The sequence below is a fragment of the Castor canadensis genome, chromosome 13 (genome assembly GCF_047511655.1).
Source record: "Castor canadensis chromosome 13, mCasCan1.hap1v2, whole genome shotgun sequence".
Taxonomy (NCBI): Eukaryota; Metazoa; Chordata; class Mammalia; order Rodentia; family Castoridae; genus Castor; species Castor canadensis.
This window is the reverse complement of record NC_133398.1, coordinates 124,170,294-124,312,462: the sequence shown is the minus strand read 5'-3', so window position 1 is coordinate 124,312,462 and position 142,169 is coordinate 124,170,294. Positions and strand designations below refer to the sequence as shown.

General features: G+C 46.2%; 3 protein-coding genes, 2 long non-coding RNA genes, 2 other non-coding genes and 1 pseudogene across 21 annotated transcripts; 3 read left to right on the top strand and 5 right to left on the bottom strand.

Moving 5' to 3' along the window:
- Nucleotides 1–6,110: 6,110 nt before the first annotated feature.
- Hsd17b3 (hydroxysteroid 17-beta dehydrogenase 3) lies at nt 6,111–41,573 on the bottom strand. 3 transcript variants are annotated; one of them, XM_074052559.1, is made up of 11 exons: nt 41,420–41,573; nt 38,343–38,389; nt 22,904–22,979; nt 21,375–21,482; nt 20,193–20,260; nt 18,356–18,391; nt 15,376–15,410; nt 14,273–14,354; nt 13,322–13,405; nt 10,982–11,131; nt 6,111–6,500 (listed from the first exon to the last, which is right to left on the bottom strand). In XM_074052559.1, exons 1-11 carry the CDS (start codon nt 41,571–41,573, stop codon nt 6,390–6,392), a joined length of 951 nt encoding a protein of 316 aa, XP_073908660.1. In that variant the 3' UTR covers nt 6,111–6,389. The 3 variants fall into 3 exon arrangements, with proteins under 3 accessions (XP_073908660.1, XP_073908661.1, XP_020014489.1); XM_074052560.1 differs by having other exon boundaries at nt 6,111–6,496; XM_020158900.2 differs by having other exon boundaries at nt 13,322–13,387.
- Nucleotides 24,575–24,677, bottom strand: LOC141415946 (U6 spliceosomal RNA). Its single transcript, XR_012440890.1, has one exon. It is a non-coding gene; the product is annotated as a U6 spliceosomal RNA (small nuclear RNA).
- Nucleotides 41,574–41,727: 154 nt separating the features above from the next.
- LOC141415592 (uncharacterized) lies at nt 41,728–55,744 on the top strand. Of its 2 annotated transcripts, none has more exons than XR_012440573.1 (4): nt 41,728–41,945; nt 43,076–43,141; nt 51,807–51,905; nt 55,124–55,744. It is a non-coding gene; the product is annotated as an uncharacterized lncRNA (long non-coding RNA). The 2 variants fall into 2 exon arrangements; XR_012440574.1 differs by lacking the exon at nt 55,124–55,744 and adding an exon at nt 54,046–54,694.
- Nucleotides 55,745–61,246: 5,502 nt separating this feature from the next.
- On the bottom strand, nt 61,247–61,319 carry Trnaa-ggc (transfer RNA alanine (anticodon GGC)). Its single transcript has one exon. It is a non-coding gene; the product is annotated as a tRNA-Ala (tRNA).
- Nucleotides 61,320–76,245: 14,926 nt separating this feature from the next.
- On the bottom strand, nt 76,246–111,607 carry Slc35d2 (solute carrier family 35 member D2). 12 transcript variants are annotated; one of them, XM_074052556.1, is made up of 13 exons: nt 111,447–111,505; nt 104,145–104,178; nt 104,009–104,040; nt 103,096–103,182; nt 100,463–100,530; nt 96,201–96,272; nt 95,260–95,328; nt 91,831–91,933; nt 90,687–90,779; nt 85,925–85,992; nt 78,653–78,731; nt 77,696–77,778; nt 76,246–76,835 (listed from the first exon to the last, which is right to left on the bottom strand). In XM_074052556.1, the coding sequence occupies exons 4-13, from the start codon at nt 103,180–103,182 to the stop codon at nt 76,733–76,735; spliced, it is 825 nt and encodes a 274-aa protein (XP_073908657.1). In that variant the 5' UTR covers nt 104,009–104,040; nt 104,145–104,178; nt 111,447–111,505; the 3' UTR covers nt 76,246–76,732. The 12 variants fall into 12 exon arrangements, with proteins under 12 accessions (XP_073908657.1, XP_073908649.1, XP_020014491.1 ...); XM_074052548.1 differs by lacking the exons at nt 104,009–104,040; nt 111,447–111,505 and adding exons at nt 109,647–109,710; nt 110,169–111,179; XM_020158902.2 differs by lacking the exon at nt 104,009–104,040 and having other exon boundaries at nt 111,447–111,607.
- Nucleotides 111,608–113,751: 2,144 nt separating this feature from the next.
- Znf367 (zinc finger protein 367) lies at nt 113,752–137,478 on the bottom strand. Its single transcript, XM_020158899.2, has 5 exons — nt 136,699–137,478; nt 125,038–125,188; nt 121,544–121,663; nt 119,457–119,595; nt 113,752–116,226 (listed from the first exon to the last, which is right to left on the bottom strand). Exons 1-5 carry the CDS (start codon nt 137,128–137,130, stop codon nt 116,004–116,006), a joined length of 1,065 nt encoding a protein of 354 aa, XP_020014488.2. The 5' UTR covers nt 137,131–137,478; the 3' UTR covers nt 113,752–116,003.
- On the top strand, nt 129,108–129,175 carry LOC141415947 (U6 spliceosomal RNA; annotated as a pseudogene).
- A 468-nt stretch (nt 137,479–137,946) lies between the features above and the next one.
- On the top strand, nt 137,947–139,426 carry LOC141415590 (uncharacterized). Its single transcript, XR_012440572.1, has 2 exons — nt 137,947–138,264; nt 138,750–139,426. It is a non-coding gene; the product is annotated as an uncharacterized lncRNA (long non-coding RNA).
- Nucleotides 139,427–142,169: the final 2,743 nt, after the last annotated feature.

Sequence of the window (142,169 nt, the reverse complement as noted above, 5' to 3'; positions counted from 1 at the left end):
TTAGGTTCCCTATAAGCCCTGGAAGTCCCCAGACCAACCTGCCAGCAGGACAGGGCCTCCCTGGCAGGCAGCGGCTTGCAGGAAATGGGGACAAATCTGAGGGAAAGTAAGCAAGGAAGTCCCCAAGACAGCAGCCAATGAACTGGGTTGTTGGCATACATGGCCAGTTCTTCTCAGATTCTTCCAGGAGGGTGGAGGTCGACATAGGTTCCCCCCAATTAACCACCCTAGGAAGCCCTCCCAAGGCTGAGTCTTCAAAACCATCCCGGCAAATTCCTTCTGTTGGGTGCTTCCCAAACAGTTCTCTCTCCCGTTTTTCCCCCCAAACTTCTCAAGTTCAACATCCAGGCTCTGACTCATGGCTTGGGCTCACGTGAGTGTTTGTTCCTGCACATTTGTGTATTTTTACAACAAGAAGAAAAGCTCAATTGTACATTATTTGTCCAAACAAGTTTGCAGCGTCAATATTTGTAAAACTGGGGCTTGGGCTCTAGGCTGAGACTCCCTGGTGACAGAGGGGAAGTTTTATTGCTGAAAGGTGGCGTTGCTTCAGACTTTCTGTTATTCTCCTTAGTCCCACAAACGCTGCAAACACCCTCATTTTCTGAACAGAATATTGTTCTCCAGGTTGAACTGAACTAGAAAAAAATCAGGAAGAATAGGGCGGGCTACAGCTAACCAGTAGTTCAGGGTGTAAGTCGCTGTCCTACAAGCAAGGGAGAATTGAGCAAAAGAGAAAAAAGAAAAGCTGATTGCAAGCTCGTAAGAATCAGCTTTCAGGATATGCTGGTCCAGACAGTTTTATTAGAGGCAAGTCCAAAAAAATGCAGTTACTATAAATTTAGCAGGACACTCACTGTTGAAATTCAGAATTATAAGTGTACAGCCCCAGCCAAGGCCAGACAACAGATCCCATGGATTGCAGGATGTGTGAACAAAGAGCCTCCCCCCCTACCCCGTGACCCAGACCCCAGCCAGTGTCACCCCCATCCATCCAGCCTTCTGGCCGAGGCACCACACACCTTGAAGCAGATATAAGATTTTTCTCTCACACTTTGTCCAAATTTAGAACCTGCAGAGCATAATAAAATAGTTGCCTTAAGTTGCTAAGTTTGGGGATAATTTATTACCCATGATAGTCACTAGGAGAAATCGACGCTGTTTGTTCCCTCTGAAAAACATCTACAGACCAGCAGGTATGCTAGCTACCCTCCTCCCCTCCGCCCCGCCAAAAATAAAGCCACCCTCTGCTGTGTGCTCCTTCATGTCTCCCACCACCTGACTTATGTGCTTATGAAGAGGCCTTAGCTACTCCCAAACCTGTCAATGTCAGTTCTGCTTATTAATATAATCACATGATTAAATCAAAATATGTCAGCTGAAGACAGAGAGTTACTATTATTCTGAAAGCTAGAATGAATGCTTCGGAAAGCACCAACAAAGGTGGCTTAGTCTGTCTTCTGTTGCTGTCACAAAATGCCTGAGGCCAGGTAATTTTCTACATAGGTGTTTATTTATGGCAGTCCTGGAGGCTGGGAGTCCTAAGGGTGTACTGCTGGCATCTCCTTGGAACCTGGTGAGGTCCTTCTTGCTGTGGCACAGCATGGCAGAGGGCATCAAAGGCAAGACAGCTCATTTCTAACGGAGGCCCGCCCTCAGCAACTCATTAATCCATCAACCCACAAATATTTCATCCAGTCACGAGGGCTCAGTCACCTCCCAAAGGTCTCATCTTGTAAGTGCCATGATTTGGGGGATCAAGTTTCCAACACATAGGTTCTGGGAGTCCCATCCAACCCATAACGAAGGGCAAACAAATGAAAGGTTTTATGATAGGGTGAACATTATACGTGGAAGGTCGCTGAGGGAATTTTCAAATACCCAGCAGTGTGCTGCATTCTGACTTCCTTTATATGCAATTAAGTTCTCCTTTCACTTTGAAGAATTAAAAACCTGTGTGTTGTGGTCAACGCTTTCTAAGAGCACGATTTAGGTCAGAGAGACAGCTGTAATTCTAGGCACTGAACCCATACTTAAAGGAAAGGACTTGGCCCAACATCAAAAGATTGGCAAAAGAATATACATTTGCATGTTTTAAGTTAAAATAAAATGTTTAATACCCCAACCCTTTGACCCAGGAAATCCACCCTGATCATACACACATGTCACAAATACTTGGGCTAGCAGCATTTTTCATGCCACCCCACACTGGAAAACCAAAAGTCTTCCAACGGAAGACTAGATAAACAAATTGTGATAAATTCTCTATCAAATAATACTCAAGGATAAAAAGGAATGAGATGGGCGTGATGACGTATGCCTGGAAGACCAGCACTCAGGAGGTTGAGGCAGCAGCAGTGAGAGTTCAAGACCAGCCTATGCTACGTAGTGAGACTCTGTCCCAAAGACCCAAAGGTTAAAAAACGCTATATTTCATGAATTTTATGACAAACACAAGAAGCCAGACATGAGAGTGCTCACACAGCATGATTTCATTTATATAAACTTCTAGTTCAGCCAAGATCAATCTACAGCATGACAACTCCAGAAACATTCTAGGGTAATCTAGAATTTTGGTAACTTAACAGAGTCATGGATCACACCCCTGTGTCCACTCGCCAAAACTATACCATTGGGGTTTTTTATTTTACTACGTGTTTATTTTATCTAAAGAAAATAGAATCTAGCCGGGCACTGGTGGCTCACACCCATAATCCTAGCTACTTGGAAGGCTGAGATCAGGAGGATCACAGTTCAAGGCCAGCCTAGGCAAATAGTTTGAGAGACCCCATCTCCAAAAATAACCAGAACACAATGGACTGGAGGTGTGGCTCAAGCTGTAGAGCGCCTGCTTCGTAAGTGCAAAGCCCTCGGTTCAAATCCCAGCGTTGCAAAGTCCAGAACAGGCAAGTTCACAGAGCAATGAGATATGCTAGGGTTGCCTGGGGCTAGGTGGGTGACACCCGGGGGGTGCAGGATAGTCAGTGACTTTTTTGTTCCAAAGTTGGTCGTGATGATGCTTTTACAACTCTGGGAATATACTAAAAACAGTGTCAAAACTTGTAGCAAGTGAAGTATAAAAGTTAAAACACCATCAGTAACAAACAGGTGCACATACGAGATTGTATCTTGTTATACTATCAGTAAAAAACTTAAAATCAGAATACACCTACCTGCAAGCCAAAAGGAATGGTAAGAACGAATGAGGTGCCACGTATAAATAGGTGTCAAGCAGTCGCTGTAATCATGTTTTGATTAGGTATGAACACACAGAAATCTTACGCTGTAATTTTGGGGGGAAAGGCTGTTGATACAAGGTCTTGCTATCTACCATCTTCCTGAGTACTGGGATTACAGGTGTGAACCACCATGCCCAGCTTCTCTTGTTGTGACCTTAAAGGAAAATGCAGAACTTAAAATCTGCCCTAACCTAGCTTGGACACACATACACATACAAAAGTTATAGAAAGAAACCCACAACCAGTGAGGAATGGCTAACTCTAGGTGGTGTGACAGTGGACAGTTTTTCTTTTCTTTTCTTTTTCCCTATAGTTCCTGTATTTCACACCAGCATACTTAGTTGTTTATAACAAGGAAAGTTATTGTTTTGAAGATTTTTTTAAAAACAGTTTATTCTTCAAAATGTATTTGAGATTTAGACAAAAGAGCTGGATTGAGAAGGGTGGTATGAAGTCAAACCTTTTCCTTCACCCATGAGGAAAGGAGGACCCAAAGAGGCTGAGAGACTCCCTACCCTATTGTCAGGCTTCTGTGACTTGGAAACAGGTCCCTCCCTCTTCTTTCTGAGTCTGTTTCTTCCTTTGACAACCACACACACACACACACAAAATTAAATAAAAACCAAGTGTGGTGGTACACATCTGTAATCCCAGCTGTGCAGGAGGTGGAGATAGCAGAATCACAGGTCAAGACTGACCCTAGAAAAGGCTCTAGATCCTATTCAAAAAATAACTAAAGCAAAAAAAAAAGAAAAAAAGTGTCGGGGGCATGGCTCAAGTGGTAGAGTGCTGGAGTATGAGATCCTGAGTTCAAAAACCCCAATGTCACCAAAAAAGATCAAGCAAAAACTTGAGAGATTTCTTTCCCCAAATTGGTTTCTGTTTGAAAATTTGCACAGGATTAGGTAGAACTGACCCAACAGACCACTAGAGGGCAGCAGCAAGCCGGGCCCAGATGACCCCAAAGAACAGTGGGTACACGGCAGTGACGATCTTTGACCCCAGATGACCATCTTCAGCGTTCTATGGCAAGCCCTGGTCAGGAGGCTTTGAAGGGGCACCCTGGTTCCCATTCTCGAGCTCAAGGTGAGAATGATGCCCCAGTGACAGCTGGTAGCATTTTTCTAAGCAGGGGCCCATCATCTCCTCATTTTCCTACTTCCAGTATTGTCCAGGGGACATTCCAGCCTTTGGCATCTGGACAGGAAGCCCAGATGGAAGGCCAGAGGATGCAGAGGGAACCGTCCATCACAGTGGCTGGCTTCTGACGCCATTCCCCACACGCCCCCAATGGCTCCTCAGATAAGAGTCAGGCAAGAAACCAAGAGCCCAAGACTCCTCCATGGAAATAAAAGGTCATTGAAATTTGGCAGGCCTCCCTGTTCCAAATGCATCCCAGACCATAGTAAACGTGGAATGTGATCAGTGTGGAAATCCAGAGATGTGGGCCTGGCTGCAGAAACCTGATTCCTGACCCTGTCTCCAGGCCACGTGAAAATGAAGAACACAGACTTGGGGGGGGTGTTGTGTTAGTCAGCCTTCTGTCACTGGGACAAAATACTTGAGGTCATCAACTTATAATAAGAAAAGGTTTATCCTGGCACAGAGTTTTAGAGGTTCCATGATGGTTTGACCTCATGGCAGGAGCGTGAAGTGATAGGGTGAGCAGTTCACTTCATGGCCAGTGGGAAGCACAGAGAGAGAGAGAGAAGAGACCAGCATCTCACAATCCTCTTCAAGGGCATGCCCACGGTGACCTAACTTCTTCCCACTAGGTTTCCTCTCTTCGTGGCTCTACCACCTCCCCATGGTGCCACAGGCTCGAGACCAAGGCTGGAAGTGGGTGTTTGGGGACTCTTATCCAAACCATGGCAGGAATACACTCTGGTTCCAATGAAGTAACCTGACCTGAAATTATCTTAAAAGAAGAAAGATCTCTTTTGGCTCATGGTTGCAGGGATTTCAGTTCATGGTTTGCTGACTCCATTGCTGATGGGCCTGTGGAAAGGCAAACTCCATGGCAGGGAGCCCGAAGTGGAACAAAACTGTTCACTTCCTGGTGGCCAGGAAGCAAAGAGGAAGAGGAAGGAGTGGGGCCCAATAGCCCTTAAAGGGCACACCCCTAAATGACCTACTTCCTCCAGCGAGGGCCACCACCTAAAGGAATCCCATCTCCCAACCATCACCTGGGGACCAAGCTTCGAAGATCCAAACCATGACTACAAAGAAATTCTCTCTTACCTTGGAGACTCGAGATGTTTATTGGACCACTTCTCAAATCAACCGAGGACTAAGTCATTGAAAAGGCAGATTTCCCAGGTGTGATAGGAAACTGTCCAGAACCCAAGCCCACGCTCTGTGAGTTGCTTCCTCACGAGTTGAAAGCCCACTCAATTCATCATAACTGATTTATGCTAAGAAAAACACTTACGCCAAGATTAAAAAATGGGGCCCACCGTATTTCCCACAGATGGCCAGGACAGCTCCTATGACCTGTGTGATACTACCCGCACTGAGAAGTGGGCTTTGTGTCCCCTCCCATCGAATGTGGGAGGGCTCTGTCCAGATGTGACGTGACCTTCAAGGCTAAATCACAAAGACAGAACAGCCTGCTGGTTTCCTTTGGGATGCTTGTGGAGGGAGTCAAGCCACCACGCAGTGAGGAGGACCAAGCAGCCACCCAGAGAGGTGGCATATGGACAGGTGCTTCATCCGGCAGCCCCAACTGTCATCCCAGCCAGCAACCACTCAACAGTGCAAGTACTCAGTCCTTCAGATGAATCTAGCCCTAGGGCTGCACATACCACCCCAGGTGTTCCCAACACCCCAAAAGCTAGACACCTGCAAAAACTCACTTCTACAATTATCGACTCCTGAAATTAGAGTTTATTTGTAAACTACTTTTAGTAATGGGTTCTTCTGGGATTTATTTTTACAAACACAGTCTTCCACAGAGCCCCAAGAATAACTAAAATATATCAGTCTGACACTGTGTTAGTTGAAATGAGGGGAGAAGAGGCAGAAATTGGCCTTATACACCTGTCACCCCCACACTGCCCCTATCCAGTTTCCTGAGAACTGTCGCCTTGGCAGGTGAAGGTGCCAGTCTGTCTCTCTGGTCCCATCAGCGGTTCCAGCAGGTCAGTGGTCCTACTTGACCTTGATATTCTGCTCCAGGTAGTTGGTGTAGCTGGTCAGGAGCACCCTCTGCAAGCCTCTGCTGTACAAGGCCCAGGACGGGATCAAGCTCAGGAGGCCTGCCTTCAACAGACAAAAAAACCAACGAGCATGTGAGAGAAAAGCCAAGCAGAGAACTGACACCTCCAAGTGTCTCAGGGCCTAGTCACAGAGCTCAGTGACACAGCACTGGCCTCGCCTGTCCGAGGCTCTTACTTCCACCCTCAGTACCAAGGAAAAACTAATTGCTTTCTGACTACTAAAGTGACATCCTCCAATCTATCAAGTAGTTACTCAGGTGGAAGGTTCGGGCGACCTCTCAGCAAACAAGGTTTTCTTAGACACCCATGCAGTTCCTTTGACTCCCTTTGGATGCCTGGAAGGGTCATCCCTAAGGTCATTTTAAATCAAGAGACCTGTGCCCACCTGTCCCTCTTCCTGGTGCCCAACCACCCAGCTGCCTTCATGCTCTTTCAGCCAAGCTTCTGTTAAAAGGAGACCCCAGGAAAGAGTCAGAATTACTTCCCTCCAACTTGGGCCCGATGGCCGAGGCTAGGCAACTGTGTGAAGGCGTGATGGAGTTAGTGAGCGACAGTCATTCAGAGAACTGCGAAGAGCAAACGTGGTACATTTGCTCTTAGAAGGAGGGGGAGCCTTAAGCGAAGGTATGAAGCCCTGATTGAAGGCAAGGTTTCCTGCCTTGTGTCCTATCAAGGAGGTCCTGGCCCCAGAAAGCCATCATTGCATCCACAGTGTGGTCTTGTTAGTCCATCATTCTTTGATCCACTCCCTCCCTACAAAACAGGAGTTGAACCAGAGAACTTGAGTCTCCACAGAGCTATTCTTGCTTCTTGAGGAAGCTCCAATTCTTGGAGCTTTGCACTTCCCCTGGGACATTCCAGGCTACGGACTGAAGACGGCTTTTGGAACCCAAACTGAACTCTTCCTCCACTGGTCAGTCACTGAATCAACACATCTTAACCTAGAACTTGTCCCCACCTGAGATTTTTCATCTGACAGCAAAATCGTGCACTTTCTTAGCTTCAGTAGGTGTAGATGTTGGTGGCACTGGGCTTTGAACTCAGGGCCTTGTTTGCTAGGCAGGTGTTCCCCCACTTGAGCCACACACACACACACACACACACACACACACACACACAGCCCTTTTTGCTTTAGTTTGTTTTTCAGAGAGAATCTTGTGCTTTTATCCAGGCTGGCCATCTGTGAATCCTGAGTAGCTAGGATTACAGGGATGAACCACCACATCCAGAACCTTGGTTAGCTTTGTCTTAAAATGAATGCTTTGACTTATCAGGGTAACCTATGAGGAAATTAATGAGTTAAAATTTCAGCCCATTTGAAAATGGTCTACAAGACTTCTTCTTTCATGTCTTTGAACCAGGAAAGGCTGTGACATCAGAAAAAGTGGGCTTAAGTCACCTTACTGCCTTCGGTCAGTGAGTCAGTTCTGAGCTTCGTTTCTTGATTATAAAAGGGAAACTTTAACACCTAATCTCACAAGATGACGAGGATGTTTAAGCAAGGTGACATATATGAAACCTTCATGGAGTCTCCAGGCCTTCCTCAGCCGCTGGCCCCGGCCCCCCTTGAAGGTAGACAATTGTCATCTTTGTCTCACCTCTTTGTAACAGAAGGGTAGTTCTTTATCAGTTGGTTCTACAGAATTATCCATCTCCTTAAATTCCACACTCTTTCTAAATCCTGGCAAATTCCAAGTTGGTTTTAATGATGAATGTGTTTTCATTTCTTTCCTGCTTCATCCAGGGACAAAAACTCTTTTTCCTAGCATGTTCTTGGTATCTAATTGCCCGAATAGATTAGAATTTGTTGCTAAGAAATCGAAAGAGAAGAACCAAGAAGATACCCAATTTTGGACACGTAGAGTTGGACCGTGCACGAAGTCTTGTAACAGTGGTGCAAGCCGGGCTACTGTGTCAAGAGCACACTTTCCAGATGTGATGGAGTCCATTTAAGACATCAACATCTGGGAGAATGAAGGTCACAGAGTTGTCTGGAAGGTGGAGGGGATGTCACCCCCACTGGAGACAGTTAACCCTAGAGACGGGCAGACTGAGATACCACACCCATGTACAGGAAGTCTGTGGCTTTTCTACCCCGGAGATGGTGGAATGTGGAAAGAGAGAAAGAGAGAGAGAGAGAGAGAGTCAGAAGTGTGTCCTCTGTTAGATGTGGCCTCTGGGCTTATCCTGAGGGTTGGGGGGATTGGGTAAAAAGTGGGGAAGTGTGACAAATAGGTAGGAGTGACACTAAGGTCACTATTGTGGGGTGCAAACTTAGCATGGTGAGAGAAGTGCTGGGATTGGCTTTTACAGCTTCCCGGGGTGCCCGTTGATGCTGCTGCAGAGAAATGCAAGCCAGAGGCCTCTGTGAGTCACAGCCACTGAGGGACAACAAGCCTGGGGGTGTGGTAGAGGTTTGGGGGTCTGCACCCTCTGTAGCTGGAGAGGCACTGGACAGGAAGTCAACTGGTCAAGCGAAGAGACAGAAAGAGTCATCGCCTTCGACATACATTTCTGCAAAGTCAGCAGCCACCCAGGTAGACAAAGGTGAAGGACACCAGTAACACACACTATGGGCCAGCACAAATCACGGGGACTTTTCTCCCCCATGTCATCCGAAGTGAGAGAGGCTGGAGGAAGAGAGGCTCCCAGTGCATTTCCAAAATGGCCACATTCACTTATCAGATCAAAGTAGGTTTAAACTCACTGGAGCTTCCTTAGTTTTCTGTAGCAGATGGTGATCTGGAAAAACAGACCAGATCAGATCCCACCATAGGAAAAATAAAGATTTTCCTCTTTTTCTATATGTCCACTGTGCCGTGGGGTTAAGCTGGCAATTCTGCACAGTGTTGAAGTTCTACAGCAAAAATGGTAAGTAGTCATGCAGAGAAAGTTTAGGAGGGTCACAGTTTGAGGCCAGCCTAGGCAAATAGTTCAAGAGACCCCTATCTCCAAAATAACCAGAGCAAAATGGACTAGAGGTGTGGTTCAAATGGTAGAGCACCTGCTGAGCAAGTGCGAAGACCTGAGTTCAAACCCCAGTCCCCTTACCCTCCAAAATAAGAGAACTAATTCTCAGGATAGAAAAGCTAACTAGGCAGAAAAGAACCTTGGCATGTCACAGGTGACAGGTAAGTGAAGAAGGTTCATCGAAAGCTCTTTGGTGGGGATGGAAACAAAACTACATTGACAGGGCTGGCGGAGTGGCTCAAGCGGTAGAGCACCTGCCTAGCAAGTGTGAGGTCCTGAGTTCAAACCCCAGTGCCACCAAAAAAAAAAAAAAAAAAGCCCACTCTATTGACATTGTGTGCGTTGACTGGTTTCAGTGTTAGTGTGCCATGCTCAAGTGTCCCTTTGTTTCATGCTTGTTTGTGTTTTTTCAAAGCAGCCCACGAATGACAAAAACTTCTCATGCACTGGGCGTAGTGGAACACGCCTGAAATCCCAGTTAGCCAGGAAGTGGAGGCAGAAGGATTTCAAATGAGGCTGGCTCAGACTAAGGTGGGAGTCCCTCTCTGAGAAACAAACTCAGAAAGCAAAAGGACTGGGGACACGTGGCTCAAATGGAGAGGGCCTGCCTAGCAAGCTCAAGGCCCTGAGCTCCATCTGCAAAATAAAATACTTCTCTCTGTATATCCTTGGCCCTACTTCCATATTTGATGCAGCTCACAGCGTGCTGGATCTCACCTGTGTCGTTCACAAGAGCCAATTGGGTTCGTCCCTCCTTACACAGTGACATCGTCTGACAGGCTTCATGTCAGCTATCCTGGGAGCATTTACACCAAGAAAATGCTATTTAAATCACAGTGGTCTTGTTCTTTTTACCCCTTTTCTGTGTTGGAAATGAAGTGTCTGCCTAAAAAGCTCACGTGTTAAAGGCTTGGTGGCTTCATTGGAGGAAGTGGGTCACTGAGGACATGCCTTTGAAGGGTATGTCTTGTCCCCAGACCCTTTCTTACTCTCTGCTTCCTGGCCACCATGAGGTGAGCAGTTTCACTCTGTCATGTGTCCTCACCATGATGCTCTACCTGTCCTTGGGCTGAAAGGTAATAGAGCTGGCCACCCATGAACTGAATCCTCTGAAATAGTGAGTCGACATAAACCTTTCTTCCTTTAAGTTGTTTGCCTCAGGTATTTTGTCACAGCAATGAAAAAATAGACTAACACACACTTGAAGGCTTGATTGCTACATATGTACTGGAACAGTTAAAGAAGACAGACAGTGAAGACAGAGGCCCCCCACATGGAAGCCCCAGATGTCTTGGTGTTTCCTAGCCAAGTGCTCCTAGGAGCCATCTTCCATTCTAGCAGAGAAGTGAGGCCAACAGGGAGCTTTAGGGCTGACTCCAGGTTGGTACCCAGGCCTCCAGCTTCTTCCCCTCACCATGCATTCCTTAACTCATAAGCATCCCTGAGGGGAAATTGCTGAGTGTCCCAACAGCAAGGAAGAGCCAGTTGAGCCCTGCAAGGTAGCCAGCATGCCCTCCCTGCCCTGCTTCAAGAAAGGAAGAAGGTATTGATTACCAGGATCTCGTGGGCAAGGCAACCACAGGTCTCATCTCCCACCGTGATGTACTTCAGTGACTCTTTGACAAAGTCCTCAGCACTCTTGGTTATTATGCTGGTATTTACATGTTTTGTCATTGGGGTTGAAACACCATATGGGGTCAGCACCTGCAATGCAAAATAAAGACCAGAGCCCACAAGTAATCCATTCCAGAGAAGACCCAGGAGTTAATGATCATTACCAGCCCACCACTTCCCAGCTCCTGTCTTCCTATAAAATGTTTTGAGGTCTAGATGATAAAAGGCATTGAACCTGCACAAAGCTGGGGGTCAGGAGATTTGATTTCTTAAGACAAGGCCTTAACCATACAACACATGACTCAAATGCTCTCCCAAGCACACACGGTGACTGGCAAAGTTGTTAGATAAAGATACAAGACACTGGTTAAAGCTGAAGTTCAAACCAACAACAGAACAAGTTTAGCATAATTGCATCCTGTGTATTGCATGGAATGCCCGCCTTGTGCTAAAAAACTTATTCAGCCAAGTGTGATGGTGCATGTCTGTAATCCCAGCTCTCAGGAGGGGGAAGTCAGTTTGGTTTTTTTCTCAATGTGTTACTCTTTGAGAAATGCAGGAAATATTCCCAACCCCACTCTTCAGAGAGGGAAGAAGTATTTGCAATCTTCCAGTGAATTCTAGTTATCTATGTCAAAGAAAAGACTCAATACATATGGTTTAAACTTGTACAGATAGTCTTAGATCTTTATGATAACCCATTGAAGAAAGGAGATGTTATAAACCCATTTTATGGATAGGGAAACTGAGGCTTGTGGAGTTTAAGCAAGCTGTCCAGGATCACTCAGACGACAAGTGGCAGAACTGAGATGAAATTCAAACCCTATGATATGCACATCTTTATTCATTTAACAAATATTTCTTGATCACCAACTATGTGTATATTCGGTGAGGATAACAGGGTCTTTTCACTTTCTCATAGTTGTTAGGAAAACAACTCCAAGGCCTCTGTCTTGGGAAGGGTATCTTTCTCTTCCCCCTTCTCCTCCTGACCCTGTTGCCCCACGGAGCACACTATCCAAGTAGCTATAGGATCCCTTGCCCACCTTGATCAAGATCAAGATGGTGGTAAGGCTGCCACATGGCCAGGAAGCAGTAGCTAAGGAAACCATCCATGTTTAGAAAACACCAAGGCATTCTGGTTCTTGCTTCTTCTAGACACACGATAAAATTGTACTTCCTGGGCTCATGTGGAGAGTGGGACCATGTGACCAGATCTGGCCAGTGAGTTATGAACAGAAGAGCCATTTGTCATTTCTGAGCCAGAGCTCGATTGTCAAAGAAAGGTCCTCTAGGTATCCTACTACTTTTTCTCTGATGTGTAAACCAACAATATTCAAGATGGCAGCTGCCCATCCAGGTGGGTCCTTGCCTCACTACAACGAGCCATGTCTTCTGCCAGCTCACAGCACAGTGGAAGGAGATGAGCTGGGCTCAGCAGGACCATGGGGAAAGTGACCAGGCAGTTACAATCACTCACCATGCTTTGGGCCGAATTCCCACCATTGACTCACATCTGTCTGTTTAATAAACTGTCTCCTACAGCTGCTTAGTTTATAGGAACAGCCACCTAAAACACTCTCACCTGGACATTTCAACTGAAAAAACTCAAGAACTTTAAAGATGTAATTGTGAGTATGTCTTTTTCATGTCTATGTCATAAAACTTCCTCCAAGACAATGACAAACCAAAACCACATCTGTGAACTGTTTATTCTAGGGTCCAGAAACCACTGAACTCTGTGTTGGTGAACCAAGAACCTGTAAATCATTGCCTGTCACATTACTCAGACTACAGAAAGTGGCCACAACCCAACTCTGTTTAAGTGAGGACAGGGACTTGGGGGGGAGGTCTCTGTGACCATCACAGATCAGCAGCAACCTAAGGAAGATCCCCTGCATCCCTAGTTTCAACATTGCCCAGGTGCCCAGTTTTCTTTTGTTCCTTCACCACAGTTCCTTGTGCCTGGGTCAGAAAATAAAAGGCGGTTACACAAGCTCTCAGTTCTGTTCAGATGTAGCATCAGGTAGCAAGAGGGTCCAAGCATTTTTGAGCAATCACATCCTTGTCCCAGTTCCTCCTCTAGCCTCAAGACATAGGGATGGTAGCAGAAATCAGAGCAGCAGGAGGAATGGTGTGTCTGCAACTGCCGAGCCAGTGGTCCATCACCCAGCCCAGCCCATCTCTGCACTGACTGCACGTGCGTCGCCAGTCCTGCAAGGGGCAGTGGTACGGTGACCTAGAATTCCCATCCCCAAGGATTCACCATGTTCCACTCACCTGGATAATGATTCCCTTTTCTTTGTATTCCACCTGCAATGCCTTGGAAAACATGCGCACAAAAGCCTGCAGTGAGAAAGAGAACTACCTAAGGGTTCAGAGCTCGCATTCTCTTCCTTCCTTTAGAGCCAACTTCCTCCCGTTTCAAGGGGGTGCGGCCAAGGTGCTACCTGCTGGAGCTGGAAGTCAAAGAGTACAAAGGTCCGGTTCTGTAGGATGAAGGGGTTCTGCAGATCTTACAGTATAACAGCAACTTGTATACTTGAAAGTCACTAAGACAGTAGATCTTACATGTTCTTCCCTCCAATGTGAGGTCAAGGGTATGTTAGCTAGCTTGACTGAATCATTCAAGAATGCATTTGTGTGTGTGTGTATATATATGTCAATTTATCATGCTGTGCACTGTAAATTATGTTCCATTCTTACTTGTCAATTATATCTTAATAAAGCTGGAGCCAAAGAAGAGAAAGTGGGTGGAAAGGAATGCTCACGTCATCCCAGCCTCAGGAGTATTTATTTTTGGAATAAATATATCTCTCGAGCCAATGCATATTGATTTGATTTACTACCAGGGAATCTCTCCCTTGTTAGGCACCTGCTACTCCTAGGGCTGTTTTAATAACTAGGGCATGGTGACACCAAGTTATACAGACCTGGAGCAAGCCACAAGGTGGCTTGTCAGTGAAAAGAGAGAAGGGCTCCCAGACTAAGAGGGGCAGGACTGGACTCTTGGGCAAGGCTTGCCATGTTGTGTTGCCCAGGGGGAGTACTTTTTCCTACTCTGCCCAGAGGGAGCAACTCTTTCTAATCTGCACACAGACTCCCCATTAGCTAGCTTTCCCTGGACTACCTACTGGCAAACCTGTCCATCAACTAGCCACATGAGCCAAGGAAAATGCCACCTAAGGAGAAAGAAGAAGTAACAAGAGATCCAGACATCTCCTCACTCACCTTGGAAGCCGAATACAGAGAGTAGAGAGGCCAAGGGCAGAGGGCAATCCCAGAAGAAATATTCAAGATGAGACCTTTCTGCCTAAAATGGAAAGAAGCAAAGTTCCAGTTGCCTCACTGACTGCCCCCCTCTCCCCGCCACACCACCACCACCACCAGAGAAAAAGCAAAGCACCACGTGAACACTGTCAAAATCCACCCTCTCTGGGCTTCTGAAGGTGTTAATAACTGTGAGTGGAACTTCCCCTAAGTTCTGGAGGAATGTCACTGTGTAGGGATGTCACTCAGCAGTCACAACATTAAGGGCTTGTTACTAGAAACAGAGGCTCTGTTGTGACAAAGGTCTCCATGTCAAAATACAGACAGCCACCTGAGCTCAGACAGGATTCAAGAAGGAAGGGGGTTCACCCATCCTAACAGTGACTCACAAGCAGGACTGCTGTCACCGTGGAATCCTGTACTGGGTGGTGGTACCCCACCCTTTGCTCACTCAAGACACCCCACACAAGTCTCCAGGGGTCTTATCTGTCTTTCTGAAGTTCAGAATCTTTAATCCTTCCCAGGTAGATGCATGGAGGGGAATGTCAAGAAAAAATTAGATACCAAGCCAAGCTCCTATTTGTTTTTAACGAATACCACCTGAGAAAAAATGAACTCCCAATAATAAGGTGTAATAAGGTGATAGAAGCAGGAAATAAATGAAAAAGCTGATAGGGTGAGGATTTTTTTTTTTAGCAGCAAATTGGAGAATTTGTTCTGACAAACGCTGAAATTCCCAATAACAAAGCCATGGCCTTGGTCCCAGGCCAACTTGCTTCTTTGATGCTCAACATGAGTTAATGTCCTTTAAGCCAGTGTGTGCGGAATACCTGTCTCTTCCTCGTGCCAGTATGTGCTCAACTTGACCTTCACATACACATGTCTGATGGAAGAGCCGGCCCGGGCTCTTCTTAGTTCCCTTCGCCCCCCATTCTCTATGTCCTTCCATCACCACTTTTATCATTGGCGGAAGCAGTGGTTGGATGACTTCTGCCTCCCAAGTCCCCAGGTTAGCTGGCAGCCCGGGCAGGAAGGTCCTTCTTGCTCTCTGTCAAAGTTCTTACCTTGATTCCATGTGTTTCAGAACCAGCTGTGTCATCTATAAGAGAAGACCAAAGTTAGGCCCTGAGGACAGAATGAGGTAGCGATGAGCAGGGAGCCCTGGGGAAGTTTAATCTTCTCGGATGACCTTGAAAATTGCTGGCACTCAATAGAGGTCATTCTGGAGACATGAGAATCTGGCTGAAACCCACCAGAAGCAATCTAGACAAATGGTATACTGCTTGCTTTCTTCCCTCTAAGTCTTCCTGGAAAATGAGGTCACTGAAAAACTGTGGGAATTGACTTATGCGTATGGGTTCAACACCAAGGTTCCCCAGGTGACAACGGGCCATCACACACCTCACCCCTGGCTGGGACTGGGGACTAGCAGAAAACCTGACAAGAGTCCAAGAGCATCTCTTGTGCAGGGCAATTCCGCAGCAGCAGCAGCTTTTGCAGGTGTCAGTGTGTGACCTCTGCTTGTCCCCTGGAATTACATCAGTGTTGACAAATCCCTTCCCTGTCCCAAATTATCACCCTGGAAAAGGTCCTCCCTACCAGCTCTGCAACCCAAATAGTCTACTGAAAGAGTGCCGGTGTCTCACACCTGTAATCCGAGCTACTCGGGGAGGCAGAGATCAGGAGAATCATGGTTCTCATGGTTCGAAGCCAGCCCAGGGGAACAGTTCACGAGACCTTATCTCGAAAAACCTTTCACTAAAAAGGGCTGGTGGAGTGGCTCAAGGAGTAGGCCCTGAGTTCAGGCCCCAGTACTGCAAAATAAAAATAAAAATGAGCTTCTCCCGAAATAATTACAAGGGTCACATTGTAAGAATTTAGAGAGATGGCCCCATGAACTGAAATGTCTACAGTACAGGTGACTAAAGTCAGGTTTGTCCCCTGAGAAGGAGAGGACCCAAATGAAAGCGAGGTGGAGGAAGCAAGAGGATCTGAGACCAGCAGACATATTTGTCCACTTCTCTGTGTTGTCTGGGGTCTCTGAAGCAGCCACTTCCATCCCACGGCCTGGCACCTGTGCCTGTGCCTCCTGGAGACATTTTCAGGGCCAGGGGTCACGGGAGGGGTGTGGCAGAATCCTCTAGAAACTGCCTCTGAAACCAGATTTTGAGGGAGATGAGAGAAGAATGAGGGACTTGTCCATGTCTGTCTGCACCTTTCTGACACACACGCCCTCAGTGTCCCCCAGGGGAACTCACTGGCCTCGTGGGAGAAGGACCCCAAGCAGGGACACAGCGCTGGATGTGACGGGGTCTCAATATTTTGTCTTCTTATCCCACCTTCTGCTGCCCTCTAACCCAGTCTCCCGTCTCTGCCCTTGACCCGAGAGGATGTGACTACCTCTAGGTCCTGTCGTTGAAGTAATTAAGTGATGTCAGTCTGCTTCCAACCAGTGAGGCTAAGTAGGGCACATTTAGAAACTAACCTTTCATGCCTTTTCTTTGTGACTTTAGGGAACTTAGCGTCTATCAACAAATAAAACTTTTTTTTTTGGTTTTTAGAAAAAAATCAAAGCATTTCTCTGCTAAAGGAATCAGAGGGCTGTCAGACCCATTTGGGGAAACCCTCATGATCAAACGGCCCAAGATCGAAAGATCAATGTGTAAAGAAGAAAATGTGAAAGATTTTAGTGGTAAGGTTGCAGGCGACAGTTGAGCACATGAAACTTAAAACTACATCAGCTGGGGGCTTTAAAAAGCTTTTTGATGGCTCAGCATGAAAAGAATGTTCGTATCCACTCGTAACTGGGCAGGAAGCTATAAAACACCAGCATGCTTACAGAAAAACAACCAGTGGTGAAAATAACGGTCAGCCCAACTTATCCACCTGAAAACAATTTGGGGGAAGGTTGCTCAGATTGTCTCTCCCCTCCTTCCCTTGGAAAACCTCCTCCCTGCCAGTCCACATTTGGACAAGTGAGGCTGAGCCTCCCCGACTCTCCCAGCTCCTTATTTATTTACCACTGCAGCTCCATTGACCTTCCAGAGGGGTCACCAGGGTTGCCAGGTACAGTTGATAATGTGGACTGAGCAAGGGGCCCAGGTGTGGGGTGAGCACAGGCAGAAAGCTCAGGGCTGACTCACTAGCCTTGGTCGTGGTAGAGGGCCCTGTCTGTCCAAGGGGACACCTGCATTCATGCGAAAGCATCACTGATGCACCAACTTGTGCCATCACACAGTGCCTGTCCTGAGTTGTCTGTTGGGGACGGTGGGGGGGATGCCTTTGGTCTGATTCATATAGGACAGCTTTGAAGGAGTCACACTATAAATGACTACACATGTGACCCAAAAAAAAGGACCCTAGAGTTCAAAGTACCTAACACAGCACTCAGTCCAACTCTCTTTTAATCACATGCACAGAATCTGAAGCTCCAGGGACTTAGGTAACTTGTCCTGTGCTGTCCCACTAAGGAGTGGCACTGGGGTCAGATGCCACCCGATGCACAGGCTGGAGGGCATGTCCTCACCCTTGGGACAGGCCTGAAACCAAGAAGAGCGCCAAGCCCTACATGGGCTGTGTTTTTCCCAGTGTGTCTGGACCCGTGGGAAATTTAATTTATAAATTAGGCATAGTAAGAGATGACCAACTAAGGACAAAATAGACCAATTCCAATAATATGCCATAATAAAATTAATGTGAAGTTTCTCTCTGTCTCTCTCCTCTCTCTCTCTCTCTCTCTCTCTCTCTCACCCATTTACCATTTAATTCTCTCATCAAGAAACTCAAAGACTAGGGGCATGGCTCAAGTGGTGGAGTGCATGCCTAGCAAGTGTGAGGCCCTGAGTTCAAATCCCAGTGCTGCCAAAAAAAAAAAAAGTGTATAAACTTAAGAAATGGAAGAGACCTAAGAAAGACCAGGGCAAGGCCTCCCAGTCAGGGGCGGTTAGATGACAATGAATTCTCTCTCTACAGGGTCTGGGGCCAGTGGTCCCCAGTGGCCAAACCCCAGCAGCTCCTGCTTTTCAATGCTTGCTGACTACGTACCTTGACGACTGAGGTGATGTTGCAGTGGATGACATTCTGTAACAAAGAATCACAACCACGAATCAGCCCGACTACTAGAGAAACCCTCTGGAGAAGAAGCCAGTGTCAGAGAACCACGAAGGGATCAAGAGAAGACCCCGTGAGAGTGGTTCCATTGCTCACTCAGCCTGCAAAGTTAGCTCACTGATGCTCAGGGAGGGCGCACTAGAATTGAGAGAGATCTGACATTCGCTCTATGATTCTACACATTGGGGATCTGGAGTAGAAGTCACTTAGAAGTCTCCTTGAAAATTTAGCAAGGAATGCAGCCAATGGCTTCCCAAAGGAAGATGTAGACGGTTCGGCTTCACGATGGTGCAGAAGCAATGCGTGTTCAGTAGAAACCGAACTCCACATTTTGAATTTGGATCTGTTCCAGGGCTAGCGATAGGTGGTAGGTGGCCTCTTGCAATGCTGGAATGCACCAGTGTCCCAGTCAGTTCCGCCATCCTGTGGGGAGGCCGCCAGCCTCCACAGTGTGGAGGTTAGGTGGGCTGGATGTTGTACGTGCATTTTTGACTTAAGATGCTCTCAGTTTCAGGTGAGCTTATTGGGAGAAACCTCATCATAAGTCAAGGGGCATCTGCAGGAGGAAAGGTGGGTCCAGGAGACCGTAGCTTAGAGAACTGGATCGTGAACGGCTGGATTACACAAGATAGAGGCCCTGGGCTATGGAGGACAGGTAAAGCAACAAGTAGAATCACCCAAGCCAAAGAGAGCAGGAAAAAGGAAGACACAGAGACAAGAACAAACACAGACATATATGAATGTAAGAACAGAACTTGCTGAAGGAAAAAAATCAGACTTGTACCAGAAACAGGATGTGGAAAACAGAGACCGGGTGTGGTCAGAGAGAGTCTGGTGAGAGTGTCCCTGCAATCTGGGATCCTATGCCACGGTGGCAGCCTCAGGGCATGAATAAGACCATAGGGACACCTGGGTCATAGAGGATTTACCAACAAGAGGGCCTGCCCAGATTGGAATAAACCCATGAGTTCAAAGGTCAAGAACATGGGTAGGATTCATAACTTGTGCCTTCCAGGACTGTTAAGTGCATAAAAACCCATTCAAGCTGGCTGACCCTAACATCTCCAGCCACAGAGTTGTGTCACTTGCAGGGGACCAGCGTTTTCATGGGTTCCCCAGCATCAGATTCAAGCAGCTGAATCTCAAAAATACCCAGAACAGCTGTGTCTGTACCGAACGTGTACAGACTTGGTTTTGTCTTGTCTTTATTCCCTAAACAATCCTGCATTTGTAAGTCATCTCGAGGTGACTAAAGTATTCAGTGTGCTGGACACCGGTTCCATGCAAATATGGTGCCATCTTCTACAAGGCCCTGGGGCATTGTGAATTCAGGTGTCCCAAGAAGTCTGAGTCCCAGTCCCCCTGAGGTTCTGAGGGACGGCTGTACTTCCCTCACGCTGAAGGTTGAATCAGTCTTATTATTTGGAAGACAGAGAAACCCACAAAGCTGGAGTTTCTCCGACGCCAACAGCTATGAATCTGTTCAGGTAGAATTACCCTCTTATAAAACAGAATTCAGAATCCCAAAAGAATGCGACAATGGTCAGGTGAGTTTTGAAATGCACAGAGAGTGAAGATGTCCTTTTCCAAGAGATGGGCATAAAAGACGTACCCTTGACCGTGTCCCAAGTTCTAAGGTCAAAAGAAAGGCAGGGCTCAAGACACTTGCCATACAGAATTCTGACCAGGTGGGTTTCCCCTTCGTTTCTCCGTCCCCAGCCCCGCAGGCCCCATACCTGAGGGAATGAGACACGGAAGCACACAGGCCCACCTGGATCTCATCCGGCTCGCTGAAGAAATGGCTTGGGAAGAGGTTTGGAAGCACCCCGACATTGTTGACTGAGAGAAAGACAAAGGAAAAAAGGTGAGCAGATCGGATAAGATTTCTATGCAAGGTAGCTCAGGGCAGGATGGGCCAACGCCCATGAATCATGGTGTCTGGGTGGGACTTCAGCCCCCAAAACTGTGGCTGCTCAGAGACCCAAAGAAACATTTGTGATATTAGGGTTTTTTTTAATGTCGCAAAAAGCTGTGTAGGTATAATTCCAGTTTTTGAAAATATATGTGGGTGTACCTGGAAGAATATGCACCAAAATGTTATCTCTGATTTTGGAGATTTTAAGAAACTCAGATTTCTTTTATTTTTCTGTCTGTTGTTGGTTTGGGGTTTGCTGGCACTTGCAAAGCAGCCACTCTACCACTTGAGCCACACCTGAGTCCATTTTGTCCTGGTTATTTTGGAAATGGGGGTCTTGTGAACTATTTGCCCAGGCTGACCTCGAATCGGGATCCTCCTGACCTCAGCCTGACAAGAAACTGGGATTACAGGCATGAGCCACTTGGCACTCAGCCAAGGAATTCAGATTACTTTTAAGTGCTTACATATTCTTTTCAATTTTCTGCAACGACAGGTTTTACATTTTTACTTGTGAAAGTGTAATTTTTTTTTTATTCAGCAGGAAGTTTAGGAATGAAATCTTACTTTTTTCCTACATACAAAAAGAACACTGCTTTGTGTCTTGCGTGTGGCTATGAAGTACCCTCTCTATAAATCATTACAGAAAAATGAATATTTTTCTGGACGGAAAGGAGAGTCAATGCTCAAATCACCCTCTATTTCACGGATCGATTACAGTGATGTTTGTTTGCTAAACTGATTGCTTTAGGCTGACGTTTCTGGGGTCACTCTTCCTACCAAACGTCAACACCAGTTCTATGAAAGAATTTCACTTTAATACTGAAAACAAACTTTGGAGGTTGAATGCATTCCAAAATCACATGCCATTTTTTTATCCCAGTAATGGCTCTTGAAGAACTGGGCTTCAACAGTCACTTTAATGGTACGGTTTAAGATGCAGTCGGGAGGTCTAAACCACCATGGAATAATCAAGGGCTGCTAAGATCATCAATTCACCGATGTATCCACAGGTTCTGCATTTTTCAGTTTGCTTACCTAAAATCCCAATTTGTAAGCCGTTGAGTTTTTCTTTAATATACTCGTAGATGTCGTCTTTGGTAAAATCTGCTTGTATAATCTTCACACGGCTCCCTATAGTCCTCTCTGCGTTACAGACAACAGAAATTTTTTAGTGAAATGGGATGCAAATACACCTCTTGGCCAAAAGCTTCCCAGATGCTCCCATACTACCCCAAGCAGACATTTAAAAAAAAAAAAAAAAAAAAAACACAGCTACCCCAATTCGAAGTCAGAAATCACCCTGGAATAAATGCCAGGAGATGTTAAGAGATTTGTGAGTGAGAGTTTCTTAGAGCTACCACAGGGACAAGTATAAGAATTAAAATAGTGGTTCTCGATGCGGGATCCACTGACCACACACCACCCTCACCTGGAAAGGTGTTAGAAATGCAAATTCTCAACTTCCACCATATTCTCTTTGAATAACCTCCAGGTGACTCAGATGCGTGGTCAAGTTTGAGATGCCTCCCTCCCCAGAACTAAGGGCTGTGACAACTAGGTTTCCTGCTGCCAGTACTCAGTGAGCCCCAGGTCCCCTCAGCACAGGCACACCAACCCTTTGTACTTGCCAACACTTCGGCATTTACCTTATTTTAACCCTAGAAGTTGTTATTCTCATTTTCCGGAGCAGAAAGCTTAAGGCCCAGCCAGGCGAACCAGCCTCCCCGGGGGCAAGTTCACAGCTCTCTCCAAGTTCAGTGCCCTTTTGGACTGTTTTCAACTGGCACGCCATGTGCAGGAGTTTTCAGGCAGGTATAAAACCTAGGCAGAGTTACCAACTTCTTGGTGAACTGCTTTAGTTTTTGGAGTTAGATCCAATCTTTCTGGATAAAGCACTCATGAACTACAGTTTGGAAGGAGGGGATGATTTTATGCCAAAAGACACTGCTCGCTTTTCCAAAGGATGACAAAAAAGCGTATTTTAGCTTGAGGAAAACACTCTAGAATGTCTCAGTCCTAGTCAAAGTTATTTCTAGCACCTGGTCTAGGAAGAAAAGGAAGGTTCATCAGTGCAAGGGCACCCAGCCTCAGCCACAGTGTGACTGTGTGGCCCCAATCCTCCCACAGCCATCTCCAACCCCAAAGAAAGAAGGCTGACCCCAAACAAAGCCTGCCATTCATGCTTGCTGAGTTAAAAAAGCTTATTATCAAACTAGGTTCAAATACCCCAAAACAAGTATTGTAGTAAAGTCTCAGGGCACAAAGCAAAGTGAAGACACTGCTTTTGGAGGGAGTGGCAGAAGCCATCAGTAGCTGGAATCTCTGATGAGCAGGACCCATTGGTGCCTGTGCCACCGCTCCTGCTTCCCCCCTTCCCCACCATGGAACCCAAGGTGGGCTAAAACCTACACCTTAAATCTTCCCTTTCACACTGAGAACTGGTTTTCCCATGGGAGCAGATGGCAACCCAGGCTCCAGAGAACAGTTTTGGAATAGACAGGGGCAGGTGTGGTCAGTGGAACCCACCAATGCCTCCCTTATTTGGGGGTGCAGGGGTCACTCACCAATCTCTGTAGCAATGGCCTGAAGCTTTCCCAGCGTCCGGCTGATAAGCACAACGTTGAGTCCGTGTTTTGCCAGCTGAGGGGTTGGGATAGGACAAACCAAAAACAGACCAAGATGCCAAGTGAGCCCTGGAGCTCTGCAGTAAAGGTGCCCTGGTCTTCAGGCTGATGTGTCTGACTGCAGGTGAGGTACTTGCTTCCCCTGGCCTTAGATGTCCAGAATGTCACCAAAGTTTCTGAGCTACAATGGGCCAGGCTAAAGATGACATCATGGTTTTGTTTTTCTTTTTGTACTGGGGATTTTGAACTCAGGGCCTCAGGCTTGCTAAGCTGGTGCTCTACCACTTAAGCCATGTGTCTAAGCTTTTTGCTTTCTGTTTGTTTTTCAGATAGGGTCTCACACTTTTGCCCAAGCCAGCCTTACACCACGATCTTCCTGCCTCCGCCTCCAGAACAGCTGGAACACCTGGTTCGTAGCAGTCATTAATGCTTATTGTGTGTTTACTATGGGCAGGCCACCATCTGAAAACTTCTCTGAAACACAGGGGATTTGCTGTGTGCCAGAATCCAAAGCACTGGTGACTACGCACAGGCAGCCCTCCAGGCGTGCAGGTGCCACATCTGAAATGTACAGGAAGACGTGAGGAGATTTTAGGTAAAGTACTGTGCCATTTTATAGGAGAGACTTTAGCATCTGTGCAGCTCTGGACTAATTGATCCCCTTGGACCCGAGGGATGGCTGTATTCATAGCGGGGTCTATTTAATGAAAACAGCATTTCTGTCACAATTCTGTAGCATTCTTTTTTGTGATTCACTTGACCAAAGACCTTTCCTCTTGTTTTCTGTCTCCATTTTCTTCCAAATGGAATCAGGGGTACAGAGCAAAATTCAGACCTCCCAGACACAGGGCTGGCTGATGGTGTATCGCAGTGGGACATATTAACAGGGCAGCCATAGGACAGAGTCCACGGAGCACCCCCAAACCTGGTACACCAGGGGTCACAGGAAGCCCAAGACTGGTCTACTCCTAAAAACACCACCAGTGAGAAAAGTTGAAGCTTTCCTTCTAAAAAACAAAAGGGAAAACCCCAACACCCACTTGACTGGACTGATGACATTTGAGCTAGAGACCAAAACTCAAATATTTTGAGAGCATCTCTATAGTTTTAATGAAGGGATTTATACTGTTATCTTTTTTTCTTTTCTTTAGCAATGGAAATTCGTTGTCTCACAGTCCTGGAGATCAGGCATCTGGGGTCAAGGTGCTGGCAGGCTTGAGAGTCCCGCTGAGGACAGGGAGAACAATCTGTCTGTACCACAGGTGGTTTGATGGGATTCCTAGGTGTTCCTCACTATGTAAAGTATTGCCTCACTGGTTTTGTTTAATTAGCATACATTAATAGTATAGGTGGCTTCTCTGAGATAATCTCATACTTTGAACAAGTTCACCCCCTCTGTTATATTCCATGAGCTCCCCTGCCTCCGCCCCAACAAACAGTGCTTGGAGGGTTTCCTTATGCTATCTTCAGGTGTGTGTGTGTGTGTGTGTATATAACATACTTTAATCTTCTTCAACCTCCAGTACCCGCTCCTTTCCCTCTGCCCACTCCGCCGACATTAACTTTTTAATTATGGCAAAATGTGGATACTACAAAATGCACTGCCTTAACAAAAATAGGGACTATTTTACAAGCTTGTGTGTCGTCCGTAGGGACTCATGCCAGTCTTCTCTGTGTCAGTCCAACTTTAGCATCTGTGCAGCCAAAGCAACACTTAAGAACACAAAGAAAACACATAAGAAGCTGAATTATAGACTAGAACATCTGGTCTCCTGTAGCCACCCATTCTTTCTTCAGGACCATGGTCTCAGAATCACCCAGGGAGATGTCAAAAAATACCAGTGCCCACCAAACCAAAACCAGCCACATGAAAGTTCTTGGAATTGATGCTTTACCATTGACATTTTCTATTTTAATTTATCAAGCTGTGCTATTAAATAAACAAATACACTCTCATAGTGAAAGATTCAAGCAATACCCAAGGGAAAAAATGTCCCCATCTCCTAGTCCTGCCTCCCCACCCAGCCCTAAGCTCTACTACCTTATGTGTGTTGATTGGTCCCTAAATTTGATCTTTGCATCTATGGGCATATATAACACACTCAGAAATACATTTATTTTGTGGAGTTTATTTCTCTTTATTCTATATAATTGACATTTTAGGGCTGCAGACTTGGCTCATGTGGGCCTGCAGAACAAAACTCAAGGCACTGAGTTCAAAACCCAGCAATATAGAAATACATAAACATATACATATGTAACTGACATTTTAAGTTTTGTCCTGCAGCATTTTTTAACTTAATGATGTAGCTTATCCCTAAGAATATGGATCCCCAGCTCCACCAGAGTGTTTTTCAATAGTTTGTAGTGTCCTACAGCTCAGCTTCAGGTTCTTACATTTTCCCGTTACCAGAGCTGCCACCGTGGAACCTTTCACACAGCTCCCTGTATGTGTGAGTCACTTCTCTCCGGAGTAGACAGGTGGAAATTGTCATGTCCTAGGAAAATGCCGGTTAAATTTTAATAGCATTGCTAAACCGCCCTCCCTTAAAACTGCACCACCCAAAGAATAATTATAGCCATTGCCCCACGGTCTCATGAATAATATTTGATAATATTTCAATCATCGGACTTAAAAGTTCAGAATGATGGGTTTCCAGCTCGCTGGTATTTGATTGGGGCTGAGCATCTTTCTCCATGTTGCTGTGTGAATACAGTACATGCCCTTTTGCCTTCTTCTGGGTTATTTTCTTTATCATTTTCTCTTTTTTTGGTGGTAGTGCTGGGGATCGAACCTAGGACCTAACACAGACTAGGCAAGCACTGTTTCACTGGGCTCCATTCCCAAGCCTTGACTTTTTTTTTTTTTTACAAGTTAATAGGATCTGTTTGTATATTCCTTTGCTTATTGTACCCTTGCCTTAATTTACAAATTAATTTTAATGCTATTAGATTTGTGAATATTTTCTTAATGGCTTTATTTTCCCTTTGTGATTTTCCTTCCATCCAAGGCTGTAAGTGCATCATCCTTTAAAAATAAACTTCTATAGTTTATTTTTAGCTATTTTGGAAATGGGAAGAGATTGAAATCATAGCATATTTTCTTTTCATAAATGAATAGCTAACGGTCTCAATGACATCTGTCAATTTTCCCATTCGTTCCTGATTTGAAATGCTAACTTGGTCATGTGCTAGCCTCTCGGGCATTCGTGGGGCTGTTTCTGGTCTATCTGTTCTGTTCCATCCACCTGCTGATTGGTTTCTGTACTGGAACTACTTTTGCTTAATCATAATCTTATAATAGCTTTTGATATCTGGTGACTGACAAGGTCCCACTATTTATGATTCTCTTTCAAAATGTTTTTGTCTCCTTTTTTGTGTGTTCAAATAGTGATAACATTTTCTAGTCACATATCACTTTGAAACTAGAGATATTTATTTATCTCATCCATAAATATGTCATCCACTTACTCAGATCGCCCATGTTCTTTGAGAATTTTTTGGAAGTTTCAGATCTTGAACGTTTCTTGTTAGGTTCACATTAGTTCAGATAACATTGGCTGCTGTAACAAATAGCTCCAGAATTTCAGTGACTTAACGCAAAAGAAGTTGTTATGGCCTTATGTCAGACTCTATTCCATCAAGGCACTCAGGACCCAGGGCTCAGAGAGGTTTTGTCACCTTTCACACCAGGTTTCAAAGACTGCCCTGAGTGTTGACATCCAGCCACTACAGGAATTAAAAAAACAGAAAAACTACCCTCCCTCCCTTAGCCATTTTAGACAAGAAGTGACACAAATCCTTTCTGTTGGTCATTTGCAAAATTAGTCTCATGACCCTCTACAGACTGGAGGGGAATGCCACAAGGACGACCACCTTCCGGCCACAACCCTTTACTGTGGATGACAAAGTAGGAGTCTGGGTGAACATTCAATTGTACCTGTCTTTGGTGTTCTAGGTTCACTCATTGCCCTTCTGACTTGAATTATTTTGGACAGAAGCAATGCCACAAGCATTGCCCGGGTTTAATTCCTGCTTCCCCTACTTCTACCTGTCCACACACGTCCTTTGTTTTGACTAGGAGAGGGCATTAAAGGTGTGTGGTGCAGAACCTGTTCCGGAGGAAGACTCAAGAGCAACTGCTGCCCTTCAAAACGGCAGTTATTATCTGCAGTTGAGCTCTTTCACTTGTCACCTCACTGAATTCTTCTTACTCCTAATTTTGTCCTTTGATTTGTTCCTTCCCCTCCTAGACAACGGTACTCTCTACAAAGAGCACAGCTTTGCCCCTTCTCTCCAAAATGTGCTCGTGCCGGGCCTGGTTTTCTTGGCTGACACCTCCTGCCCAAGGTTAGGCAGCTGTGGCTGCACCTGCCATCCTGACAACACTTTCATTGTTATTTCTAGTAGATACAAAGCGACATTTCCTGCATTTCCAGTAGATAGATATTTTTATCAGCTGGACAATGTTTTCATTCCTCCTTTTCCCAAAATTGTTGTTTTTCCCTAAACTGCTAAACTCAGTTTGCAAATTTTTAGCATGGGTCACAATTCTCTGACACTGTCCTAGCCCCAGCTTGGTTCCCAGGCTGCTCTGTCTACGCAGTTTAAGAAGTATGCAAGGCAAGCCACTTGTCCCAGGCTCCTCCCCGTTTTAAAAGTGAAAGTGCCACATCCCCAGTGATAAGAAGTCTGTGAAGATTTCTTGGGTCCCAACTGCTATAGAGCAGTGAGTCCCATCTGTGCAGGGGAGGGGAAGGAGGAACGGCACCTGCCTACTGCCTCAACTCAGCGGAGAGGGGTTTCAACAGCACAGCCATGTTCTTTCATGTTTTCTATTCATTGTGCTTTTTTTTGTGTTGAGCCAAACCATCAGCCCATTTTGCTCTGGTTATTTTGGAGATGGGGGGGTCTCGTGAACTATTTGCCTGGCTGGCCTCAAACCTCAATCCTCCATATCTCAGCCTCCCACGCCTGTAAGTGGCTTACAGGCATGAGCCACTGCACCTAATTTATTGTGCTTTCTTATTTTTAATTCCTCCCTCCATTTTTACCTGAATCAGTGAGCATGGGCTGTGGGAACAATGCTGAAATCACAAGTTTATTTCTTACTCATGATCTTTGAACTGGAGGCTGACCTTCGATCCAGACCCCCACATTCTAACAAGCAAGAGATGTGGACCCTGAACTGAGCCAACACTGGAGGTTTCTGTTGCCAGGGGCTTGGCCTGCCACCCAGATGTGATTCAGACAATGAAAGTGCAGATGTTTCTCCTGGACCAGATGTAGCAATGAATGGGTGCAAACTCTCTCAGATTCTATCCAAAACAGAAGAGACCCCAGCAGAAACGAAGCTGATGGCAGAGTGAGCTCCCCAAGGTGCGCACAGGGCAGGAAACTGCCTGCATCCCACAGACAGGAACTATCCCAGTAGTGACCCCAGGTAGAGCCAGGGCCCGACAGTCACCAGGCCCAGCGACAGAGGACACACGAGCTGTGTGACCCCCTCTCTCCCCTCCTGCCCACCCTCCTCTCCGACCTCCTACACTTCAGACCCTGTGGGTTGGGATTCCTCACTTAGTCACCACATGAAGAAGACATTTCCAGGCACACCACAGCAGGGTCTGCCACCACGGCCTCCAACACAGGCCTCAGCTGGGGGAGAGAAAAGGCGCTCCTTTCATTAAGTGTTTGGCATTTTGATGTCTGTGGGTGACCACACGCGGGTCACCATGGAATTGAAACCATGTTTCTACCTGGAACTGACCACAGGATGTCATTTTACCAGTGACGTGACAAGACCAGAGGCAGAGAAGGAACAGCCAGAAGGATTGATGACGTTCCCAAGCCAGGCTTTATCATTATCTCCTGATAGAGACACAGTCACCTCCCACCGTGCCAGCAAATCTGTCAATCACATCGATTTTGATCGGCTTCTACTTTCAATAGTTAATGTTATATTGTCAAGGATGGGACTGAATAGATCGGAACAGGACAGAACAGAGCATACACCAACAGGAGTAGTTCTCTCTGATTACTTCTTATCTTGAAATATTTTGTGTCTGATACAAACATCACTCCTGCTCCTTTCCTTTTGCTCTTCCAAGGATATGTTTTTACCATTCCTTCTCTCTCTCTCTCTCTCTCTCTCTCTCTCTCTCTCTCTCTCTTTGGTGCTGGGGATCAAACCTTGTAGGTGCCAAGCAAGCACCTACCACTGAGCTATCCTACCAGTCCCATTCCTCCATTTTTGCCTTCCTGAATTGGATGTTGTTTCATTTTGTTTCTTAGCCTCGTTCGAGTGTCTTATTTATCAGTAAATGTAACCAAGTCACACTTGTTGGGATTGCAGATTTGTTACACTAACTCCTTATTTTTTTTGTTTCTCTACTCACTGTGTTCTCGTTGTTATTTTTTTCTCCTTCCCATGTCTGGAGGAAGAGGAGGATGGATGGATGGATGGATATGAGTGACCCCACTAGGCATTTGCTATTTTTGTCAATTAAACTAATTCAAACTGTGCAGGATGCATGCTACCATGGATCCATCTCCTGTCTTTAAATGTTGTCTTACAGCTGTCTTTAGCCATTTTAGTTGACTTTTTAGCTAAAACTACCTCTAACCTTAGCAATGAATAAAAGCTAGACTCACATATATTCTGGCAGAGAGTTTTATATCTTGATGTTAAATTGTTAAAGAAAACATCATCCCAAACTTTTGATGCTTACTTGATTTTTTTAAAAATTAATATTATCATAGAATATTTTTCAATTAACCTGCTTGACCTTCTCTGGCGTCCTTGGGCCGGTGACTTTGCTGTTGCTGAACAATTCACAGCTGACACAGGTGCAGACAGCTCATAGCTAGCAAGGCTAGAAACAGAGGAAGTATTGGGACCTTACAGGAGATGGTGCCACCCAGAGGTGACAAAGTCATTCCCTGTGATGAGATGAGAGCTGGGATTTAATGTAGCAATATTATTTTGCATTCCTGTTCCAGTGGATTGTCTTAGCTGCTTTGGATTTCTTGCTCCAATGCTCTTGAATGGGCGCTTTTGTCTCTTTCTGGATCTTCCATTACTAAGTTAAAGAAAATGTTAATAAGTTCAAGTGCATATCTTTGTTGGAGAGTTGTGTCTTTACACTATCAAGGATAAAATATTGGCCAATCCTTTGATCTTTCTGGCTAGACAGCCACAATTAAGTTATAATCCTCACGGCCTATAAAATTTCAGAAACGACTATACTACCATGCCCTGTTAAAAATATATCAAAGAGGAGCTGAAAATCTGGCTTCATGTTATTTTTAAGAGATAGATCTAGGAAGTAAGGCCAGGGGCTGGGGCTGAATTTCAATGACAGGGTGCTGTGCTGTATATGCAAGGCCCTGGGTTCCATCCCCAGGACCCCAAAAATAAAACAAAACATAAGGTCACAGGAAAGTTGATGCCAAAAGGAAATGTGTATGAGAGAGAGAGAGAGATACACAATTTGAATGTATATGTCATTCTGAAATTCATGTATTGGAACCTGAACCCCAAGGTGACATGTTAAGAGGTGAGGTGAGCCTTTTAGGAAGTGGTTAGGTCCTCAGGGCTGTGTCCTAAGATGGGGTGAATGCCCCTATAAAACAGGCTTCACAGGACCAGCTGGTTCATTCTGCTCTCCTGTCACACAAGACACAGCAAGAGGCACCACCTTGGGAACAGACAGCAGCCCTCACCAGACACCAAATCTGCAGGTGCTTGAACTTGGACTTCTCAACCCCCAGAGGTGGGAAATAATTATAAATTATTATATATAATTATAAATTCCAATTATTTATAATTACCCAACCTACGGGATTCCTGTTAGTAAGAGTGAATACCAAGCAAGCTTTATTAGCGTCCATCAAAGCAGGCACGCAAGCAAATAGGATTGCTCAAAATGAAACTGGTAAAAGGTTACACTCATCAGGAAGATGTGAGTTCGAGTCCTAGGTTGCCTAATTAAATAGCACATATGGTGACTTCACCCATGAAGAGGTGGGAACACCATTGCAGGGGAGATTTTCATTTGCTTCCAGTGAACTCTGGGGAAGCACCCAATCTAACGGATGTGTGCAAACACTACCCTGAGTGAGATTATGTACCTTGGGAAGCTGGCTCTCTGGAAAGTCTGGCAAGAATGACGAACGTCCAGCAAAGTGATGGAGAGAGAAAAGAGAGATGGCACGAACGAGCAAGGAGCACCGTGAGGAATGAGTGTGGCAGGACTGGGGGTCCAGCCAGGACCTCAACTGAGAGAGCAGAGTGGGTTTAGTCACCTCCTGAAATCCTCATCAAACCACAGGAAAGTGATTTTTCTTTCTAGGAAAATATAAATCCACAGAAAAGGTCACAGAAACAAATGCAACCCCAAATTCTAATTTGCTGGACAAAATAGGTTAAGAAGTCCTAAAATGGGAGAAGGGTGAAGCTGAGAACTAACCAAAAAAAATTTTTTTTGTTGCTTTACATGTATTTCTCTCTCTCTCTCTCTCTCTCTCTCTCTCTCTCTCCCTCTCTTTGTCCTCCCCTTTCCCCCCTACCACTCACACTAGAATGTAACTAAAAAATCAAAACTGGAGATCAGAAGTTATAAGACTGAAGAGAAGCCACCCAGGAGCAACGAGAAACAAAGCCAACCAACACTGTCACTGTCTCTCGAGGCCATGAAGGAGGCCAGGCTGCGAGGCAGCTGCAGCATTTTGACCCCAGATTAGGAAGAAGGACATCCTTGCTGGCATCGGGCATGCCACATACCACGCAGGCAACAGAGGGTGACATCCAAGGACAGGACCAGGCAGTTCTTCTCCTTGGACTGATCAGACACATTGAAGCCAAGTAAGTGCCTTCAGTCCGAGGGCCCGCTCTCGTCACCGCCAGGGGCTTTACCTTGACAACACTGACTGCCCTGCCTGCCAGCTGTGGAGGAGTGCAAGCAGACAACCTTTCATTGCTTGTTTGGGTTCTAGCATTTTCTGGGCATTAGCAGTCAAGAGTATATGTTTATACACGTTAGCATGACAAAAAGGAGGGTTTCTAGTACTCCGTGCTCACAAGCGTTTGGCAAACAGGACACCTCAGGTCCTCTTGGGAGGGGCTGGATTAGATCAGTCACCAAGGGAAGGATTTGGTGCTGGTATCTGGGATTTAAACTCACACACCTGTCGAGCCAGAATGGACTTGGATGGGAGCTCAAGTCTATGTACAGCCTTATCCATCAAAAAGCAACCTTAATGTCGGTCCCTAAAGGCTGGCAAAAGAGACCCAGGACGCCCCTGGGATGGGACACCCAGAAACCTTTACAAAGAATGAGGCCATCTGTAGGGTTTGTTGTGGTCAGCGCTCCATGTCATCCTATCAAATAAACAGAGTGAGGGAAGTACATCTCTTTGGCCTATTTTGAGTTGGTTTTTCACAGAAAGAGCAAACTTCTGAGATGAGCGAGGAATGGCCTGAAAGTCTGTCCTTTAGTAAAAGATAAATAAATAAACTTACAACATCTGGCTATATTAATGAAGTAAACAGCAGATGCAGACAGAGACTTTCCAATTCACCCTATACCACCAACCCCCACAAACGTACAACCCTGGTCTTTGCAAAGAAAGAAGAGTTGGGGGGGGTCATGACACCAGCCAAGACAGAGACGACCACAGGTGACTGCTACCTGGTTTTCTACCAGCCTTCCACAGCCTGCACGGTTCAGCCATTTGCCCACTTCGAGTGTCTCACTCCCATGCTTTACGTATGTCATAAAATGCATATGTTCTTTTTCCTATTATGTCTACTATCAGAGACTGAAAGTATTGAACCTTCAGAGTTAAAAAAAAAAAAAGTACATTTTAAACTTCCTACAAAGCCAGGTATGGTGGCACACACCTGTAATCCCAGCACTCAGGAGGCTGACGCAGGAGGATCACAAGTTTGAGCTATGGAACAACAAAACTTCCCTACAAAAGTGAAGCTTAGAACAAGATTTATGTTTGTGTAAAGCAGGATGGCATTTGTGAGCAAAGGGAAACAATTAGATGCACAGGTGCAAAATTCGGATCCCTTCCTCCTGGTCCTGTCACTAGACAACACCACAGTCTTCCCAGGACTCAGCTTGCCATGCCACAGAACTCTGAACAAGAGAAGGCTGATGGCCCCGCGTTGGAAAAGTCTGGGTGTGCCGTGATCTCGTTCCCTGTCTCTTGTCACAAGTCAGAACAGACGCACTTAGGAGCCAGGAAGAGCGCCACCATGGAGGAGAGTGAGGCCCTTATCAGAGACGACAAGAGACAAGAGAGAGGACCCTGCGCAGAGCTGAGGCAGGATGGACAGATGAGGTGGCAGAGGAATTAAAACTGATAAATATTATTCAAGTGACAGCAGAACCAGGAATTAAAAACTGAAAAGCCAAAGTGGAAGCTCACTCCCATCAGCATGTCCTCTGAGAGGGTCACTTGCAAAAACGGTCCCCATTTTGAGTCAGCCTAGACCATCTCTTTGTTGTTTTAGAGACATTTTAGCCACATTTTGGTGACAGATCTACCAGGTATCCATTGTCCCTAATAACTGGGGTTGCTGGACATAAATATGACCAGCTCGGAGAATAGAAAGGCCCCAGAAAAGATCTTTCACTCCCGTTTCCTGTGTGTTTCTCACCCCCTTCCCTACTTCTCCCTCTTCATCCTGACTTTTTAAACTAAATCCTCACTACACTCCCACTTGTGAGGCTTTCTTGTTTGTGAGACCCCTCGAAATGCTTTTCGTTGTGGATCTCAACTTCCTGTAATTGCAATGGAAACTAGGAACTTGAGGGGACCCCCTCCCCACCCAGTCCTTTTGGGGGAGATTAAAAAAATAGGGAAAGACACCATATCTCAGCCCAATGCCATCCTGTGCAGGTATAAATTGTAAGGCAAGCCCCTGTCAATCACCACAGCCCAACCCAACAGAACTGGCCATGCCTTTGCCCATCCATGGGTTACTGGTGATGACAAAAGGCCTTGAAACAAGGGCCTTCCTTCCTTTTTCCTTTCCCCGTCACCTGGCCAGGTGAGGCTACCTTTGCTTTTTGTGATGCCTTCCCCTTCCCCTTAATAAAGTTTTATTATCACCACGTCTGCATGTCCTGCCTGGACTCTTCCACGTGGTACACAAGGACTCAGGAAACTTCTGACCGTTGGTAAAGTCTACAGCACTTTCCCATCTCTGGTGTCAGAGTCACCCTCCCCTGAGGACAGCCCCCACTTTCTAGGAAGCACCTGGGTGTCAGGGGTGTCTCAGGCTTCCCCCACCATACCACTGACATAAGTGAGGGTTTTCTTCATTTGTTCTGAAAGGGATGGTTTTCCTTTCCAAGTCCTGAAGGAAACACAAGATATGTCAAAGCCTGGATTCCTTTGCAGAGAGAAGTCAGGCAGCAGAAGGGTTGGGATGAAATTTGACTTCTCTTTTTTGTGCATTTCCATACGCTTGAATTTTCTGAAGTTATGCCCTCGCAACGTTCACCTTTAGCAGGATTTATGTGGGCAAAGCAATTTTTGTTTGCTTGCTTGCTTCTTTCTTGCTGTTGTCTTTTTCTTTATGTCTCTTTTGATTAAATGCAAGCACCATTAGCCACCAGAGAAATGAAAACCAAAACCACAATAAGGTATCACCACACAACTTTAAAAAAATAAATGCTATTAAAAATAAAATAAAGGGACTGGCGGAGAGGCTCAAGTGGAACGGCAACTGCCTAGCAAGCGTGAGGCCCTGAGTTCAAACCCCAGTACTGCCAAAAAGGAGAAAATATTTAGACAGTAACTGTTGTATCCCAAGAAAGCACCTTAGAAAAAATCATGACCCCAGGCCTCCGATCCCCACCCTGCCAGCAAAGGGTCAGTGCTAAAACATGGCTCCCACCCTGGCTGATGCAAGGCCAGCTTGGCACCAGAGAAAGTGGTGGAGGAGCTGGGACTGTACTCCCTGTCACCACTGCCGCCACCCAATGTCAGCTGAGACCCAAATTTCCACTCTGGTGCAGTCTGGATGTGTTTTGTCCCACAGAGGTTTGAGTGCTGGAAGCTCGGTCTTCAGATTAGTGGTGCTGAGTGGTGGGACCAAAGAGGTGAGGCCTAGCAAGAGATACTTAGGTCATTGGGGCACACCCTTGGAGAGAGTAAGGTAGCTTTTGTGGGACCCTGGTTTTCCTCTCAAGAGTGAATTGCTTGCAAGTCAACTCCCTGTATAGCTATCCTTATCTCAACCAGCAAAACCCCTCGTTCCTTCCTATTATGGCTTATACTCTCTCTACAACAAAATTAGAGATAAGGGCAAAATAGTTTCTGCTGGGTATTGAGGGGGTGGGGGGGAAGGAAGGAGCAGGGAGGGTAAGGGAGAGGGTGGAAGAAGGGGGGAGAAATGACCCAAGCCTTGTATGCACATATGAATAAAAGAAAAAACAAAGTGAATTGCTATAAAGAAGCAAGCTTGACCCCTCCCTGCTCTATGGGCTCCTCTCTCACCACGTGATCACTGTCCCCAAACATTGTGACATCATCCACCATGCAGCCCTCACCAAAAGGTAAGTCAAAGAGCGACCAGTCCAAAATTGTGACCCAACCAAAAAAAAAAAATTTTTTTTTTTGTAGTACTTGAGTTTGAACTCAGGGCCTACACCTTGAGTCACTCCACCAGCCCTTTTTTGTGAAGGGTTTTTTGTTTTTGTTTTTGTTTTTGAGATAGGGTCTCATGGAGCTATTTGCCCGGGGTGGCTTCGAACCACAATCTTCCTGACCTCTGCCTCCTGAGTAGCTAGGATTACAGATATGAGCCACCAGTACCTGGTTACCTTTTTTCTTTAGAAAGAATCCAGTATTGGGTATTTTATAATACCAATGGAAAAAATGAATGAATAACAATAACAAGGCACCTTCCTATACTTTCTCCTTTCCCTTCCCCTGGGATGGTAGCAGAGAGACCTCACGGATCTTCGTGCCCTACACCACCAACCAGTGTTGCCACCCCACCCCTGAAGTACCACCATAGACTACGGGAAGTAGCAAAGAGGCATCCCTGCCCCCTCCCCAGCCAATAGAGACCTAATAAGGACCCAGGACTCACTCCCACCCCACTACTTGGTAGGAAAAATTGGCCACCCTCTCCTTCTGCTGAACCAATGTCAGCATAGACCAGTACATGCAGACTTAAATAAAATCCAGAGTCTTATAACATGGGTTGAAATCTTGACTGTTCATGTGATAACATTTAGAGAGGAGAGGTCTTTGGGAGGTAGGAATTAAGGTAGAACCTCATCCAGAGACTAATAATGCCCCTATAAGAAGAGGCAGGAGCCAGGGGTCAGTGCCTCACTCCTGTAGTCCCAGCTATTAAGGAGGCAGAGACTAAGAGGATCACGATTTGAAGACCAGCCCGGGCAATTAGTTCTTAAAACGCTTTCTTGAAAAAAAAAAAAAAAGCCATCACAACAATAAGGGCTGGTGGAGTGACTCAAGCAAATGTGAGACCCTGAGTTCAAACCCCAGTACCACCAAAAAGAAAAGAAGAGGTACAAGAGATTTCTTTCTCTGTGTCTGTGACATTCCCCCCCCAGAACATGCACCCAGGAAAAGAGAACCCAACAGACCTTGGATCTGCCTGCACCTCGCTTTGGGACTTCCCAGCCCCCCGAAACTGGAGAAATAAATGTTTGCTGTTTAAGTCACCCAGGTTACGGTAATTTGTCATAGCAGCCCAAGCTGACCAAGACACCCCTGTTAGAAATTAGTGTAAACTCCTAAAACTTTAAGGAGAAGCCTAAAGATCTTAAATACGCCCACAAGCCCACTTCATGGAAAATAAATCCCAAAGTCACCCAAGGAGAGCAGAAAAGTTCATGTTTTATACACAAGGGAGTTTCCAATTTTATATAAAGAAAAACTAGGAAAAAACATTTCCAACAAAAAAAAAAAAAAAAAGGCTAAACTACAGGCTATCCATTTGTTGCCGCTTGGACTGGTGGAATGGCTCAAGTGTTAGAGTGCCTGCCTGGCAAGCGCGAGTTCAAATCCCAGTACCACCAATAAATAAGTAAATAAATAAATCATGTTTTTGACATAAGAAAATGATAGCCACCGAATGTAAAAGTTTTTTTAAATAACGGGATGTGTAATCTGGGGTTTGAGACAAGTTGGGGGGAAATTGCCAGGCTTTGATTATCTTTCTGTTCAGGAATGTGGTATTTTTCTCCCTTACTTAAAATATCTCTTATATTTCTTAATGGGGTATTATATTTTTCTTTTTAAAGACCCTGCAAACTGTATATTAAATTTGCTTCTAGGATTATTTATTTTTATTGTGAATGGAAATTTTTCTTGTTAAAATTTTTTTTGGTGGGACTGGGATTTGAACTCAGGACGTCACACTTGCAAAGCAGGCACTCTACCCATTGAGCCACACTTCCAATCCATTTTGCTCTGGTTATTTTGGAGATGGGGTTTTGAGAACTATTTACCCGGGCTAGCCTCTAACCGAGATCCTCCTGATCTCGGCCTCCTAAATAGCTAGGATTACAGGTGTGGGTCACTAGCACCCGGCTTTCATTATATTTTTAAGATGTTATTGATGTTTTCTTTTTTTGAAAGTACTGGGGTTTGAACTCAGGGCCTACACCTTGAGCCACTCCACCAGCCCTTTTCTTGTGATGGGTTTTTTTCGAGATAGGGTCTCGCGAACTATTTGCTTGGGCTGGCTTTGAACTTCCATCCTCCTGATCTCTGCCTCCTGAGTAGCTGGGATTATAGACATGCCCAGCTAAAATAAATGCATAACCAGACATCTTCTTCTGGTTTTTTTTGGTTTTTGGTTTTTGTTTTTTTTTTGGCAGCCCTGGGGTTTGAACTCAGGGCCTCATACTTGCTAGGCAAGTGCTCTTACTGCTTGAACCACTCCACCAGCCCGAAATAACTTTTGAATCAACATAGTCCCTTGCTGCAAGAAAAGGCTTCGTAAAAGAAAAGTGTTTGTGGTTTTTTAAGAAAGTGCAAGGACCCCATGGATTCCTGACTAGGTGAAAGTGATGCTACCTCTGAGCACCACTGTTGTTGATTTTTTTAAAGAAGGTGTCTGGGATAAGATTATGATTTTTTTTTTTAGTCTGCTCTTCTATAGAAGATATTTCCTTCCTAATTGGACACCTTTGGCAGTGTTTGAGGTGCATGTCACATGGCTATGTCACAATTCAAGAGAGGGAAACCCTCTAAGAGGACAACTTTGGAGCTGGGCGTGGTGGTATATGCCTGTAATCCCAGATATTAGGGAGGCTGAGGCAGGAGGATCGCTGGACAATAGCAAAACCAGGTATCAAAAAAATAGGAGAAGTCACCTTACCTCAAACGAATACGCCTTCCCAATTCCATCTCCTGCTCCAGTGATCACTGTGGAAAGAGCAGGACGTTTTTAGATCACAGAATGCATCTTTGAACTTCTCTCTCTCACTCTGGCCGCACTTTCCTGCAAGCCTAACAGCTAGGATTCCAAAGCAGCATTAATCCATCCCCAAGTTTCCAGCCCTGGAGGACCCCTCCCTGGACATTCGGAATTACGATTTTTCTGTTCTGTTTTTTTGGGGGGTCGGGTCGGGGCGTGGGAGGGATTGGTGAGGCTGTGGAAGACACTGTGGGGTATAACAAAGAACTCAGCCAAGAAACATTCTTCCATCCCCCTGGAGGACTGAGACAGCAGAGGCCTTAACTCCTTCAAGGGCGTGCATTGTACCCTGTTATCGCTGTACCCAGGGCCCCAGTGTCATCCCAAGAACATTTCAAAGCTCCTTCTGCCCCCTTCCCACCCCCCCACCCCCCGCCCCACAGGACGGCAGCATTCAGAGTTGGTGGGAGTCAGGAGGCCTAACCAAGAGAAAAATCCAGAAATGTGTAAAGGAATGCAGTGAGCCGAAGGAGCCTGGAGAGGTTGAAGTGGGTGTGACAGCCATCTATCAGTGCTCAGCAATCAAATTCTCGTGTGTCCTGTGTCTCCAACGCTGGGTCCAATTACTGATGGCATTCGAAGTTAAACCTCATTTGTGTAAATGTCACAGTTTTGAATTTCACAATTCAGTCATATTATAGACACCTGCAACTGACCTTTGCTCCAACAAGTAAAGGGCATGCTTTTAAAAAGAAATAAACACAAAAAAGGTGAATGAAAGCTACGTTTAGCTCACTTGAGAGTCAGGTGCAGGCCAAGGTGAGCAAGACTCCAAAAGCTGTGTCATTTGGACAATTTCTACTTGTGCTTTGAGGGACTTTTAAGTGGATCCAGGCATGTTCCTTGTCCCCGTTGGTAAAGGTGCTACACTCAGAACTGCTGGACACCTCACCTCGCCCTGCGCTGGGAGGAATCTTCAGAGCCACCCAGGGTAGGGCCTGGAATCTTTAATGACATCCATTTGATGTGTGTCGCAAGTTTGCTTTGTGCCGTGCACTGTTGCAAGGGCCTTAGCTGAGTCACTTCCTTTCATGGTGAGGATGAGCCCGCAAAGCCAGGGTCGTGGGCATCCTGGCTCATCCACGAAGAGAAAGTTCTTAGCTCGCTGGGGTCTCCCTGCTGCCCGTCTCCAAAGGCAGAGCACCGAATGACCAGGAAGTCAAGCGTGGGGCTCCAGAATTCCATCAGGGAATCTAAAAGGTCAGAGCCTAGTAGCTGGCTTTTCTTCTTGTCCCCCACTTGAAATGCATCCCTTCCCCGCTGTGTGCCTCTGCCCAGAGGCGTGACGCCCTTGCTGAGCCCAGTCCTGACTCATCCGCGAATGGGCACACTTGAACTCCTTTGCAGTGTGGGTTTTAGGGGGTCCGGGCCCTGCATCTTAGGGGGCCGTGGCTGTGTGGAGTTCTAGGTCCACGAAGCACATGGGAATTTGAATCTGCACGGTCCGTTCCAGAACACAGCTTAGCGACTTTACTAGAGGTGGCAAACTATGTGGGAGGGGGGAGGGGGGAAGACGTGCACGCATGCACACTGTACACGCACACACATGTACCCATGCAAACACATGTACCCACACACATCCATGTACACACGTGTGCACACACATCCATGTATACACGTGCACCCATGCACACACATCCATGTACACACGTGTGCACACACATCCATGTATACACGTGCACCCATGCACACACGTGTACACACATCCATGTATACCCATGCACCCATGCACACACATGCATGCACACATGTACCCACACACATCCATGTACACCCACGTGTGCACACACATCCATGTATACACATGCACCATGCGCACACATCCATGTACACACGTGTGTGCACACATCCATGTGTACACACGTGTACACACGCACACACACAAAGGAAATGTGAGAAGCCTCGGTTACAAATCCATGTGTCATTCTGAACAATTGCTCACTAAAGTAATTTTTTTTAATTTTGCCATTGTTAAGTTTGTAAGGCTCCTCAGTTTGCTAAAGACATAGAACACCCCGTTCATCTGACATTCAGGTTAACAGCAAAATTTTTGAGTGTAAGTATATCCCATGTAATATTTGGGTTGTAATATACTAAAAAAAATTATTCCTTATTGAAAATTCAAATTTCACTGGGTATTCAGTGTTTTATTGGGAAGCCCTAGATAGGTGTTACAATCTTTCCTATGCACTTGTTTGAATTCTTTTTTTTTTCTTAAGCCATTAGACATTTATTTCTTTATCTATTTATTTATTTACTTATTTATTTATTTTTGGTGCCCAACTTCGAACTTCAAGCCCACCGTTGCAAAGACCTTAGTACACCCTTCAAGGAGAGGCTAAAACCGTCACCTGGTGACCTTCACCTTGACCCCAGGCAGGGATCTGAAATTGGCAGGATGCTTCCAGTAGATAAATCCCACTGGGCGTCATCATTTAACCAGCACAAACCAGACTAGATTCCATGCCTAGCCATCGGGAAATTGCAACCCCATACAGACTTTCATGACCTTGACTTTGCAACACGCTCATCTCATCAAACACACCTGAGCAATTTTAAAAATAAACTAAATAAAGCAAATTCACATCTGGATTTCAAAATTCTAGCAAAACCCTTTAGCAATATGGAAGTATGCTAGGGTTTAGAAACCTGAAAGTGAGGTTACTGAAAATCCCAAAAAGAAAAAACAAAAAACAAAAAACCCAGGTAGTAAGGTTGGGCAGACAGGACGCCTGGGTCAGAGTTCAGACTCATCCTCCCTTGGCCATTCCCCCCATGGGACCATGATGGCTCCTTGTCCAGACGATCCTAATCTCACTCATGTTTTCCAGCCTCACAAATGTAATTAAATTGAATTTCAGAGTCCCAAAGGAATTACATCTTTGCTGTCAAAGAGAAAGGCCACGACGTATCTTTGGGGACCTGGACAAGACTAAGCAGACCCAACCAGAGATCCGGAATGGAAATTTTCTCCTTACCTGCCCATTGTCCCATTGACTGCAAGAAAGAGCTTGGCTGAACTTTCCGGAAACTCAGCACAATGCATTTGCAGAATCTCACACACTTCACCAGGAAGACCAGGCATACCAAGACCCCTACCCAAATGAAGAACTGGTGGAGGGCCTCCCCCATGACCGCACTGGAGCAGACAGCAGGTGCTTTAGGACTAGCCAGGGCCTCTCTGGTGTCTGTCTCTGGCAGGGCTGCCTGGGGGCTTTGCCAGCTCTCTTTCTGGGAGGAACTGGGCAAGTTCCATTGACCCTGGGGCGTCTAGATTAAAGTAACCTCTTTGCACAACCCTCTAATTCACAGGCTTTTGAATAAAGTATTCTTTCTAATATCTTTACAGCAGTGTTGGGAGTTTGTTACTGTGCACAGTCGGTGAAGAAAGAGAAAGTGGGCTCGAAGAAAAAAAACAAAGCGCAGACAAAGGAAACATGGCTGCCCAAGGTTCTTTCCCTGGCTTTGGAAAGGTGATGCCAAAAGTGATGGACCCTGTAAGAGGTGAGACCTCGTAAGATGTTCTTGATCATGGAACCCTAAAGAAGAGGGGCCTAGTAGGACATCCTTAGGTCATGGGGGGCACGCAGAGGGTAACACTGACCATCTGGAAAGAGCTCTTTCAAGAGTGAGTTGTTATAAAAGCCTGACCTAGACTCTTGAATCTCTCTCTGACTTCATGTTTTGAGATGGGATCCGTGCCTCACACATGTCCTCCCACCATAGCAAAACCAAACAGACCCCTCACCAAAGCCTGCACCTTACTAGTTGGACTTCCAGCTTCCAAAACTGAGTCAGATAAATCTCTTATCTTTATAAAGTTAGCCCACCTCCGGTATTTTGTGATGATCATGAAAGTTGACTACAGAAACTAAAAAGGATACCAAACACAGGTTATTTGTTCATTTATGTAACAGATATTTATTAACTATCTTCCATGTGGCAATCACTGCTCAAAGCACTGGGGTTAAAGGGCAAGGTTTCTCTCTTAGAGCTTAGATCCCAATGTGGGGGTTAGAAAATAAGTAAGGTAATATCAGTGCTATTGAGTACTGTGTTGGAGTGGCTAGACAGCCTTAAAGATAGTTCCAAAAAGAAAGTCCACAATGCGCTGAAATTTGAATGAGAAAAAGGAGCCAGCCCCCTCCAGGCTGAGGGAGCAGCCAGTTCAATGTCCCAAACTGAAAAAGACCGAAGTATTTGAGAAGTAAATAGGGCTGCACAGTGCAGAGACTGATCTGTCAAGAGTGAGGGAGAAAGAAGGACAGAGAAGGTGGGAACAGTCAGGTTCTCTCAGTGAGGAATCTGGAATTTAGTCTTAAGAGCAACAGGAAGCTCTTTATTTATTCATTTATTTATTTATTTGTTTATTTATTTATTTATTTTTATTCATATGTGCATACTATGCTTGGGTCATTTCTCTCCCTTCCCCCACTCCCTCTATTTTGCCCTTATCTCTAACTTTGTTGAAGAAGAGAGTATAAGCAATAATAGGAAGGAACAAGGGTTTTTGCTGGTTAAGATAAGGATAGCTATACAGGGAGTTGACTCGCATTGATTTCAACAGGAAGCTCTTGCAGAGGCTTAGTATATTGAGTTAAATAATCTGAATTTTACTTCTAAATGGTCACTAGAGGTTGACAGAAGATGGCCTTTTGGGAGCATGGATGGAGATGAAGATGGCTACCAAAGCCAGGAAGGTGAGAAGACTGAACTCATCTGTCTCCTTCTGTTCTGTGTAGCTACAACGATGCACCTGAGGCTGGATGGTTCCCAGAGAGGTCAGGTTGTTTAAGTCTCAGTTCTGGGGGCCCCAGGACATGGTATGGGATTCTGCTGGGCTCTGAAGAGGGCTACATGGCCAGGGTACATGTAAGGGGGTGGCGCTCACACGGTGGGACAGAAAACAAAACAGGTGCAGGGGAAGTGCAAATTTCACTCTTCGTGTAAAACCAGCCTGATCTTATGGGAATTAATCTTCCCATAAGAACTGATAAGAACTGCCCCTTGCCACCATTCTGCAGCCTGAGCCGCAGCTGGTCTCATCCCTTGCAGATCAAAGCCCACTGTCCCTTATCTCCCACCACCTCTCTTTGTCAGTCCCTTGCCCTTGCTTTCTCCCAAATGCTATTTAAGGCCAGACCGGCCAAGAGAAGCTGCTGGGCCATTTTCTCTCAGCCAGCCAGCCTGCTTATTAAACTTTGGATGTGAGATAACTCTCGTGAGCCTCCTTTGTGTGCGGTGAGCAGCATTTTCCTAACATCTGCCACACCTCATCTACTCCCTCAAGGTGGCATCAGTCCATCCAGGACTTAATAGTCTCACCTCCACACTGCAACACTGGGGTCCAAGCTTCCAACATGGTGGAGGGTCTACCCCTATAGAAACCACAGCTCCTGGTCCTCATGGTCCACGAGGAGCGTGCCAGAACTCAGTCCTGGGCCCTCTTCCCTTTCCTATGCTTACTCCTTTGGCTGACCTTAACCCATCCCAACTCTACGGACTCCCTACTTGCTGAGGAACCCCAAGTTTGCAACTTCAACTGGTCACATTGGTTGGTCATGCAGACTTGCATAGCCAAGTGTCCCCTTGACGCTTCCATTTGCTCTTTTTTGTATTGTTTCTTGAGATTTAGCAAGGATTTACTTAGGAAAGCAGGACCGAGCAAGGAGCTAGAAAGGAAGAATGGGGTGCCTCCAGTATGCAGGAGGCTCCATTTGATCACTGAGTACCTGTCTCTCAATTTGTTATTTCTAAGCCTTTCTAGGACAAAACTATGCAATGGTTTTGTTTTGGGTTTTGTTTGAGGGGGGGGCAGTGGGGTTTGAACCAAAATGCCTTTTTTAAGTGAATGCACTTCACAAGTCATTCAAGATTAAATGACTTTTTATTTAATATCTTTGATTCTATATTTGATATTGTCTTTTCCTCTTGATTACCAGCGTCATGTTTGCTTCATCTTTGGAGTGTGTATAGAGTTTTTGCTTTTACTTTGTATTTTTTTTTTCTTTTAGAGATTGTGCCTTCATCTTTTTTTTTTCTTCCTGCTTTCTTAGTGATTTAGTTTTGTTTTCTAAATCTGCAAAATGTTTACATGGTTTTCAAGTTAAGTTTCCAAAAGAAAGTGCAGTGAAAACAGTCTTCTTTGTTATTCCTTAGCATATTAGAGTTGTACCCGGGGGTACATTGTGACATTTACAGAACTGCTTACAACATCTCTTAGATTTCTCCCCCTCCATCGTTCTTCTTTCACCCCTCCTCCTCCGCTTCTTAGGACAGCTTCAACAGGTCCCATTTTCACACACAAAAAGTCTTGCGTCTATCCTTATCCTCTCCCTACAGAGAACCTGAGCCTTTTATTTAAGTTTTGCTTTTCATCCACCTTATGATCCACACATACACTCACACGGATACACATTGGTACACAGACGTCTACACGTGCACACCCATATGTATACGTGCGTACATTATTAGCGCCTCTGTCTGATTTTAGATGGAGAGCGGTGATAGACACTTTCTACACCTTGCTGGTTTCACCTGACCACAGGTCTGTGATGGCACCACAGCACCGTGCAGAGGTATGTCTCTCCTCTCACTCTTGTGCCCATATAGCACTGCACAGGCCTGCCACACTCATTGACGCCTCTTATTGTTTTATTACTCATATGTGCATACAAGGCTTGGGTCATTTCTCCCCCCTGCCCCCACCCCCTCCCTTACCACCCACTCCGCCCCCTCCCTCCCCCCGCTCAATACCCAGCAGAAACTATTTTGCCCTTATCTCTAATTTTGTTGTAGAGAGAGTATAAGCAATAATAGGAAGAAACAAGGGGTTTTGCTGGTTGAGATAAGGATAGCTATACAGGGCATTGACTCACATTGATTTCCTGTGCGTGGGTGTTACCTTCTAGGTTAATTCTTTTTGATCTAACCTTTTCTCTAGTTCCTGGTCCCCTTGTCCTATTGGCCTCAGTTGCTTTTAAGGTATCTGCTTTAGTTTCTCTGCGTTAAGGGCAACAAATGCTAGCTAGTTTTTTAGGTGTCTTACCTATCCTCACCCCTTCCTTGTGTGCTCTCGCTTTTATCATGTGCTCATAGTCCAATGCCCTTGCTGTGTTTGCCCTTGATCTAATGTCCACATATGAGGGAGAACATACGATTTTTGGTCTTTTGGGCCAGGCTAACCTCACTCAGAATGATGTTCTCCAATTCCATCCATTTACCAGCGAATGATAACATTTCGTTCTTCTTCATGGCTGCATAAAATTCCATTGTGTATAGATACCACATTTTCTTAATCCATTCGTCAGCGGTGGGGCATCTTGGCTGTTTCCATAACTTGGCTATTGTGAATAGTGCTGCAATAAACATGGGTGTGCAGGTGCCTCTGGAGTAACAGTCTTCTGGGTATATCCCCAAGAGTGGTATTGCTGGATCAAATGGTAGATCGATGTCCAGCTTTTTAAGTAGCCTCCAAATTTTTTTCCAGAGTGGTTGTACTAGTCTACATTCCCACCAGCAGTGTAAGAGGGTTCCTTTTTCCCCGCATCCTCGCCAACACCTGTTGTTGGTGGTGTTGCTGATGATGGCTGTTCTAACAGGGGTGAGGTGGAATCTTAGCGTGGTTTTAATTTGCATTTCCTTTATTGCTAGAGAGGGTGAGCATTTTTTCATGTGTTTTTTGGCCATTTGAATTTCTTCTTTTGAGAAAGTTCTGTTTCGTTCACATGCCCGTTTCTTTATTGGTTCATTAGTTTTGGGAGAATTTAGTTTTTTAAGTTCCCTGTATATTCTGGTTATCAGTCCTTTGTCTGATGTGTAGTTGGCAAATATTTTCTCCCACTCTGTGGGTGTTCTCTTCAGTTTAGAGACCATTTCTTTTGATGAACAGAAGCTTTTTAGCTTTATGAGGTCCCATTTATCTATGCTATCTCTTAGTTGCTGTGCTGCTGGGGTTTCGTTGAGAAAGTTCTTACCTATACCTACTAACTCCAGAGTATTTCCTACTCTTTCCTGTATCAACTGTAGAGTTTGTTGTGCCCTGTCTTTGGATTATTTCTAGCTTTTGCTATTAAAATAGTATTACCATCAGTCACTTGGTGTGTACACCATAGAAGTACGAGAATTCCTATGTCCTTAAATTAGCCAGAGTGACCACCAGGCAAGCACCAACTCCACTGCAATCCCATCTGCATGCTAAATGACACACATCCCCCCGCCATGACAGTGGACAATTGCCATGACAATGTCCAGAAAGAACCAGAAAAGGAGTGAAAATGGTTGGCACTTGCATTTCTTTTCTCGAAAAGACACGCTATTCTTCCCCTTCATCAGCCAATGTCCCCCACACACATTCATGTCCTCCCACCCCACAACAAGCCAACAAGTTGACTTCTGGGTTAGCCTTCAACTTCTGTTCTTTGCCAAAAAATGGAAGTCTCATTTGCTGATCCATCAGAGTTTGGTCTTGTCACTGGTTTCACAATTCTAGGAAAAAAATGATCCAGTTTAGGGCCAAAATTTGGCAACATAGTTGACACCCCAGGTGGGGTGTGATCTGAACAGCCTCACTCCCATCAGACAGCCATTTCTTGTGAACAAGATAGCCCAGCTAGCAGTGAAGGAACGTTCAGGAACTGATTCTTTTTTCCCTTGGTTTCTGGTGTCTGCTGTAGGTAAGGCAGGGATACTTACCCCAAAAGACATGGACTGTCACAGAGACCCAACCCCAAGGGGGGTTCACTTCTGGGAGACTGAAAATATCTCCCAGAGTTCCTGACTGGCACCTGGGAACTGTGGCACTGTGGGGACCTCCTGGAACTTTTCAGTCTGGGCTTAGTGATGTGTACAGTAAGCCATTGGTATCCATGAGTGCGTGGTTCCAAGGACACCAGGTGAGAAAAACCACACGTGCTCAGATGCAGGATGGTCGGGACTGTACTGCAGATGCTTGACTCATTTTTCCCATAAAGCCACCCAACCTCCCTCGAACACATGCTGCCTTCCAACAAGTTAAAAATTTCACCTTATCACTTCAATTAAGCACAGTCACTTTGTCCTTGCTTTGGGGGCACCATTTGCTTTTTAGGAGGCAGGCGTTCACAAAATGAAGGGCAGAGAAACACTCAGCAGATCACTCAACAGTGTAAACTCAACCGTGGTTCTGACTGAGGGCTTTTCCACATCAACTGAGCTGTGGAATGTACGTGGGGATTTTGAATTTTTATTTTTGAAATGTCTTGCGATTTTTCAAATTCATTCTTTTTTGTTTCTTTAACCACGCTTGGTCCAAACCGTGAAATAAATCCATGAATAATGTGGGCTTACCGCATGTCCAGTTATCATGTTTATTTACATACCCTGTCTTTCTGTTGTTTTTGTCTTGTTTGTTTGATGGGACTGGGATTTGAACTCAGGGCTCCACACTTACTGGGCAGGTGCTCTACCACTTGAGCCACACCTCCAGCCCTCTTTGCTCTGGTTATTTTGGAGTTGGGGGCCTTACTTTTTGCCCAAAACCTCTTTTAGGCTTCCTTAGTAGCTGGGATGACAGGCGTGCTCCACCACACCCAGTCTTGGAAATCCTGTGTTTCCCACGATGTTTTCTTTTGTGTAAAGAACCTTCTCCCTCTCACCTTGGTGAAGATCTTCTAGAATCTACTCTTTTGTTTCCTTGAACTCCTGACAGCCAGTTCTTATATTCTAAGATTAGATTTTTGGATTCTTTGTCTTAAGCCCTTTCTGATAAAAGAAACAGGGGCCGAATGGCACCCTTGAGTGCCTATCTGTAGAGATTGGGGCTGAAGAAATTCTTTTCTGTGTCATCTTCCTGGAGGTCTCTGCTTTGACAGGTCACACCAGGTCTTATGAATGCTCATATTTTGGGGGTCTGACTCTGATCTGACCTGGAAACACACTCTAATTTCATGTAATTGTCTCATGTGGTTTTTTTTTTTTATCTACTATTGTGTTTTTGTTAGGTAGCAGTTAGCCATGAGTGATGGGTGAGGTAAGATAGACAGATGAGGAGACAAGGAAATTAAATAAATATTGAAACAGCCAGACTCAGACATTCAAACAATGTAAAAACTAAAAAGCCAGAGCAGCTAGGCACCCCTCCCACCTCCTTTTAGAACAGACTTAAGTCTGTCGCATCAGTCCTCCTCCTTGAGAAGTTAACAAGCTCCACGGCTCCTTCCATGTGTGGAGGGGCAAAAAGAAGGAAAGGCATGTCTAGCAAATGGAAGTTCTAAAACATCCCTATTTAACACCCTCCCTAGCCACCCAGATTCATTATCTTAATGATTAGAGGTTGGCAGATGTGACCCCATGTCTTCCAACTGAGAAAGCACAAGACCAAGAGATGAAAGCCACCATTTTGAGTCTCTGCTCCCATTTCCTGCATGGAAAAATGTTTCTCTCCCTTTTTTTTTTTTCTCCTCCATTTCTCCCCTCTTTTATCCTGTTATATTAAATACCTTTCCTAGTAAACTTTGGTATTACTTTTACTACATTTTCTTGTCTTCCCTGAATTCTTCTCTTGCCAGGTACGAGAACCAAGGTGATAGAAAGCTAAACTTTCTAATACAGTTTGGTTCTGTGTTTGTGACAGGAACGAAGAGTTTGACCTGATGGCTGCAATGACAGTCCTATTGGAAACTTATTCACCAACTCTTGCTCTGTCCTCCAGACTTTCTTGCTTTCCCTTTGACCTGCTTGTTTTCACTGGGCCTTTACATTGGCCCTTCTCCATGCTCGTTAGGTTAAGTTCTGTGGCTTTAAGAAGTAAAATTTCTACCTTGTTCCAACTAAGAGTCAGATCTTTGGAAGTCAGATTCAGAGTTAAAGATTGCTTAGAGCTGTGGAGGAGGTTATCAGATCAGTAATCTAACTTTTTGCAAGATCGCAAGTGATAAACCTAAAAGAAAGCTATAAAAATCTCTAGTGTGTTTTTTTTTTTTTGTCTCTTTTTATGTGTATTTGTGTGGGGGGAGTATTGTATGTTATGTCTGCATGTATGCTTATGTTTGTATATTGTTTATATGGTACCAAATAGCTTAGAAAAAAGTCTTCCCAGGATGGAGGGGAAGAGTTAGCAAAAACCCATCTCAACAAATAAGCTGAGCCTGATGGTATGCACCTGTAATCCCAGCAGAGTAGGAAGATGGTGGTCCAAGGGCAGCCCTGGGCAAAAACATGAGATCCTATCCAAAATATAACTAAGGCAAAAAAAAAACCAACTATACATTGGGCTAAAGGCATGACTCAAGTGGTAGAGAGCCTATCTAGCAAGAGCAAGGCCCTAAGCTAAAACCCCAGTACCACCAAATATATGCATTTAATATAATATCTATGTGTGCATATGTGTACATGTAATACTTTATAGGGTCCCTGCTTAGACTCCACACGCTTAAAAAAATGGTGAGACAACGGCTAGCTACCTTTTCTTGATACCTTAGTTTGCATGAAGAACTCAGACAATTTTTCCTAAAGAGTATACTAGGCAAATGTAAACAAGGTAACTATTTATAAATTATTTCCTCATAGCTCCAAAAATCTATTTCAGCTGCCTAAAATCTTAAAGTCATGCTATGCTAAGTTCAGGAATATTCTTTAGATGTTTAGGTTGTTTCTAAGTAAGTGAAAATACTGAAGCAGCAGTTGTTGCCACAAGCTTAAGGTCTGCACACTTTGCATTAAATTGTGTTAGGAGAAAGTACATGTTTCTAGAAGTTACTAGTCTACAGAATTACTAAGGATTGACTCATCCAGAAGGGAACAACTCTGCATTTGGGGGACATGAGAGGAGCTCTGTTGAGGATATGAGGAAGTGTGGAGGGAAAAGGAAGACAACTGTGTTTGAATCCTAAAGAAGACTTTGGTTCCAAAGTAGGAAAGAGAATCTGGAGTAGAACTAAAACTTTGGACAAGTCGTGAACAGTTGTGTAAAACAGGAAAAAGGTTTTTTAAAGGACTGGAATTCATTGGGCTTTCTGTTGTCTACCTCGAGCTCTGTGTGTTTAAGTTATTTGGAGCCAGTCACTGAGGTCATAGAGGCCAGGACTGAAATGCCTGTGGTGTTTAATGACCTGCTGGCCTCTTAGCAGCCTAGATATCGTCACTTGGCTTCCTGTTAGGTTGGGTTCCCTTCTACACTCTGCCCTCTATGTGTTTCCTTCTCACTCTAAAATTAAATGTCTGACTTCTTCGTAAGGTTCCAGGCCCATAAGCAATGATAGATACCCAACACATCTGTTGATTTTATATAAATGCCATGTCACAGTGATCGGGGTCTTCCAGATGTCCCTAGATTCCTCAGGCACAGAAAAGAACCACAAAGAGGAGGCCGAAAGCAAGGAATGACTGACTAGAAGAGCGAAGTGTTAATGGCAATGTCATCAGAAGATTTCCAAATTCTTTGTGTCCCCCATGGAAGAATCCGTGGCAGGACACATGGGTTAAAATTTAGGGAGGGAGGCGGGGGGCAGAGGGGGAGAAATGACCCAAACAATGTATGCACATGTGAATAAATGAATTAAAAAAATAAAAAAGGATGATCAATACCAAGTCTGACTGGGATATGGAGACATTGGCTGGTGGAGATGCAAGATGGTACACCTGTCTTGAAAAACAGTTTGGCAATTCACCAAAAAGTTAAACACAGAGCTAACACATACCCTGCAATTCTACTCCTAGGTATAAACCGAAGAGAAATGGGAACATATTTTTTAAATAAAAACTTGTAAATGGATGTTTATAGACGCATCATTCATAATAGCTTTAAGAAATGGTCCAATATATGAAACAGAAGTAAAAAACCTCTCGCAGTTGCTTTGAGTGATGTGGGGAATGTGCTGGGGCGGGCGGACAATGGGGGAAATGAAAATAATGTACAATAGCAGTCTGATTGGAACTGTTACTTTGAGATCCCCCCCCCCCGTATAATGAATATATCCTAATAAAAATTTTATTAAAAAAAAAAGTTAGGGAGGGGATTTACAAAAGAGCTTGGTGGGAACAGGTGGAAGCTAGAAGAAGAGGGAGTGTCTTTTTCTTTCCCTGGTGCTTTTAAAACTTATGCTAACCTATGGGAAGGGAAGAACCTGTGATTCCCAACCAGTAACTGATGAGTGAGGAGGGGCACAGGTGTCCCTGGGCCAGGCGAGGGTGGTTTGGGTTGTCCCTAAGTTAGGGCGTGAGTAACCCGCACATATTTGCAATTGAAAAGAAGGGGCAAAGCAAGGGGGAATTTGCAGCCTGACCTCAACACCCAGCCTGGAGATGTGAAGCTGATGTGGTTTCAGTGCTCGGTTGCCCCGGGCTGCTTCTTTCTCTTATGCTGGAATTTTTTTCTATCTTAACAAGGGAAAGGCTGATCCTGGATTGCTGATCCTAAGTTTGTATCCTGGGGAAGTCGATGATTGCCGGAGCCAAACCAGGAGTTAAGAGTAAAGGAAGCACAAGGTTTGTTGAAAACACAGCCAGGCTGCCAGCATGGGAGAGGCTTGGCGACAAGCTGGACAGCTGGAGTCCAGGCGTGATATAGGGCTCTGTCCGGCTTAGGTCCAAGTCATCAACATTGGTGACTAGGTGGCATCGAGTTGACTTCTCACTGAACCCTACTACCTGGCCACCCCCATTCTTATCAAACTGGACATTCCAGAAAGGTCTGTCCTGGCCTCAAAGACCCCATTTATATTTACAGCTACCTTTTGTTCTCTTGGTGAGAGTTTGCTGTTTTACTTTTCTGAGGAGCCTGCTTCTCATCTCTTTAGATGTTTGCTTTTAAGGGTGCCACCCTGGCTCCCTTACCTAAGACAAAGTCACTTCTGTCATTTGCTCCCCTCAGATTCCCAAAGTCACTTCTGTTATTTGCTCCTCTCACAAGGGTATGAAAATTTATTAAGTGCGTGGGTGAGTACCCAACCACCCAACGAGATCTGGGTAAGCTCATGGAACCTGTTCATAGGGGAGGGAGAAGTAGGGAAAGGTAAGCAATTGAGAAGGAGAAAAAATGATATTTAAGGGAGAGGAGAAGACCAGAAAACAGGTGATAATTTGGGACAAAATCTGCCTGGGCTCACGGTGTGGTGTCACCTCCAATCTTCCTTCCTGTAGTATGAATCAACTTTTAGTTCTTTTTATCTTGGGCAGCACCGGGATTTGAACTCAGGGCCTCATGCTTGCTAGGCAGGTACTCTACTACTTGAGCCACTCCGCCAGCCCTGTCCTGGTTGATGAGCTGTCTGGAGTAAGGTATTCACAACACTGGAAGAGCTGACCTTCCAATAAGTAGAATTTTGAAGAAAACCTTTTCCTGCTGCTAATTTCTTCCATTTTGAAGTAATTAGCATTCCCATCTTCTGTATTTAGGACTATTGTTTTTTGAGCTCCAACAAAGCTAAACACAAGTATGGTAGTTTTCTACGTTGTGTAACAGGTTAATCCAAAACTCAAGTGGCTTCAAAGAATGTCACTTACTGTCTTACGGTTCCTGTGGATCAGGAACCCAAGTACAGTCTTGTTGGGTGTTCTGGCTGGAGGTCAAGGTCATTCTGGCCGGGGGGTAAAGGGTGTAGCAGGGCTGAGAGTGCCTCAAGGCTCAGCTGGGGAAAGTTCACTTCAAAGCTCCCTCCCAGGTTTACTCCCTGGAGTGAGTTCCTCCCCAGTTGTCCCTCAGATGTGGACCTCTTCCCAGGGCAGTTCACAAAATGGCAGCCTGCTCCATCAGATCAAGCAAGTAAGGAGAGTCAGAATTCAGGTTAGGTTGTAACCTAACCTGGGAAAGATTGTCTCATCACTTTTGTTGTATTTCATGCACAAGAAGCAAGTCTCCGGATCCAGCCCACACTGCTGGGGACAAGGTGACACAAGCAACTGGATATTGATGTTAGGAGCTAGCTTGATCTCAGGCAGTTAGGGCTGGAGGCCATAAAGGGTGATTAATGTCAGCAAGTATGAGAGGGGGGCTTGGAGGGGGGAAGTGCTGATAGATACCTTGGTTCTTGTGTCTGGCAGGAAAAGAATTCAAGCAAGATGCACAGGTTATAATAAAAATAATGGTGGAGTTTATTGGAAAACGATTGCACTTTCAATAGGCTGGGGGTGGGTCTCGTCAAGGAAGAGAACAAAGAGGTTATTCTTTACAGCTGGAATGTCTGTGAAGGCGATGGGTTTATTTGGCCCCTGGGATGTCCTCCTGGGTTGAGGTCACTGTCTTGTTAAATGAGAGCGAGATTATCAGTGTACACTACCAGTTCCTGCTCTGATTGGTAGGAGGTTTCTGTTCGAAGTTGCCACCCTCCACTCTATCCAGCTCCCAGGTTTGGGTCACTGTTTTGTTAAATACACCTGTGTAACTCTCAGCACAGGCCTAGCTGGAGTGGTTTTGCTCCATCATGAACCCTGACCACCACAGAGTGCTGGCTTATGACAGGCCCAAAGCAACAGGGCTGATCAATCACAGACTGAAACCTCCAAAACTGTGAGCCAAAATAAACCTTTCCCCTTTACACAACGACTGCCCCAGGTACTTGTCATAGTGAAGGAAAGCTGTCACAATCAGGACAATTAAGTAAGTACCCTCTCCTGGTCACCACTGTAGGGAATGGGGGAATGCAAACAAGAAGAAACGCATGCATATGAAGTCCTGAAACCTAGCCCAGACACAGGCACAAAGGTGATGACAGATCCAGGACACCATACACGGACTCAAAGGTCAAAGAACATCTTGAGGTAAAAGACATGAGCAGAAAACTAAGTAAAGAGAAAACGCAACTAGTATGTACCTGTGTGTAATGTTTAGCCTCATAAGCTATTAGGGATTTAATTAAATGAATGAAACAGCACACATAAATCAGTAAGTAAAACTTGAAGCCGTTACACACAGTACTGATTCCCCTTCACGCCGCAGTGGTGGTGGCTTACAGTGACACCGCCATGTACAAAGCAGGAATGAGGACTGACGGCAAAGTGAGGTCCTTAAATTACAGCCTGGTGATGGCTGCACAGCTCTATAAATTTACCCCCCAAATCAATAACTCGTACATCTTATAGTTGGTGAATTGTAAGGTATTTCAAGAACGCCTCATTACAATCAGCCAAGTGAGGATGTAAATCCAGGCTGCCTGATTCCAGAGGCCACTGTCACACAACTGCTGCCCTCCTGCACTGTCACACAAGGAGAATATCACACTTAGGAAATGCCACTCATTCAGATGTCAGCAGGTCCCTTCTCTGGTTTCCTAGACAACGTGCACGAATGCTGAACCATCTCACTCAACCGTGAACATGGTGACCCTACCCATCTCCTGTCTTAAAGCCAGTCCTATGTTTGAGACAAAAATGCAAATACAGCCCTCTAAAGCAGCTGTCGCAATCTAAAGTCTCTAGGGCTGGTGGAGTGGATCAAGTGGTAGAGTTTCCTGCCCAGAAACCGGGAGGCCCTGAATTCAAAACCCAGTGCCACCAAAAAAAAATCCAAATCCCTACCAAACTGAAGTCTCTGAGGAGGCTGGTGGAGTGGCTCAAGTGGCTGTAGTGCCTAGCAAGTGTGAGGCCCTGAGTTCAAACCTCAAAAACCATCAAAAAAAAATACCCCACAATTCCTAGCAAACTAAGTTTTCTGAGCTCCTGGGAATTCCTGAAAACAAGAATCATGGCCACCCTCAATTTCTTTTCAGGATACCCCCAAGCCAAATTTTCAACATTGGTTTTCCATCACAGACCACATGGGCTAAGAGAGGCTTTTGGCTAGAATTCAATCCAGTTGGTTGGTCATTAACATTCACCATCTTGCGCTGATGAGAAGTTCCAAATGGCAGCCACATCGTTTGGATGAATCCAGAAGAGAGACTGTTCTCAAGTATACTCTCATTTAAAAATCTTTTCAAAGCATTGGATTGGGGGGAGCAATAATTAAGGGATCTTTGGGTTTAAAAAAAAAATGGAACTCCCCCTGCAAAGTAGAAGTAAAGCACTACTTCCTACCCTTGTAGACTTCCTTGTGCGCCATTTTGTCTCCAAGAATTTATTACCAGAACTGATGAACCAAGAGTCCTTCATCACCAAAGGTCATATTCATTAATTGTTCCTTCATGATTCAGTTGGTAAGGAGTATGTGTCTGGGAATTTGTCCTAGAATTATCTATTTTGTTTCTGTTGTGTCCATTGTAATGTCTCTCTTTTTGTCTCTGAATTTATTAGACTATTCTCTCTCCTTTCCTTAGTCTAGCTCAGGGATTGTATATTTTATTTATCTTTTCAAAGAACCAGTTCTTTGTCATGTTGATCTTGTATGTTGCTTTTTTGGTCTCTGTTTTATTTATTTCTGCTCTTATTTTTTGGGGTGTTTTTGAGACAGGGTCTTACTATGTAGCCCAGGTTGGCCTCAAACTTGCAATTCTCCTGCCACAGCCTTCCAAATGCTGAGATTACAAGTGGGTTCTGCCCCACCCAGAGTTTTTATTTGTCTGTGTGGGGGGGAGGGAGGGGGTGGGGCAGTGAGGGGGGTTCTGGGGTTCAAACCCAGGGCCTTGTGCGTGCTAGGCAAGTGCTCTACCACTGAGCTGCACCCCAAGCCTACTCTGCTCTGATCTTTATTCCTTCTTTCCTTCCATCAGTCTTGCTCTTGTTTTTCTTGAGTTGTAGAAGGAAGAATATTTATTTAAGAACGTTCTTTTTTAATGTGGGCATTGGTTTCTATAAACTTTCTTAGTCCTTCTTTTTGCTATACCCCATGCATTTGGTATATTGTATTTCCATTTTTTATTTGTTTCAATAAACTTTTAAATCTCCTTCTTGATTTCTTCCAGGATCCATTGGTTGATCCATTAGTGTTGCTGTTTTGAGACAAGGTCTCATTATGTAGCCCAGGCTGACCTTGAACCTACAGCCCTCCAACCTTCATCTCCCAAGTGCTGGTATTACAGGCATGTACCACCATGCCTAGTTCCAGATTTTTTCTTGTTATTGAGTTCTAGTTCAATTGTGATGTGGTTGGAAAAGATAACAATATGATTTGAATGTTTTAATGAATTGAGACGTCTTTTGTGGCCTCTTATGTAAGATACCCTGGAGAATGTCTTGGATGCTGATGAGAAAACTGTGTATTCAACCTCCATTGGATGAATGTTCTGTAGATACCTGTCAGGTTCAGGTTCATTTGGTGTAGGAGGCAATTTAACTCTGATGTTTCTTTGTTGATTTTTTTTGTTTGAAGACTCTTCATGCTGAAAGCTGTTATTGCATTGGTTCTGCTTCTGTCTTTAGATCTATCAATATTTGCTTTATATATTTGGGTGCTCTGATATTGGGTGCATATATATTTCCTCTTGCTGAATTGACTCTTTTTGATTTAAAGTCCATTTTACGTGATATAAGTACAACTATGTCTACATTTTTTTCCATTCTATTTGCATGGAAGACCTTATTCCACCCCTTTACTTTCAGTCCGTGTGTGTCATGAGAAGTGAAGTGAGTTTCTTATAAGCAGCATAGTTTTTCAGGGGTTGTGTTCCTGGGAATTGCATCCCCTCCCAACTCTTTTGTTTTTATGTTGCTTTTGAGATCCATTCTTACTAACTCCACCCAGGCTGGCCTCAAACTCACGACCTCCTGCCTCCACCTTCCTGAGCATCAGCACAAGATAGTGAATGTTACTGACCAACCAACTTGATTGAATTCTAACCAAAGAAAGGCTATTGCTACTCTGTCCTGAAATCAGGTATCTGAAACCTCCAGGGGTACACCTTTGGCTCAGGGGTATTTTGGTTATTTGGGATCTTTTTGCTTGCGTATGAATTTTAGGATTGTTCTTTTCTGGTTCTGTGAAGAGAATCACAGAATTTGCCCAGGGATTGACTTGAATCTTCAGATTGCTTGCAGTAGGATAGCCATTTTCACAATATTCATTCTGCTGATCCATGAACAGGGGAGCTCTTTCTGTTTTCTAGTGTGATCAGTTTTTCTTTGGTTTTCTGTGATTTCCAGTGTACAGGGCTTTCACCTCCTTGGTTAGGTTCATTCCTGGGGCAGGGGGTTGAGGCTACTGTCAATAGGGTTGTTTTCTTCATCATGTTTGACGCGAGTGTATAGAAACACTACTGATTTTTTGTACGTTTATTTTGTGTCCTGCTACTTGGCTTAAAGTGTCTACCACAGCTAAGTTCTCTGGGGGATTATTTAGGTTATTTTAGGTATAGCACCGTGCCATCCACAAACAGGATAATTTGACTTCTTCCTTTCCTATTTGTATCCCTGTTATTTCTTTCTCTTGTTTTATCACTCTAAGAATTCAGACACTGTATTGAATGAAAATGGAGTGAGTAGGCGGCCTTGTTTCATTCCTGATTTCTCAAGGAAATGTTGTTAGTTTTTCCCTTTAAGGTTGGCTGTAGGTTTGTCATTTGTGACCTTTTTATGCTGAGATACAATCCTTCTTTTTATTAGAAATTTACTTGCTTTGTTAGAAATTTGCTCTCTATGATTCTGCCTTTGTCCTTAGTTATATTTGTCAAGAGACTATTTATATTGATAATTTTTGGTTTGGGCAGCACTGGGATTTGAACTCAGGGCCTCGCCCTTGCTAGGCAGATGCTGTACCACTTGAGCCACTCCACCAGCCCTCTGGGGGTTTTTTTGATCCTTCTATTCTTAGTTTCTTCAGGGGTTTTATTATGAAGGGATACTGAATTTTATCAAAGGTTTTTTCTTCATCTATTTAGTTAATTATGTGATTTTTCTCCTGGATCCTACTTATGTGCTGTGTTTTGTTTATTGGTTTGTGGATGTCGAGCCATCCTTGCATGCCTGGAATGAAACCAACTTGATCAAGGTGCGTGATTATTTCGATGTGCTGTTGGACTTGTTTTATAAGTATTTTATTGAGGATTTTTGCATCCCCATTCATGCAGGAAATTAGTGCATGGTTTTCTTTTTTATTGTATCCTAGCTGGTTTTGTATCCGATATACTGATACTGGATTCATAGCATGAGTTTGGAAGTACTCCTTCCCTTTTAACTTTATGGAATAGTTTGAGGAGTTCTTTTAATGTCTAGGAGAAGTCAGCTTGAATCTGTCCTGTCCTGGGCTTTCCTTTGCTAGAAGACTATTTCTGCTTCAGTCTTATTGCTCATTAGACATCCATTCAATTTTGGTAAGTAATATGTATCTAGAAATTCATCCACTTCTAGATTTTCCAACTTACTGAAATAGAAGTTTTTCAGGAGAAGCCTCTGAATTTCAGTGGTATCTGTTATAAAATCCTCTTTTTTATTAATTTGCACCTTCTCACTCTTTCTTTTGGTTTATTTAGCTACAGCTTTGTCAATCTCATTTACCTTCTCCAAGAACCAACTCTTTGTCTCATCGATCTTGCATTGCTTTTTTAGTTGACATTTCATGAATGTCCACCCTGACTTTGATTATTTCTTTCCATCTACTAGTTTGGGCTTAGCTTATTCTTACTTTTCTAAGATCTTCAGAATGCATCCTTAGCTTGTTTATTTAACATAGTCACTCACAGCTATAAACTTCCATCCCAGAACTGCCTTCAGTGTACCCCAAATATTCTAGGATTATGTTTTCATTTTCATTTGCTTCTAGGAACTTTTGAATTCTCTCCCTAATTTCTTCAATCTCCATGAATTTATATACTTTTGTAGCTTCTTTCTTTTTTTTGGTGGGGACTGGGTTTGTGAGAGTTTTGCACTCACAAAGCTGGTGCTCTACTCCTTGAGCCACACCTCCAGTCCATTCTTCTCTCTTCTCTGGTTATTTTAGAGGGGTGGACTATTCGTGGGGGCTGGCCTTGGACTATGATCCTCCTGATCTCAGCCTAATTCTATTTCAGTATGATCAGATAAGGCATAATAAGCTATTTCAGTTTTTCGTATTTACAATATGACCTATTTTGGAAAAACTGCAGGGGTTGCTGAGAAGAATGAGAATTCTGCAGCTGTCTAAGTCCATTTGATGTGTGAAGCAATTTAATGCTGAAGTTTCTTTGTTTCTATTTTTTGCCCAGATGACCAAACTGTTGGTAAGAATGGAGTATTGATGTCATCCAGCATTACTGGATCTGAATCTATCTGTCCCTTTGTGGCCACTAGTGTTTGTTTTATGAAACAGGTGCACCAATGTTTGGAGCATGTATATTTATGGTCATTATATCTTCTTGTCGGGCTTTTCCCTTTATTACTATATAATGACCTTCTGTATTCTTCCTGACTAATTTTGACTTGAGGTCTTCTTTGTCAGGTATGAGCATAGCTACTCTGCTTTTGGATTCCATTTGAATATTGTTTTCTGTTTCCTTTTTTTTTTTTTGTGTGGTACGGGATTTGAACTGAGGGTCTTGTGCTTATTAGGCAAGTACTACATGTCTTCAGCACTAAAAAAAATTTAATAACATGAACACAACATTAAAAATATTGTAAGAAGCTTTCTGATCCACTTTCTGCAGTAGACCACTCCCAAAATGCAGATTTTCATAAAACCCTTCCATGGTTGAGGTTGAACCCTCAAATACTACAGAAAATGTCAGGTCTTGAGTTGCAAAGACTGACCCTTGCTGGTAAGTAACTGGAAGCTGGATGTACTTTGTCAGACTACAACATTCTAAAGGAGTCCACCTCCATCTGCTGTTGATACTTCATGGTGGTGCTAAGAAACAGAAGAAGTCCTACACCACTCCCAGAAAGAATAAGTATAACAGAAAGACAGCGGCAGTCCTGAAATATTATAAAATATATTAGTCACCTTCTTCATGAGCATCCTTCAGACGAATAGGATGTGGGATTTTTATGGCTAGCCACTTTGACAGACATTACAGTGGCAAATGTTGTCTGACTTACTGCTTCAATAAACAAAGACAAGTAATTGTGTATGGATTAATAAAAGACATGAACTAAAAAAAATATTGTAAGAAGAAAAGAGCTGAGGAGGGGCAAAGAATCACAGAAGCTCCTTCTGGGTCCCCTAGTATTGGAGTCTGCCTTGTCCTGGGGGGTGGGGGGAAGTGGGTCAGTCTGGAGCCTATCACAGTTGCAGGAGGTGTGGCCCAAGTGCATCAGAGAGGGCTCCACACTGGACAGGGAGAACCAAGGGGACCTGGCACCCTGTCTGCTGATCTCAGCACTTTCAGACACACGCAGCAGTAAAACACCTGCTGGAGGGAGGGGGCTGGGAAAACGGAGAGGTCTGTCAGCCATGGGCTCAGAGCGCTATCCCACCTGGACACAACCCACAACAGGCAGGGAGGCAGCTCTGGAGGCTAAGCCATGTGCCAGCCATGGGCTTGGAGCTCTTGGTCTCTGCAGTTATCCCCAGGTGATGGCTCAGAGGGCAGTGACCCCAACCACAGCACCCCACATAGCCCACACTTCCTGTTGCCCAAACTTCTCAGCAGACCTGAATCCACCTTCCCCTCCATGACTACTTCTCATGACTGTCTTCACCCAGACACTGTGATTGGGTGTCTCCAGACCGCCTGACGTGTCACCAGTCCTTGTTTCCAGTCTTTATCTCAAAGAATAGGCCTCTCTTGAGATGGCTATAGCTGTCCAAGATATGGGGGACAGGGCTGGAGGTATAGCTCAAGCAGTAGAGCACCTGCTTTGCTACGATTGTCATTCAGTCTATCACCAGGGAGGGCTGCCCAGCTGGCCTTGTGGTTGAGGCTTCCAGTTCCCCTGGCTGTTGAGGAGCCAGGGCTGGAACTGCAGACTGTTTCTGACTGCTCCCTTTGTCACCCTCTCTTTCTCCATGCTGTGTACCTCTATTGCTCATTTCCCTGACCTTTTTCTGATGGTACTGGGATTTGAACTCAGGACCTCATGCTTGCCAGGCAGGCACTCTACCACTTGAGCCATTCCACCAGTCCTGTTTTATACTGGATATTTTCAAGATAGAGTCTCTTGAACTATTTCCCTAGACTGGCTCAAACCATGATCCTCTTGATCTCTGGCTCCTGAGTAGCTAGGATTATAGGTGTGAGCACCAATGCCCAGTTCTGACTTTTATGTTAAGCTGCCTGCTGCATTTGGTATTTTTTTTTTTAGTGGCTACCTTTTTCTTTTATTATTCATATGTGCATACAAGGCTTGGTTCACTTCTCCCCCCTGCCCCCACCCCCTCCCTTACCACCCACTCCACCCCCTCCCGCTCCCCCCCTCAATACCCAGCAGAAACTATTCTGCCCTTATCTCTAATTTTGTTGTAGAGAGAGTATAAGCATTAATAGGAAGGAACAAGGGGTTTTGCTGGTTGAGATAAGGATAGCTATTCAGGGCATTGACTCACATTGATTTCCTGTGCGTGGGTGTTACCTTCTAGGTTAATTCTTTATATCCAGCCCTTAGGCTCCAGTTACCTGGTGATTGCTGTATTGTTTTTGATGGTGTCCTGGTGCATTCATTGCTCCTTGGTCTGCTCGAGTTAATTCCAGCAGAAGTAACCACACGGGTCAGTTTTCTAACACCAAAAACTCTTGTTAGCTGTCTCTTTCCTGGCTTCTGCTGATAAAAGAGTTGGCCTGTGATTTAGATCATAAAGGGAACATTACTTTCAAGAGTATCCTCCTGCACAAATTTCCCATGCATTCGAATGAAGTCATGTACTTTGGGGAGTACTCCACCATTCTTTTCTCTGAGGGGCTTTGTTTATATTTTGTTTGCACACATTGGATGACAAATATTCTCCCATGTCAGACCGCCCTCAGTTCTGAGACAGCTGCAAGTTTAAGGAGTTCCCAAGACCAACCTCAGTTCTGATCATTTGCTGGGCACACTCATCAGCCTCGCAGAAGGCTGTTAGACCTGTGGCTACAATTTATCTTGGGGGAAAAGCACAAAGTCAGCCAGGGGAGCAAAGGCCAGGACAGATTCCTGGAAAAGACCCAGTGCTACCAGAAAGCTCAGTGCTGGTATATACCTCAGCTCTTGCATCCAGCAAGAGAAGAATTCAGATGCAAAAACGTAGTTAAAGCAATAGGAAAGTTTATTCAGAAAGGAATTTAGTGTAACGGGATAAGAGTGGGGAGAAATGGGGGGGAAGGGGAACAGACATTTTCTGCTCCCCATGCAGGAGGTGGGAGTACAGATTCAAAACGGTGGCCTGTGTCTCTTAGTCTTACACTTTCTGAGCAAGTGGTCACTAAAATAATGAGGCTAAGATGAGTGCTAAAACAAGGAGGTGTCATCCAACCCCAAACCCAGGGACAACAGATGTGCTTTAGGACTTCCCTTTGCTGGCATTCTTTTTATCCATCCAAGGAGCCTTGGAGCTTGCTGACATCTCAAAGACCGAGGCGGATTCAGATAGCCTTTTAAGCGTCCCTGTTCTCATAGCTCAGCATCTAAAAGGAGACGGGAGGGGTCCCCAGTTTTTTCTCTCTAGTTTCAATGTCTGGCCTTTTCAATAGCTATTAAAACAATTTAATGTCCATCTCCTCATCTGTCTATCGTGCCTCATCATTGCTCATGGCTAACTGCTACTTAACATCAAGTGTGAAGCTTCTGTGATCCTCTTATGAATGGCGCTGGTGCAGTCTGTGATCAGAAGACTTCCAAGTCCTTTGTTCCACATGGAAGAATCCATGGCAGGACACATGGGTGCAAAGGGAGGTTGTTAAAAGTTAAGGAGGGTAAATACAAAAGGGAGCACGGTGGGGCCCAGATGGAATCTGGAGGCAGAGAGAGCATGCTTTTCTCCTTCAGGTGCTTGTAAAATTTAGGCTAATCTATGGGAAGGGAGGAATCAGGAGATTCCACCCAATAATCAATGAGTAGGGAGGAGCTTGGGTGGTTCCTGGGCCAGGTAAGGGCGGTCTGGGCTGTCCCTGAGCCAGACGTGAGCCACCTACACATACGTGAGACCCAAGCTTTCCCTACTTCTAGCCTGCCTCATACCTTCCCAGGGACAATGTGTGACAATACACATATCTAACTGGTTCTTATACAGCTTTTGCTGTAAAACCCTCTGCTTAAACACCATGCACCTCCCACGTGCAGTTAAAATACCGAGAGTTAGTATAAATGCATGTGCAGAGTGACAAGACCTTGTCACTCACACTGCCAGTCACCCCAGCTTATCCTACAAAGACCGCCCAGATTTTTCCCACTGTGCCCTTTCAACTTACACAGGCACTACGAGAGAGAGAGAGAGAGAGAGAGAGAGAGAGAGAGAGACAGGGCTTCCTATGCCATCTGGCAGGAGCCCATTGCCCTCTCTTACTGTGCCTTCCCCTCACCTACAATGAACTTTACTGTCACTTTCCCTGCATTTTTGCCCCTGCCTGAATTCTTCTCTCCAGGGTCACAGTACCTGAGACCTCCTGAACCAGTGTCTTCGTAGACCACACACCTGGCAGGCAACACTCTCCCTGCGCTTCTGCACTACTCATCTCTGTATTTAGGGTACTGGCTGAGCGGTTGTGAAACTGCAGTGCTGGTCCCCAGGCCCTCACTTCTGAGCGTCCACATGTCAGGGGCACGCCAAATAAAGGGGCCTGGCGAAGGCAGACAAAGGAGGTTTATTACAGGGTGAGCACTCAGCCATCTTCGGCCACCTTCAGGGTACAGACGGGAGCTTTAGCTTCAAATGGACAAAGAATTAGAGCAAGGGACACAGGGATGCATAGTTAAACAGTCCCAGTCCCAGGTGTCTGCTTGGGCACTATCTCAGTTCAAGGATTCTGGAGAAGTTGTCGTCCCTGTCATCACAGGAGTGGAGCGATCTGGTTCCCAAGCCATGATCACTGCTGCTCCAGGGTGCAGCCTCACCACTGGAGGTCATTGTCCTCTTTTGGAGAGGTGGTCTGTCCCGCAAGGCACCGCTGTTCCTTAGTTAGTATGACAAACTACCCTTGTCATTAAGATGTTATCCTGGCCTTCCTCGATTCCAAGGAGGCTGCAGGAAGAATGGCTCAGAGCAAAGGACAGCAGGTACAAAATGGAGACAGAGATGCCAAGCATCTCCTGGTTTTAGTTCATTCATGGGCCCAAGTAAGGAGCCAGTGCAGTCTAAGCCCCTCTTACAGCTGGACCTGGCTTCTTGCAGCTCCTGAAGTCAGACCTCTGGCCTAGAGCTCTGGTCATGACTTGGACAAAACAGAGCCAGGAGAAAATGCGTCCTTCAGGTAACATCCACTCATGGCCCGGATGAAGAGGGCAGAAAAGGAAAGTCCAGTGCCACTACCAAAATCACAGATATTTTGGGGTCCCTCCCTCTCTTTCCATTTTGGGCCAGTGTTGGCTGCTTTTTGCCCTCACTTGGTGAGAGAAATGAAGATTTGCACTGCACAGGCCCTGCGGTCTGCCCTTGGGAAGGTCCCCCCCTCTTTTCCTCGTGGATTAGGGCTTGTGAGCCATTTGGGTTCTTTTGAACAAATTTGGACTTTTACCATTTCTCAGACAGGGTCAGTCTGGGTTCCTTGTGCTCTGGAGGGTTTTCTGAGCCGGATGGATTGGTTGGAACTAATGTGGACCTCTGCAGTTCGTCTGAGAGGAAGTTTGGATTCTGTAGCTTGATCAGATCACGCAGAGATGCAACCTGTGAGGAGAAATGGGGCTGCTTGTATTTGAGGAAATCCGTTGTGATTTGTATAAGATGAAAAGTCCTAAATCTGTCCTGTTGCCCCCTAGGGAGACTTCTGGCTGAGGGCTCTGTTTATAATTCTAAGCCTATGACTAGGGAGGGGTCACAAGATTGGCCTATCTCAGAGTGAACTCTGAATGTGATTGTCTTTCTGTAAGTCATTTGTGTATCAGTCTATGAACCTGTGTCTATGATCGACTTGATAAAGGCTAAAATTCTCATGGCTACAGCAGCATTCTGTTCGAGATGGACTCTTGCTTCGCCAGCAAGACAAGCCTCTACCAAAATGAGGCCTAAAAACACCACTGGGCAAAACATAACTGGCCCTGGAATTCCTGACAATAACTGACTTCACTTTTGCAATTTTTCAGCTCGTCTTCTGCATGCTTAAGTTGACATTGTGGGCCTGCCTGATGTGAATGCCTTTGTGCTTTGTGTGTGTGTCGTCTGTGTGTGTGCGTGCATCTTTAGAGTGACTCTTTGACTGCAGTTATAGAATTCGAATGCAGGGGCTGTCGTCTCTATTTTCTGTGTTTCTCTTTTTCTGCTGCCTCTTCTATCAAAGCCCTTCCCTCTTCTATCAAAGCCCTTCCCTCAGCCAGGTCCACCTGAAATGCAGACTCTCAGAGGTAACCCTCAAACAGTCAGACTGCAGGCAAAAGGGGTTATTTAAAACCAAGCTCTCTGACACTGCCGGATTAGATGTGGGCAGACAGTCTTAATCTGCCTCATTCTGTCGTTAATTGACACAGACGCAACTCTCTTTCACAATACACTTGGGCCTATTAATAAATGTGTTTTCATAAGTAGTTACAGTATAGAGAAGCAGCTTGAGATGAAAGTATTGTATTGGAAAAAAGAAACACTTTTGCCTGAATTCAAAATCTTGAGTATATGAAAAATGGGACTTACAGAAAGCTTCTGTGTGTGATTAAGTCGAGCATAGTCAAGCAGTTATCTGAAGGGTTTGCTAAGGTCAGAATTCAATGCACGTGTGTAAAAACACAACCCAATTCTCTGTGTCTAAAGAAGCAAGGCTCTCTTTAAAATATTCTTCTGTTCTCAGTAACATTTGAAAAAAACTGGCTCAAATGACAAGGATTTTGTGTTTTATCAATACAATTGCTTTTGATGAATCTAGAATTCTTAAACCTGTTGGAGTCACCATGAGAAAGGGACTAAGGTAGAAGGGAGAAAAATAGAGGGGAAGAACCAACTTGGGTTATGATACATATATACGTGGAAATGTCACAAGGAAACTCCCTGTGTAGCTATCTTAAATGAACAAAAATGTCTTTTTTTCAAAAACAGAGGACAGGAAGGTAAACAGGTCCTGTCTGGGGATTGGCATCAGTGGGAGGGTGGAGAATATAAGGAAAGAGTGAATTAGGGTGACTACGGTGGAATATTATGCACTCGTGAATGAAAATGGAAAATGAGCCCTGTTGAAACTTTTCCAGGAATGGGAGGAGGGAGGATAAAGGAGAGATGGAGGGGGTGAACTCAACTATGATATATTGTAAGCACTTTGGTAAATGTCACAATATACTCCCAAAATGGCAATTTAAAAAAAAGATTAAAAAAGATAAATGCTTTCAATACCAGAGTTCAAACCTCAGTACCTCAAAAAAAAAAAAAGGGGGGGGGGACAATTTCAAAAGATAATTGCTTGACTTTTCTGCTAATTTTGTCACACTTGACTACTTAGGAAACTGAGTCAGGGGTCATTTGAATACTTGTAAAGTGAAAGTCTTCTTTGGCAGTACTGAGCTCGAGTCTGAACCCAGGGCTTCCATCTTGCTGGGCAGGTGCCCTCTAAGTCCTGACTCCTTCAGGACTGTGGTTAAACAACTCTCATTGTAGCCGACTCGAGCACGTTTAATGCCTTTACGTGAGTGTGGCTGAAACTATGCAGAGCTGTGTGTCTGAACTTTATCTGAGCGGTGTGCAGACGTTGGCAGAGTTAAAGGTTTAACAACTGACCAGCAGACACTGCTGCATAACAGCACATTGCATATAAACCCTCAATAAAATGAGTAAAATGCTCAATAAAACTCGGGGCATTTCTGTTATTTGTAATCAGCACCATTTAGGTGACAAACCTGCCACTTGGGCAGTCCTATTTAAATAAATAAGCATTTTGGTACCGTATATATGAGATGTACTTAGACATCAGGAAATAGGTCTATCTGGGTTCACCAGTGCTGCCCCCTAAATTAGGAAAAGGTCTAAATCTTTGATTGTTCTCAGTGCTGCACGTCTCTTATCCTAGTAAGCCAAGTGGTCTAAATTTTACTAAATTAATATATGAGTTGATTTGTATATATTATAAATTAATATATAGGGCTTCTAGGTAGCTGTGATACTTTTTGTTCTGGTGCCTTTGTATGTTCGGTGTTTTTGTTTCCGCCAAGTATCCAAAACCTCCTAGAGTGACCTTGCCAGGCTGGTGGCCTCTGTCCAGACTTGCGGGTCGTGCTCATCCCTCTCAGCCTCTGTTCATGGACTCCTGATGATTGTGGCTCAGATTATTAAGCAAAGTCAGCTAGGCATGCCCAAACCTGTGCTCCAGTCGGTGCCAAATAATTAGCTAGAGTGCACATCTACAAACAAGTACATCCACTTCAGCTTAAAATAGTTTCACTTAGCCCAGGGGCCGGCGGCTCACACCTGTAATCCCAGCTACCGGGGAGGCTGAGATCAGGAGGACTGCAGTTTGAGACCAGCCTGGGCAAATAGTTCTGAGACCCCCATCTCCAAAATAACCAGAGCAAAATGGACTGGAGGTGAGGCTCAAGCAGTGGAGCGCCTGCTTTGCAAGTGTAAAGCCCTGAGTTCAAATCCCAGGCCCACCATTAAAAAAAATTCACTTATTCTAGAAAACAAAATCCAATGAGGATTTGTGCGTAAAGTAACATATTAAATATGTGTGCATCTATATATTTATGTATATATGATGGCATGTCTTACATTGAAATTTAAATGTGTCTTTTCGAGGTCCATAATGACAATAAAGAGAATTTGATAGTCCTAACGTAATGCTAGCAATCATGGTTATTACCCTAAAATGCTCTTTGGTCACTTGCTAAGCTTTCTTTAGAAATTCTAAGGCTGCACTAAGTCTTTCATCATCCTTAGTTTTGATCTTTCTTGAAAGCATTTACAATCAAGCTTATGGAAAATGACCTTAATAAGTAATTTGTTTTCAAACAAATTAGTTTTTAAAAATGGTTTCTCTTGGTTTTGTTTTGTAATTTTTTTTCTGTTGTCTGTTGACATTGTGCACAAATACAACTTTTAACACAGCAACCTGAGTGGTATTTTAACATGCTAAAACATCACCTACAGCACAGGCAAAATTAAACTGAAAATGGACAGAACTTTCTCAAAAGAAGAAATGAAAATGGCCAAAAAAACACATGAAAAAATGCTCACCATCTCTAGCAATAAAGGAAATGCAAATTAAAACCACGCTAAGATTCCACCTCACCCCTGTTAGAATAGCCATCATCAGCAACACCACCAACAACAGGTGTTGGCGAGGATTCGGGGAAAAAGGAACCCTCTTACACTGTTGGTGGGAATGTAGACTAGTACAACCACTCTGGAAAAAAATTTGGAGGCTACTTAAAAAGCTGGACATCGATCTACCATTTGATCCAGCAATACCACTCTTGGGGATATACCCAAAAGACTGTTACTCCAGAGGCACCTGCACATCCATGTTTATTGCGGCACTATTCACAATAGCCAAGTTATGGAAACAGCCAAGATGCCCCAGCACTGACGAATGGATTAAGAAAATGTGGTATCTATACACAATGGAATTTTATGCAGCCATGAAGAAGAACGAAATGTTACCATTCGCTGGTAAATGGATGGAATTGGAGAACATCATTCTGAGTGAGGTTAGCCTGGCCCAAAAGACCAAAAATCGTATGTTCTCCCTCATATGTGGACATTAGATCAAGGGCAAACACAACAAGGGGATTGGATTGGACTTTGAGCACATGATAAAAGCGAGAGCACACAAGGGAGGGGTGAGGATAGGTAAGACACCTAAAAAACTAGATAGCATTTGCTGCCCTCAACACAGAGAAACTAAAGCAGATACCTTAAAGCAACTGAGGCCAATAGGAGAAGGGGACCAGGAACTAGAGAAAAGGTGAGATCAAAAAGAATTAACCTAGAAGGTAACACCCATGCACAGGAAATCAATGTGAGTCAATGCCCTGTATAGCTATCCTTATCTCAACCAGCAAAACCCCTTGTTCCTTCCTATTATTGCTTATACTCTCTCTACAACAAAATTAGAGATAAGGGCAAAATAGTTTCTGCTGGGTATTGAGGGGGGGAGCGGGAGGGGGTGGAGTGGGTGGTAAGGGAGGGGGTGGGGGCAGGGGGGAGAAATGAACCAAACATTGTATGTGCATATGAATAATAAAAGAAAAAAAAAAATGAACTGAAAATGGACTCCAGGTAAACTCAGCCTAGGAGTCACTCACAGACAAGAAGGGAAGTAGTCAGAATCCAGTGGAGCCATGGTGGGCCTTATGAAACACAGCTATAATCCCAGAAGTCAGAAGGCTGAGACAGGAAGATTGTGAGTTCGAGACCAGGTTGGGCTACATAGTAAATTTAAGGCCAGTTCAGAATGTAGTGAGAACCTGTCTCAAAAAAAAATCCAATGAAGTGCCAGGTGCTGGTGGCTCACACCTGTCATCCTAGCTACTCAGGAGGCAGAGATCAGGAGGATTGTGGTTCGAAGCCAGCCTGGGCAAATAGTTTGCAAGCCTCTATCTCGGGAAAAAAAAGGGCTGGCTCAAGGTGTAGGCCCTGAGTTCAAGCCCTAGTACTGCAAAAAAAAAAACAGTAACACCTGGGGTGTAGCTCAGTAGTGAAATGTTTGCCTGGCATGCATGAGGCCCTGGCTTCAATCCCCAGTGCCACAAAAAAAAAAAAAAAATTGGAGTCACTTGTGCCAACCCTTCTAAAAGTAACTAAGCTGAGAGGTTATGGGAAAGAATTCTTAGACATGGTTACTGATAATAAATCCTTGGTAGACAGCTCTGACAGAAGGCAAATCATACCTTTGGCAAAAGCCTTCTATTTAAGTAGAGAAAATAAAGTGACTATTCCTACCAACTCCAAACGTGTTTTGTAGATCATACCCAGGGTTATTTAAGAAAGGACCCCCTACACAATTTATTTCACAAATGTTCTTGGCTTTGCCCCCACTCCTACCTTTGGATTCTGTTTTGCAATGGTGCTTCTACCAGGCTCAAACAGCTGGCTCTTTTCACCTACTTCAGCCATTATGACTTGTCACCTTCCTAGATTATGCTCAGCCAGGAAACCTACAAAGCCAGATCGGCCAAAACCCTAGTTTCCTTAAAATGGAGAGCTGTTCTGTGCTTTTTGTCCGCCATTGTGGTGTGTTTGGCTTCCCAGAAGCTCATCCCTTCCCCACTGGCTTCAGATGAAGACCGGTAACAAAATCAGGTACAAGTCTAAGAGGAGAATCAAGCAGGGTCTGTAAGGGATTGTGAGGGGTGACACACACAGGTAAGCTCTTTTTCGTGGTCAATGACGCCTGGGCATTCAGCTGAAAGAGTTGACACTGCCTGGACAGCTGGGTGTTTTAAATTGGAAATCTGAGTCTTCTTTGATTAACTTAAGTAAGGCTCAGTGATAAATATGTGAAACCTTTGACAAAAAAAAAAAATGTTTAAACACAAGTGGGGAATTATACCAGATACCTGAAAAAACTCACCTGGACCCCCATGTCAACTGAAGTCAAAAGAAAAGCTTGACACCCCTGCCTTCATTTTGCTCAGTTTCTCTCTCTCTTCTCCAGTCACCTCGGTTTCCAGAAAAGACAGGGCTGCTGTAACTGGACCAAGACTTTCTTACCATGATAAGGGACCCACCCGATAAATCCCAAGGGAATGAGAGGCTGGACCATGCCTTTGACCACTCATCTCCTGCCCCAATTCTTCCTCTATTTAGGCCTGTAACTCAGTCTTTACCCCAAAGGTGGGTTGAAATGTCTGCCTTCCCGAGAGCAGCTGACACAGTCACAGATCTTTCTCTGCCCTTTGCCCCTATCCATCTTTAATTGGGGTACTTGGCTGAGTGGCCACACTTGACCTGTTGGAAGTCCTGCAGCTGGGCCTCTGACCTGGTCTTCCGGTTGCATTTGGGGTCTGCCAGCCAGGGAAATTCTCCCAGTCCTGAGTGTCAGCCTTGAGGCCATTGTTACATAGGCTCGGTTGGCTTCCCACATGGCTGAGCTCAGTCTCCAACACCCCCAGGCATCACCAAAGCCCCCCACACTGCTGGTCTTGCTGATGTGGCCAGCTTCATTTAGACGTGACCGTCCCTGTCTGTCCTGTCAGAAGATCCAATGTGACCCAGGCTCCCAGGCAACTAAGATATTCCTGTTAAACATGACATCCTAAGAGGCAAAGGCAAAGGTCAGACATCATTTGGAGCAAGGTTAAGATAGTCACCGTACAGACCCTCTCTTTCCCTGGGACAACTCTCTAAGCCAACAGCTCTGGGTACTGGGCGGGGTGGTGGGCTCTGGTCCCCTCCCCAGCATGGACCCTGTGTCTTAGAGGAAGCTGGGCAAGCATGTTTGGGTGGACACTCAATGCTGTGGATGAGAGCTCGTAAAGGGACTCCTTGTCCCCTCGGCTGCCTCAGTAGGAATTCAACATTTTTCATTTAGAGGGGATGAAAAGGAAAACAAGATGAAGCCTACTTGTTCTGTTCTGTTCCTCTCTCAATCTGTCTGTCTATCTGTCTTGTACAGATAGCGATCACTAGTTGGAAGATGCCCTTCTCACCCACCCAACGCCCACCAGGTGGCAGAGGCTAAAACCGTCCCCCAACGCCCACCAGGTGGCAGAGGCTAAAACCATCCCCCAACGCCCTTCCTCCTCTACACAAGGGTCCCCTAGTCTGTTCTGTGTTCTTATAGCAACACATCTTACCCTGGGCAAGGCATCAAGCAAAGGGGGTTCTTTGGCTCACCATTCTGGCACATGGCACCAACACTTGGCAAGGATCCCCTGGCCACACTCCATGGCGGGACCGTACAAGAGAGAGAGGTCACACAAGGAAAGGGGGAACAAGAGACGGAGTAGGAGCCCGGCCCTGCCTTCAGAGTAATTCACCCTCCACGAAGGGCCCCACACTGCAAGGCCTGGCCCACGCCAGGTCAGAAAATCTCTGCACCCAGCCACCTCTCAAAGGTCCCCACCACCGCCATATTGGGGAGCAAACTAGCTGGCCCTTTGGGAGACAAATCATGTCTACACCATCATACCTCCTCCACTGGTACTAATCTAGAATTTTCTTTATCCCCCTAAGGCAGCGATGGGCCTTAATGGCAGCCTCATGATGACCTCCTTTGAATCGTGTTTTAAATGAATAAAATAAAATGTACAGAACCAAAAGGGGAAACCATCTACATTCACCAGTCCACTCAATTCTACCCATGAGCCTCGAGTCAAGGACCGTTATGGTTTGGATGGAAAGTGCACCCCCAAAAAAGAAGTGCCCCCTCCCCAGGTTTGAAGGCCTGGCCCCCAGCTGGAGGATCCAGCCATTGAGAGGTGGTTGGGCCAAAGGGCCCTGACTCCACTGGTGGATGGTGACTGAAACTTTTGGAGGTGGGTCTTGTATCTTGTGCCACGCACCTCCCTGTCATCAGCTCTGCTTCCTGGTTCCATGCAGTGGGCAGCTTCTTCTACCACCTGTTCCTGCCTCCATGATCCTCTGGCTGGTCTCAGGCCCAAAGCAATGAATCCAGCTGAACGGGAGCTGAGACCTCTGACGCTGTGGGCCATAACAAAATAGTGTTTTCTTTTGTTGTAGTACTGGGTGGGTGGGGGAACATGGTGGCATTTACAAAAGTTCTTACAATCCACCAATATTGTAACTACATCATACTTGAGTTCACCCCTTCTACTTTCTCCTTTATCCTCCCTCCCCCCCCTCCATTCCTGGAACAGTTTCAGCAGGTCTCATTTTTCCATTTTCATTCATGAGTGCATAATATTCCACCATATCCACCCTCCTACACCCTTTCCTTATATCCTCCCCCTCTCACTGGTACCACCACCACCCCCCTCGGCCCCCAGGCTCTCTGATTTTGTAGAAGAAAAAAGAAAAAAATGACACTTTTGCTTGTTTGAGATAAAGGTAGGTACACAGGGAGTTTCTTGTGGACTTCCGTGTATATATGAATAAATATATATATTAACCCCAATTGGTCCATCTCCTCTATTTTTCTTCTTTCTCCCTTAGTCCCTGTCTTTTGGTGGTTTCAGTCAGTTTAAGAATTCTATATTCATTCTTGCATAGGAAGTACATCAGCCATATTCACTTGTTAACTTCCTTCTTTTACCCTCCTTCTCTCGTGTGTGACAGCCCCCTCCCTTAGTGTGACCTGTTTTCTGTAATATTGCTGCGTTTGTATTAGGTCTTATTCCACACATGAGAGAAAACATGTGGTTTTGGGCTTTCTGAGCCTGGCTAACTTCACTTCAGATGATGTTCTCCAGTTGCATCCATTTACCTGCAAATGACAAGATTTCATTCTTCTTCATGGCTGAGTAATATTCCATGGTGTACAGATACCACATTTTCTTAATCCATTCGTCAGTGGTGGGACATCCTGGCTGTTTCCATAGCTTGGCTATTGTGAATAGTGCCGCAGTACGATTGGGCACAATAACTATTTGAGTTGTTTATATTAAGGACTCTGTCAGGCCAACGAATGCAAGAGCCCCTATTACACTACAGTCACGTGTGGTGGGACACTCCTGTAATCCCAGCACTTGGGAGGCAGGGACAAGAGGATCCCAAGTTCAAGGCCAGCCTGGGCTGCATAGCGAGACCCTGTCAGAAAACAAGGGGGGATGCAGCTCAGTGACAGAGCACTTGCCTAGCACACACAGGACCCTGGGTTCCATCCCCAGGGCCACCAAAAAAAAAAAAAAAAACTATTCAAAGTCTGATCTGGCCTGGTTGGGATAGGGTTCAAGTACAAATGCTGATCCAGCAGGTGCATTTCTCACCTGGTATGGGGACCACACACTGAAACAAAAGGCCCCGAGGCTAGCTATGGTGACATCGTTAACCTGGAGTGGATGTCAGAGTGGAGGGCACGACGACGGTGTTCCCCAACCAATCGTGTCACCCCTCGTGCCGTGTGACAGAAGCTTGGTGGCCAGCCCACGGTGTTACTGGGAGACAGAACCTCTAGGCTGGGTGGTGGAGCAAAGGTGGAACCGAGAGGAGGTGGGGCCTGGTGGGAGGAAGTGAGGTCGGGGGCATGGTCTCCAAAGGGACACTAGGACCCAACTCCTTCCTTTTCCTCTTTTCCGCCCCCTCACTCCCCACCAGGAAGTGCTGCCTCACCACAGGCCCAAGGACTATGGATGAAACCTGTGACACCATGAGCCCAAACAAACCTTTCCTCTTTCTAAGATGTCTGTCTCGTGCATTTTCTCCCTCGATGTCCCCAGGAATGGCCTGGGCCACTCTAGCCTCACCATCTGACATCGGAAGGAGAACGTGGATGGGGAATCTGAGCTGCTGGGGACCCTGTTTCCTGGACCAGGGTCTGGAGGCTGGGAGAGGTCCAGCACTGGATGTGGGCACAAATCCACTATCTATCCTCAGACAGGAATGAGTCCTGCAGGGTCCAGGAACCAAGTCATGAAAGGGAAAAGGAAAAAGGAACCAAAGACCTGGAAACTACTGACACCTGTGCCTTTTGCTATTTTCCTGCGGGCACAGAAAATAACGTTAAATAGCTCTTTTCTAAGCTAGGGCCTATTTTTTTTTTTTTTAACAGCAGAGCCAATTTTGTACTAGGATCACTTTTAGAGTAAAATCAAAGTTCTGTTTTGACCAATGTACGACACAAGATACATTGACCGCTGTAAATGTATCCATGAGGAACAACTGGCATACTTAAAATTCTCCAAATGATTTCCGCACAAGTCCTTGAGGTTGCTTAACAGTCTGTGAGGCTGGCTTTTGCACCAGCCTCTTCTTCCCCAGCCACCTTGCCTCCTCCTTCCCACAGTGCCTTGCTGCCGTCCCTGGCCTCCTGGATGCTCCTGGCTGTGTCCTATTCTCTAAGCAACCTCAGCTGTCAAAAAAAATTCTACTCCCCCCTCTACTTGAAATATATTTAATATGTAGGAAATAAACTAAAACAGCCGAAAAAAAAAAAAAAGTCCAAGTTAGCAAAAGTGATAGCTGTCTTTTGCAATATGCGAGATATCAAGGAAACTCAACAAATTTTCTTTGTCCCATCCAGTATTTTTTTTGCTTTTGTTTTTAATGGGAAAAAAGAAATACCCAAAAGACCTGAAGCATTGGACTACATTTCTCCTTAAACCTCCTTGAAGGTCACAGACCCCTTCTACAGCACTCTGTGCACACGACACACAACTAACCTCGACTCAGACCAGCTTGGAGACCCAGCTCAAGCCTGGCCTTGGGGCACAGGACAGTTGCAAAGGTCACCCCGGCTCCAAGGCTGCTCTTGGGATGCCCCCTGCTGGCCACAGGTGGAAGCAGGCAGACTGATCTTAAAAATCATCTTAAGAATTCCAAGAATAAAAATGAGAGATAAGGGAAACCTTGGTTTGAAAGGAAGACAGAGCTGGTTTTGATTTGTTTTGCTTGGCATTTTTGGTCCCTGGGTTTCCCAAAGGATCTTTGATATGGCATGAGGTATTTACCACGGTTTGGAAGCCCCAACACCCTGCTCTAGGAAAGTAAACCAAACAATAAAAAAAAAAACTAAAACCGAATAATGATGAAACAAACAACACGACTAGGAAATGGCGAAAGAAATCAAATATATGCACTCGTACATTCAGACTTCGGAAGGAAAGACGCTCACCAGGTGAGGTAGTGCACGCCTGTAATCCCAGCCCTCAGAGCAAGTCGGGAGAGTCTCAAGTTTGAGGCCAACCTGGACTACGTAGCTTTTTTTTTTTTTTCAGACAAACAGTGGGGGGTTGGGAATGAAGGAAATTTTGACATATGTTATGGTAAGAGTGAACCTTAAGGATATTCTGCTACGTGAGATAAGCCAGTCACAAAAAAATACGCAGGGTGTCACTGCCTGTCCTGTTTTCTGCCTGTCTCCCACGACGTCACCGTATGAGACTCACCTAGAAATAACTTTTTTATTGGACTTGGATGATTAGAAAAAGATACAAACAGAGCTTCAATTAAAGCTAACTTTGCTAGCAATTAGTTGACTGAATTTATTAAAGAGATGTTTGTTTAAGTTGGAAAAATAAAGTTCTCGCTGGCACTTGACTTTGACCTCTGAAGTCAAGGTCAAGGTGCTGAGAAGAAAAGTCACCCTTGCAGCAGTGGTGCAGAGGCCCAGTCCCAAAGGCTGGCTTTGCACACGTCGCTGGCAGCTGCTCGGGTCCTGAGGACTTGCTGCAGGTGGCCCCTGAGGTAGTTCTCTTAGCATTCTGCAGACACTCCTGTTTGTGCCTTGAGTGACGTGGCTGGTGGCTTCCTTCATGTGACTGCCCTCCCATCCCCCAGTCTGCAGGTCAGTCTGCAGGTCGGTCTGCAAGTCAGTCTGCAAGTCAATCTGCAGGTCAGTCTGTCTGCAAGTCAGTCTGCAATTCCGCCTCCTATTCTAGCTCTTCAAATCCAGAGGGACATTTTCTTCATCCGCCGGTGGTTTAGGCTTTGCCGGACTGCTGAGTGTTAAAAAGGAATACCTCAAGCCTCCTGCCATGCTGAAAAAGAGAAAAGAAAACGCTGAAATCACCTAACTGCGATTCCCACAGACGCTCCCAGAAGTGGCTGATAGCTTTACAAACTCGATCAGCTTAACTTGGAGGGAATTATTCGGATCTTTGGAGTTTTTACCCTCAAGCTTGTGGATTACTTGGTGGGGATTGCTCCTTTTATTTATAAACCTTTGGAGACAGAAGGAAAAAAAGGATAATTGACTCTAATACAGACTCTCAGAAAATACGCACTTGGTTTCTTAAATTTTGATTATTGAATAAACTATATACAATTATTCTAAACTCGTGTCCAGATCTGAAATCTCAAAATGCCTGTCAAAAGTGTCCTAGTCAACAGTCACAGCATCTTAAGCCTGGCACTTAGAAAGGGCACGAAGTAAGGAGACCCACTCGGCAGGAGGAAGACGCTGGTGGTGTGCTCCTGTAATCCCGACTACTTGGGAAGTTGAGATCAGGAGGATCGAGGTTCGAGGCCAGCCCCAGGCAAATAGTTCCCGAGACCCCCATCTCCAAAATAACCAGAGCGAAATGGACTGGACGTGTGGCTCAAGCAGTAGAGCGGCTGCTTTGCAAGTGCAGAGCCCTGAGTTCAAACCCTGGTCCCACCAAAAGAAAGAAAGAAAGAAAGAAAAGGCAGATATGAGACTTTTCTTTGAGAAGCTGAGTGAATCGAATTCAGATCCCAGCTCTGTGGGTTTCCATGACCCCATGGCTTCACATGGGGGTTATGGCAGAAAAATGCAAGAAAGGGACATTTCTCTTTGTACTTTTGCTTATCACATGCATATTAATCACACCAAATTTTTTATGTTACTAAAATGAGTTCGTTTAAAATTCTCACTCACCAAATATTTAATCCTACAAAGTTCAGGGGGGAGAAAACATAGTCCTCACCAACCAGCATCCCTATGTAGGCGACCGACACATTCTGCAGAGAAAGAGACAGGGGTCGTCACCAAAAGCCAAGGGTTGGGGAAAATGCATCCGGACGGCGAAGCCTAAAACCAGAGCCTGGAGTTTCCTTGCAGAGAGACTTCTGGTCAGTAGGAGTTGGCAAATGCAAAAGCCACCAAGGGTGGCTTGAGAAAGAGATGACGTAGAGCACGGTGAAGTCACAGAAAACCCCATTATTCATCTTCCTTTGCAGGCAAAAGCCAGAAGAGTTGAGCTGCAATGCAGCCCACCAGTTTCCACCTTCTCTGCCACCGAGGGGCGATGAACTTCCATTCTGTCCACCCTGAACTGGCCAGGAAATAAATCCCCCCCGGAATTCTGTGCAGTGTATTTTAGAAGTCTCTGGGCAGCCAACAAAGAGTTAGAGCAAGCAGGTGTTCTCGCTCACTCTTAGCCTCAAACTGCAATCCTCCCAATCTCAGCCTCCCAAGTAGGCGGGATTACAGGCGTGAGCCACTGGTGCCCGACAGGATTCCCTTCCTTAGTGGGCAAGTTCTCCCAAACTGTAGATCACCAGGTAGGTAATCATTGATGTCTGGCATTTTTTTTCTCTCCCTTCTCCCAAGTCACCCTCCCCTACTCACTCCCAATTTGGAAACAAAAACTTGTCTTCCCTTCTTCCCCCACATTTTCCTTAGGGCAATGTGGGGGTTCTGCTATTTCTCTCTGCCATCAAACACACTCTGACCTCACTCACCCCTCCACTGCTCTTTTAACCTCCCCTCTGCTTCATGCATGAAAAAGGAGTCGCCCAGACCCCCCCCCCCGCGAGGATGGGACCTTACCGCCCTCGCTCAACCACAGCTGGGGTCCCACAACCTGCCCGTTCCAGGGCTCCAGCCACTCACCTTGATGGCACCCACCACCGCCGTCGTCAGGGCGGAGTTGTAGTAGCTACACAGAGCTGTTGAGGACATCAGCAGGAATCTGAGACAAGGGGAGGGACAGCGGAGTTAGCACCTGCAGGGCGGGGTGGCACCAGGCAGCAAGGGTCAGCCAGCTGCCCACCACCAGTGCTTTTCAGGAATAATAAAAATAATAATAATAATTAAAAATAACAATAATTAATAATAAATAATAATATAATAATAAAAATAAAATAAAAATAATAATAAATATAATAAAAAATAATAATTAAAAATAATAATTTAAAAAAAAAACACATAGCATCCATACAGGTTTTGCAGCCACCCCTAGGGACACCTTGCCAACTGGACTCGTTACAGGAAATCCTCCCGCGGCAGGTGTCCGTCTGGCTATCTCTGTGCATTTGCCATTATATTTCCACAAAGTGGGGGTAAGGAGGATTTTTTTTTCCTTTTTCTTTTTCTTTTTGGCAGGGCTGGGGTTCGAACTCAGGGCTTGGCACTTGCAAAGCAGGTGTTCTACCTCTCGAGCCACACCTGCAGTCCAATGTGCTCTGGTTACTTTTGGTGAAGGGATCTTGAGAACTATTTGCCCAGCCTGGCCTCGAACCACGATCCTCCCAATCTCAGCCTCCCAAATAGCTAGGATTATAGGTGTGAGCCGCCAGTGCCTGGCAGGAGGGTTTGTTTTTTTGTTTTTGTTTTTGTTTTCCTAATGACCTGAACTCTTTCATTGAACAGCTGAGTTTCGACCCTCTGTGTGTCACCGTCACCTGTTTTACTTTTATGCCTGGCAGAGGCTTCCATTAGTTGCTTTGAGGTGGAGCCTGGGCCGTGTGTGACATAAACTTCACAGGTGGCCCTCACGTGTGCAGCCAGCGGTGAGGACACACGTGTGTGAGAGGGAAGGTCACCTGGGCCATTGCTGGCTTTGGACAAAGGAAACTGAACTCCTGTACCCCACTACCAAAATCAATTCGGTCATTCAACTTCTCAAGAAGGTGACTGCAGAACTGTGAGCAGACACACACAGGGAGAGAAGGGGACTCTGGCCACAGGTGAGGAGGTGGAGATCAGCGGTGCTGGGAGGGAGGGTGTGACCCATCCCCAAAATAAACGAACTTTTAAAAATCCCGGGCAGAAAGCATGGCCTGGGATCCCCACGGACCGAGCAAAAGGAACCTGACGCCAAGGAAAGGTCAGTGCCCAGGCCGGCTTGAGCGGGTTCTTTTTTCTAGAAAGGACCGGGCTCCGCTGTCCCACTGCGGCGACCGGGTCAGGACCACAAACTTTCCCTGTAGCACCCTCTGTCATCCCAATTGTCTTTACTACCCCGGATGACGGAAGAAAAAATACAGAGTACATCGATTGCCATTTGATTGAAGAATAAACTTAAGAGTTACGAATGAAAAGGGAACAACGTGTGCACTTGTTATTAGGTAATGAAAACAATTTGGAACCCTTCAGTGGTTTTCATTTGAAATGCGTAATTGATGCAATTTTAATTTGAAAGAAACAAAGGAGACTGAGTAAGTCTATAGATGGTATTTGAAAAAAGGTTTTTTTGGTGGGACTGGGGTTTGAACTCAGGACTTTGCACTTGCAAAGCAGACTCTCTACTGCTTGAGCCACACCTCCAGGCCACTTTGCTGTGGATATTTTGGAGATGGGGTCTCTTGAACTCTTTCCACGGGCTGGCCTCTAACCGGAACCCTCCCCATCTTAGTCTCCCGGGTTGCCAGGATTACAGGCGTGACCGCCAGCACTCAGCCTTGAATGTTTTCTTAAAAAGCTGACTGACCACATTTCCCAGTTTGCTTTATTAGATTTCAACGAGCGGCCTAAGTGCATCAAACAATCTATTAGCTTGCTAGTCGGCCTCAGGGGCTGGAATAACCGAAGAAAAATCAATCAGATTACAGTCTTAGATGCAGTTTAAAACTGTTTCATTCACTAAACGCTGAATGGAACTCACTTACAGTAAAATGTTCAGACTCACTTAGACTTCAGTTAATAAACCAGGACTCAAATGATGAGTCAATGTCCTTATTTTTATACAAGTTACTTGTTTTAGAATTTGAACTTGGGGGCTTATGCAAATCCGGTTGTTGGTTTTTTTTAATTGTTACCATTTTAGTAAGTTCAAGGTTTACTTAAATAATCCTACTCACACACAAAATGAAAAGATTTGGAACAATGGCACTGGGTGGCAGAAGGCCTAATCCACAGCATCGGCTGGAGAACCTCGGACTCCAGAAAATACAAGATATCCAGCACCGGGAAGCCTTCAAAAGTGAGTGCAGCTATTCACAACAGCCAAGTTACGGAAACGGCCAAGATGCCCCACCGCTGACGAATGGATTAAGAAAATGTGGTATCTGTACACAATGGAATTCTATGCAGCCATGAAGAAGAACGAAATGTTATCATTCGCTGGTAAATGGATGGAATTGGAGAACATCATTCTGAGTGAGGTTAGCCTGGCCCAAAAGACCAAAAATCGTATGTTCTCCCTCATATGAGGACATTAGATCAAGGGCAGACACAACAAGGGGATTGGACTATGAGCACGTGATAAAAGCGAGAGCACACAAGGGAGATATGAGGATAGGTAGGACACCTAAAAAATTAGCTAGCATTTGTTGCCCTTAACGCAGAGAAACTAAAGCAGATACCTTAAAAGCAACTGAGGCCAATAGGAAAAGGGGACCAGGAACTAGAGAAAAGGTGAGATCAAAAAGAATTAACCTAGAAGGTAACACCCACACACAGGAAATCAATGTGAGTCAATGCCCTGTATAGCTATCCTTATCTCAACCACAAAAACCCTTGTTCCTTCCTATTATTGCTTATACTCTCTCTTCAACAAAATTAGAGATAAGGGCAAAATAGTTTCTGCTGGGTATTGGGGGGGGGAGAGGGAGGCGTGGAGTGGGTGGTAAGGGAGGGGGTGGGGGCAGGGGGGAGAAATGAACCAAGCCTTGTATGCACGTGTGAATAATAAAATTAAATTAAAAAAAGTGAGTGCAGAGCCAGGCCAAGCTCCGGCAGCTCATGCCTGTGATCCCAGCTACTTGGGAGGCTGAGATCGGGAGGATCACTGTTCGAGGTCAACCCTGGGCAAATAGTTCACAAGACCCCATCTCCAAAATAACCAGCGCAAGCTGGGCTGAGGTGTGGCTTAAGCAAGTGCAAAGCCCTGGTTCAAACCCCAGTCGCACCAAAAAAAAAAAAAGCAAGTGCAGTCTTCATCCAGGAACAATCATGGATGCTCTTTATTTTTATTTTTGCTTAAAAACCCAACTCCAGGGTCCCAATCAGGCAAGACTGGAAACACCTGTGTCTTAATGAAACTAAGATGAACAGGTAGGATTAGATGAGCAGATGTGCATCTAGGACCCCAGCGTCCATCTACTAGGACAGTCACTCACCAGCTGGGCTGAGCTGTGACAAGGACCCTCTCTGACATCCTGGAGGCACGCTGCGTGTACCCCCAGCCCTTAGCAACGGCTGGTGTCTAGACAGGAAGGCTGCGCTTCTCCATATGTCCACTAGATGTCGCCAAAGAGGGCGAATAGAAACCACTGGGACCAAAGTAATAAACTTATTTTTAAAGCCAATGCTCTAGGGCCGGCTGTGGCTCACGTGGTAGAGCGCCTGCCGAGGAAACACAAGGTCGTGAGTTCTAAACCCCAGTATCGTGAAGTAAAGGAGCGTGTTAAATAAGTAAAAGAGGAGGAACAAAATACCAACTTCTAACAAGGAACCCTCCACATAACAGAAACAGAATCTATTCTTGCATGCAAATAGTTACTTGTGCTCATTTAGGAAAGACCAAGACCTTGAAGTAAAGGAGCCTTCGTTCACCCCCCCACAAGGGCGATCACACCATTCTGTAAACCCCAAACCGTCAATCACACCACTTCTGTAAACCCCAATCACACCACTTCTGTAAACCCCAAACTGTCAAGCTCCACGTCAACAGCTTTGACCTTGCCATATACAGATCAAGAAAATGTGGAGGCATTTGATTGCTGAATTCCCGCTAACTTCGCCCTTCTGCGTCTTTAACTCATTACATCAGCAGAGGACCTTTAAAAAAACCCACTAACACATATATCTGATGCACTTTCTCAGATAACAGATACTGCCTGAGGGCTCTGGCTTTGGGGGCCCTTTGGGGTGGAGGGGCCCAGGTGCAAACCCCTGGACCAGAACCCGCGCTCAAAGTCTTCTTCCTGTTCCTAAAAATGACACTAAAAAAATAACTGATCTGCCAAGGTTGTAGGGCATGGTGGGGACTGTCACAAACAACTGAAGTGACTGGTTACCCTCCTGCCCTACACGTTTTCAGTCTTGGCTCCAGGGTCCTAACTCTGTCCCCAGGGCAAGCCATAGAAACTAGAATTTCTCTTCCCCCAGGAGGCCATCGAGTCCCCTGCCTTTCTGTCGTGGACTGGCCATAAAGACATTTCCTGAGCCGCGCTGTCTGTTAGTAGAAGCCCCATTGCAGAAGGGGTCAGACCCCATATCCACAGGGAAGCAAGGTGCACAGGAAGACTCAGGACGGACAGACAGGAGGACTCAGGACAGACAGGCCTCGCTGGGTCCCCGCCCAGCCCCCCAGCGCTGGCACAGTCATTCATCCAGACCCATTCCTACAGGACAGCCCACAGCCACTGCACGGGCCATGCAACAAAGTCACCGTGATGATCCAAAAGGACACAGCGCCCAGGGGTTTTGGACAGACGGACACTTGAGGCTCACAGGCTGGTGAGCAGAACCAACTCATCCTCGTGCCAACTGCCTGGGGACAGAAGCCCCTGCACAGGGGACCCTCGGACCTTGAGTGTACGGGGTTTCCCTGAGGTCTGTAAGTCACTCTAGAAGATTACGCAGACCAGAGGAGGGGGAGCTGAGAACCCCAACCGTAGCCGGCAGGTTTAGCGGGAAGTTCTGGACGTGTGACTGGGTCTGAAGGAGAGCCAGTCTTGGGGACTGAATTCAGTGAGAGTCCCTGGCTTGCTGGTGTGACAAAGTCCCCACCCCTTCTGAGGTGACAGAAGGGACCTGTGCTGTGAGGGCGTAGGAGAAACTAGGAGTTCGAGTTCAGTTTGCTGATTTTCTATTTAGAAATTGCACATTTCAGAGAATTTCCAGGCTCTCCCCTCTCTGTGACACGCCAGGGACCCCAAGGTCGTGGATGAACAGGGTGCGTCTTTCTGAAGCGTGGATTCTGTGCCAAGGCTGCAGGGAGACGGTGGCCAGGTTTTGTCACTCCTGTGCCCAGGCAACCAACCGAATGCCGGACTCTCCTGAGGCCACCTGTTCAGGGGCAGGTGTCAAGATGCAAACCCAGAGCGGGTGGGGAATGTGGTAGCTTTGTGTTTCTGCTGATGAATATGTGACCGTCACACAGCACGGCACTGCCAGGGGGATGTCATCTTTTTGGGACCCCCCCTTGGGGGGAGGGTGGCAGCCCCTGGAAGGAAGGAACTGGAACCTGTCGTTTCTCAGCAAGATTCCAAAGACCTGCAGAGCTGCCTGGGGCCGCGGAAATTATCTCAAATAATTAAATAATTAAATCAAACTATCTGCAGACCCAATGTCCCTCCACCCACAGGCACAGGCCTGCCACCGCCACGCCAAACCCTTCCCAGGGATGCAAAAGAAAACCCCGACCGCGGCCTTTTCGCCGTCTGGTGGCTTCTTAGCATTCGTTAAGTGTAATAACTTTTATATTAAATTATATTTTCCACACAGAACAGAGGCCTGGCGGTTGAGAAAAACCAGCTTGGAATGCAACCTTGGAAAAAAGGGACATCAACCCTGAGGTGCCCACAGAGCCCTGCTGTGTCCCCCAGATACCAGGACATGTCCAGAAGTTTATGACAGGAGGCAGCGATCCGAGGGATCGTAGCTCGAGTCCAGCCCAGAGAAAGGTCACCGAGACCCCATCCCGACCCACAGCTGGGTGTGGTAGTGCATGCCTGTCGCCCAAGCCTTATGGGAAGCACAAATAGGATTGTGATCCAAACTAGCCTGAGCAGAAAACGAGATCCTATCTCAAAAATAACCAGAGCAGAATGGACTGGAGGTGTGGCTCAAGTGGTAGGGCGCCTGCTTTACAAGCACGAAGCCCCGAGTTCAAACCCCAGTGTCACCAAAAAAAAAAAGGTACAGTCACAAAAATGAGTAATGAAAGACTGTTAGGAACCAACAGATAATTTTGAGGAAAATGGTGGAACTTTTAAAATTAAAATAGAACAAAATGCGTACAATCAAAATCTCCATTCGATACGACACGGCTAGAGAGAGAATCTGTGAACTGGAGACACACAAGGGTGCTTTTTTGCCTGTGATGACGCCACAAGTTTGAAAATTAACGCGTATTCATTTAAAAAATCATGGGTTGGCTTTGGTCATTTGCTTATAATAAAAATTGTAGGACTTCTGGTAAAAATTTAAAAAAAAATAAGGTGTTTGTTCATCTTTCTTCCCAGGGAGAAAAACCTGTCGGCGAGTAATTTCCTGAGATGGATTTGGGGGATCGAACGTGGTGCCCGTGGGTGGTGGAGCCCAGCTTGGGAAGGACGCCCCCAAAATCCCAGCAGCGTCTGCCTCTGGCTAGAGCCGGGGAGGACGGGGGACCCCTGCTTATTCTTCCTCTCTACTCCAGTGACTCTTTAGCTGTGTGTTATCATCGAGTCATGCAAAGCTTGTGGGAATTTGGGGCGGTACTGGGATTTGAACTCAGGGCCTCACTCTTGCTAGGCAGGTGCTCCACCACTGAAGTCACGTCCCCAGTCCTTGTGCTTTTTGGTTTGCTTTCCAGACAGGATGTCATGCTTTTGCCTGGGCTGGCCTCAGACCGCGATCCTCCCTCCTCTGCCTCCCCAGTAGCTGGCGTGCCTGGCTCTCGAGCTTAGACGGTGTAGAAAAGGTACAGATGGGCCAGGTGTGGTCCCGCATGCCTGTAATCCCAGCGCGCTAAGGAAGGAGGAGTGTGATGGAGGTCAGCCTGGGCGGCACGGAAAGACCCTATCACAAAATAAGAGAAACTTAAAAAATAAACAAAAGGGTGGCCTTCCGGCAGGAAGACACCCCTGAAGATGTGAGGAAGGACCCAGAAGACAAGGGACATGGCGACCAGGACAGAGGGATCTTGACAGGGAACTGACAGGCGGTCCGTTTAGATCTGACTTGTCAACAGAGCCCATCACCCAGCGCGTCTCTGTGGCTCTCGTTTCTTACCCCAAAAAACAGGACAGAAGGAACTGTAGGAGAAACAGGACGTCCTTCCATTGACCGAACTCAGTGGCCTGCAAGAAGAAGAAAGTGAGGACCAGATGCGCGACAGTGGAGATTCTCTGCTTGCACCCATCCTGTTGCGATGCAGGGACCAACCTCCCGCCCAGAGAATCCCGTGTTGAAAGTCCTAGGTCACATAGCTGTGTGACCTCGGGCCCGTGGCTCTCCCTCTCTGAGCCGCCTGCCCCTTGCACGGCCCGACGTGAGCACCGACTGAAGCTGTCGGAGCTACCACTGATTTTCCAAATCTTTACTAATTAAGCTGCAGTTCCGAAAAGTTCCGAAAAGTTCATACCCGAATTAATCGTGTCAGCAAGGAAGGTCTCAGTCTATAAACTGTTTTCAAGAACTTCCGCCCCGCACAAATAAATAAGCTATTATTTGTTACCCACAAAGCAATCCCGTAGTGACGAGGGGGAAGAAGATTAAGACTCAATTCCTTGGTGGGTGCAGTGGCTCACGCCTGTAATCCCAGCTACTTGGGAAGGCAGAGATGGGGAGGACCAAAGTCCGAGACCAGCCCAGGTGAAAAATTAGCAAGACCCCATCTCAACAAACAAGGACTGGGGGTGTAGCTCAAGTGCAAGTCCCCCGTACCCCCGAAAAGGAAATAATGAAGCAAGGCGTTTATTTTCAAGCAGGGAATAATTAAACTTGAGTAACAACCAAGTACTTCTTCCTTAAAAACGTGAGTCTTCTTCATCTTGCACTTTGGGGTTTTGTTTTTTGGCGGGACTGGGATTTGAACTCAGGGCCTTCACCTTGAGCCACTCCACCAGCCCTTTTTGGTGAAGGGTTTTTTTGAGATAGAGTCTCATGAATTATTTACCCAGGCTGGCTTTGAACCTCGATCCTCCTGACCTCTGCTTCCTGAGTAGCTGGGATTACAGGCGTGAGCCACCGGTGCCTGGCCTGGGATTTTCTTTTCTTTTTTTTTTTTTTTAACCAGGAAAAAAGTCCTGTACTTTTAAATCCCTGCTGGGCAACTGGAAACCCTGGGTGTACGTTGGCCCCGTTGCAGGGGTTCAGGTGACAGAAGTCCAGTCCCCAGCTGTTTGTTCAGAGGGATGGCCATCTGTGACCCCATCCTGCAGTGCAAGTCCAAGGTCCAGGGGCGAATGCCAGGGCTGGAGTCACATCCACAGCCTTTGGTCCCTCCATGGCTCCCCTTCTTAGTCCCGTAGGGGAAATGACTCATTCCATCTCCCCAGGGAAGCTTCCGGCAGCGTCAGGGCCAGCCCTGCCAGCCACAGGTGGCCTCACACCGGGTGCACAAACTCCCTTTTCTTGGATTTGGTTCTCAATCTCAAGTGGGTTCAGTCCCGATCCAAAGTGACCAACTGAAAACAGGGCAAATGTGGGGGGAGTCAGCCCCACCAGCCGGGCTGGGGACCCCATATTCTCCCAGCACATTAGGACTTCACAACTTACAGCTGCTCTCTGGGGTTACTGCCCACCAAGCCCACTTGTAAATTGGAAATATCACGAGTCCAAAATGCACTGAAGGCTGAGCACCGTGCCTGCCGCCTGTAATCCCAGCTACTCAGGAGGCAGAGGTCGGGAGGGTCTGGGTTCAAGGTCTGCCCGGGCAAAAAGTGAGTGAAGACTCATTTCACTCTATAGGCCGGGCCTGTGGCACACAGCTGTAATCCCAGCTATGCAGGAAGGAGGATCGACGTCCAAGGCCGGCCCTAGGCAAAAATGTGAGACCCTACCTGAATAGAAACAAGCAGAAAAGGGCAGAGGGAGTGACTTAAGTGGTACGGCACTTGCCCAGCAAGCGTGAGACCCTGAGTTCAAATGCTAGCACCACCATAAAAACCTTATTAAGTAAATCAAACGCCATACACTGGCCTGCTCGGAACACCTGCGCGAGCCTCTGGTTGGGCGGAACCATGTCCCTCGGAGCCGATTTTGCACACGGTCACCGTGTGCTCACACAGGCGACAGAGTGACTGGGGCCCAGGGCCCCCGTCACGTCCACAGAGAATCACTGACCCGGGAGAGCAGGGCATCCCGTGGGACAAGCGTCGCTTCCACACCACTCTGAAGCCCCCAGATCCCCAAGTCAGCCCGTGTAGGACTGGGACCAGCGGGCGAGGTGGCGCACACCTGTAGTCCCAGCCGCTGGGGGGGGGAGCTGAGTCAGGGAGGGTTCTTGAGCCCATCTCCCAATAAAGCAAGCAGATTTAGTCACTTTATTATTATTATTTGAGAAAGCACCAGAGTTCAGGTGGTGACCACTGTAGGTCAGTGGTTCGGACTGGGGACATGTGACCCCACAGAAGCTTCATCACGAATAGCCAACGCGACACGCCAACAGCACTTCACTCACAAGCTACCTAACATTCGGTTTCTCTGAATTTCCTCTGAAAATACGCTTTGGGCCCCAAAGACGTGTTCTGAGAGTGTAAGAGTTTCTAGGGTTTTGGTCCTGGAAATGACAGACTTGGGGGACAGAGAGATTCGAGTGACCCAGGAAATGAGACAGACCTCCGGGCTTACTTCATTAAGAATTTATAATTTTAAATAAAATACCAGAAAAAAAAAATTACCATTTTGAGCCACGTGCAGGCGGTCATAATCCCAGCCGTGTGGGAGGCTGAGATGGGGAGAATCGCGGTTCGAGGCCGGCTTGGGGAAATAGTTCAGGAGACCCCATCTCCAACTAACCAGAGCAAAATGGACTGCAGGCATGGCTCAAGCAGGAGAGCGCCTGCTTTGCAAGAGCAAAGCCCTGAGTTCAAATCCCCAGTGCCAGCGAAAATAAAAAAGTACAAAGACTTTCTGATGTCACTGTGTCGTGTTGCTGACACCGATTCGACTGTTTTCAGACGCCCCGTCCTGCTGTGGCCCCCGACAGCCTAGCCCACGCTGGATCCCGAGCAGAAGGCTCTGCATCACAACTGCAGCTTCCTGGTGGGTTTTGAGCTAAACACTGGAGGTGACCGTTGGCACCTCGGTCCCTCTGTTGTCCCCTCCTGCTGGGAACAGTGAGCCCTGGCACTGACCCCAGGATGACAGGGACTGCAGCCTTCCAGAGTCATCCAAACCCTAAAAAGGGGGCTGCAAATGCCAGTGGCTGGGACTGGTGTGTGTGCCACATGGCCCCACTGTTGGGGACCACAGAAACACTGTCACAGCAGTGGCTGTGACCTGGCCACCACCTGTCTAATGGGAGAGGTGTAAAACCTGGCAGCTCTGGGGTGGGGCCTGGGGGTCAGGCACCCCAAATACGATTTGCCCTCGTGTGAACTTGAACACCACCTCCTCCACACGGGCAAAATTCTGGGAAGCTGTGGGCCCGACACCTCGCTTCGGGCTCAGTGTCCCTTACCTGAAATGCTTGCCCCAGAGGCGTTCTGGACATTGGCTTGTTTCAGGTTGGGGACATTTGTAGGTAGATTTCTGGGGGTGGGATGCAAATCTGAATGTGACATCCAGGAATGCTTCAGCCACAGCTGATACATACGCTAGGACGCCTGCATTTGTCACTGTGACCGATGCATGAGGTCAGCGTGCAATTTTCCACTTGTGACATCACAAAGTTTCCGATTTGGGATCATTTCTTCTGTGTTCGTCCAGATGATCGGTTGGGGCTTTCTTGTGGTGGTTTTATTGGTTTTTGTTTTGAGACAGGCTCTCACTCTTGTAGCTCACTCAGGCTGGTCTCGAACTCACAATCCTCCCCACCTCAACCTTCTCAGTGCTGGGATTGCAGGCACGAACCACCACGCCCGGCTTCCGGGGTCTCTGAGTTCTGAGTTCGGATTTCCACCTTGCACTAATGTACTATTTGGTAGCTAAGGTAAGCAGAGTAAACACTAATTCAAATGTGGATCCTGGAATATTCCGAGGAAAATGACGTGATTTCTGGGATTTCTTTTAAAATACTCTAGAGGAAGCTGGAGTGGATGGGGACAAACTAAGAAAGTCAAAGAGCCAAAAAAAAAAAAGTATGGAAGCTGAGTAATGGGTAGACAGTTCATTGAAGTATCTCAGCACTTTGTGCATGTTTCAAAATGTCCCTTAAAAAGCAACAAATAAATCCATTCTTTAAACTACAAAGTAACAAGTAACCCCATCTTTAAACTATCAACCTTCCCTTCCTAAGGAAGTAGCTTTCCTAGAGTTCCCCACATCAGCCAAGGCGGACACTGCAACTCAAACTCAGATTTTTATTGCTATTTTCCAAAATGTTTCAAGTCCTGAGCTCTTGTCACTACGTCCTGCCACCTCCCCAGTGTCTACAAGATAAATGCCAATGCACGAATAGTGCCAAAAATTTTCTTAGGGATGTCTTTTTGAAATGGGGTCAGGTTGGTCTTGAACTCCTGGACTCAAATAATCCTTCTATCTCAGTCTCCTGATGGTAGGGACTAAGGAGCACACCACCATGGCCAGCTCTCCTGTTCCCCTCCTTGTAACCCTCACAAGTGCCAAGTGTTAAATGTTAAATTAAATTCATTGTAGCCAGGTGCAGTGGCTCACGCCTGTAATCCCAGCTACTCAGGAGGCAGAGATCAGGAGGCTCACGGTGTGAAGCTGGCCGGGGCAAATAGTTCATGAGACCCTATTTTGAAAAAAAACCTTCACCCAAAAAGGGGCTCAAGGTTTGGGCCCCGAGTTCAAGTCCCAGTTGCACCAAAAAAAAAAACTGACTTGTAAAAGACTGCTCAGCCAGACGGATGCTGCCATGACTTACCTGCTGAAGGTCTCCCGTGGACACGCTTATGACAAGAGTCGGGATGATCATGAAGCAAGCATTGTAGAAAAGCACCCCGTATTTCCCCAGCTCCTACGGAAACAAGCACACAAAGAAAAACAACCCCCTGAATTTTAGAACTACGAAGATCGAGACTTCCTGGAGCTGCTTGTGCAACTTCGTGTGTGCAAAGTCGGAAACTGAGTCCTGCCGGCTCTGGCCTGTGAAATGCCGTCAGCACTGCCAGCCAATCTTTGATGCAAAATGCCTCCACGAGTCTGCGATTCCAGGGTCAAGGTTGGCTTTGCACCGAAAGCCACTGCCGCACCGGGTGGACACGGTGGCACTGGCTGGGGTTCTGTTTTTTCAGAAAATAAGAAATCTGGAAGAGCGTGCTAACATAAGCAGTTCCCTTAAGTCATCTGCTCTGCCCACGGCCGAAGCAGCAGAATTACCTGTCTGCTGTCATGAAAGTGGTCACACCCCTCTGTCCCCCAAAAATGGGTGGCATATTGTGATTTGGTTTTTTACCATGAAAAGAAACAAATGGCCACATAGATTAAAAAAAAAAAAAAAAAAAGCTCATGGAAACATGTGACAGTCCCTCATCACACGAAGAACCATACGCCTGGCTCAGCCTGCGAGCCCCTGGGAGCAGTGGGCCTGGGGACGGCTGGTGGCCCCCACACAGGGAGCCACCCTGAGGACAGTCATCTGTCCCAGCCCTTGTGATGGCAGGGGCCGTTACCCCTGGAGGAGTGCACAGATCACCCACTGTCATCTCACACCACGGATGAGGATGGGGAGACATCGAAGTTGGAAGTCACAGTGGCCAGTGGCGTTGTCCCCAAACTCTGGAAGTAGTGCTCTCTCAGAATGGGCATCCTGACCGCTCTGACTTGGTCACTGATGCTCATTTTTTTTAAAAACTGCTTTTCAAAATGTCATTCCTTCCATATCTTTCACCCCCACTTCTGCAAGACAAGGAGGAACAGGGCTTATTCAGACACCATAATCAAGAAAAATGAATTTGTAATGGAATGATCATATTCTGTAAATTAAGTATAAAACTTGGTTTCCGGTCTTCTTGTCATTTGGGGGCCAGATGGCAACACCTAAGAGCTGGGGAGGGACAATCTGGTACCTTCGGGTCCATCTTCTGCTTAGTGTAAACGCTGTTGGCCGCTGTGAAGATGTCATTCAAAAACACAAAAATGTAGCCTTCCCAGTTAAAAGCAAGGTCAGACCTGGCCGGGGGACACAAAGGGTGGAGGTTACTCAGGGACTCCCAGAGTTGGCCTCAAAGGTGGCTCTTCCTCTTCCCAGTCCTTTCCCTGCCTAACTGAGGCCCCCTCTGCCTCTTTTCCTCCAGGCCAAAGCGAGGCCAGCAAGCAGGTGGCTTCCTGCAGTCTGGCCAACAACTGTCCCGCAGGGACACCAACTGTCTTCCTTTTAGGCCAAGCCCTGCTTGGCTAACTGACAAGCAGGCATGACGAGCAATGGCCTCAACCTTTGTAAGGACAGTGATTTGCAGCCCGCCGGCGGCTTTGCTTCTTGTAGTAAACAAGGCCACCTCAGGGTACAGCCCGTGTGGCACAGCTGGGGAGCTACTGGGACGAGAGGTAGTGTGACCCCTGCATCTAGGGCCCCAGCAGCACCCTGTCCATCAAAAGGATGAGGCCTAGGCCACTCTTTGTGTGTGTGTATATGGGGGGGTACTGGGGTTTGAACTCGTGGCCTCACTCTTGCTGGCAGGCACCCTACCACTTTGAGCTGCCACTCCAGTTCTCTCCACTTTTGTTATTTTTCAAATAAGTCCTCTCGTTTTTGCCCAGGCTGGCCTGGACAGCCATCCTCCTACCTCTGCCTCCCACATAGCTGGGATGATAGATGTGTACCGCCATGCCCGGCTTTTCATAGATTGAGATGGGGTCTCCCCCCCCTCCCACCCCGTCCCCGTTTGCCCAGGTGGCCGTGAACTTGGATTCTCCTCACTAGCTGGGATTACGGGCGTGAGCTACAGTAACTCTGCTAAGTCACCTTTCTTCCCAGGATTTACAAACATCTTCACTTCAACTTCCATTTTATTTTATTTTTAAAATTCTCTTTCTCTTACTGTTGTGCTGGGTGGGGGTACATTGTGGCATTTACAAAAGTTTTTGCGATATGTCAAATATTATCATACTTGAATTTACCCCCTCCACGGCTCTAATTTATCCCCTCCTTCCCCCACTCAAATTCCATTTTAATTAACACCAGTATAAATTCATTTAGAGAGATTTGACACAGGGATGAGGGGAAAAAATAGCTCATATACGATGAGATCTAATCCACCCACACTTCACCCTCAGAGAGCACACCAGAGCTATCCCCTGTGACAAAAGCTGCCACAGAGGACAAACCTCTTATCCGTCCTCTTAGGTTCAGTGCCTGGGGACCCACAAATTTGGTTTTTTTTATTTTTGCTTTTTGGTTTTTTTTTTTTTTTGGTGGTGCTGGGGTTTGAACTCAGGGCCTTACACTTGCTAGGCACACTGTACCACTCGAGCCATGCCCCCAGCCCTACAAATTTGATTTTTGCTTTGGCTTTGTTTATTTTATTTTTGGTTTCTGGGACAGGATCTCACTGTGTGGTCCAACATGACCTCAAACTCCTGGGCTTAAGCAAACCTCCAGTCTCATCTTCCCTGGCGGCTGGGACTACAGGCGTATGGTACCGCATCCACCTGGCTGACAAAAGACAGATGGACAAGAGGAAAGGAATTCCAATCTTATTAATACTTTACGTGCACAGGAGTTCGAAGAAAAGTGGAGCTCAAGGAGGCAGGGAGATGTGGGGACGTACGAAACGCAGGTTTCAGCATCCAGAGACAGACGAATTGTGCAAGTGAGTAAGGACTCTATGAGGGAAAACAGTGGCTGAGAAAGCAGATTCGTGGCCAACCCTGATGGCTGTCATTTAGAGCCATTTGCCAACTTTCTCTGGCCCTGTGACTTGCTTTGGTAAGATGTGATACCTGTCACTTCAAGGCAGCATTCCCTTCTCCTGCCTGGATGCAGGTCTGGCTGAGGCAGGGATCCGTCCATCAGCAGGGACCCTGGGTGACAGCGAGCAGAGTCCCCAAGCCACTGCTGTGGCTTTGCATGCACGACCTGGCAGAGGACGCTTGGTGTGGACACCTGGGGAGATGTGGATCCCAGAAGCCTCAACTGGCTCATCTGACTAACATCTGCATTTGGGTGAGGGGACGGCTGGGGTCACAGCTGGCCTGTCACCACCAGGAGGGGACCCATTCTGTGTGTGCTGAAAACCACCACTCCGAAGTGGCCCCTGGGTAAAAGCGAGAGGCTTCTAGAAACCCCACTTCCCTTGTGGCTCCCCAGGGCATCATCGGATGAGGTTAAAAGGCTTCCACGCACCTTGCCAGACACCACAGCGACCTCCATAAGCCACTTCGTAAAGTCCTCAGCCGGGCCTCGCTGGGTGGTTTTCAGAAGAGACGGGGAAGGGACACCCCACCGAGCCCCTCCCCACGAAGTCATTCGAACTCAGTCCCTGAAACAGGCTCTGAGTGCCACCTTTTGTGGTAAGAGGGAAATGGAGAGAAAAAACCCAAAGTGCCAGCTTCCATGGGCGCTCACCTCAGCCCACGCTGGGACCAAGGACACAGAGCGGACAGAGGAAAACGATGAACAGCCGGGAGCTGGTAGCTCCCGCCTGTAATCCCAGCTACTCAGGAGGGAGAGATCAGGAGGATCGAGGTTCAAAGCCAGTCTGGGCAAATGGTTAGTGAGACCCTAGCTCAAAAAAACTCATCACAGGAAAGGGCTGGTGGAGTGGCTCAAGTGGTAGAGCACCTGCCTAGCAAGTGGGAGACCCTGAGTTCAAACCCCAGTACCATGAAAGACAGAGAAAGAGAGACAGAGAGAGAGAGAGAGAGACAGAGAGGAATCTGAGTACCAAGTTGCAAACAAAAGCCCAGCGTCCTCATTCCTACCCTTGCAAAGTAATCACTCAGTCAGTCAGTTACCCTGCACTGAGTGTTGGCTTGTACCCCAAACATGCAAAAGCACTTAGTGGCAGCACTGTCCACTGGAAATGGTGCAGCATGGAGTGAAAACAACGCACAACACACAAGGCTTTACCTGTCTGTTGCGGGCTGGTGCGGGGTTATGTATGGTTTTGGTGTTGGGGATTGAACCTGGGACGTGCGTGCTAAACACCACCCTACCACTGAGATCCACAACCAGCTCAGATCTGCTATTTTAAAATCAAAACCCTATGACCTTTGTAAGTCAAATTTGGATATGGAAGCCACTCATTTCGTGGCTTTTTGTAAAAACAGTTGCCCTAAGGTCTAGAAGGACCTGCTCTCTGTGTTGTTAGAAGTGCTCTGGCCGACAGGGGCCCAGCCTGATGGTCACAGGCACACGGGGGGAGGCCACCAAACCTCAACAGATTTGTCCCTCAGCTGTTCAATTCAACTGCAGCCAGATGGAAAATGGAAAGCAAGAATGAGGCTAGACCTATTGTCACAGACACAAAGAAACGGTTGAGCAGAAGCAGCCTTACCCAGCTGCTACGAAAGCTCCCACAATGATGGCGAAGACGCTGGTGATGACACTGAGTGAGTACTGCTTCCTGGAATAAGCAAACAAGGAGGAGGAAAAGGAAAGTTAAGATACAGAGTACATCTCCAGACCAACCTGAAAATAGACGTCAGTGTTCTCAGCTCCAATCTAACAGACCATGCATTTGTCCTGCAGAGGAGGCATCTGCAAGTCAGTCAAATTTACATTTATATTATGTCTTAAGCAGTTTTCATGATCAAATCCCCAGTGCTTTCTCCGTCCTCGCGGGAGAGATGCTGGGACAAATGCAGAAGAGGGCCTGTCACTGAGTCTGGTTTCATGGAATCGTAGAGGACGTTCAAGAATTAAGATAAAATTTAATACTGAGGCTTCAAATAGTGAAGTCTCCCACTAAATTTCCTTGCTAAAAAAAATCTGCAGGGCAAAAATCAAGAGTCCCCTCTAGGGATGTCGGGCTTCGGTGTCCCTGTGGGAAGGTTTTATGCCAACGTTATAAAAATTAATCTATTCTGATGCTGTTGTAGGCAGTCCATGAGAACTGGCTTTCCTGACAGCCAGTGTCCTATTCTACATGGCCTCCTGGGTAATTCTCTATTCCAGAAACAGTGCGAAGCCCAGCTGGCCCAGCACCGGACTCACATCTGTTTGGGGCACTGCTTTGTCTTTGGTAATTTTCTACCATAAAGATGGTGTTTGGCTAATGGAAACCAACAAATCTGAAAAACCTCTCACTGAGTTCTTGGGAAATCGTGGAGACAGCTGACTGCTTTTAAGTCTCCTTTAGTTATTGCAGCTAGCAATTCAAAGCGACTCCTAGCAAAGAGGTCAACTGGTGAGAATTGATTGAATAAAAATAATGCGGGGGGGGGGCACACAGGGGGCGGGGTTGGGGGGTGGGGGGATGAAGGAAAACAAAATCACCCAAGTATGATGGCTTCCAGCAGCAAAGTGAGTGGGATGGTGAATTTCCTGAGCACAGTGAACATGGGGAGGCTGTCAGAAGAAGATGGGAGGACATCAGACACCCTGTGTTGCTGTGGTAAACCCGTTGTATGTTCTTAATTCAAGCCCACTCTTTCCCAAATTAAACAGAAGGAATTAACAGTAATTCTATTTACCATCAATCAATGGTATGTTTAAGTGACATAAACAAAATGATTAAATCACTGCAGACCCTGCCACGTGCAGACTCAAACTAAACCTATCTGAGCTGGCTTTCCTTTTCTTTTCCCTGGCTGAAAGTGACAGGCTGATTGGAAACTCAACGTGGACATTCAAGGGACACAGAAACACAACAATATTGAAACAGAACAAAGTTGGTGTACCCACACTTTGTCAAAACTGACTACAAGGCTACCATCACCGAGGCTAGCGAGGACTGGTTTTATGATGTATAAATGCAACCAAAGGAACCAAAGGAAGGGTCAAGAAATGAGCTGCTGACTCACTCCTGTAATCCTAGCTACGTGGGAGCTTGACACCAGCCGAACAGTTCACCAGACCCCCATCTCCAAACTAGCCAAAGGAAAATGGGCTGGAGGTGCGGCTCAAGTGGTAGAGCACCTCCTTTGCAAGTGCAAAGCCCTGAGTTCAAACCCCAGTCCTACCCTAAATAAATAAAAGAATAAATAAATACACAAATAAATAAATAGAAAACCCATAGACTAGGGTAGGATTTTATAAATCATATATATATCATTTATATATATTATATTTGATTTATATATATATGCCTAGGATATATAAAGTCCACTTATGACTCAATAATAAAAACACAATAAAACCTTATTTAAAAACAGCAAGCTTTTGAACAGTCACCTCTCTGAGGAAGGTGTACAAAGGACCAACAGGCACACACAAAGTGTGTCATTGGCATCGCCAGGGGGACGGAAAGCAAAGCACAAGATACCGCACAGCCACCAGGACGGCTATAATCAAAGAAAGACCCAAGAAGGGCTGGCTGGGGGCCTGCCTAGCAAGCGCAAGGCCCTGAGTTCAAAGCCCAGTACCACCCAAAAGAGAGGGAGAGCGAGAATACTAAATTTGTCAGGGCTGTACAGAAGTTGCAGCCCTCATGTGTGGCTAGTGGGAATATAAGATGATGTGGCCAGTTTGGAAATTAGCTCAGCAGTTCCTCAAAGGGTTACACAGAAAACTGCCATGTAATCTAGCAGTTCTCTTTTTGTTTCCTCACTACTTTCACACATTAATAGTCCGAGGGGGTTTCATTGTGACAGTTCCATAAATGCGAACGGTGTACCCTGAACAAGCTCACCCTCTCTACTAGGTCCTCCTAAGCTCCTGCCCTCCTTTCTTCACTGTTTGGTGGGTTCCGTTATGCTATTTTTAGATAGCTAGATAGATAGATAGATAGACAGATAGATAGATAGACAGATAGATAGATAGATAAGAGATAGATAGATGATAGGTGTGACTTTGATCCCTGTCACCTCCCCCCCATACCCTTTCCTTTTCTCCTCCCCCTGCTGCTGATCACCCCCCCCCAGAAAGTCCCCTTTGTATGCTCAAGGTCTATCACCATCACTGTCATCGTTGTCACCATCACCATCATCTTAGGTCAAGATTCCCCATACTGGAAGTGACAACTTCCAGTATTTGACTTTTTGAGCTCAACTCATCTCGCTGAATATCATGGTCTCCCCAGCCGATGACAGCCCTAAGTCGCTCTTCATCACACCCAAACCCACGACATCATCCCCTTTCCTCCACACGCCACATCTTCTTGACCAAGATGCTGAGGTCCTTCCTTCCTCGTCTGTCCGGCATTCATACCGTGGGACACATTTAACATGAAAGGTAACACGGAGATCCTCAAAGAAACAGAAGGACAACAGCCCAGATCAGCCTGAGCATCACGTGCCCTACAGCAAAGAAGAACTCAAAGTGCACGGGGACCCCCAGTTCGTGGGTCCAACCCAGGGGAATTCCCAGTGGCCTGAGATGGGACAATTCTCTCTTCGAATGAATTCAATCACATGGACGGGACAAAGACAGCAATGGATCAAACCCCCAAATCCAACTGATCCTGTTTGCCAAAGCAGCAAGGGCGGTTCCAGGCAGGGAGACAGTCCCCTCAAGAGAGGGTGTCCAAAGGACTCACATCCACACGCAAGAAACCGAATCTAGACACAGAACTTTGACCTCTCACACACAGTCACTCAAAACAAGTCACAGAGCTAAACGTGAAGCTATATGTGGAAGAGACCACAGAAGCAAAGCTGGGCGACCTTGGGCTTTGAAATTCTACAGGGAAATACTGATTGTGGGACTTCTCTGAGATTAAAAACTGGCCAAGGCAGAGCGCCTGCCTACCCAGCTCAGGGCCCCGAGTTCAAATCCCAGTACTGCCAAAAAATAAAATAATAATTAAACAAAGACAAAAAAAAACCCTGCTGTACGAAAGACAGTGTTGAGAGAGTGAAAAGAAGCCGGCATCCTAGCACAAGCCTGGAATTCCAGCCCTCCGGAGGCTGAGGCAGGAAGATTCTGAGTTGGAGGCCAGCCCGGGCCACACAGTGAGGCCCTGTCTCAAAATAAAAAAGAAAACAAAAAGGAAGGGAGGGAGGGGAGAGAGGAATGGAGGGAGACAGAGGAAGGGAAGGAAAAAAGCAAAATATTTGCAAAAGACCTATCTGAGAAAGGCCTTGTGTTTGAATAAATGAAAATCCATGAGGTCACAATGACAGAAGAAAACAGAACAGATCCCACTGGCCACCACTGAAGGTGACAGGACACTAATTTACCACTCTGAACATTTATAAATAAAGCCTTCATCCTGCCTTTCCCATGTGCACTGGTGAAATCATTGAAGGTGGGACGCTGAAGCAGAAGGGCGCCATTTTGCTTTGTGTGATGAAGCCATGGTTCTAGACCGTGGCCAACCACAGCTGCAGAAACCAGTAGGGGGAAGACATGGACAAGTTTCTGTAAAAGGGACCTCACTGACTCCTTAAAATCACCCAAACCAAAATGAGCAACTGAATGTCAGCCAAAGCAGACTCAAGTGAGCAGTGGAAAGACACCAACACCGCCACCAAGAAGCCCATCCGGCCTGCAAACCTGAACCAAAATCCAACCAAGCCCTAGAAGCAAAGAGCAGTTTGTAGAAAACGCAAGGGATGGAGGAACACAACCCTTCTTCCTTCCTACGTCTGACCCCATTGGCTGGCTCCCCCTCACCTCTGAGAACACCCTCAGGCCCCCCAAGTCCTCGTCTGTGAGGCAGAGACCCCAACGGGCAAGGTGGGCAGCTGTCAGACTCCTCCTCCAGGGCTGCAGGTGCACCCAGGGGCAGGCACAAAAGCCACAAGAGGATCAGCCACAGGACACCCTAACACAAGTCTCAAGTGGCTGAGGCAAACCCACTGTCCTGGACCAGAGGAAACAAGAAACCGACTAAAAGACATCACTGAAAACCTATCCTTTTGGTTTCACAACCACAACCTGTCCTTTCCAATTTTTATCTGTCCTGGTCCTTCTGGTCTGTCACCCCTACCTCTTCCACTGTCACTATTCCGACAGAGTCTCCTCCATTTCTGTCACCTTTTGCACAAATGTTACTTTCTCATTCTGTAGGCCTTCATTCACGTGGATTCAGTGAGGCGACACATTTCTTGTCACCTCTGTGGGTTAATAGGGTGGCTTTTGTTTTGCACAATGACTTTAAACAAAAATAACCAAAGGCGAGATTACTCAGAATCACACCTTACTTTTTTTTCTTTTGGCGATACTGGGGTTTGAACTCATGGCCTCAGCCTTGCTAGGCGGGCGCTCTGCCACTTGAGCCACTCCGCCAGCACTTTTTGATTTCGTTACTTTTTTAGACAGGGCTTTGCTTCGATGTCCTATTTGTGCTTCCCACGTAGCGGGGATGACGGGTACGCACTGCTGTGCCCAGCGTTTTACAGACTGAGAGGCGGTCTCAGGAACTCTTTGCCCAGGCTGGCTTTGAACCGTGATCCCCCTGATCTCTGCCTCCTGGGTAGCTGGGATTACAGGCGTGAGCCACCAGCACCCAGCTGTACCTTGCTTTCTTAACTTACTAAATACTTTTTGTCTTCTGTGTGTAGCCCAAGCAACATCCGGGAAAATCAAACTCTTGTCTTTGAACCCCTGAAGGCAGAGGGGTAAGAACCTCCCATCAACCGTTATCCGCCCTGTACCTTAATTTACTCGTGCTCGATAATCCACTTATGTGGTTCCCGACGTACAGAAGAGGCAGAGGAAACAGCTTCAATAAAAGAAAAAAGATTGAATATTTGGTTAGAACACCAAGAATTCTCTTCCCTCACATCTCAAAATGTCAGTTGTGCGCCCTCAGCACACAAATCATTTCCGTCTCTTTGCCAGCAAGGACTGAATTTGCCAAAATCCCAAACGCAGCCCCAAATTTCTCCACAAGGTCAAAAGAGTTACATGAGGGAGTGACACTGTTCTTCTGTAAAGAAACTGATGTCCTCTTTTGTTTTTCTTTTTGGTGGTACTGGGATTTGAACTCAGGGCCTCACATTTGCTAGGCCGGCACTCTACCACTTGAGCCATTCCAGCTTTTTTTGTAAATTTCTTTTGTTTTTTGAGATAGGGTCCCATGAACTCTTTGCCCGGGACTGGCTTCGAACTGCGATCCTCCCGTTCTCTGCCTCCTGAGTAGCTGGGATGACAGGCGGGAGCCACCAGCGCGCAGTTTAAGAAACTGAAGTCTTGCCTTTGCCCACATTGGTGGAAGAGGGACAAGGCCCTCTCCGGTGGGGAGACCCCCGAGTTGTGTTGGTGAGTTGAGGATGGGCACTTCTAGTTTATATATGAGCTTCAAAAGGCTGGTGACAAGGCATGCAAATGTCTGTCTGTACATACGTGAGCGCTTCTGGACAAAGACAGGGCTCAGATCTCTTTGTAGAATGTCACAAGGTTGGTGATTCTTCCAAAATGAACAAAAGTCCTGGACAGGTAGTTCACAAAAGGGGATATCCAAGTGGAAGCTAAAGAATGAAAAGGGGCCTGGTATGGTGGCTCACGCCTGTAATCCCAGCTACTCAGGAGGCAGAGATCAGGAGGATCGAGGTTTGAAGGCAGCCTGGGCAAATAGCTCGTGAGACCCTATCTTGAAAAAAGCCATCACAGAAAAGGTGAAGTGGCTGAAGGTGTAGGCCCTGAGTTCAAATCCCAGTCCCACCAAAGAGACAAAAAGAAGGAAAAGGCCTGGCTGTAACTGAGCTGTCCGTGGTAGCTCACTGCGGGGACTGGGCAGAAGAAGAAGCCATGGAAAGCCGTTGAGCCTCACTCGAATCTTGGGTGACCAACCCAGGACACAGCTGCCCAGGAGGGCACAGAAGAACTCAGCACGGCTGGCACCACGAGGCCAGGAGCGGGAAGGGCCGTCCCTGTGCACTGCGGGGAGGCGGGCAGCAGGGTCCCCTGGAGAGCCCAAGCTACGTGTGCCCTGACTGCCAGCCCTGGTGGCCCTTTAGAGACAATCGGGCGTGTGTGGAGAGGACCGTCCCTGTTGGGCCCCTGTCCCAAGTCCAGCTATGTCTGGACACTGGGCTTTGAAGGCGCTAAGTGAGGTTAAATGAAGAGCTATGGGAAGGGTTTTCATCCAGTCGGACTGGTGCCCCTGAAACAAGAGGGAAAGCCCCCGGGTCTCCTTATCTGTCTGTCTGTCTGTCTGTCTCTCTCAGACACACACACTCACACTTCGTCTTGAACCTTCTGCTGAGAAGGCACATTTCTGCGTCTTCACGGTTTTTTTATGAGGTAGTATAAAATAATGTGAACCAGTGAACAACAGTCTTATTTTTTGCCGTGATGGGTAGGTTGACATCTCTCATCTACTGTGACATTTTGTTTTTGACTTGTTGGAGAGGACCCGGATTATTATTTATTTATTCAGGTGGGACTGGGGTTTGAACTCAGAGCTTCGCGCTTGCAAAGCAGGTGCCCTACCACTTGAGCCTCCCCTCCAGTCCATTCTGCTCTGGGTATTTTGGAGATGGGGTCTCGAGAACTATTTGCCTGGGCTGGCCTCGAACCAGGATCCTCTAAATCTCAGCCTCCTTAACTGGGATTACAGCTGTGATCAGCACCTGGCTATCCCTGATTATTGATTGATGCTGTAAGCACGTGCTGAATCCACAATCCAGGGCTAACGAAGCTGGCATTTGTTTTCCCCAGGCATGAGTGACACGCAGTGCACAGGCCATGTGACAGTGCCACCTGGGAGGAGTGCCACTCTGCTCAAAGCCCTCTAAATCCAAATGCCACCGTCAAGAATTAAAGGCCTGCCTCAGTGTCTGGCGTATGTCTGCTTATGTCAAATTCCATTCTTCACTCCACTCATAACTTTTTAATCTTAAAAATAAAAAGTGAAAACAGGAAGGAGCAAGCTAGAGCCCAGGGCCAAATAAATAAAGTTTTATTAGAACACAATTACACCAATCACTTACATCTCATCTAGGGCTGAGCGGTGGACAGAGCTGGTCTGGCCCCTAGCCAAGCCTTGGCCTGGAGTGTTATTTTGGTACCAAGTGCAGACCTGTATTGTGATTGAATTACAGAAATGACAGCTGGCTGCTACCGTCTTTACTAAGAACTCTCAGAGCCAGCGCTCCAGAAGCTGAGGCAGGAGGATCGTGAGTTCGAGGCCAGCCTGGGCTACATAGCGGGACTCCACCTCAACAGAAAAACAGAAATTCCTCCCTGGTGTCAGCAGGACGCACAGTGTGCGCAGAGGACTCTACTCTCAGGCCCCTCTGGAATGCTTTCACCCTTTGTGCCTCCCCCAGCCTGTGTCACATACCTTCACAGGAATTTTCTTATCAAAATCAGGGAAGTGAATTATTTTATTTAGCTTGGACACATACAGTATCGTTATGGTGACTGCCATCTAAAGAAAAGAAGAGAAACTTCAGCAAAACATCTAGAAAGATCACTTAAAGTGCAATGCGATCATAAGAAGAAAGCAGATTCTTCAAAAAGAACGATAACTGCCCCCCTCCCCCCAAAAAAATCCACTTTACAGGTTCAGAGAAAAGTAAGCATGGCACAGAATGATAAAGCTGTTTGTCTTGACACTCTAGGTTCCCATGGGAACAAGATGCAAAACGCACACCATCGAATAGTCTCACACATTGACACAGCATCTCAGGGGCTCTAGAAAGGACGGCAGGGAGAAAAGGAATGGTGTCCCTCACAGTGACCAGAGTGACCCCGTGGGTGAGGTGTGGCCTCACAATCCTGGACCACACCTCCCCCATATCAAGCACATGTCACCTTCGCCCATTAAGGGACAATCCCCCCCACATTGCAGTAAACAGACACAATTCCAATATTGTGAGCTTTCTAAATCAAAGCAAACCCCCCCCCAATCTGTGGTGCTTGTTACTTGGTCTCCTGGAAATCACCAACACCAGACCAAAGAACACACAAAGCACCCAGCAATGAGTGGGACACACAATTGCTAAGTGAGCTTAGCTTGAAAGCTCATCCAAGCAAAAAGAAAAGAAAAGGAGGGAAGGAAGGGGAAGGAAGGAAGGAGGGAAGGAAGGAGGGATGGAGGCAGGAAAGAAGGAAGGGAGGGAGGGAGGGAAGGAAGAAGGAGGGAAGGAAGAAGGGAAGGAAGAAGGGAAGGAGGGAGGGAGGAAAGAAGGGAGGGAGGGAGGGAGGGAGGAAGGAAGGAAAGAAATATGAGTTGATAGTTCATGTTGTCTCACCCAGAATTTTCAGTCCTTTGATCCTCTGGCAGCTGGATAAATTTGTCAACCACAGTCTTAAATTAAAAACACTTGAAACGTCATCAAGAACACTGGTGACTAATTAAAAGGGTGATTTTTTTTTTTTTTTACTTACCTGTCCAACTCCAAGAAAAATTGGTGATGGAAAGCTACAAAGAAAATAGAATGGTATCAGTTTAACAACATGCAAAAATCTGTACCCACATAAATCATGAGAACGGGGTTATTAAAGAGTCTTGGCCAATGGAAACTTAGCATCAAGTTTATTCACGTTCCATTTCTCTGTTTCTTTTTCATTTTTTTTAACTTATCATGGCTAAACTTGGCAATATTCTTTTGCCCTTTGTGGGTAGAACAGACATGCTTATGTATGTAGAAAAAACCAAAATAAAACCGATGACAAATTATTAAAATTAATAAAAGTAACCTTAGAAAAGACACTGATTACAAGGAGACATGTATATAAAACTATAAATTGATATTAAAAAAATTTAAAAAGACCTAATTAAAGATCATGGATTAGAAATTCAGTGTCATATAAAATGAATACATTCTCAGTCAATATATTAATAAATATTTAATAAAAACTGATGATCCTAAAACTGAGTGGAAAGGCAAAAAACAAACAAACGAAAAACCACCCAAGACAATCTTCAAAAAGAACAAAGATGGAGAATTACTCTACTGGAGAGCAGGATTCATTTGGCTACAGTAAAAGAGGCAGGGTGTTATTTTTCAGGCAGTCCACACAGATGAATTCACACCTGGACACCTGACAGGACCTTACAGGACCCAGCTGTGAGTGAGAGAAGTCGAGGTAACTTGGGTCCAGAACTGGTCCCCACCTCACATCGCACTCAGCAAGGCCATGTGTGTGTCACCCCAACGGGCTTGTCCACTGCTCAGCCCTGCCCTGGCTCTGAGAAAAGCTGACATAGCACCAAAAAAACCAGCAGCCCTCTCTCTGTGTGTCAGAGGGGAAGTACACCCATCTCAAACAGGGTAAGAAAAGAAAGAAAGCTAAACCTAAGTTCTCGGAAAATAGAAGGCATCTCTGCACAGTACCACCAGGAAAATCAAATGAACTCTGGGGGATTCTGGGTGGTGCCACCCACATAACCCCCCCCCAAACACCAGAACAGCCTACATCCAACTGCAATCTACACGGGACAAAAGGCCACAGAGCCCTTGGGATCAGGCCTTTGTGGTGACTGCATCACAGCCCAGCCTGTCCCTCTGCCCACCAGTGCCTGCAGGAGCAGGCCACGCCTCTTCCTATCACCTCAGAGAGCACAACCTGCAACCCTGGGCAAAAATAGCAAGACAACAGTACAAACAATGAAGCAAGAACACAGGGTTTCCAGAAAATACACAGAGAGCTCAGCCTAGAAGAGAAAGAACCTTCCCGAACTGCTTCAGGGTAGAGGATAGCTTAGTAAGAATAAGAACTTCCACAAAACAAGAGCTCAAAATTAAGACACAAAACAGCCAGTGGGGATGAGAAGAGCACGCAGATCTCAGGAAATCCTTGAGGGCCAAAACAAGCTAACTGCCACATCTATAAAAGCCTTTAGGCCAGGAGGCCGGGTGGCTTACACCTGTAATCCTAGTTACTCCTGAGACAGAGGTCAGGAGGACCTCGGTTCAAAGCCAGCCCAGGCAAATAGTTCACAAGACCCTATCTTGAAAATAGCCATCGCAAAAAAGAGCTGGTGGAGTGGCTTAAGGTGTAGGCCCTGAGTTCAAATCCCAGTACCACTCCCCACCCCCCCCAAAAAAAAGTAACAGAAGGGCTGGAGGCAGGGCTCAGTTTTGTCTTGCAAGTGGACAGCCTGGGCAGGGGATGGGGGGTGGGGGGAACGGGGAGTCTCCAAAGCATCATCCAAAAGACAAATCTAACAGCCATGAACTCTCCACAAAAACCCACCCAGTAGCAAGGAGGAGGGCCAGAAAAGAAGCAAGCAAGGCTCTGTTCTGATAATGTAGCAGGGGGAGGGACGGCCTAGCAGGGAGATAAAGAATCTGAACGTGAAGACGGTCACATGGCACTGGGGGTGAAGTAGCCAATGGAGTCACATGCAACCATAGATGGGTTAAACCTTGCTTCTGGCTTGTGTAACCTGCTTGCAAGGGTGTGTAAGGTGACAGCCCTTTGTAGTCTGCTGAGTCTGTGCTGCCACAATAAAACATTGCTTCCTGCTAAACTGCTTCGGTTTCCCTTTCCCTGCTGATCTTGAGTAGTCTGCAAAGTCCACCAGTGACAGAAATGGAAGTAAGAACTCAAGCCTGGGGACATTGTAAAGAGCTACCGATGGTCACCTTATCCATTTAAATATACAGCAAAGGCAAGCAAGGATTATAATCACAGGTGTGACATGATCCACAAGATAAGGAGGTCAGGGGCTGGGGTGTGGCTCAGTGGTAGAACCCTTGCCCAGCAGGTGCAAGGTCCTGGGCTCCATTCCCAGCACCACAAAATAATACTAATTATAATTAAATAAAATAAACATGATGACTCTCACTTCTTAATGCTTTCCACGACCTCTTAATCTTAAAGGGATGTTTTTTGTTTGTTTTGGTTTTTGGAGGCACTGGGGTTTGAACTCAGGGCCTTATGCTCGCTAGGCAGGCGCTGTGCCACTTGAGCCACTCCACCAGCTTAAAGGGATGTTTTAAGAACCATTAACCCTTGTAGTGAAGAAATGTATACAGTTGGCCCTTCATGTCTGTATTTTCCCTATCCGTGTGTACAACCAACTGTGATCTAATACTTTTGAGAGGAAAAAAATTGCATCAGTACAGAGCATGTGCAGAAATTTTTCCTTATGGTCATTCCCCAAACAACACATTATCACGACTCCCTACAGAGCTCTGACGTGGCAATAGGCATGATAAGTAATGAGAAATGACTTAAAGTTATAAAATGTGCACAGGTGGTATACAAGCATTGCACCATTTTACACAGACACGAGAACCGTGGATTTCGGGTGAAAGGATGGGGTCCTAGGGCTAATCCTCCACAAAGGGATGGACCACATATCTGAAAATCAGCAATTCTCTGAGTTGAACGTCAGTTTCTCTTTTCTTCATGGAGCCCAGTAAAAGCCAGACTTCAAACACAAAGTGCAACCTGGGATCCCCACCTGAGAGGAACCTTCAAACGCAGCCATTAGACAATAATTTTGGCTGTCTTTTTGGATGGATGGATGGATGGATGGATGAGTGGATGGATGGATGGATGGATGGATGGATGGATGGATGGATGGATAGATGGATGGATGAATGGATGGATGGATGGATGGATGGATGAATGGATGGATGGATGGATGGATGGATGGATGGATGAACTGATGGATGGATGGATGGATGGATGGATGGATGGATAGATGGATGGATGAATGGATGAATGGATGGATGGATGGATGGATGGATGGATGGATGCATGGGTGGGTGGATGAATGGATGGATGGATGGATGGATGGATGGATGAATGGATGAATGGATGGATGGATGGATGGATGGATGGATGGATGGATGGATGAATGGGTGGGTGGATGGATGGATGGATAGATGGATGGATGAATGGATGGATGGATGGATGGATGGATGAATGGATGGACGGATGGATGGATGTTCATACACAGAGAGAAGGAGACATGAATACACAGACCGAATTACAGAGGTGTGGTTACTTGTGAGGACCAGGTCCTGGGAGTGGTCACAGGAAGTGGGGTGCAGGACAGTTTGTTGGAGACAAGACCAGGCTGCATCAGACTGGATCTAGATGAAGTCAGGGGGAGGCTGAGGCAAGTCAGGATAGAGAGGAAAGTGAAGACGTTGTGAAATCAGTCATCAGGAACTCAGGACCCATTACAGAGGGAGAGAGGAAAAGAGTGGAAAATTCAAGTCAACAGAGCAGAGGATGGAAAACAGAAAGGACCCAGCCCATCTCCACCCAGGGTGGGACAGAGATCCAGACATTTTTTTTTTTTTAAAGGGATTGGGGAAAACAGCATCTTCAGGAAAGAACCAGGTTTTCATCAAACTAAGAGAAAATTAGGAGTTGAATTTTTTTGTCATTGTGATGTTCTGTTTTGCTTTGGGTTTTGTGGTTGTTGTTGTTTTGTTTTGTTTGAGACAGGGTCTGACTATGTAGTCCAGGCTGGTCTTGAACTTTCGATCCGCCTCCTTCCCCCTCCTGAGTGCTTGGATTACAGGTGTGTACCACCATGCCCCAGCCTGAGTTTGTTTATAATGTAGACTTCCCATTCAAATTCAGTAACTTTTTATAAAAACCTGCCCCAGTGATTCAAACTTCCCAGGCAGGTTTGGAAATCACTGTGCTAACATAACCAAAACCCTGGGATGAATCACAAAGTCAACACACAGAAAATACAGAGCAAATGTTTGCTTAACTGAGCACAACTAAGTTCAATAGTTTTATTAAAGCAACTAACGTCATACATTCTTGCACATCATCGAAAATGGCATCCAAGTGGGGAAAATGAAACTCTCCACCTCCAAACTGCCTGCACAGATCCTGATCTCAAAAACCCACAAGTGCAACCAACGGGCCACAGATTCTTGGATGGCCCCATCTTTTCTCCAGTCCACCAGGGTTTCACAGTTCACATTCTTCAAGGCTTCTCTTCCTACCCAGGTAAAGCTAGGGTTACAGTGAACTGAAACTAACAGGCAACTAAGCCCACCCCTTAGTTCTGGACCCCCAATCAGAAATGGTGTGCCCAAAATGGAGGAGAGAAAAAAAAAAAAAAAAACATGTCTAAGTTACATTCCAATGACCTTGTGAACCTGGGAACTTGAACAGGTCCCCTCTTCTGCCCTCCAACACAGCACGCCACCCTCAAACAGCTAATGCTGTGAATTGAATTTCAAGTTTATTGTTGTAACTAAATCACTCCAACTTTCCTCCCCCCAAGAAGGGGTGCCTCAAGCATTCTGAAATGAGAAAATGAATACTATTTGAATGGAGCTCCAACTGTGGGGCATATTACATTACAGAAGTGTGGAAAATGTTTGCTGATAAGGATTCATGCCTTCCTGAGACAAAACTCCATTTCCTCATTCAGTCATGCAACTCAATTGCTTTTTTTTTTTGGTTGGACTGGAGTTTGAATCAGGGCCTCATGCTTGCTAGGCAGGTGTTCTCCCACTTGTTGGGTATTTTTGAGATACAGCCTCTCTAGAACTATTTGCCCAGGCTGGCCTTGAACCACGATCCTCCTGATCTTTGCCTCCTGAGTAACTGGGATTACAGGCGTGAGCCACCAGTGCCCACCTCAATTTTTTTTTTTCAGTGCTGGGAACTGAACCCAGAGCTTCTGCATCCTAAGCAAGCACTCACTTTACATTCAGCTACAGCTCCAGCCTTGGTACTCGAGGTGTCTGGTTTTGGTTCTTCCTGGCCAGACACATCTTAACTTCAAATGATCAGTGTCACCACTTCCAACCGAAACATAATGCTTGGCCAGCTGGCACCCCAGTCCCTCCTGCACAGAAGGTGGACACACTTCAACCTTCCTTCGACGTAACCACTGGTCCCTCCCAACAAGCCCCTGGCAGTCTCCTGTTTTTTTGTGGCAGATACTAAACTTACCTTTTTCTTTCCTTCACTTGCACTGTCTGTATCATCTTCACTCCTTTGATGCAGGGTGTCTTTCCTATGGATCCCAGGAGGCATGCTACAAACTCTCACACAGGACCTGGACTGAATACCACCTTCCCTCCATGCTCCTTGCCCGCCCCCACCAGCCAGAGCCATCTTGACCTAGGGCACTGCAGTGACTTGGCTTTGCCTCCTCAATACCAAAACAGCACTTCACTTACCCACTGGCCCAAGAAATTATTTTAATCACACAAATTATGTCACATCACTCCCGTGATAAATAAAACCTTCCAAGGGACTCCCAATTGTCTTTAGAGTAAAATTAAACTACCAAATCTCCCTGCTTCCACCCAGAGATCCCAATACCCACTTTCAACCTTAGAGCCTGTTACTCCTCTGCTTGACACACCCCACACACACACCAAGGGCTCCCACCTCACTCAGTGGACTCCAAGACCATTCTTCTGAGCTAAATGTCACCTCCAGGTCAGTAATAATCAATAATCGACTTACTCAACCACACCTGTGTAATGAAGCCTCCATTAAAACCCAAACAGGACAAGGTCCACCCCACTGAACTGGAACAGCTGAGCGTGCAGAGATTCCTGCAGGATGGGGCACCCAGAGAGGGCATGCAAGCTCTCTGTCCCTTCCCCGGTACCCTTTGAAATATCTCATAATAAACACAGTCACCTCCTCACTGAAGCATCACTGACCACGGCGTCTCAAAGTACAACCCCCTTTCCTGCCTTTTTTATTTTTTCCTCCAGAATCTGGCCACACTTAACATAACAAAAATGTCCCTAGCTTGTTATTGGTCCACTTAGGAGAGGGCGTTGACCCCACTGTGTCCACCTGCTGCACAGAGCCTGGTGCATCATGGGTGCACGGTAAAAACTGAGCAGACTGTCCACTTCCTGCCACCTGCTCCTCTCTGAGTCTCTCTCCTACCCCTGCTGCCACTAGCTCCCTCTGTGCAGCCACAGTGACCTTCCCTCTGCCTTTAGCAAGCCAAGTTCAAGGCCATTTCTGCACGCTGCCCTTGCAAAGAATGCTGTGGCCACAACCACGGCACTCTTGAGTCACACCTGAAACTGCTTGTTGATTTTTGTCTCCACCACTGAAACAGAATCTCAGAGCAGTGGTTTTGGTTCCCTGGTGCCCCCAAATGGGCTGGGCACGCCATCGGTGCTGAGTAAAACTATCTGTTGGCCGCTCAACTCAGGGAACTCTCCTGGGTCCCTTTCCCCAGCTAACTGTCACATCTCTTTGGGTTCTCAACTTGTGATGGTAGTTCTTGTAGCACTGTGTGGTTTGCAAAAAGCCCTCACTTGGGACAGCTCGGAGAGAGCCCTGGGAGATCATTAACAGATCTGTGACCATCCACTGACTCTGGGACAATCCCAAGAGGCCCAAACCTGTGGGTTTAAATCCAGGCACTTTTCAAGATCGCTACTTTACTAGCAGAATTAATTACACAGGATTTCCTTGTGCTTTTAGAGGAAGCACAAACCGATCCCCCTCAAAACCAAACAAGCAAACAAACAAAACCTACATCATATAAACTTGGAGTTGTTTTCCCTGCTCAGGCTGGCTATTTGGGACTCGTCAGCTGGGGACTCATCTGTAGGACATCTAGAATTTGTAGGAAGAACTGTTCGCTTTCAAAGGCGCACTCAGATCACTTTTCCCACTCCAAGCCATCGGACAGCACAGCGCGGTGGCCGTCCGGGCTGTGACCTGGCCTTGGGGTCCCCGGCCCTCCGCCCGGCCCCGCTGTCCCCGTCTCACCCATAGGTGGTGAGCAGCACCTTGTTGACCAGCACGATGAAGAAGGAGCAGGCCCCATAGAAGAGCGCGGACAGCAGCCGGGCGGCCCGGGACGGCTCTGCGCCCGCGCCCTCGGCCACCGGCATCGCCACTGAGCCCGGGTCCCCGCCCCCGGGGCAGGGCGCGGCAGGAACAGGAAGGGGCGCGGCGCGAACCCCGGTCCCCGCGCCCCGCGCGCAGTGCGCACGGACCCGGTCCCCAAAGCGCCTGCTCCGCCCCGGGGCTGCGGGGAGCCGGAAGCGGGCGGGGGAGAGGCGACACCCGGCAGGGCCCTACAGCCCGACGGTGCTTTCCCCAGGCAGGGACATGCACCCAGTCGGAGAGGGGTTCTCACAAATGCATGCACCCGAATAACCCGATCAAATCAAAACAGCACGTTTCATGAACCCCGAAAAGTTCTCCTCTGCGCTCCTTGGCAACCAGCCCTCCCACTGCTCTTTCTAGAACTCCCTGCAAACGCACTGCTTCCCTACAATTTCTGATAAATGCGTGCATGCTATGAAGGCTCCCTCCGTTAATTACTTTTGTGATTTAGACCCTTCTTGTGTTTGGTCGGTTGGTTTTGGTGCCACTGGGGTTTGAACTCAGGGCTTCACGCTTGCAAAGCGTGGCTCTTGAGCCACACCTCCAGTCCATTTTGCTCCGGTTATTTTGGGGATTGCGGGGGAAGGGGTGGGGGTGGGGGTGGGTCCTTGTGAACTATTCTGCCCTGGCTGGTCTCGAACCACGACCGCCTGATCTCAGCCTCCCGAGTAGCTGGGATTTGCCGGCAACATTTATTTCATTGCTGAGAAGTACCAATTCCAGTCTGCAATTGATGGGCACTTCTGGTTGTTTGCAATTTGGGATTATTATGAAAAAAAAAAAATGCTTCCATGAACGCTGGTGGGTGGGTTTTCTTTATCCAGATGGTTGGGGATGGGTAAATGAAGGCTGGGGTTTTCTGGCCTCTGTCCTCACCTGCGGGCCCATTTCTTTCCTACGGGGAGAGCAGCCACTTGTCCTTGCTGCATGGTTCCCAGTGTTCCACAGTCTCACTCTCAACACTTAATCTTGAAAGTCAGAAGTTTTAGCTGTTTAGAAGTGCTACCCCTTGCAGCGTAAAATCAAGTTGAAGCCTAGGTGAACAGATGCCAGGACCATGGCTTCCTACCGCAGGACCTGCACAACCAAGAGTCTGGAAACAGAAACATCTTCAGCCCTTGCAGACGACTTTCAGCCAGCTAGCGCCAGAAAGGCCACAGGAGCCCAGAGTGCCCCAAGGGAGGAAAACCAAAGGCCCACAGCCCATCTCAAAACAGAAAATGAACTCCTATTTCAGCGGAGCCAAAAAAATCTGAATTAGTCATTTTAGCTCATACCCCGCAAAAGAGTTGTTTCTAGCCACTCTCCAAATAAGCTTCAAAACAGTATTTTAAGGTCACATTTATTGCCTTGTATACACGAGGACCTAGGCACCACTGCCAGCAACACCCCTCCCCCCACTTTAAACGATGGTCTTCACCAAAGATGCCTTTAATTTGCATATATATTATATGCAAATATATATATATTTCTAGGACCTTCCATCACTGTTAAAACCCTGCTTTACCTTAAGATCACAACTCACAGGAAAGACATGCTTGGGAGATTCTTTTCACAACGCAGGACAGGATGACTTTTGCCACTGCAAGGGCTCAACTAAAGATCTACTGAAAATACATGATGCAAAATGAAAACCAAGTCACTAGACTCAGCAAAGAGGCGCTAAGTGAATACTTGGCGTGGTGACCCCCCCCATATTCAAGACATCCTGAATATAAGAGAAATGAAACCCCAATTCCTTGTCACCTTAATTTAAGGCCTGGGATAGGGCTGGCAAGAGTTGAGCACTTACCTACGATACTGTATTTTTTGTTTTATTTGGTGGGACTGGGATTTGAACTCAGAGCTTCTTGCTTGCAAAGCAGGCACTCTACAGCTTGAGCCGCACTGCCAGTCCTCACCAGCGTATTATTAACTCTTCAGTAATGAAGGGAAGTATCTATAATCTTAAGGGCTGTAATTTTAAGGAAGCAGTAATTCACAGTATGGTTGCAACTGTGCAAATAAGCCTGGGATGAGACTAGAATGAAAACTAAAGTGTACCAAGATGATGTTTTATCTTTTACATTTTTTATGACATGGTGATTATACTCTTGATGGGTAAACAAATTCTAAAAAACTTTAAAAAACGACCACATACTTTCAGCTTTACATTAAAATAAAATTTTATTCAAAGCATCTTTTTAAATTACAGCAATTATTCATATGCTGTCTGCTGTTAACTCTGCAAACTACAACTTAGCCCCGTGAAGCGTAAAACACTTCAAAAATCTGAATGTAAACCACATTTTTAAAACAAAAAGCAGTCTTAACACACCTCCAATGTCAATGTACTGTGTCCAAATATATAGCTTATATCAAAAGAGAACCCTTTAAAAATGTTTCCGTAGTAAAGAGTTATAATAATTTCTTAAACTGTTCCAATTACACAAATAAGAAAATGGCTGTGAATTAACTATTATGGGTGAAAAAAGCCGACTGGAGAAACAACCAAACAAAAACCCTTACTTTTTTGAAGGCCTTAAATTTAACCACCTATGAATTGGCAAGTATTTGTATCCTTTTTAAAAAGTTGCGCTGCCCTTCCTTCTCTGGGTAAATTGATCAGGTTTTAAATTTCCCAAGACTGGTGACTATTGTTTTTCAGCTCATCTACTCATAAATTTATTTGAGAGGAAAATTCTAGAGTAAATGTTGAAACCTAAACCAAGAAAATTCAGATGCTATGGTCTCTCTTCCCATGCTTATTAAGTGCTCCAAGTTAAAATTCTATATGCCAGATTACAAACAAAAATTTTAGACCATTACAAATATAAATTCTCTTATTACAAAACAAAAAACAAAAAAACCTCCCTAAAGATTTGTAATTTACTGTACAGAGGAATTACATTTTTAAAGTATGTCCTCATCATACACATTATTTGTAACTATCATCTCTTCAGTTTCACACTTTGTGACATTTAAAACCTCCCCTTCTCTGAGGTTCTGCCTTTTAAACTACCTGTGTACTGCAGCCCGCCGGGAGTTCTGGATAAAGAAGCCTATTTCTAAGCAACGCATAGGCTACATTTGCAGGGCGCCACCTCACCTAGACTCCAACAAAAGAAGGCAAGGAAGAGCCCATCCCTTCCTGTCGCTCTGCAGCTGGCTTCCACGAAGCAAATCTGTAACTCATGACGTGTAGTTAGTCCATCAAACGACAAAAGCTAAAGTGAGAAGCCTCTGCCCACGGGAAACACGTGGACTGCTCAGCTCTTGCCTTTTGCGCTCAGGCCTCAGTACATAAAAAGTGGTGTTTAATAACTTCATCTATTTGGGGGGGGGGATTAAAAAAAGGTTTAAAACCACCACACGAGTTAACACACTTGCAGTTAAAACTATTCCAGAAGCCTACATATATGAGTAGCTACTATTTTCTGCAGTCTTTAGCTGACAGCTAAATTTAGTGAAGACAAACTAGCTTGGTCTGTTATTCTGAAGTAAAGCACGAAGGTGGCTTTATGCTCAGAAATAAATATGGAGGCTCCCACTGGCTGATAACTAAACAAGCAGTACAATTACAATTTAGTGTTTGCTAAAAAAAAGCTCAAACATCCCACTACAAAACAACCCTGCAGGTGTCCCTTCTATTAAGAGAAATACAAGTGTCAGATCTCATTACAGGGCCCTTAAGATCATCGGTATAAACACGCCGATGACCATGTTACCTAGACTTTGCAAGATTAATCACCGGATTTCAACAAAAGTCCCCAAGTTAACATGCTAGGGTGGCAAGTGCTTAAAAATCATAGCGAGTTGCCAGCCCCAGAAAGACAGAATCAGACTGACTTCACTGCAATGTTGAAAATCCTGAACTACTACGCCTCTTACCAAGCCATCTCCTGGTCTTCTCCCAAAACAGTCAAGTTGCCTAGTCCCCTGGCATCACCGGGCGTGCCGCTTCGCAAGTTAAAAAGTGTATCTTATACACATCGTAGGCTTCGCTGGCTTGTGTCAGTGTTTACAGTATTTTAAACATACTCACTAGTATGCATTGTTAAAAACGATCTTATAAATAAGCTGTTCGACTTCTTTGGCTCTTTGGACCATCCTGTCTGTTTTCACACACGTGTCTTATTCAGAAAGTGCTTCCTGTGAGAACTGCTTCCAAGGAACGCATTAAACTTGCAAAATCTGGCTTCCCACAATATGCAGTTTTCTACCCTGTACTGTGCAGACCCTATTTACAAAATATCTTAAACTTTACATCAAATCCATTTCCATAGAAAAAAAAGAAAAGTGCAATTCTTTCTCGCTCCGAATTCATGGAGCAATGACATTCTTCATCATCTCTACAGAATAGCAGCCTATGATAAGCGAGTAAGGTGCTTGGCGATGCCCGAGATCTACTCAGTAAGTGCGCTGGGCAGTGCTGTGCACGGTGCGTCCGGCTGGCTACTGGCGCAGCGGGGCTCCGCTCAGGTTGGCCAGCTCGATGAGGGCCAGCGCCCCGTGCAGCCGCTCCCGCTGCTCCTGCAGCCGCCGCTGGGCCCCGCTCTTCTCGTCATCCTCCCCGTCCGACTGCAGGAACTCCAGGGGGTCCTGCTGCTCCTGGTCAGCCTTGGGCACCAGCTTCGCCTTCAGGGTGGGCGTGCGCTGCTCCCTGGTCTCCCAGTACCTGGGGAGGGCCACACAGGAGTTAGGTGGCAGATAGCACTGAAGTCCCAAGGTCATTGCACAGGCATCACATGTGCCTGTATGTGCTTCCCAGTAGGGAGGGAGAGAAAGGCTCAAGTTCAGAGAGGCCAAGGCTCTGCTCAGGAGGCTCTAAATAAAGCCGGGGTTCCATATCCCATACAGCCCATACCCAACCCGCTGCTCCGCAGGTGTTGCTGCCATTTAACTACTGGTGGCCCCAGACCCGGCTGGGGATGGAGCTGGGGTCGGGGTTTGATCTCCAGCACAAATAAAGGCACACATATGTGCACGTGAGTCTGCATGTGCAGTGGACCCGAGCACACGCAGCTGGGTTTGGAACTAAACTATCTCCCTCCCGGTGCAGCTCAGTGCTGCAGCCTTGCCTGTGTGCAAGGCCCTGGGCTTCATCTCTACACTGACGAAAAAAAAAGATTAGAGAGAGACACAGAGAAAGAAAGAGAGACACAGAGAAAGAGAGAGAGAAAGAGGGAGAGACAGAGAGAGCGAAAGAAAGAGAAGAGACAGAAAGAGACAGAGAAAAAGAGGAAGAGATAAAGACAGAGGAAGAGAGAGACAGAGAGACTGAAAGAAACAGAGAAAGAGAGACAGACAGAGAGACACAGAGAGAGAGAAAGAAAGAGAGAGAGAGACAGAGACAGAGAAAGAGAGAGGAAGAGAGATACAGACTGAAAGAGACAGAGGGAGAGAAAGAGAGACAGAGAGAAATGCAGAAAGAGAGACAGAGATAGAGAAAGAGAGGCAGAGAGAGAGAAAGACAGAGAAAGAGAAAGAGAGAGGCAGAGAGAGAGACAGGGAAAGAGGCAGAGAGAAAGAGGGGAAACCTACTAGCATGTCCTCCCAAAAGTTAACCATGTAAAACATTAAATCCACAAAACATGACACACTGCATCTGCAAGAATTTATCAGAAGCTAACCACCACCCTTATTCTATTACTTAGTCAACTGAGAATTCACAAAAGAAAGTACAGATGTTCAACCATTGGTAGAGAAAGAACTGCTGATTTAAATGGCAGTACCATTACACACAGAGCCTTGGACGCTATGCCCTCCCTTTATTTGTAGAAGCTAAACACAACCCAAATGTCTGTCATAGGTGATGAGGGAGTAAGCGAGGGGTTTCCATGCTGGATTACTACACAGCAGTAAAAGCAATGAACTGTGATCCCCTCAGTGTGGGTGGAGTTGAAAATAAGGTTGAGTGAGAGGACCACATGGCATTTACACTGTTTGATTGCATCTGTATAAAGCTCTAGAAAATGCAAACTAATTTATAGTACGTGCAGGTCAGTGTCGACTGGGGAGTGGGGAGGAGTGGGGCAGAAAGTCCATGTGAAGGCCTGGACGTGTTCCTCATCTTGATCGCGTGATGGCTTCATGCTGCAGACACGCCAACGTGCAGCAAATCGTACACTTCAAACACACACATGCATTACATGTCAGGTCTAGCTCAAGGAAGCTGCTTTTAAAATTACATACAAAAAACAGTAATGTAACCACAATGTTCAGGAAGTCTTGAGCACTCGAACTAGAAAAGCATTGTCAATAACTTCAGAGGTGAAAAACAAATGCCTTTAGTTCAGAATGATTTGAAGGATTGGCAAGAGGTAAGTTTAGCAGGGACCAGGTAAAGAAGGGCTTTGAGTGCCGTAACAAATGGCTAGACTTTATACCGACGATGATATTGGAATTTTAGAATGATCCCTCTGGCAGCAGACAAAGAATGGATTGAGAAGGTTCAAGTACCTAAATTTAAATTAGTAAGGAGGCAGAATTCAAAACTTGGTGGCTGAGTAGATGGAAGAAAGAAAGAATGAAGACAAGAATGAAGCCAGGTGTGGTAGTGTGAGCCTGTCATCACAGCTACCTGGGAGGCTGATGCAGGAGGACTGCAAAGTTGAGGTCAGCCTCTGCAACTTAGCAAGACCCTGACTCAAAAGTTAAAGAGCTGAGGATATAGCTCAGTGGTAGAGCACTTGACCAGCATGAGTAAGGCCCTAGGTTCAATCTCCAGTACCACAAAAGGAAAAGGAAAAAAAAAAAAAGAAAAAAAGACCTGGAGGACCAGTAACCTTCCGGTTTGGGCAAAACTGGAGAAAATGGGGCAGAGGGGGTGAAGAGGAATGTGCAATCCATACGGTTTGTGTGCGTGGAGCTAGTCCCCAGTGGGGTGATGCTGAAAGACAGTAGGACCTTTAAAAGGTGGGGCCCAGGGCAGAGCATTAGGCATGGGCCACCATCCCATGAAGGACCCCTCAGTCCCTTGGGAATGCACTGTCACAGGAGGAAGACTGATCCCTAGATCCCTGCCACACAGGCGCCCCCCACTCTGACATCATCCACCATGACGCCCTCGCCAGACGCAAACAGATTAGGCCACCTGATCTTGGTTATTCAACCTCCAAAACTGGGAGCTAAACTAAACCTCTTTTATTTACAGAATACCCAGCTTCAGATATCTTGTTATAGCAACAAAATGGACTAATTCTGCAATACAGGGATGGAAGAAGTGATGGAAAAATTTAGTTTAAGGTGAACACAGGCCATCCCACTCAAACAGAAAATTTCTACAGCAGCACTAACCTGTGCTTGCATAATGAAACTATACTTTCACATTCTATATCTTATGCTTACATATTTTATCCAGACAGAACATGGTGTTTATTCACTCAAATATTTATCGAGGCCTATAACTTGTTGGGCTTTAGGGACAGGACTGCACAAGACGAGCACCTTGCCCTTCTGGATCTTCTGGTAGTGGCCTTCCTTCCCACACAGACGTGACGGATGCTTGCTGTAGAAGGGTCTGTTCAGAGGGCCCCAGCCTGTCTGGGGAGCCGGTAAGCAGGTCAGGGTGACATGAGGGACATAAAGAGTGCCTAGAAGAGGTGAGCCCTCCAGTGACAGCAGCCAGCGTGGCAGGAGGCAGATGCTGGGCTGGTGCAGCACAGGGAGGTCCCAGACTCCACCCTGAGGGTGGAAAAGCCAGGGAGGTGTCCTGGCCACAATGGATGGGTCCTTAACTCGAGTATCCTTAGGAAAAAATTGCACTTAGGACACTCAAATTGATTACCGCCTTGCAGTGTTCTGTCATACCAGAGGTCCCATAATTCTGAATCGTTTGGAGCGTCCTCAGTCTCCACTCTGACCCTGGCCAGCCCAGACCCTCCCCAGCGGCCACCCCAGCCTTACTTCGCCAGCCACTCGGCAGCAGCCTTGTTGTCCACCGTCTGATGCTTGCTGAGGGGGTCCGTCGGCTCCTGTCTCTTCAGCCTGGCGTAAGGGTGCTTCGGGCAGTGGCGATTGGCATGGGTGAACCTGCTCAGACAGCCTTTGAGACATGGAGGGGAGGCTTGTTAGAAGCTCACAGCCAGGAAAAGTCAACAAAGCCAGAAAGTCACCATTGCACAAGCAAATGGGCGTCTGCATGGCCTACCAGGGCAGGGGTGGGGAGAGGCTCTGACAACTTGATCACTGTCTACACGTGTCCACCCACTGTGAACACGAACATTCAAAACCTTGCACCCAGGATTCCACCCTTGGAATTTTTCATAAAGGCATCCCAGGACCTGAGCAAAGGCGCACCCCCAGCTTTGTTGGTGACAAGCATCATTTCAAAGTACGTTCAACATCTAACACTGAGGTGACCGTGGCACATACGCTGAAGTAAATTTCCTAGGTGGGAAAGTTCGTTTCCGCCCAGCAAAGGACACAATTGCCAGAGTGCCGGCTGGGAGAATTCTTTGCCAGCTGTTTATCTGACACAAGATTCATATCCAGAATATACAAAGAACTCAAAAAACTTAGCACCCAAAGAACAACCAACCCAACCAAATGACCAGTTTTCAAAGAAACACAAGTGGGGGAGGGAAAGTGAGGGAGAATGATGGGGGTGGGGTGTGAACCTAAGATACATTGCAAGCACATATGTACCCCCCTGTACAATGATTCCATGCTAATAAAAACTTAGATTATCAAAAAAAGAAATCAAATGGCCAAAAAAATGCCATCAGGGAAACGCTAGCCAAAACGATATTGCCATTCCACCTACCCCAGTTAGAATGGCTACTGTCACAAAACAAAACCTGGTGAGGATGTGGGGAAAAGGAACCCCTATCCACTGTTGGTGGGTATGTAAACTCCTGCCACCACTATGGAAATGGGGATGGAGATTCCTCAAAAAAGCTAACAGCAGAATTATGATCCAGCTGAGCCACTCCTGGGTATTTATCCAAAGGAAATGAAGTCAGCTTACAGTAGAGACGCCTGCACACCCACTTACTGAGGGCACTGTTCAAACAGCCAAAATATGAAGCCAGCCTAGATTCCTGTCCACAGTGAATGCATTAAGAAAACGTGCTATATATACAATGGAGTATTACTCAGCCATCAAGAAAAATGCAATTACATCACTTGCAGGAAAATAGATGGAACTGGAGGACCTCGAGTTAAATGAAATAAGCTGGACACAGAAATACGAGTAGTAGAAGTTTTCTCTTATATGTTAAAAACTAAAAATGGGTTTGTAGATATTTGTAACAACGCTCAAGTAAGATACACAGCAACAGAACAGAACTGTACTGAATTTCAAATATAACTGCAAAAATGTTCACAAGAAAAACATCTTGGGGGAGGGGAATAAAGGAGAATGATGGAGGGTGAATTCGACTGTGATATATTTGTAAGAGCTTTCGTAAATATCATAATGTACCCCCAGCACAACGATATGATAATTTAAAAAGTGTAGGAGTGGGGAGGTGGCCCAGATAATGTATACACAAGTAAGTAAATGCAAAAATGATAAAATTAAATTAGAAAGAAAAACAGCTTTAGAAATTGTAATAAAAAAATCACATAAGAGAAGCTAGTATGCCTATTTCAGTGCAACAGTTTAGCTGAGCGCAGCAGCTCACATCTACAATCCCAGTTACTCAGGATGCAGAGACTGAGAGCATCTCAGTTTGAGTCCAGACCCAGCAAAAAGTTAGTGAAACGCCGTATCAACAAAAAAGCTGGGTTGTGGTGGTGCACACCTGTAATCCCAGCTATATGGGAGGCATGGGTAAGAGGACTGCCATCCAGGCTGCCCTGGGCAAAGACATGCAAGACCCTAAAAAATAACTGAAGCAAAAAGGGATGGGGTGTGAAGTGGTAGAGCAACTGCAAAGCTTTGAGTTCAAACCCCAGTCCCACCAAAAGAAAAAAAAGTCCAAGAAAAACAAATCTTAATTAGCAATTCACTACTAGTCATTCCCGAAACTTAACTTCTCACACCGTACCATTTTCTGAACACACAAAAGGCTTCTCTCCGGTGTGAAGACGCTGGTGTGTTTTGAGCTGTCCACTTTGAACAAAGGCTTTTCCACAGTCTGGATAGTCACACAGATAGGGTCTTTCACCTAGAAGACAGATTAAATGATACGTGAGACAAGGAGAGGAGAGGAATGAGCGGGAAAGTCACCTTTCTTCAGGGGCACACGCATCACCCACACCTGAGCAGCAAGTGGGAAGGCTGGGGGCGCACTCGGGGTGTCAAGCCGCTCTCCTCTGGGGGGACAGGATTTTCTTTAGGGCTGTAGGCTCTCAAGGTCAAGTCCTTGAACTTCCGGTCTTCAGCTTATCCCACACATCTTGTCCCCTAGTTTAGTTTAGTGACCCACTCCTGTCCCCATGGGTACCAGCTGGTCAAGCTGGCAGCCCCACCCACCCAGGAGGGTCCCCCAGCGGCCTCCTAGGGCCTCTCCACCGTCCACCCAGCACAGCACTTCCAGAGTAGCTGACGTGGAACTTTTTTTTTTGTCATACCAGTTACCCCTAACGCCCCCAAGCCCGGTTCCACTCCTTGAACAACTCCAAGTTGCCCGTTGACTTTGGTAGTCCCCTAACATCTGCACGACGCACAATCTTAGCTGCTGGGTGGGCGCAGGGCTCATCTTCCTTCCCTCTAGGAGGGACAGTCCAGCCAGGAGGCATTTGTCCTCATCTGGGTCTTTTTCATTTTTTTTTTTTCCTTGCAACACTGGGATCAAACCTGACTTCACACTTGCTAGACAAGGACCCTAGCACTGGAGAAAATCCTTTCAGTCTTTTTCTTTTTGTTTTTCAGTTTGTTTTTTTGTTTTCAGTTTTCACTACCCACATCCCCCCCTGCCTCTGCCTCCAAAGCAGCTGGAATTACAGACAAGCATCACCACACCTCCTACTTTCCGTGCGATCTCAGATCGTCCCCAGCCTGTCTGCTCTCGGGGTACCAGCTCCTCTCTCTCTCTCCCTCCAAATATTTAAACCTCGTACCCCTTCAAGAACTCAGTGTTACCTTCGCCAATGTCTCCCTCTGCAAGACCACATTACCCCACACTTCGTTTAAAACCCTACAGACCACAGAGTGCTGGGCTCAAAGGGCCCCAAAACGTTGTTCCATCACAATGAAATAATGTATTAGTTCTTGGAAAAAACATTACCAACAATTTAACACTGCTTCTTTCGGTATGACTCAAAAAACAAGTCCGCCCTAAGCGTCTCTTTCCTAGAGGTCAGTGGTGGTGACGGGTGAATGCAACTGAAGGTGAAACACAGCTAGGGGGCGCTAACTAGCACCAGGAGGAGCTTCCCACAAGGCACTTGCTATCAGCGCTCAGCCATTCCTCCCAGACCTCTGGGCCAGGAGGCAGCAGGAGACCCAGTGGAGCAGAAGCAGGTCAGGCCTGGACTCCAGCCTCTTCATTCGGTCTGAAAACCTCCTTTCAACAAGTGCTCTATGGCCTGAGAATCAGCTTTTAAGGGAGTGGGGGGCACTTCAGACTAAATGTCTGAAATGTTTTAGATTGAAAAAATAACAAAACTTCTCAAAATGAAATCACTTCATGAAGTAACAGTTTTACTAATGGTGTCTAAGGTTAAAACCTCTAGCCATCTTTGTTTACAATGGTTCAAAATTAAAACTCCAACCTTTCTTACAGATTTAAGTAAGAAAACTGCACTCTGTCGTATTAAAATGTGCTTCTTCAAACAAGAAAGGAAGACAGGAAAAAAGAAGTAGGGAGCTGAAGATGGTGGCTCACACCTGTACTCTTCAGCTACTCAGGAGGCTGAGATAAGGAGGATCGAGGTTTGAGGCCAGCCCTGGCAAATAGTTCTCGAGACCCCCATCTCCAAAATAACCAGAGTGAAATGGACTGAAGGTGTGGCTCAAGCGGAAGAGAGCTTGCTTTGGCAAGTGCAAAGTCCTGAGTTCAAACCCCAGTCCCACCAAAAAAATAACTAAATAAAAAATAAGAGTTCAAGGCCAACACAGGCAAGGGTAGTACACTCTGTCTTAAAGACAAAAGAAAAACAAAAAAAAGGGTGGAGGGCATAGACCAAGGACTTGCCTAGCAAGCACAACACCCTAAATTGTTAGTTCAGTCCTCAGTACTGCAAAAAAGAAGAAGGTGATGACCATAACAGGCAAAATAGGGGACTGCCGGTTAAAGGCTCACGTTCTAGACCAGTACTGCCTGCAGAAATAAAATGCAAACCACCTGTGGAAGCCACGTTAGAAAAAGTAAAAAGAGCCAAGCATGGTGGCTCACACCTGTAATCCTAGCTACTTGGGAGTCTGAGCTATCAGAAGGATCACAGTTCAAGGCCAGTGCAGGCAAAAAAAAAAAAAGGTCTCAAGACCCCATCTCAATGGAAGAAGCTGGGCGTGGTGGTATGCGTCTGTCATTCCAACAACAATTGGCAACATAAAATAAGGGGACTGTGATCCAGGATGGGCAAAAAGTGAAACCCAACCTCAAAAACAGCCAGAGGAACAAGGGCTGGCCGAGGGACTCAAGTGGTAGCACACCCGCTAGGAAGCCCAAGCCCCAGAGTTCAAACGCTAGGACAGCCACAAACAGAAAGGTCAGATTAATTTTAATCATGCATCTTATTTATTTAATCTAATTTACCTAAAATCTGTCTCACTGCATAATAACAATAAGCATGTCCCGCAGGTTAGACTGCCCACATTTCACGTGCTCTGGGGTCACAGGTGCCACCAACTACCACGCTGGGCTGTGTGGCTCCAGGGACTGGGGGCCAGTAGTGCCAGGTGTTTTTGGAAGTTTCCTCGTCTATGTTATTAGATGAACTAAAAGCTTCCTTCCCCGAGGCTAACTTGATAAGAGAGAACAAGGGCCCTCTATAAACTCACTTTGGCGTGGGATTTAGTGTAATTTCTGCATGTAAATAAAGACTCACGATAATCTTGGGATGGCTACTTGTGTAATACATTTAATTCTGAAAAATCACAGTCCACCAAAGAGTTCATGGTTAGGTCAAACACTGATGGCACACTGAGCACTCTAGAAACTGCTGTTGAAAAGTTGATGATTACTGGACTGGGAGCATGGCTCAAGTGGTAGAGCGCCTGCCTAGCAAGTGCGAGGCCCTGAGTTCAAATCCCAGTGTTGCTCCCCCACAAAACTTCATGATTACCATTTTCATAATTGGCCCACAAATGAATTTTAACAATTATACAACTAATTTAATAACAACATGACTGTAACATTTATGTCATATGGAACCAGTACTTCCCAAAACATCACTCCCTACCAAAAAACAACTACACACAGTACCTGGTTTTTTTTCTTTTTACAACTTCCCAACTAGTGAAAATAAGGAAATAAAAGGCCCTTACAAGTCCTTTTATTCATCTTAAAAGATGAATTAATTAGCCCAAACAGAGATCAAATCAGCTCTCAGGTAGCTATCACCTGTAGCAGTGTCTACAGTGTTTTCCACTCACCCGTATGGGTCCTTTTGTGGGCCTGGAGAGATTTCTCCCTCGGAAACACCCTGTTACAGATGTTACAGCGGATCCTGCTGGAGGAGTGCTCCCCCTCGCTGATTAAATCCCGGACAGTGTCTGCTCTGGGCCTCCCACGCCGGATCCCATCCTGTCAACAATTTTTACAAGCCTTAATTAATTTCTTGACTCTACTCATTACAAAAGTATATTATGAAAGATTATAAAAAAGAAGAAGAGAAAAAGCCAGGTGTCGGTGGCTCCCGCCTGTAATCCCAGCTACTCAGGAGGCAGAGATCAGGAGGATGGCAATTTAAAAGCCAGCCCGGGAAAACAGTTCCAGAGACCCTATCTCAAAAATGCCCAACTCAAAACAGGACTGGTGGAGTGGCTCAAGGTGTAGGTCCTGAGTTCAAACCTCAGCACCAAAAAACAAAACAAAAAAATCTTTATTGAGTGACATCAGCAAAAATGGTGGAGTAAGCAGCTCCAGTAGCCCATTCCTCACCGAAAAATCATGGAAAACCAGAATAAGCTCTATCACAACCGCAGAAAAGAGAGATTTCCAGCAACTCAGCAAACAAAACCGTGAAAAGGGTTGCCTCTGCCTGCACTCTCACTGTGGGAACCTGGTCCCTCCTTCACGGGGACCAGAGGTCTGAAAGAGCAAGGGTCTATCGGGGCTGTAGTGACCTGCGTGGGGTCACCTGATGACCTGATGAAAAGCACCTGTCTTTGTTTTGCCTAACCTGGAGCTCGATCAGGGCACAAAATTGGCTGCTCAGAGAGGGTGCTGCTCAAAGCCTTTCAGGCAAGTAAAAGCCTGCTGCTCTCTAGGGCAAAAGGCTGGTTTCAGTTGAATCAAACCCACATGAAAAGCCTGTAAGAGCTGAGAGAAGTCTTGAGAGGTCAGGCACCACAAGGTGCTCGATGTAGGAATTAGAAAGCCACACACATGCCGGGGGAGGAGTCGCTCTGGAAATGACAGTGCAGGCTAAGCACTGAACGTGTGCCCCAGGCAGGGGATGTAACTCGGTGGTACAGTGTTTGCCTTAATTCCCCAGCCAAAAGGGAATGAGAGAGAGTGCCAACACAAAGCCATTCTGCAAACACTGGGGAAAGTCCTCTCCTCCTTTTTTTCCCCCACCTTTTGTTTTTGTTGTCGTTTTTGGGCAGTACTGGGGTGTGAACTCAAGGCTCATGCTAGGCAGGTGCTCTGCTACTTGAGCCACCTCAGCGCTTTGTTGGTTTGTTTGCTTGTTTGTTTTTGCTTTAGTTATTTTTCCAACAGGAGCTCATGTTTTTGCCCTGGGCAGGCACTGGACCATGATCCTTCTACGTGTGGTCTCCCATGTAGCTGGGATTACAGAAGTGTACAATCATGGCTGCCTTACTTTTTGAGATGTGGGGGGGGGGTCTCACTAACTTTTTGCCTGGGTTGACTTTGAACTGTGATCCTCCTGATCTCCACCTCCCAAGTATTTACTAGTGGGGGGAGGGGAGGGGGTAAAGGGTGCACAGAAGGCAGTTTTAGTGCTCAAGGAAATCTCTCCCAAAATACTAGCTGGCCACAAGCTAAGGAAACAGAGACTTCTCTCATATACAGGATCTAGGCCATGTGTGCGTGTGTGTGTGCATGTGTGTGTATGTATGTATCTGATTTAATAGATACATGATTGTAATTGTGAGGCTGTTGGGGGGATGAGGTGGTGAGGGGGAAGAAAGAAAACGATGGGTGAACAATTTCCAAATACACTGTGTCTGTTATGAAGATGGCATAAGGAAACCCAGTGAAAGCTGTAGGAAAATAGGGGTGGGGGTGCAGGGAAAAGAGAGCAATGGGGAGGGGTTAATCTGATCAACGCAGGACCTGTGCGTGTGTAAAGCACCACACTGAAGCCACTTTGTACAATTCAATATAGTAACAGAAGGAAAACACATGAGAAATCTCTTGTACCGTTCATGCCTCAGACAGTGCTCAGTAAAAATTAATTCTCTCAAAAAAATTTTTAAAAAGAAAAAAAAAAAAAAAAACAGATTTTTATGGTAGAGAGCTTGTGTGGCACGTACCAGGCCCTGGGTTTAATCCTCAGAGACTAAATACGACAAAGAATCCAAAGTTCAGGAAAATAATCACAAACTGAGCAGAGTCTGATTTCCAGAATTACTTTCTAATATCCAGAACATCTAGTTTTTGCCAAAATATTACAAGCATGCAAAAATTAAACAAAGTAATACACACGCACAGGCGGCATCAGCAGGAGCAGACTGAGGAGAAGCAGACAATGGACTTCCTAAAAGCCACTTTAAATCAGTGCTCTTCAATACGCTCAGTGAGTTAACACAGACCATCATCAAGAAACCAAAGGATGCATAAATGTATAAACGGTTAAAAAAAACCAAAGGAACAATCTCAACAAATAGAACACCAAACACCCTGGAGCTGAAACGCCTAATAACTGAAATGGAAAGAATTTAGAAGGCTTCAATGGCAGATTTGAACGTGCAGGAGAATGAGTGAACTTGAAGATAGGCCAGTTGACTATCCAGTCTGAAGAGTAGAAAGAATAAAGAATGAAAACAGCCGAAGACAGCTATAGGACACCATCAAGCATGCCAACACATACAAGAAGAGAGTCCCAGAAGCAAGAGAGAAAGGGGCACAAAGAATGCTTTAAAGAAATGATGGCTGAAAATACCCCAAATTTGGCAAGGCACAAATCTAACATTGCAAGAACCCCGATGAACTTCAATTTTAGAAGAACTTCAACTAGAAGAACTTTATTCGTCTAATGAACACAAGAGATCCACAGAAACAGGTTGCAAGCAAACTGTCAAAAGACAGAGAATCTTGAAAGCAGTGAGAGAGAGCTAACCCATCATGAGCACAGGTCCTTAGGAAGATTAACGGCTGATTTCTCAGGAGAAACTATGGAAAGTGGGCAAGCGACACATTTAAGGTACTGAAAGAAAAAAAGTGTAATTCTATGCACAATGACTCTATCCTTCAGGCTGTAATGCAGCTCAAGTGATAGAGCTCAAACGCAAGGCCCTGAGTTCAAGCCCCAGTACCACCAAAATATAAATAAAGAAGAAATTAAACTATTCCCAGATAAACAAAAATTCACTGCTAGTACACCTGCTCAACAATAAACGCTAAAGGAGGTCTTCAGGCAAAATGAAAACTGCCCATCCAGATGGGCATGGTGGTGCACACCTGTAATCCCAGCTACTCAGAAGAAGCTAAGGCAGGAAGGTTGCAAGTTCAAGGCAAGCTTGAATAATTTAGGAACCCTGTCCCAAAATAAAATTTAAAAAGGGATGGGGGATATAGTTCAGTGGTGGAATGCTTGCTTAGCGTGTGTGAGACCCTGGATTCAATCCCCAGTACTGAAGGGGAAAAAAGAAAAATAAAGGATATTAGATTGTAATTCAAAGCCTGATGAAGAAATAGAGAACATTGGGCTCAATGAGGCAGATCAGGCCTATAATCATAGCTGTTCAGGAGGCAGAGGTGGGGAAGCTCCCTGGTCAAGGCCAGCCTCCACTCAAACAATGGCCGGGCACAGTGCTATGTGCCTGTCGGTCCAGCCACATGGGGAGGCACACATAGAAAGATTTCAGTCTAGGCCAGCCCACTCATAAAGTGAGATCCTATCTCAAAAATAACCAGCATATAAAGACGGCTGGCAGAATGGCTCCAGTGTCTAGCATGTGTGAGATCCTGAGTTCAACCCCTAGTCAAAAAAAAAAAAAATACAGAACTCTGGTAAGGTCACCACATAGATAAATACAAAAGCCAATATTTTTGTACTTTGGGTTCTCAACTTCTCTTTACTTTCTTATATAAAAGACATACCAAATGCACAAGATCATAAATCCATATTAAAACGACACAAGGTTAGACACATAATCCATGACTCCTAAAGGGGGATGGGCAGAGCTGGATAGGATTTTTTAAGATATACTGTTGAAGCTAAGATAGTATCAATCCAAAATAAGTTGTTTGCGTTAAAGAGGTTAATTAAAACTTTCAGAGTAACCACTAAGAAGTGTAAACAAAGGTTCTCTCTTACAGAGAAGATTAACAAGGTCCCTGCACAATGACACACAAATTCATGAAGTGTTCCATATTTAAGAAAAGAAAAAAGGAAACAAGAAAGAAATTTAAATGGTATACAACAAAAAGTCAGTTAAACTCCAAAGCAGGCATTAATGAAGAAACTGAGAAACAAAACAACTGTAACACACAGAAAACAACAACTTGGCAGAGGTCCTTCCTCATCAGTTATTACCTCAAAAGTAAATATGCTAAACTCTCCAATGAAAAGGCAGGGACTGGTGGCTCACTCCTGTAATCCAAGTTACTTGGGAGGCTGAGATCCAGAGGTTCTAGGCCAGTCTAGGCAAAAAGTTAGTGAGACCCCATCTCAATCAACAGCTGGACGTGGTGGCACACGCCTGCCATCCCATTGATGGCAGGAAGTCTGAGATAGAAAGATCAGGGCCAAGCCAACCTGGGCAAAAAGTGAGACCCTACCTCCAAAACAACCAGAGCAAAATGGGCTGAAGGTATAGCTTAAGTGGTAGAGCACTGCCTAGCAAGCACAAGGCCCTGAGTTGAAAAACCCTAGTACTGCTACTGGTAATAATAAAAATAATAAATTAAAAGGTAGGGATCGGCAAGATTTCAATCAACCAAACCATGATCCAGCTATATGCTATCTAAAGAGACTTACAAGATCCAAAACCACAAACAGGTTTAAAATGAAAGGATGGAAAAGCTGTGACAATTGCATGTACACACAGCAGACAGAGCCCCCAAATATATGAAGCAAAATGGGCAGAACAGGGAGAACTAGTTGGAAATTAGCTGGAGCCTTCAATACCCCACTTCTGCTGATACACAGGCGACTAAGCAGACCCACAAAGACCTTCTCCAGGACAGCCCATGTTAGGCCACAAACAAGCCTCAATACATTTGTAAAGACTGAAAGAACCAAAGTATCTTCTCTGGCTGCATAAATATAAGTCAACACAGAAGGAAAATGAGAATGAAACAACACTTTCTTATACAGACAACCGGCCAAAGGAACAGAGAAAACACTTTTTGACACAAATGAAAAGGAAACCACGGCACACCAAAACTTAGGCATTTGAAGATTTCCTAAGTCAGTACAGAAGCTACAGGTTCAAAACCATCTCCATTAAAACTCTTTGCAGGGTAGGGAGTGGAGAGTCACTGCTTGATGGGCACAGGGCTTTTCTTTTGGAGTGAGGAAAAGGTTTTGGAACTTGTACAACACGATGACTATTTTAAATGTCATTGAATTGTACACTTAACGTGATATAATTTCACCTTAATTAAAAAAAAAAAGCTAAGAAAAGCTGACTATCCTAAGGACTTTGGCTGATGACATACTGATATGGATTACTAATTGTAACAAACGTGCCACACGAACGTAACCTGACAGCCACAGGGAAGCTGGGTGTGCAAGGCACGGACACTCTTGTGCTATCCTGTGCATCTCTAAAACTGATATCAAATACACTCACTTGAAAGCACGATCTCATCTCCCAGCTAAGTTAACTTTTACATACACACAAATCATGGAAGAATGGTGCTGATCCACTCCCGAGAGGAAGGTGCTTTTACTGCTCTCGGTGTGAAAGCCTCAAGCCTCCTCTGGCTTCAAAACTAGCCTGCAACCTTGATGGGTGCCGAGCAGCAGCACAGCTGCCTTAACACAGCATTTACTCGGAAAGAAAATTTCAATCCCTATTAGAACAAATTATGTCATAAAACTCCTTAAATTGTATAAAACCCACTTCCAGGGCAAGTGAATGACTTGGTTTCAATCTTGTGGCAGGGAAATTCCAGCTGGCCAGTTTTATTTACTTGGTAACAGAATTTTAAAAGCATTAATGAAGTCTCTACCGATTTCCAGTTAGTCTTTAGATACAGACAACACATTAAATAGGATTACCTAAAGGTTCTTAACTTTTTTGAGATTAAGAATTTGCCCATTGAAAACACTCTCAAAGAGATACATGAATACCTATATTCATTGCATCAGTATGGAATTATCAAGAGACAGTGGTTGGTTACTCAGATGTCCACTGACTGAAGAATAGGTAAAGAAAAGGTGGCACATACATACAATGGAATATTATTCAGCCTTAAAAAAGATGGAAACCCTGTCATATACCTCAATGTGGATAAACCTTGAGGCTATTGTGCTAAGTGAAATAAGCTTGTGAAAACCAGACGTTTCGTACGTATCTCCACTTTATATGAGGCATCTGAAGCACCCAAACTCTTAACGAGAAAAAAACAGAATGGTAGTGGCCAGGATTGCAGAGCTCACTGGACACAGAGTTTCAGTCTGTGAGAAGTTCTGAAGATCTGGGCATGTAATCGACACCACTGCATACATTTCAAAATAGTCACGATGGTAAGCACTATGAGCGTTTTTTTCAGTACAATTAAAAACCAGAATAGAACGTGAGAAGGTCTCATGGCACATTGGACTGTAAAAATACTCGCCCCCAATCAAACACAAGTGAAAATAATGATGACTTCTGAGCGAAATCTCCCAGAATGTTCAAGTGACGCTCCCATCTCTCTTCTCTCTGCTTGAGACTCATGTGTCCCAGGTAGGGACATTTCTTCTGGGTCCTAGAATGAACCGGATAAGGCGCAGGACAGTCAGCAACCACAGGACCTGGCCCAGGTTGAGGGTGACACTGTAGCAAGCTTTTTGCCTAGGCTGAGTGACCCGGGCAAGTTGTTAACAGCATTTCAGGAATACCAAGACTCTGGAAGGTGGCACATCTTAGAGTCTCAACCTTACTTAACTCCTCATTTACTGTGTGGAAGGAATTAGCATGGTCTTTGACTGACTGACCGATTAAGTCCAAATCAGCAAGGCGACTGTGGCAGTTATTGGGGGCTATCAAATGATGTCACCTTCCTTCCGCTTTGGCTGTGATCCTCACAAGCCACATCTAGGTCTAGTCTTGCTTGCTAACCTGTTAGCTCAGAGTGGGCAGGAGTAAAGGCAGAGAATCGACTGGCATTGTTACCGTTTTGTGAGCAATTCCTTAAATCTGTTTAAAAATGCAAAATAGGGGCCAGGGATATAGCTGGGGAGTACAGCCTTGTCTAGTATGAGGTAGGCCTTGGGTTTGACCTCTCTCACTGAAAAAAAAAAAACCAATTAAAAATAATAGTTGATTCTCCTAAGAAATGGAACATGAAATCTGCTTGGAAACTTGAGTGAGAGCTGGTGGAGTGGCTGAAATGGTAGAGCACTGCCTAGTAAGCGTGAGGTCCTGAGTTCAAACCCCAGTACTTCTCCCCACCCTCACCCCCCAAAAAAGATTTTTCATTAAGCTGGGTGCCAGTGGCTCAGGCCTGTAATCCCAGCTACTTGGGAGGCTGAGATTGGGAGGATTAAAGTTCCAGGCCAGCCAAGGCAAATAGTTCATTAGACCCCTATCTCCAAATTAACCAGAGCAAAATGGGCTGAAGTGTGGCTCAAGTGGTACAGAACGATATCTACCAAACACAGGGCCCTGAGTTCAATCCCTAGCACCACCAAAGCAAACAAACAAACAAAGAAAAAAACACCTTGAGGGATACAAGCGCCATGAAAACTTCCTTTTCCTGATATTTTTAAATACCTAAAAACATGTTGTTGGCTCTACTGCAATTTGAAATAATTGATTTATTAATTAATATAAGAAATGTAATATTAGGCCATTACTATTCTCTGCTTCTTGGAGGGGGGGGAAAGCATTTCTAATAGTGAGGAAGGTATAAAACCTTCCACAAGCAAAACATTTTTTATTTTTGAGAAATGAGAAAGTGTAAATACAATATCAAAAACATATTGACCACATATAGGTAAGACTTCACTAAATAAGATACCAGAAAGTCACCGCATGCCCGAAATAAATGATAAAGACCTCTTTTAACAATACATACATATTAAAATAGGCAGTGTTACTTAAAGAGGACCATGTTCATTTTGGCCTTAATAGCCATATTCCTATTCAAATGTTGACAATTTCAGCATAAGCCCACCAATTGCATGTCACCTAAGGGACAAATCTTGCCAAGACCATTCACAAGAAGACAATGCCAGCAGGAAATTCTAAGAAGCAGATGGTTACATTGCCAAAATCTTTTTAAGTGTAATTTGGGGGACAGTGGAGTGGCTCGAGTGGTAGAGCACCTGCCTAGCAATCATGAGGCCCTGAGTTCAAACCCCAGTACCACCAAAAAAAAAAAAAGTATAATTTTAAAAACAGAATTTCAGCACCTCCAAAAGGTGAGCTTAATGCTTTTGAGGGTTTAGTTGTATGATGACTAAAAAACCCTGTAAGTCCTTGACATTTTTATGTAAGTAAAATTGAAATATAAGGCAGGAACACAACCTAGAAAGGAAAGAAAAAACAGGTCTTAGGGGGAGGCGTGGATGCCTTGATGAGAAAATATAATCGATCCTTTTCCCCCCTCAAATTCAGATCCAGATGCAAACTTCCTACCACCCACCCCAATGTGCTTCCTAACTACCTCTCTGGCCAGTCCTCACAACTCCCCACGCCTTCATTCCAACGCATCTCTGAATTGTGTGTGTGCACATAAAGCATCTCGGTGAGATACAGACCAGCTATAAAAAACATGTGCATTTCATACAAAGTCAGCTTACAGGTGCTATACCTGGAATCCGAATGGTGTAAGGATTAAAATCAAGGGCTCTGGAAGGTTCCCATTGTTCTGCCACCTACCATAAAAATCTTTATCTTGGGGATTCTTCTCTAATTTCACCACCAGGTAAATAGGATTCAATGAATTAAAGAACTCAAAATGCTCACCACAGGGCCTGGTAGTTTGGTGCTAACATTAGGAAGTGCTTATTCCATTCCAGGTATTAGGTTTAACAGGGTGGTGACCAGAAATTACCACGTACAAATCCACCTAAGAGTTGTGTAAGACGCTGGTGGCTCACACCTAGAATCCTATCCACTGGGATTGGGAGAGCCACGATTGGCAGGCCAGCCCAGGGATCAAGAGATCCCATCAAAAATAACCAGAGCAAAAATGGACTGGAGGTTTGGCTCAAGCGGTAGGAACTTGAAGCTTGACCCTATAGTGAAGACGTCATGTCAGTAATGCCGTCTGACTAGAGGGTGGAGGAGCACAAGCTGGGGAGGCTTGGAGTACCCTATAGCCTGGGGAATGTCACACCTGCTCTCCTCCTTCCCAGAATCTTACCACCACCAAGATGATGTTAATTTGTAATTATGCATCAATAATGCTAAGTAATCTTGTAAAAAGGGGCCAAAAGAAATTGGCAAATGAAAGAAGGCTATTCTCCCAGGCAAGGGAGGCAGTGATGGGCAGGAAGAAACAAAAGAGCAACAGAAAGCTGACACAGGAAGTATAGGACTCAGACCTCCCCTGGGAGTGGTGGCAACAAACAGTAAGTGAACACAAATGTCCTCAAAGGCACAGCCGTTAGTGCCACTAAGAGGCATATTGAGGGGGTGGAGGGAGCGAGTTACTGGCACTGGTTGTATTACAAATGTGTCTCCCATCTTCCCAGGAAGGGAGCAGAGTCAGCAAGGTCCCTCCATGATGTACGTGGAGATGAATTAAAAATTACGAGTACTTCAGAGAAGCGAGAAAGGGAAGGGGCTGGGACTCCCTCTAAACCAGTGCATGCAACGCAAGCCAAAGCAGGTAACTTTCTTAAATAAAGGTATAGTCCAGATCTTTCTCTCAAGGTGAGCAAATAAAACAAATGCATTTGGGGAGCTGTACTTGGATTTCTTCATTGACAGAAGGAAAAAAATTAAAATCAGTTTATTGAACAACTTACAAAAGATAAAATAGCCTTTTCTCTTCCACATGTTCTTCAGAATGTCCGGTCTATTTTACCTCTGAAAGAGGGGACAGGGCTGGAGGTGTGGCTCAAGTGGTAGAGCACCTGCCTAGCAAGCATGAGGCCCTGAGTTCAAACCCCAGTGCCACCAAAAAAATGTGGAAAGAAAACTCAAACCCACGCATTGTGCTAACGACTTTTATTAGACGTTGGTGTGAAGATAAGTGATTCAGGCCAAAAAGAACATACTGACAGATTTCACTTACGTATGACAGCAACATTCATCTTGTAGGATAATCCAAAACTAGATCAAGTTAAAAATAAGAATAAAATCATACACGCAGACTCTTCCCCAAGTATCTGTGTGTATGCTTTATTACATTGCTTAAAAGTACACAGCCTAAGGTATTTGAAGGACTAAACCGTGCATGCGTGCTTAGAAAAATATCTAGACACCTAAGATGCCTCGATAGCTAAGATCGAGGGGCTACTAGAGCCAGTCAACAGTCACTGTGTCCTTCACTAACACTCAGAGCTACTGTGAACATTGCTGCTGTTCTTTCCAATTTTTACCCAGGCTGCACTTTCAAGACTTGGAGTGTGCCAAAGCCTCCCCTCAAAACTTTATAATTCTTTAAGAAACAGACCATTAGTAACAAAGTATAAACTTTCTCAAGCCAGTGTGGAGTTTCAACAGTCTTGCCTGTGAGATGAGCAAACTTGTTTCAATTTAATAAATAGCAGCCACCAATACAGATGCCCTTATCCACTAGGTGACTTGTTAACAACTTCAACAAATTGTGTACCTTTTGTACAGTCACTTAGTGAACAGAACCTGGTTATTAACCCTATATTAGCACCACTTATTCATCGCCCAAATTATTTAGGGAGCATCTTCACTGGGCAGTTGCATGAGGAAATGTATTAAAGTCAAATAGTGAACAGACTGAAATTAGGCCCGGTCCTCCTGGAGCTTAGTCGATAGATAGGGCTGAGCTGAGCTCTGTCTGCAAGCGCCCTGGACACAGGTGCAGCAGTGACACAGCAGGACTAACGGTCCCCACTGTCCCACGACCCAACCGATATCCTGGGAAGGTCACGCATCACTCTGCCAGTCCTCTGGACCTCAGTGGCCTGGTGTGTAAGCTCACACCCCTTCCTGCCCTCACTAACGTGAGACTGAGTCCCATTGCCCTGTGTGCTGTCACCAGCCGGCCATCAGCGTCCTTGGGACAGCAAAGGAAGATGCCTCAAAGTCCCGGGTAGCTCTCCGATTACGACTCCGAGACAGCTTTTAGCAAGGACAAGGGTGACCTGCAGCATAATGGAGCAGCGACTGCGCGCTCCTTTGCCTTCCCGCACCCAAGGGACCGTGACAGTCCCCACGCGTCCCTCTCCCGCCACAGTGACCGTGAACTTGACCCCTGCGCGCCCCGGGAGACGGCGCTCCCGCCCGCTGCACCTGCTGACCCGATGCCTCCAGGCTCCGGGGACCGCTCGCCTGTCACGTGACCGCCCCGCCCCCCCCTCCTCCTCCTCCTCCCCCCTCCCCGGCGCCGGGGGCCGGTTTTGGCGCGCGACAGTGACGTCAGCGTCCTGCCAGCCACCGCCCCCCGCCGCCGCCCAAGCAGCCTTGCGTTTTAAACTCGGCCCCGCCCTGCCCGGCGCGTCGGCTGGGGGACACCGGGGCCACCAGGCCGCGCCGTTAACGGGCCGCCGCTGCCCCGCGCCCCATCCGTCCGTCCCTCTGCCCGCCCGTGCCGCTCACCTTGAGGTGGCCGCTGTCCGGGCTGCTGGCTTCTTCCTCGTCCTCGCCTCCCGAGGCGGCGGCGGCAGCGGCGGCGGCGGCGGCGGCGGGGGCCGAGGTGGCGGGGGGGGGCGCGCCCCGACCCCGTAGCCCCGGGTGCTCGGCGGCCACCGGCAGCGCGGCCGAGGCGGCGACCGCCGTGGCCCCGGGGCTGAGCGTCACGTTGTGCGCGTTCTCGCCCCAGCGCCACGGGTACACCATGAAGTCGCTGAAGCCGGGGCTGGTGGGGATGAGCGGCGGCGGGGGCTCCGACTCCCCTCCGCCGCCGCCCGCGGGCTTCATCGGGGTCGTCCTGATGACCGACACCAGCACTCGCTTCGGGGAGTCGTGGCAGAAGATGACCGGCGGCGGCGGCGGGTTGTCCGCCATCGGCGCCTCCACGCCCCGGATCATCGCCCGGTCCCGATCCGCAGCTCCGGCAGCCCTGGGCTACACTCGATGAGCCTGGGTCCGGTTTTGGGGTTTTTTGGTTTTTTTTTTTTTTTTTTTTTTTTTTTTGGCTCGCTCGCCCGCGCTGCTCCGAGTGGCCGGCTCAGTCCGTCCGGCTCATGGCCAGGCGGACACGACCCCTGCCTTGGATCGAGCCCACCCCGCGGCTCTTGGTACACACCCCTCCGCAAGGCAGGCTGCAGCGGCGGGAAGCCTGGCCTTGGCGGTGACAGGAAGGCAGGACGTGCGACAGCGAGCCCCCGAAAATAACAACCTGCCACCGCGGTCCCTGCTCCTACTTTTCCCGCGTTACATTTCGCGCCTGGGCGGAACCAATCACCGCGAGGCCCCTGCCGGCTGGCCACAGCGGCGAGTGACAGGTGGCGCGAGCCAATGGCCGAGCCTGGGTTGCTTGCTAGCCGCATTTGGGCGGGGCCAAGCCTGCGCGCGGGTCCTTACTGCCGCGCCATTGGCCGCTGCTCTCATTTCCTCCCCCCCTCCCCCCGCCTTGAGAGCCAACAGCGTTCGAAACTCCGAGGGAAGCGCGAGAAGTCCGCCCTGGCCCAGACACACCCGCTCGGAGCCCCGCCCACTCGCAGACCCCGGGGGGCGGGAGGAAGCTAGGGAGTTGCTGATTGGAGAGGCCGCAGGGAGGGGGTGGAGCCGGGGGCGGTCGTTGGTCGGCGGCGGCGCGCGCCCCGCTCCGCCCCGCCGGCTTGTGGCTGTTGGGCCGCGGTTCCCGCGCGCCGGTTTAAAGGGCTGGGGCCGGGCCGCCCGCCCCGCCCTCGGTCCCCGTCGCCGGGCTCGCGCGGCGTGGGTCCGCGCACCGCGGAGGCCCCGGGGCTGCGTCCGCCGGGATGGGGCTGTCAGCGACCGGCCTCCGCGGTGCGCGGCGCCGTGGTTTAGCGAGCCCCCGGCGTCCGCCCCGCGACACCCAGTCCCGAGCCGCCCGGCCCGGATTCTGCCGGTGAGGCATGGGGACGTGAACGGAACGCACCTGCGCGGTAACAGACTGACCGAGTGACCTCTCGATTACCCGCGACGGCTTGGACAGCAAGAAGGCGAACCTTGTGTGCGGGTTCCAAGATGCATTTTTAGGTAAAAAGGCAGATCGGGCCATGGGTGATTGCTGTGTGCAAGACTTTGAAAGTTGGGGAAGCAGACAGTGCGCCTGGCGCGCTACGGGAGGAGGGGTCGCCAGGCGACTTCATGGAGCGAAGGCCTCGGGGGGCAGGCGTGGGGGCTTGAACTTCGACCCAGCGAGGCCCGGCCCCTCCCGCAGGCCCACCACGGCCAGCTTGCATCTGCCGGTGTGCACAGATGGGCGCCCCGCCTTCTCGCGCTCGGGTCGGCGGTGACCTCTGCCCATTTTACAGAAAGCGTTGCGACCTGTGCGAGATCGCGTCTTCCGGGGCGCTCCGAAAGCTGCCTTGAACGCTGCCTTCCAAGCAAAGAGGAAACGGCCGAAACACGGCCACGCCCTCACGTTCCACATTGAAAGATGCGTCATTTAATGCACTATCGGCAAAGCCCAAAGTCCAGCTCTCACTTCCCTTCCTGTAGTGAACATCTTGTTTTTACAGCTTCACGCCAGATAATTGCACCGTATTCTTACGGAGCAGTTGGAAGGATGGTGAAAAGAAAAAAGTGACAGACCATCATGACCACTCAAGTTTAAGGACTGAACTGGAGCCAAGGGATCAAACACCAAGCAATGGTTTCTGTTTAAACATTCCTGACGTGCCCTGGACTGCAAGAGGAATCATGCAAAGTGCAGGACACCGCCCTAATGCTTCTAAAAATGACCGTCATCAGCAGTAACCTGGCAACTCCACTTGCTATCTGCCACAAGAAAATGAGAGTGTGAACAGCCAGCTGAAGCCAGGCAAGACCTTGGCTTGTGTGGGCTGGATTTCATGCAGGTGGGAACGCTGTCCGACTTGTGTGGGTCACCATCCTGTCCTTGTTCTGTCCCCAGTATAATCAACAGCCCATACTTTGTAGTAGTCTAGCCACAAAGAATGCCAAACCCAGCTCGGGAGACTGACTGTGTTACTCCTGTAGTCCAGCTGTTCAAAACACAGGGCCCAGGGGTGGGGCCCCAGGCTCACTGGTAGAGCCAGGCTTGTGCCAGGCTCAGCATTCAGTACTCAGCTGGCCTCTTCTCATAAACATCTATATTTCAACCCCTCTTTGTAAAATGTATTTGAAAGTTTCAACATAAAATCTAAGTAAAACAAACTTGTTTTTTGTTTTTTTTTCTAACTTCAATAAGCAGTTGAAGCTGCCTGATTGCTGCAGAGATTTTGTCCTAGTAAGTGTGGAACACTGATCATGATGTCAATCCTTATAAATGATTTGTCTTCACAGCTGTAAATACACATAAAACAGCTTTGCAAATGGACATTGATAAAATGCATGGTCATTTATTTTGGGATTAACAGGAAGGTATTTTGGTTCAGGACCAACCAGGGCCAAAAGTTTTCAAGACCCCACCTCAACCAATGGCTGAGCAGGGTGGTGCGCCTGTCATCCCAGCTACACAGGGAAGCACAAAGTGAGACCCTATCTCAAAAATAGCCAGAGCAAGAAGGGCTGGTGGGGTGGTTCAAGTGGCCGTTTTTTAAAAGGACAGCCCTCTTTTCCCCTAAGCATAGGAGCTTGCCCCTAAAAGTACCTGACTGTCAGCTGACACTGTCACAAATCCCAGCTGTCTCGTAATAGCCATGACTCTATTGCTACTTGTCTTAAATAGCTCTCAGGGTTTCTAACTTGGGTTAGATCAAGGAAGAGCAAACCTGTCAGGCCACGTTACAGAACAAAGAATTATTAAAAGGAAACTGAGGGGTCTTCTGAACTCCAAAGTCAGAATTAGAGCCTGGAACTGGTCAGCAGAGCCCTCTGGGAGCACATGGGGGGTTCTGGCTTCAGTTTCTCTACATTGATATGCTTCGTTCTTTTCTCTCTGAAGATACTTCTTTGCCTCTGCCTATACATGGCTAAGCTGTGCACAACCATATACTCAGCTCCTTAGCTATTTGTGATACTGTATATTCAAGTCTCCACCAAAAACAGATGCATTTGTAAATCTCAATATCAGATTACTAAGAGACAGAATTTGATTGGTCCATCTTAGGTCAGATTATCCAATCAGCAGACACTATCTAGTAACCAAAAGATGCACTGAAGTCTTTACAATCTGGAGAACAGTTCTCAAAGAAGGGGGAGATGGCTTGTGAACAACATTGAAAATACAAAACATGCTTTTTAGTAAATTGCGTATTTTCCACCTAACAATAAATTGTGAGCATGTACTTTGTGCCATGAACACTCTGCAGGTGATTTAACTCACCTCACTGTATTCAGTTGCGTAGGAAAACCATAACATCTTGAGTGAATCTATCGAAATTGCAGGGTTTTGTTTTTTAACTGTGCTGTTTGCCATCCATGAATGGTTGTCCACACAGTTAAGTCTTCATGCACCTGGAATAATTTTCTTGGATTGTATTTTTCTAAGTAGAGTTGATAGGTCAAAAATTTGCAGACCTTTAATTCTATGTGTATTAGAATGTTATTTGGCTTTATTTGTCCAATCTGATGACTCCTGAACACAAGGCACTTAGGGCTTATGTCTCCTTTTTAATCCTTCTTCAGCAACTTTCAAATTGCAGAGCACAACAAAGGGGCTATTTTTTTTGTGTGTGTATGTGGGACTGGAGTTTGAACTCAGGGCTTTTCACTTGCAAAGCAGGCACATCTCAAGTCCATTTTGCTCTGGTGATTTTGGAGATGGAGGTCTCATGAACTATTTGCCTGCAATGTCCTTGAACCAAAATCCTCCTGATCTCAGCCTCCCAAGTAGCTAGGATTACGGACGTGAGTCACCGATACCTGTGTCAATTCACTGACTAATTTTTCAAGAGAATATGTATGTGTTTGACTGGAAAACACCAGAGTGAAGCAGGTAAAACTTGTTGAACACACTCAGGGATGACAATTGGTGATTGTTTAGATGGGCTATAAATTGGAATTTGACCAAAAAAAAAAAAAAACACACCCTCAAAAAATTGTAGTTTTTCTCTCTACAACAAAATTAGAAATAAGGGCAAAATAGTTTCTGCTGGGTATTGAGGGGGAGGGGAGGAGAGGGAGGGGGTGGAGTGGGTGGTAAGGGAGGGGGTGGGGGCAGGGGGGAGAAATGACCCAAGCCTTGTATGCACATATGAATAATAAAAGAAAAAAAAACAAAAACAAAAAATAAATAAAAACTATGTTTTGAATAAAAAAAATTGTAGTTTTTGCATTTGCTCAATTCATTTGGTAAGTAATCAGAGGGAATAAATGTGTCATATTGAACCATTGTCACCCTGAAATGTAGTAGGAAGCTATCTATTCCTCCTTTCTACATTCCAAGTGACCCTGAAGCCCTCACTGGCTTTCCAAATATCTATTATCCCCTTTCTGTTGGTATATCATTGCACTAACTGAAATTGTATAGCTACCATTCTCATGGGAAACCACATATGGTGATGGTCAATAGATATCAGGTGACGTTTTTAGGTAGAATTTCAGGAAATTTTTTTTTTTTTTTGGTGGTGGTACTGGGGTTTGAACTCAGGGCCTCACACTTGAGAGGCAGGTGCTCTATCACTTGAGCCACTCCACCAGCCCTTTTTTTTTTTTTTTTTTTTTTTTTTGTATTGGGTTTTTTTGTGAACTATTTGCCTGGGCTGGCTTCAAACCACGATTCTCCTGATCCCTGCCTCCTGAATAGCTAGGATTATAGGTGTGAGCCACCAGCACCCAGTAGGAAATCTCTTTAAAAGCCAGCCTTTTACAAAATAGTTTCTGCTGGGTATTGAGGGGGTGGGGGGCAGAGGGAGGGGGCGGAGTGGGTGGTAAGGGAGGGGGTGGGGGCAGGGGGGAGAAATGACCCAAGCCTTGTATGCACATATGAATAAAAAAAAAAAAAAAGCCAGCCTTTTAGTCTTTTATTCCCCTCT

Excerpts from the sequence above, each read along its gene's own strand:
- Hsd17b3 (XM_074052559.1), bottom strand. The coding sequence starts at position 41,573 with ATGGGGGAGGCCCTCCACCAGTTCTTCATTTGGGTAGGGGTCTTGGTA. Across the intron at positions 20,261-21,374 it reads CTTACAAATTGGGATTTTAG|TCAACAATGTCGGGGTGCTT; the intron begins GTAAGCAAACTG and ends TCTTTCTCTCAG. Across the intron at positions 11,132-13,321 it reads AAAAGGGAATCATTATCCAG|GTGCTGACCCCATATGGTGT; the intron begins GTGAGTGGAACA and ends TTTGCATTGCAG.
- Slc35d2 (XM_074052548.1), bottom strand. The coding sequence starts at position 110,289 with ATGCCCTCTCTGGGTGCCCCATCCTGCAGGAATCTCTGCACGCTCAGC. Across the intron at positions 91,934-95,259 it reads GGAGCTTTCGTAGCAGCTGG|GTCTGACCTTGCTTTTAACT; the intron begins GTAAGGCTGCTT and ends TCCCCCGGCCAG. Across the intron at positions 76,836-77,695 it reads TTTGTAGGATTAAATATTTG|CATGGCAGGAGGCTTGAGGT; the intron begins GTGAGTGAGAAT and ends TCTCTTTTTCAG.
- Znf367 (XM_020158899.2), bottom strand. The coding sequence starts at position 137,130 with ATGATCCGGGGCGTGGAGGCGCCGATGGCGGACAACCCGCCGCCGCCG. Across the intron at positions 121,664-125,037 it reads CCACAAAAGGACCCATACGG|GTGAAAGACCCTATCTGTGT; the intron begins GTGAGTGGAAAA and ends TCTGTCTTCTAG. Across the intron at positions 116,227-119,456 it reads GCTGCCGAGTGGCTGGCGAA|GTACTGGGAGACCAGGGAGC; the intron begins GTAAGGCTGGGG and ends GGCCCTCCCCAG.